The sequence below is a fragment of the Acanthopagrus latus genome, chromosome 16, assembly GCF_904848185.1.
Source record: "Acanthopagrus latus isolate v.2019 chromosome 16, fAcaLat1.1, whole genome shotgun sequence".
In the NCBI taxonomy this organism is placed as follows: domain Eukaryota; kingdom Metazoa; phylum Chordata; class Actinopteri; order Spariformes; family Sparidae; genus Acanthopagrus; species Acanthopagrus latus.
This window is the reverse complement of record NC_051054.1, coordinates 23,849,046-23,993,224: the sequence shown is the minus strand read 5'-3', so window position 1 is coordinate 23,993,224 and position 144,179 is coordinate 23,849,046. Positions and strand designations below refer to the sequence as shown.

General features: G+C 40.9%; 2 protein-coding genes and 1 long non-coding RNA gene across 11 annotated transcripts in view; 2 read left to right on the top strand and 1 right to left on the bottom strand.

Moving 5' to 3' along the window:
* Positions 1 to 5,644, top strand: part of LOC119005052 — a 7,442-nt gene extending 1,798 nt beyond the window's left edge. The window contains exons 2-3 of the long non-coding RNA XR_005070365.1: positions 2,081 to 2,158; positions 4,515 to 5,644. This is a non-coding gene — a long non-coding RNA (uncharacterized LOC119005052). The remainder of the gene's footprint in view (positions 1 to 2,080; positions 2,159 to 4,514) is intronic.
* kif6 (kinesin family member 6) overlaps positions 1 to 9,503 on the bottom strand; it is an 89,542-nt gene extending 80,039 nt beyond the window's left edge. For 3 of the 4 annotated variants that reach the window (XM_037072469.1, XM_037072470.1, XM_037072468.1), the window contains exons 1-3: positions 9,303 to 9,362; positions 7,585 to 7,694; positions 6,352 to 6,426 (exon numbers count right to left, since the gene is read on the bottom strand). In XM_037072469.1, the coding sequence (XP_036928364.1) occupies positions 6,352 to 6,426; positions 7,585 to 7,694; positions 9,303 to 9,362 (245 nt within the window). Of the gene's footprint in view, positions 1 to 6,351; positions 6,427 to 7,584; positions 7,695 to 9,302 lie in introns of all 4 variants that reach the window. The other variant, XM_037072467.1, reaches the window with a different exon arrangement.
* Positions 9,504 to 27,323: 17,820 nt separating this feature from the next.
* Positions 27,324 to 142,915, top strand: daam2 (dishevelled associated activator of morphogenesis 2). Of its 6 annotated transcripts, none has more exons than XM_037071886.1 (26): positions 27,324 to 27,481; positions 68,909 to 69,194; positions 82,515 to 82,604; positions 96,046 to 96,120; positions 102,806 to 102,900; positions 112,399 to 112,732; positions 113,355 to 113,465; positions 113,765 to 113,868; positions 114,774 to 114,840; positions 114,965 to 115,082; positions 115,485 to 115,623; positions 117,934 to 117,992; positions 118,207 to 118,391; positions 118,869 to 119,174; positions 119,546 to 119,653; positions 121,206 to 121,235; positions 124,448 to 124,554; positions 126,714 to 126,798; positions 127,164 to 127,270; positions 128,235 to 128,323; positions 130,019 to 130,187; positions 131,096 to 131,203; positions 131,497 to 131,557; positions 131,947 to 132,078; positions 138,127 to 138,297; positions 138,422 to 138,634. In XM_037071886.1, exons 2-26 carry the CDS (start codon positions 69,027 to 69,029, stop codon positions 138,632 to 138,634), a joined length of 3,231 nt encoding a protein of 1,076 aa, XP_036927781.1. In that variant the 5' UTR covers positions 27,324 to 27,481; positions 68,909 to 69,026. The 6 variants fall into 6 exon arrangements, with proteins under 6 accessions (XP_036927781.1, XP_036927782.1, XP_036927783.1 ...); XM_037071887.1 differs by lacking the exon at positions 27,324 to 27,481 and adding an exon at positions 62,724 to 62,821; XM_037071888.1 differs by lacking the exon at positions 27,324 to 27,481 and adding an exon at positions 62,782 to 62,809.
* Positions 142,916 to 144,179: the final 1,264 nt, after the last annotated feature.

The window sequence follows — 144,179 nt, the reverse complement described above, 5'->3', positions numbered from 1 at the left end:
AAAGGGAGAACTGTTAAATGCTTCCCTTGAGAGGATAAACTAATACCCAAGTCAGTGAACCTGCGTGAGTTAGGTTAAACACATCCAAGCCAATCCAGACATCTCATAATGGTTTTGTGAGAGCAAAGTCCTCTAATAGCAAAGATAATGCAAAGCAGTTGTGGGGATCCACAAATAGCTCCTATTGTGACTAAGAAGGCTGTGTGGAATGTCTAGTTGATGGCGGGGCTAGATTGAGCCAAGAAGGCAGAATTTGTTAAGGATGAGAGGAAGAACTGTGTTTACATAAAAACAACACAACCAACAGTTGATCACAGGAAATTCCAAATAAAGTCTCTCTCCTCTTGGCTAGTTTCTCTTCAGCCCTTATTTAGACTAAGTCTGGGCAAGGAGTGAACCTCTCTAAATTAGAATTATTTATTCATAAACATCTGGTAGGGATGCATGACAAACATTTCTGCTTATATCCAATTGTAAAGCCTACACTTTTCTACTTCCCACCCCAACAAAAACATCAACGCAACAAGAGACAAGTCATCCACTTCATGGTTGTGGCATATTAAGATTGTACAGCATGATAAATGCACAGGTGTGCCTTGTGCTGGTCACAATAAAAGGCCACTCCAAAATGGGCAATATTATCACACAACACAATGCCACAGATGTTAGGACATTTGAGGAGCATGCAATTGGCATGTTGATTACAGGAATGTCCACCAGGTGGACATTTCATTAGTCTGGGATGCTCTGGATCAGTGTGTATGTATAGGCCCCCACACACCACCCAGACATCCAACTGCCTTAACCGACCACTCTCCGACCACTCTGCTGCCTTCTTGTCTGACCCATTCAGCAGAAAAGTTGCTTTGAAAACACTGCTTCAACATTCTGCCAGCTCCACAGCAGCGTGAACATTCTGCGCTTGCACAAGTGGGTGGCTCTAATGTTAAAGACGCTGGACTAGAGGTTTATGCACGCAACCCTCTTTACTTTCGATCAAAACTAAATTTAACTATTTCAGACAAAAACAGCTGCATACTAACCCAGAGGAAAATTTTACTGCTCAAAGCTTGCTCCTTTATGGCTATGGAGACGTAAAGGAGCTCAATGAGAGTTCTCATTTCAGTCTCTTTGTAGTCTTTTTTGGTCTCAAACATTTCTCATTTGTTTCTCCTAAAATTCCTTAGCAGCAATAGGTGAGACTTGAGACTTTACTGCTTAAACCTCGCTCCTTTCCAGCACTGGGGAGACATTCTGAAACTTCACTGAGAGCTTGATGAGATCTCCTTTGAAACTCACAGGGAGCCCAAGTTGAGATTTTCTGCGCCTGTTTCTCAGGAGAAACAATTGAGAAACAGGAGAAATCAGCCACAGCCTCACTTTGGTCTCACATAGATCTCATAGTTGTCTAGGAGAAATGAATGAGACCCTACTGAGAGCTCTTTTCCAATTTTCATTTCCTTTGGGTAAACATGCAGCGAGGCATTACCAAATGAACAAAGATTAATTGATCTTCCTGGATGTGCCATACAATGTGAAAGTAAACAAAATAAATAGCATAGGCCTAGCCTAAGCCTTTTGTATGAATATTATAACTCTTCAACATTCTGCAGTAACATGCTCTAACAAATATAAAAGTGACAGTACCAGCCAGGACACTTCCTGAATGTGCCATACATGTGTGCCATACATCACAAACATGAATAACTTCTCAGCATTTGGGAATATGTAAGTTTTTTCTGTAAGAACACCAGCTGATCCACATGCTCTGGTTTGAGAGTGCTTCTTTTTACAGTGACCGCATCTCCTGCAGTGGAGAAAACCCGCCCTGCAGATACACTTGTGCCTGGGATGCATAAGTATCGCTTTGCCAGCTGAGAGAGGAGGGGAAATGTGACCTCGTAGACACGCCACTAGTTCAAAGGGTCCTCAGTGAGAGGCAGAGATTGGGCTTTACAGAATCTCTCCATTTCCTCTTCAGTCCTGGCATAGGGGGTCTTGGGTTCTGCTGTACCTTCAGTGTCAGTACAAGACTGTCTTTGCAAATTCACAAGCAGTGATTTCTTTCTTTTGGGAGCAGAGGGGCTGTTCTCCGTGGATGTTTCATCTTCCAGAGTTACTGCTACCCCAGGCTCTTCATCCACTTCTGTCCTCCTAGGTGTGTCAGTCAATGCAACAGCTCACATCTATCAGGATAACTATGTTTACTACAACTGTTTTTTCAGACAAAACTTTTAACTTATTGTAGCTACTTTTAATATTGTTATAAGCAATGTTTTTAATGTATAAAAATGATTTAATATCAAGTTATCAAAGAACCTCTCGACCATGTCGTATGCGCTGTTCCACCTTGTTGCAGCATCAGTTATCAGCTTATGATTCTTCAGGTCAAGACATTTCTGTTTCACGTTCGTTGATATTCTTCAGACTTTGCCCAGTAGCATGGAGACAGTGGGCACTTTAAGAGCCCACTGGGATGCAAGATTCAGCATATGGGCGAAGCATTTCACATGGGGGAATTTTCCGACTTGAGCTGCGACTGTCATGTTTGATGCGTTGTCCGTCACAAGCACCACATCTTTATCTGATAGCTGCCATTCTTCCACAACACGCGACAGTAGTTCTGCCAGATGAGCACCAGTGTGAGACTCATAAACGGCTCTTGTTTGCAGCACATGTGACAAAATCTGCCAGTCCTTGCTAATGTAATGTACCGTTACTGTTAAACAAGATTCTGTCGTGACTGAAGTCCAAGAATCACGTTATTGCTAGGCAACTAGTTTGGCTCATTGATGACATGACCTGAGCTTTGGTTTCATGATAAAGTGCTGGTATAACAGTTTCCGTGAAGGGGCTGCGTGACAGGAGCTTGATACTCCTGGATACAGGACAGGATACTGCAGCTCCAGTGTCTTCAGTAGGTGATGAAACCCGGTGTTCTCAACAACAGAATAAGGCCATAAATCCTTAGCTATAAAAGCTGCCACGGATTGGGTTATTCTTTTCTATTTCTCCAAGTTCGGTGGCAGAGTTGGCAGCGTGGCATCAGTTCTTGGCTGGGCTGAGCCTGCTGCTAACGTTGACGTTAGCTTCTTCAGATGAAAATGGCTAACGTGATTTCTCAAGTTCATAGTATTCCCCAGATATTTGATTTTTGTTCGACACACTTTACACACCGCGTGTGTCTTGTCCAGTTCCAGTTTGACGGTGTCATCATAAAATCCAAAATTAGTCCAGCTAGCCGCTTTTAAAATGCTAGGTGCATTTTTAATCACTTTTTCCTCAGCCATGTCGCACAACGAATGAGGTGACGTCAGTCAGATGAGACGCATTTATCTTAGTTACTTTGAACCACGGGAAAAAGTAGACAATAGAGAACAGAGCAGGCTGAAACAGAGCAGGAGCTGAACTGGCGCGGCCCGAAAATCAACAAGTTATGTTAGTAGGCTATAATCGATTATGGTGTGTCACTGCATCGATGCATAATCGTCCATGTCTGCATTGCGATGCATCGTGCAAACGATTAATTTCAACACCCCTAATAACATGGCTAAAATGGACGTGACAAAGTTGTCCATTGGCTTGCTGTCAGCTGTGTTCAGCTGTCATGTCCAGCTGCTCAGCCTAATGCAACAACGGTGGCGCCTGGATGAGCAACAAAGGAGACTGCTCCTCTTGCTAGCGAACAAACAATACACCCTTGTGAGTCGCCATTGTTGTTTATGTACTGGTATTTGCCACGCTTCCCCTTTCCGGCTTTAAGCTATTTTGACCGGTTAAAACAGCCTTCCCATTTTACTTTACATCCCCACCTATTGCTGTGGCATATGTATTACAAGTATATTGCATCACTTGGTGGCAGATTTTTCGGTTGCGTGTGTACGGAGTTATTCTCGCTTATTTTTAGTACACCACTCGTGTGGACGCGGAATTTTATTTAACAAAACCTCGGTTGCAACATAACCTGGTCTGGTATGGACAGGGCCTAAGACTACAGAAATTCTCTTTTTACCTGCCTCAACAAGTCATCTCTAGGTTGTCTTCAATTAGTCCACTGCTGCAAGGCTGTTGACCAGGTCCAGCAGGATGACACACATCATGCCAGTTGAAAACTCTTTATATTGGCTTCATGTTAATTTTAGGATTCATTTCAATATTCTTGTTTTCACATACCATATAGCGTCATATATATCATAGAGCCATATACCGTCAGGCACCTGCCTATATTTCTGATCTGCTCCATCCCTATCACCCAAACAGATCACTTAAGTCCTCCAACCAGGGCTTACTGGTTGTGCCCCACTCTTGTCTAAAAGCTAAAGGTGACCGTGCCTTTGAAGAAGTGGCACCAACACTGTGGAATGCTCTTCCTATAGACATTTGCAGTCTTTGTTGAGGCTTTCAAAAGGCAACTGAAGACTTATTTATTACACTTATTTACTGGTGTTGTGATCTGTATGTTTTTACTTATTTTCATTTTTTGTTTTTTCCTCCCTTCTACTTATTTATTCCAGTGTTTTCCGGTGTCCTCCAGTGTCCCTTTGTGGTATGGGGAGACACAGAGGGCCTGTGCCTTCACTCCTCCTCCCTCCTGCTGCGTACCCTAACCTCAAGGTTATGCCCAAGAATTCTTCATTCATAGTATTTTCTGTAATAAGCAACCAACCATTATACTATCCGCATCCTAATACAACAGCATGTAGATGCCCAGTGTAAGTGAATGGGCATCCAATATTCTTTTTTATTAAAAAATAACATTTTCTGAAAAAGTGCTCAAATGCTTGGATAGATAGAGATTAAAAATAAATAAATAAATAATAATAAAAATAACCTAAAAATACCTATCTACCTGTGTATCTGTGAACTAGGCCTTAATCAATTCAAGAGACATAAGTTGTGTTGGATCACAGGAGTTTCTGTCTTCATTGTTAAACAACCACCACTGCTAATAAAAATCTATCCATGCAACTCGGGCAGAAATGTTCATGTTCAAGTCTCTACCTAAAGTTATAGCAGTAGGCATCTAAATGAAATGCACTGTTGGCTTTTGTTGAAACTACAGGATAATGTAAATGTCAAGGGGCAGAAGCGACTGCTTTCTGTATTTTAAACTGTTATGTGCTGTGTTTTTATATTGCATGAGTTCTTTTATTGCATGGATTTATTAATTGGTTTGTCTGTCAGTGCTTGATGTCTGCTCTCCCCCTTCACTTGATTCCTCGATAACCTACTCCTCGAGATCTGTGAGTATGTTACAGGCACTGGCAACTACCAATTGGGTTTAAGCAAACTCCTCAAAGGACCAATGGCGTGGGCCGATGCTTGAGCCCAAGCACCTGGCAGAAGAGTTTAAGACGAGGAGACTGGCACAGACAGACAAAGAAGAAATGGAGGAAAGCGGAAAGCCAGAGGAAAAAGAGGGGAAAAGAAGTAGAAGCGTGACGAGACCTGCAGACCTGCAGACCTGCAGACGGCTGTGTACCGAGTGGAAAGAGAAGAAAAAGACGATAACGCAGCCAGGATGGTGGTGTACCCAGTTGTTTTAACACCTTTTCTGCTACATGGGATGGCAGGTTTTTAGGGACTTTTTATAAATCTGGATTTTAATAATTCTTTGGGACTCTTTTAATCTGGATTTTTATATTTCTGGCACTATTTCCACTGTTTTCATTTAAACATATGAAAAACAAATGTTACGGTTTTTACCCTTAACTCTAGCTCTTTTGGTCACTGCAGTGTTGCTCTCCACCCGATTTAAAAAAACAAAAACAAAAAAACCCTATCCCTTTTACATTAAATAATTCCTTACATAAGTACACAAATCAACAAATGATACTGCATAACAAAAGTAGTTTAAAACACTTAAATTAAGAAATGTTCCATGTTAAATCTTTAACAAATCAAACTGATTTGATATTTCGAATGTGGTACTGTGGATGACAAATCAAACAACAGCTCAGAGATCACCTGCAGTACATGGTACAGCTCTGTGGTGACTTGAAAATGTTCTCACGCTCCCAATAGAACAGCATGCCATCTCGCCTGCCAACTCAGTACACTTAGTGGTTTAAGTATGTAAAGCATGCCAAAAATCACGGACACCCTTTGTTTTCATCTTAAAGAAAGCTAAGCTTTACTGACTTCCTGTCAACAAGGCTGACTAAAGCCTGTGTGGCCTGACCACAACATGGAGAGAGGAGTTTCCCTGGCACAGGTGATTAATGATTTATGTGTTAAAAGTTTGACGTGTTAAGGTTTTTAAAGTAATCGTAGAAACTCTCATAATTACCTGGTAATACAATAATCCAAATCTGTTCTACATGTTTTTGTACAGTGATAGTAAGATTTTACCTGTCTGCAACCGGTCTGGCAATGTTTTCAAATATCTCTTCTTGTTTGACTGCTTGATCAAAAACTTTCTGGAACCTGGACAAAGGTGACACAAAGTGAGAGGAGATGAGATGGATAAAGACACCACCACCATGACACATTTAACATTACAAAATAAATCAGAATGTACTACTATAATATACTTAAGAAATTAACATTGCTGTTTTATCTCAAACACAAAGGCTCAACACAGTTACCCACAGCAGTACTGAATAAGCACAATAGTTGATTTAATTGGCCAAGTGGCCAAGGAGGAGTTTAGTCATTCTGTTTTCTAAAACAGTCTCAACCCATCATGTTTTAACCCACAAAAGATGAGAGCGATGTGCAAGGAATCCGCCCAGGAAAATTGTTAAATGTGGAAATTTTTATTTCAATCAGGGCAAAAGGGAACCTCCACAGGCTATTTTAAGACTTTGTGGTTTTCAAAAGCTCCCAGTGTCCACTGCTGTCTGACTCTCTAACTGTGAATTTAGGGCTTGGAAGCGTGGCATGGGCCCTGCCCAGAAGGTATATAAGGCTGCAGCCCTCACCACCAGCGTTAAACAGATGTTCTGGCTCTGTACTAACAGAGCTGGTGGATGCAGTGTTCATGGGAAAAGTTCTCATGTGACATTTAGAGCAATGGTGGGCAACATACATTCCTCTATGTTGTGTTATCTTTATTCATTCTAAACTCTACAGTTACACCTTTCTTGCAGACTCAAGACTGCTTTTTCCAGTGTAGAATAACATCGGGTGGTTGTCATTGTTTTGACGTTCTACACAAGCCTACAAGTAGGACTGGATTTAATTATACTATTATTATAAAGATGCTTCATGTAGGCTATACAGTTATATTTATTATTAATCTTATTTCTATAAACAACCATTTTTTTACTTTTACAAATATAGAAGATAAAACAGATTGGATCTGTTGAAAGAGATGCTTCCTGAAGTATAGCAAATAAAAAAAAAGTCCAGTCACTACTCTGGACTATCTGAGTAGTGACTGAGTAGTGACTGGACTATCTGCTCTGCTACTGTATTAGCTACACAAAGTAGACATAGAGCCATACAGTAAGTAGATGTAAAAATGATTTAAATGATTATTTCTGAGACCATACCAGTTTAATAAAAAAGAAACAAATTATTTGGCTGGTTTAGGAAAGAAAGCCAATGGAAGGTTACAGATACAGCTACCTGACATTCTACCTGAACTTGTAGCACTCCCTCTTGTTGTTTACAAAACCATCAGCCAGGTCCCTGGGCACCACAAACTCCAGAAAAGCACCTGTCGTCTCCTCAGTGTCCACAGAGTACACCTGAGGGAGCCAGAGACAACAGTAGAGTCAGTCATACAGTTTATGATTGGTATGCTATTATGATACAGTATGTGTTGCCATACATGCAACCCAACTTAAACAAAAAGATAGTACATCATGTTGGTCTAAAATATAACTTTGACTACTTGTGGTTTGGGTATTACAGGCCCCAAAATGAACATGTGGAGTTTATGGTGCGTATATCCTGTGGAAAGCAATAGCTCTGATCAGTGTATACAGGCAAGCTCTAAAATTCACCTCTGTCCACCAAAGCCTCAGGGGAAACAAGATAAACTGTAGAACATTAAACCAATATAGAATAAGTTTCAAGTGGAGGACATTTACATTGAGATTGGCTGGGTCAATTGGACCAACCCCCACCCTGTTTCTGAGCTTCAGCATATGTTCTGGCATTTCCAGTGGACGCTGACGCAATAAGTCCCCATGGTTTCAGAAATAAGAGATAAGTTCTAAATGATTGGACTGTTTCACTGTCACCCTGCATGGGGTATCACCTCCTGACCACCATTGCTCTGCTGTCTTCACATGGACATGTGTGGAGATTCAAAGGGCCCCAAGGAGGTGGCTGTGCTTATTTCACTTAGTTGGATATGGTCAGCTCAAGTTAAAGTGCCAGGGAAACCCTTAATTTGATTATTTCATCCATTAGCTGCTGTGCTCAGACGATGAGGCATAAGAGAGAAGAAAGTGCTGCCAGTGGGGTTTCTCATGGAAATTCACTTTTGTTTTGTTTTTTGACATGTGTACAAAGACTGTCCTTACAGTAAGGATTGTAATAGACACTTAAGTATATGTTTGAGAAGCTGAAATCAGAACAGAATGAGATTTGGTGCTTTTCTTTTCCATTCCGAATTTGGCACATTCCAACTTGATGACTGCGTTGATGTGTACAGAATAGGCTTAATATTTATTGTATGGGTGACTTTCGATTGGTTGCCACTGAGACGCCCTTTATTTGAACTGATTGTAATACGGCAGCTTTAATATCCAAAGAGGGAGTTTGAGTTTTAAGCGTGAAAGAGACTAAATCATACTGAGCATCAGACCAAAACACAAGCTGTTTGAATCTTTAACTCAAAGCTTTCAGAACTGATATCAGCCGAACACATTATCCAAGAAACACAGTATAGTTATTTTACTGTGTTCTTAAGTGTTCACGTTGCTTGCGGTAAAGAGCAAGTGACAACACAGACTATAAAGTAGATATTTTCACATGTCCTTGCAAGGAAAGCAGGGGCGTAATTGAAAAAACTAATAACTAATGATTGTATTCCATTCAGATGTGCCAGTTCCAGGCCCTGGAATTCTTGATGAGAATGAGGGAGACATTTAATGGAAGGAAGCCATTATTACTAATGTCATGTGTTAGGCTATACCAAAATGTCTGTGGTGTAAAAGATTTTGGTAATCGTTTAAGTTGTTTTAAATAACGTAATTGCAGTATAAACAATCATGCATTTTATTATAGAAAAACCTGTAACGCTTACATTATGCAAGCTTATATAACCACCCATCCATCCATTTCTTTCAATGTCCACGGCGTAACTTCGTGTTTTGTTAAATACTGAGTTTTAAGTCTAAACTTACCGACACAGGTTTCTTAGTAGGTTTAATGCGACCAAATATTTGTATCGTCTGTTTCACCATTTTCTATAAAACTAAGCTGTTCGGTCCTGTTATTTCCCTTTAGCATAACGTATACTAAGACTCGCTGGTTAGCTTGTTAGCGGTACTGTGTCCTCTGAAGTTTGTTGTGGCTGGTTGCGAGGTGACGGCGGTCGCCTCAACCGACAAAGATCGTCTATACTTGTTAAGCTGAGTCATTGTGTAAAAAGCAACCTGTCCCTCTCTCTCTCTCTCTCTCTCTCTCTCTCTCTCTCTCTCTCTCTCTCTCTCTCGCTCTCTCTCTCTTTCTCTCTCTCTCTCTCTCTCTCTCTCTCTCTCTCTCTCTCTCATTTTAAACACGTTGTCAGAAGTAAAGATAAAACCTGGATGGTATTTTCCTCTGATGTTTTATTCTTCTCTACTTAACAGGTGTTTTGTATATTCAAGACAAAAGGACACTGCAGGTTCAATGACTCATGCACTGGGCATATTGACAGAAGTGTATTCAGCACCAAAGGCACTCCCCACACACTAGGCCAATGGCACATTGGTGCATTCCTGCAACAAAAACTGCTTTATTTGACAGCTGGCATGTGTGCTAATCCAAAAGCTGCTTCCTGTAAGAAGGCTACTATAAATGTTGTAGATGAAAAACCTTTAACAAGAATTAGATTAAAAGTAGAAGCATTATAGCATTTAACCAACTTTGTTGTATTCCACCACAAGCCAACATACTGCATTTTGGGACTGAAAGAATAGAGAGGCCAGAAGTTTAGTCTGTCATTAAAGGAAGTGTGTTAAATGTGAAATGGGATTTTTTTTTTTTTTTGCGTGTGTGTGTGTCTGTGGATGTTGAGGGACTAAGAGGGAGGCAAATATGTACTGAGTGGAATGCAGCAGTCATTTAGGGTACTAGCCAGATTGCATTCAGGCACAAGTGTTTTCTCGCTCTCTCTCTCTCACACACACACACACACACACACAAATTATATGGAGGGATGGGTGGCTTCGACCCCGTCTCTAATTTCAGTGTATGTGCGTCATGCTGTTTTAGGTATTTCACCTGATACCTGTATGTTCTCCCATATACAGCCCACCAGGAGAGTGCTTTCAACTGTTTGGTTCAAGCAGCTTTCAAGGCAGGTACTCCTCATCCTACCTAGTGTTAAAACAACCCCTAAGCAGTAAGTGCATTTTAAAGAAGCAGCTTCTTTTACAGGGCCTTGGATGTGTAACACACACCGTAGCAGCCATGTTGGAGGTCCACAGCTCAGGAGCAGCACAGTATTAAGAGTCCACTTTCTAAGCAAGACATTTTTGAGTCTCTTTCCCAGCTACTGAAATACTGACACTTATGGCCAAATGAAATACACTTTTTACCTCCAACATGTAGAGCTATGTATTCATCTAAATTGTTATGGTGTGAGTAGATGAGTTTTGGAGTTATCAGAACTAGATGGCATGCGGCTAGCGGTGCTAAAATTATAAGAAAACATATCTGAAAAACTCAAAACCATTCTTTGTAACAGTGGCATCGCCAGACAGATTTCACTGGGGCACATGTCCCAGTATTGGTCTGTAGTGCCACAGTATAAATTTCACCAGTAAAAAAAAAAAATCACTTTAGAGTTTTAAGTCTACATGGCATAATCTACAGAATGCGCACATATGTACACTACCATTCAAAAGTTTGGGGTCACATTGAAATGTCCTTATTTTTGAAGGAAAAGCACTGTACTTTTCAATGAAGATAACTTTAAACTAGTCTTAACTTTAAAGAAATACACTCTATACATTGCTAATGTGGTAAATGACTATTCTAGCTGCAAATGTCTGGTTTTTGGTGCAGTATCTACAGAGGCCTAGTTCCAGCCACTATCACTCCAGTGTTCTAATGGTGAAATGTGTTTGCTCATTGGCTCAGAAGGCTAATTGATGATTAGAAAACCCTTGTGCAATCATGTTCACACATCTGAAAACAGTTTAGCTCGTTACAGAAGCTACAAAACTGATCTTCCTTTGAGCAGATTGAGTTTCTGGAGCATTACATTTGTGGGGTCAATTAAACGCTCAAAATGGTCAGAAAAAGAGAACTTTCATCTGAAACTCGACAGTCTATTCTTGTTCTTCGAAAAGAAGGCTATTCCATGCGAGAAATTGCTAAGAAATTGAAGATTTCCTACAACGGTGTGTACTACTCCCTTCAGAGGACAGCACAAACAGGCTCTAACCAGAGTAGAAAAAGAAGTGGGAGGCCGCGTTGCACAACTGTGCAAGAAGATAAGTTCATAAGAGTCTCTAGTTTGAGAAACAGACGCCTCACAGGTCCCTAACTGGCATCTTCATTAAATAGTACCCGCAAAACACCAGTGTCAACATCTACAGTGAAGAGGCGGCTGCGGGATTCTGGGCTTCAGGGCAGAGTGGCAAAGAAAAAGCCATATCTGAGACTGGCCAATAAAAGAAAAAGATTAAGATGGGCAAAAGAACACAGACATTGGACAGAGGAAGACTGGAAAAAAGTGTTGTGGACGGACGAATCTAAGTTTGAGGTGTTTGGATCACAAAGAAGAATGTTTGTGAGACGCAGAACAAATGAAAAGATGCTGGAAGAATGCCTGACGCCATCTGTTAAGCATGGTGGAGGTAATGTGATGGTCTGGGGTTGCTTTGGTGCTGGTAAGGTGGGAGATTTGTACAGGGTAAAAGGGATTCTGAATAAGGAAGGCTATCACTCCATTTTGCAACGCCATGCCATACCCAGTGGACAGCACTTGATTGGAGCCAATTTCATCCTACAACAGGACAATGACCCTAAACACACCTCCAAATTGTGCAAGAACTATTTAGAGCAGAAGCAGGAAGCTCGTATTCTATCGGTGATGGAGTGGCCAGCGCAGTCACCAGATCTGAACCCCATTGAGCTGTTGTGGGAGCAGCTTGACCGTATGGTACGCAAGAAGTGCCCATCCAACCAATCCAACTTGTGGGAGCTGCTTCTGGAAGCGTGGGGTGCAATTTCTCCAGATTACCTCAACAAATTAACAGCTAGAATGCCAAAGGCCTGCAATGCTGTAATTGCTGCAAATGGAGGATTCTTTGACGAAAGCAAAGTTTGATGTAAAATCTTATTTCAAATTCCTAATATGGCAACTTATTGCTACTTTATTCACTCCATACACAATGCACACATGGCTACTTAATATGGTAGTTTACTCACTGGACTTTGGCTGTGATTGGGGTCCCGCGGTCACTTCAGAAACAACTTCGGGACATAACGTCTAACAACGGTGTCTGAGCGCGTCCGACCCCAAGGCTCTGGTTTCCAGGTTTCTGTTGAACTCTCCAGACGTCGGGTTTCAGCTATCGACTGTCAGCTGAGCGGCCAAACACGGTGAGCTTGCGCTGTTAATCCACAGATTTGGTCTCCAAGTTGAATAAAAACACAGTATGTCCAGAAGCCACAATAAATTTCATATTCAAAATTGTAATTGCTCACTTTGTTTAATACTTGTACTTTTACTTCTAATACTAAAGTACATTTTATATCAGAAAATTACTTTTGATACTTAAGTACAGTAAATGTCAGATACTTTAAGACTTTTACTCAAGTGATATTCTAAAAGGCGACTTTAACTTCTACCAACCTCATTTTCTGGTAAGATATTTGTACTTTTGCTGAAGTATCGCTTTCAAGTACTTTATACAAGACTGATATTTAAGGTTAACACACAGGCTTCGTATAAACAGATAATCGGGCTCACTGAGTATTCTGGTTACGAGACACGATAACAAATTAGAGTATAAAAGTTTTGATGATAGTTTAGAGAAACGGCATACACCAGTGAATACACAGTTTTAATGAAAAAATGTGTTAATAGTAAAGATACACTGATTAAAACATATACGATTCAGTTTAATGATTGCAGTTAGTGATACCTTGATGAGATGGTTTATTTGAATTTAGCCTATAATGAATACTGCAATGAAAATGAAATGCGATTTGAATGTGAGTCAGTTGCCTGTGGTCCAGCTTTCCACACTGAGTGCCTTGATAGAAACTGTGTTGATATGGTAATGTTTGGTCTGTTTTCGTCAGTGTATGTTTGTATGGTATGGATAATTTAGTGTTGTGGTCTGCCAGGCAGCTAAACATGCAGTTTATTTTTAGAGTAATGGAAGAGCTATTTGATGTTGTACAGTTCTTCTGTGGTCTTTTGGAGGCATTTTATTATTTGTTACCTCGGTCCCTGTGACTGGGACCTGTAACATAATGTATTATTTTGATTTCGAACCCAGAGCTGTAGGAGTGCTTTATTTTTTGTTTTAAATTTTCAATTTGAATGTGGTTGCTGACATAAATATTTGCGCTTCCTTTTTTTCAAGTAGGCCAAATGCATCAGTTCATTTCAGATGGTTATTCAAAGATCCAGACAACAGCATAATCTGATATGATTGTATAGTTTGAAGCACTATTTATGTTTTTTTTATGATAAATAAGAGCTAAAAAGAAAATTAATAAATTAATTATCTGTGCCCCAGCTGTGCCCCAGTACAGTAATTGGTCTAGTGACGCCCCTGCTTTGTAACTATTATTTCTGAACAGTTGGTTCTCCAGTAGACCTCCAAAATGTACATGCTTTACAGTACAAACTATAGAAAGTCCTTCAGAAGGTAGTGAAGTCACTACTGGATGTGTGTGAGAAGATCCAGTCATACAGATGAAAGTCAGTCATCCAGGTCATGGTAATACTAATTGCTATATCATAGGCAAGTGGACTGGACATTTTCTTGAAAATTTTTCACCTTTGCTTTATCAGATATTTTTCATGGAGTGTGACACATGAAAAACAGTAATTGTTTGCAGAAATTCTGATTGCTTAAACACTATCTCCCCCTTTTCTTACCAATGGACACAAAGAGGAAACTATTTCCCCATTAAGGCCATGGCAACAAATATATACATTATACCACATGATATCAAGATAGAGCCTTTTCATACATAATGCAGCCTTTTTGATAAGTGCCATGAGCTCTCAGAAGGAAGCAGCCACGTCTACTTTCTACAAAACAAGTATACAGTGCAGTTAAATCTGTTTCCTTGACAGAAAAGTGCATGCAGTAAACACTAACCGAGGGCTGGACTGGGCTTGTTAGGGAGCTGTGAACTCTCTTTTTGTAATATCCTGTTTTGGTCCGTGAGTTGTCTTTAGCTTTAGCTGACATAGCTGTGGTTTCACCCCAGAAGAGGCGACCAACTGTACTGCATGAGTCGGACACACGGAAACAGACTTCAGATCTTCTTGCAACACATTCTTTCACACAAAAAAAAGTCACAAAAACACTCTGTATTTAATCTTCAAAAGCTTTGCCTGCATGAATGCAAACCAATGGAATTCTCTCCTTAGGCAAAGTGAGGTAATTTACTATTAATTCCAAGGTTTTTATCTGTGATTTCCCATAATAATTTCCACTGTTTCATTTTTCCTCCTGTGTTGGTTTCACAGGAAGATCTGGTGACACTTGTGTGTATGTGTCACAATGGCATTGTCACCATGGATGATAATCAGACATACTGACAAGTGCAGTCATGCATGTACACAGTCACAGTCACACAAGGACATGCTTCATCAACTCTGAAATGACTGCGATACAGTAAAGTCTGTTTTGATATATTGAAAGGTTGAAACTACTTGCTTCAAGTTCATTTCAAAACTTGTATAACCTTAGAGGCAAAAACAACTTGTGCTACAGCAGCAAAGACAAAACCTGTTTTTTCAGTAATCTATGCCAGCATTCACCACCTTTGTCTCCAAGCACTGTCCTGGCATTTAATCAAAAAGGTGTGCTCAGTTGCTTGCTGGGAGTGTGTGTAACACTGTCTTGACAGACTGTTTGGTTTGGTTTGTGATTGCAATTCTGTTTGGATGTTTGAAAGATGACTTTGTACCAAGTTCAATGCATTTACCATTACATCAGGATCACCCATGTGTCAAGCAGCGTGAAGAAAATCTAACCATGACCTAACAGAGAGGCAGACCGTCTTTGCTGTAAATATACACATGATCTTGAACTTTGTCATGTTGCCATCACATCGCCCTTGAATAACATCATACTTCTCATATGAACAGCCTTGAATGACATGAAAACAGAGTATAAGAAAATTTGCTCTTCTTCAGGGGAAGAGTTATCTCAACAGTCCTTGTTAGAAAACCCAGCTCCATTAGATAAATGCTCACAAGAAGATCACACATTAAAATACTTGCCCCTGCTTGATTTCAGTGCAAGAGTAGTCTGATGACAGACACAAGCAGCACACAAACAATCTGTGGAGGACTTTGTAAGCCACTTAGTTTCACTACACATATGATAAATGTGAACACACGTATACATATGCAGTGGTGTATGGAAAGTCATGTTTTGAACACTGGGTTCGTGGCGACCATGTTTACTGCCAAAACACAATCAAATACAGACAAACCATCAAAAAGATTTAGCATAACCACACCTTCAGTCACACTGAGTATTCTAGCTACATGTGAGATGCTTAAGTTACATATGCATCCACCACATATACTCAGCTATATTGTGTCGCGTTGACGTGTCATCCTAAACAGAAGGTGGTAGTACCCGCGGAGGCTGAGAATAGCCCCTCTCACACAGAGACGCTGCGTTAATGCTGCAGTGGCGGTTCGTCAATTCTCCGCTGTTGGTCATTCACACAGAATGAAGCATCGCTAGAGTAAAGACAAACAGCTGTATAATTCACTCAGAAAGCTGAAAAGAGACCTGATGGTACACGTCATGATGATGACGTCGGTGTGTTTCCCAGGTGTCCCCCCTGTCAATCTAAACCCGTGGACCGTTTTTAATGTGTAGTGATTGAAAACCTGGCCCCCTAACCATCCTGGAAAGTGAAAGAGTTACGTTTTTAGCGCTAAATTACATTATTACATAATCGCTATCAGTAAACAGGTCTCTGCATGACTCTGTCACTTGCGGGGATGGAGGCTGTTTTCTGGGGGAAAGTTCACTGAAGTCTCGGTCAGGAGGGCTGACCATCGTGATGATTTCTATCAACACAACGACTTGAGTGAGTTAAAGGTTTTTGCCGGTGACAGACGCTGTTTTTGGGGCAGAAATGTGACGAAGAGTCGATAGGAATGGCAGGAAGACAGACGCTGCTCCGCCTGAAACTGCCTTATTTTTTTCCTCTTATAAGTTACCAATGACAGTTACAGTTACTACATTGCTTTTGTTTGGTCATGTAACGCTAAATTAATGATTAGATTAGTCAACTAATCGAAAAAATAATCGCTAAATTAATCGTTTGAAAATTAATCGTTTGGGACAGCTCTAATAATGAGTCAGCCTGGGAAAAGGTTAGTGCATTTGTAAAGTGGTTGGGTGCTCGAGCCAGAGAAGGAATGGTGCTCAGAGAGTTAAATTCAGAGTGAATAACTGTTCTGGTAGCTATGGTGACGAGAGGTCAGCCCATGCACTGACCTTTTACATGTACGTTCTTGTGTAGGGTGTATATATCCTTTTTTTACCATGTCACCACTGCTCTTAAAATGTTTGACACAGAGGAAGCAATAACTTCTTCAGTTCCAGTGCCCACACTTACCAATGATGTGTCTGTAAGGACTGTAAGTGTGCGGAGCATGTGTGGAGCATTTTCAGAACTCACCAATAACAGTCTTTCATTTTTTACATGAAGAGCAAATTACTGGTGAATTTTGTGTATAATTTAATTCCCTTTTCAGTTTTATAATGGTATTTAATTCTTCTTTAAGTCTTTATTCTGCTGATTGGGTCGGTTATGTTTTTCCTTAATAAAGAGGTTTAGTGAGCTAGAAGCACAGATTTTTAAATGCTTACAACTTCGGATCAGTGACTAGAACTCTTTAAAAGCTGCAATGATGCATTTTGTGGGGGTAGTTCAACAGTTAATTTCAAGAAAATATCTATCTACAATATGACATGTACGAAGCAACATTAGATTTCATTTATTCACTCTTCTTTGAGCTGTTTTGGTCACCACCCTTTGTGGGACGTATGTGTCTTTTTAACAGCTAGCAGCTCCAATACCTTCACCAACTAGTGTTTGTGCCTGCTCTTTGGTGTATCTGAACTTTTCACTGCCTGATGAGGGCTGTACACTTTTGCCAGAAGACATTAAATTAAACTGTACAGCTGAGGGGAACTCCACAGAGTTGATGAAAATTCCTTGTTGGTCTATTGCTACTAAGGGATTCTGTTGATAAGTGCCACTTTAATGAGATACTAAATTGCAAGGGTAGCTACTTTTGACTTACTACTAGACTTCCTCCTACCTGACAGTGTGGCAGGAAAATGTGATCCCTAAATGCATTAGATACTTTAAGACTTTTACTCAAATGCTATCTGTATGAGTGCTTTTCACTTTTACAAGTGTCAGAGTGTTGTTGAAAAGAAAACAAAACTTACCATGCAATCATGTCCATTTCAATTTGAGACACATATCTAAGTAGCCTATATATTTTAATGTAATTTCAATTATGGCCAGGAGCAGCCCTAACCAAATTGCTGAGTGTCTCAGGCAGTCACAAGCACTCCAGTCCATGCTTTTTTTCATGTGGGGTTGCAGTAGCTCTCCTGCCTTCCCCTCCAGTGCGCAGTTTTCTGGTCAGTAGCTGGGTCCAAGGGAATTCTTTAGGGCTTTGGCTATGTGTTGTTCTCTGAGGCTTCTGCCCTCTGTTATGCTTGCTAGGCCAAGGCATATCAGACTTCAGTCTGCATTCTTGAAATACCGTATATGGATCTCCAAGACTAGCAATATTGTCAGATGGATTTAGGGATGACCAAAAAGTCATATATGGAGTGACATCAAGCATATTTCAATCTGTGGGAAGAAAAGTCAAGGACTTGGGAAAAGTATATGCATTTTGATTAATCTAGCAATTATTTTTTCGATTAGTTGACTAATCTAACAATTAATTTAGCATTACATGACCAAACAAAAGCGATGCAGTAACTGTAACTGTCGTTGGTAACTTATAAGAGGAAAAAAATAAGGCAGTTTCAGGCGGAGCAGCGTCTGTCTTCCTGCCTTTCCTACCGACGCTTCGTCACATTTCTGCCCGAAAAACAGCGTCTGTCACCGGCAAAAACCTTTAACTCACTCAAGTGGTTGTGTTGATAGAAATCACCGCTATGGTCAGCCCTCCTGACCGAGACTTCAGTGAACTTTCCCCCAGAAAACAGCCTCCGTCCCCACAAGTGACAGAGTCACGCAGAGACCTGTTTACTGATGGCGATTATGTAATAATGTAATTTAGCGCGAAAAACGTAACTCTTTCACTTTCCAGGATGGTTAGGGGGCCAAGTTTTCAATCACTACACATTGTAAACGGTCCACGGGTTTAGATTGACAGGGGGGACACCTGGGAAACACACCGACGTCATCATCATGACGTGTACCATCAGGTCTCTTTAGGAGCTGCAGCACAGCTTTCTGAGTGAATTATACGGCGGTTCGTCTTTACTCCAGTGGTGCTTCTCTCTGTGTGAATGACCAACGGCGGAGAATTGACAAACCACCGCTGCGGTGTTAATGCAGTGTCTCTGTGTGAGAGGGGCTATTCTCAGCCTCCGTGGGTACTACCACCTTCTGTTTAGGATGACACGTCGACACGACACAATATAGCTGAGTATATGTGGTGCATGCATATGTAACTTAAGCATCTCACATGTAGCTAGAACACGTCCACGCAAATTATTCATGTCGACGAATTTATGTTGTCGATTATGTCAACTACGACGTTGCGTCGTCCCAGCCCTAAATATGATGCAATCTCTGCATAATGCAGTCTGAATGTACAATACGATCCAGTGTAGGTTTATTTATTGTTTGACATTCCTTAACATGAAAGAAACAGAGGGCAGAAAATGCTTCACTGTTCAACCAAAAATGAAATCCGGTCATTATCTCCTTTTTGTTTTCGTTCGCCACATGCCATTTCTGGAGCTTCACAGCAAAACATTCATGTAAAAATCTGAAGTAGCTGAGGCCTTGCTTGTAAACATACAAAAACAACAACTCGGAAATATAAAAATGAATACAAAGGCTTTTTACAGCTCATCCGGTGTGATCCAAGTGTCTAGGAAGCCCCAAGATTTCAAACTGATTTTTGAGACACTACATGTACCCTGGACACACGGTCATGTTCGTGCACCCATTACATTCAGGCTGAATATGGATTTGTTTTCAAATGTAAAAAAAATATGTATAGCTATAAAATGGCTCGATTCACATCACCCCAGGTAATCAAAGTTTCTGGAAGCAATGGACTCCTAAACTGAGTTGGAAAGACATTATTGCCCATTTCAGACAGGGTACTTACTTGCGTACTTTTACGTACTTGCTAACTTGCTTTTAGCTTATCAGCTACAGTGAATATTAGTAAACAGTGTAAATAACATCTTTTCCAATCAATTTGGGATCTTTGGGCTTCCAGACACTTGGATTATGGTGGACGACCAAGTTCCCATCTGCTTCAGTTGTTAAGTAGAGTGCTGCTGCAATGCTGGTAACTGGTCCAGAAATGTTTGTTTACTGGGAAACTTCACCTGAGTTTCTATCGTCATGGGGCCGATGAAAAATAACAAAACTTTCATTTTTTGGGGTCAAGCGTTCTTTTTAACTTATCCCTATTTAAATGTCACAGTATTACCAAAATTCATTAAAAAAAGAACATTTCCACACAGCATTTCATTCAGTACTTTTGCTTTGCACTATGCAGTGACCAATGCAGCATCCTTGTTCTTGAGGATAATCATGAGTTTAATTTTCCTGCTGTCGGCAAATATTATTTTTCTCCTAACTCTCTTTGTATACCTCCTCATAACAACTTGATAATACTTATCAAAATACTCACGGAATTACTGCCAGCATATGTAACTGATCTATTTGCCTGGAAAATATGATGCATGTCCTCTCCTTTTATAGCAACTCTCATGCTTGGAATTTTTAGCGAAGGGGAAATTTAAGGCCATTGTTGCATAATGGACCAATGTCCAACATTTTGCAGATTGCAGTCCAGTAAATCTCTCTTGTGTCTTACGTTAGCTTGTTGGAATTCCTCTTGAGCCATCTGTGTAAATGACCACCAAACATTTGTAAAACCATTATTTTCTTCATTCTCAACTCCTCTGACTTTTGTGTACATTTATCTAAAAATAACTTGTGGAGAAGATTTTTCTGAAGTTATGTCCACGTAAAGGCTGTAATTCACTTACAAGTATGGATAAAACACATAGCTTTTCATACACCTTATGTATATGCTTGTCATGGGACTCTCACTCCCCCCCGTCCATTCCTTCCTGCCTCACCATCTCTTCACCCCAGCTGCATGTGGTCAGGAGTTTGGGCAGTGGGCAGCGTCATAGCTGGGCAGTCCTGCTGGCCTGGCGGTGCTAAGCAGTGGGGAGAGTGGGTGGATTAGGCCCCTCCCTCCACAGGTCTGAAAGGCCTCAGCTCAGAATGCAGAGCTAACCACTCTTACTGCACAGTATAAATAGAAGAAACTTGGGTTTGAGCAAGCCCACGTCTTTGCCTCTTAACTGTCAAAGTAGACAGGAGAGGCAAGAGCACAAAGGACAGATAACAACAGACAAAAATGTGTGTGACTAAAACATATAATGTTAATGAGAGGTGGAATGTTCTTGTGAACTTTTGAAGTAAGCAGGAAAAGAAGGATAGGGAGGGCAGGCATAGAGGGAAAATGAATGCATATGAAATCAGAAACAGGGCTGAAAGAGCACTGGAGGATTATTTGCAGCTGGAATGACAAATTCAGTTGCTAAAAGATCTGTAATATATTAGAGATACTGGCAAAAACTCCACAATAAATCCACTTTTTTCCATCTTCTCCAAGTGATGACCAAGCAGAGCCAGCAACCCTCTGTCCAAATCCACTTCCTAACACAAGCCAAGTCCAGGTGATTGTTCAGCACACACGGCGTTATGTAAGAATAGCGGGAATGCTTTCTGGCTAACGAGCTGAAGGGGAATTTGACATGAGAGCCCCTACAGGTCTGCAGAATTCCTGCTGCCATGGAGGATTCTAGAATCCAAATTCCTCTCCTCCACAATGTGGTAGATTTACAATGAAATGCCTCGTGGTGCTGAACTCTTCTGCCTTTGAAATCCTATTCAGGACTGTGTGCGTTGGGCTACTGTTGTTGCATGCCATTCCTCATACAATAAACTGTGTTATGTCACTGTTACCGCTGGCAAAACCCTGTGATGTGTCACATCAGAGGTGGCTGATCCATGCTAAAAAAAAAAAGGTTTCTGCTTTTGAAAACAGTGCAGAAAAAAACATGAAGTGGTCTGAATTGCTTTACAATGCATATGACCCTCATGAAAAAGAGTTACGGTTAAGTCAAGTAAACTTAAATACAGTTCAAGTATTTGTCCCAAGACTACTTGATGTAGTAAGTACACTAATAAAAATGTACATGTAGTGTACTTGTGTACTACTACTTTAAGTCTAAGGACATAACTAGTTTACATCAAAGTTTTATTTAGTAATGCACCTATAGTGTGATCTACACTGTCAGTGAACTTAAAATTTTAGGTTATGTTAGTTACAGTAGTTCCAAAAAAAACCAACAGACACACAGTATGAATACAGACATAGGGTTAGAAACTATGTGTCAATAGCAAGAATAGAAGTATATCTAAAGCATTCTTACTCATTTTTAGTTTAAGAGGTATAGTTAAAGCCCACTTAAATGAAAATATTTTTTTAAGGGAATGTGTTCTGTTTGAAAATTGTGCCATAAGCATTGCGCATTATAATATGCATCAACTATGCATTATTTACCACTTCATAGCATAATGCTATAAATACAAACACTGTGACTACATCAGACTTGAATGCATTTGTCTAGAAGCTGGCAAAAACAGGAATAGGAATAGTTTATTGAAGATATTTCGACAGCAGCAATGGGTTTGTGTATTGATTAGTAGCCTTGTGTCACTTTCAATTAGGCCACACAGAAGAGATGAGAGTGTGTGTGTGTGTCTGTGTGTGTGTGTGAGGGCAATGCTTTATTTTGTTTTGCTTTTTATACTAGCCAGAAACCAATGCAAATGTCATTGCTCCTCTAGTTGTGTTTGAAAAATTGATATTTCTGCCAACATCGGTGTCCATATTGGCTATGAAATGCTTTCAAACTCACACATACAAGCACGTACGCATGAGACACAGAGAGAAAGAGAAATGTAGGGAGGCTTTGTTGAAATGAAAGGGAATGTATCACACAAGGCAGAGACAGGACAGAGAGGCATATTATTGATTCTCGGATTTTATATTATAATCATCAAATTGCATGAAGGAAAGGGAGGAAAACGGAGAATGATGGAGGAAGCAGGGGAAACACGTACAAATGTAGAAGTTATGTTGCAGGTATAATTGAACTTCACTCTCTCTTTCTGTCTTTCACATGGAGTGGATTAGAAAATTGATAATATATGCGTGTGCGTGTGTGTGTGTGTGTGTGTCAAAGGAGAGTCGACAAAAAGCAGCAGAGCATGCAGTTTGATGGACAATAGAGAGCCTCTGTGTTGTGGCAGCCAAACAGGTCAGCTGTTCAGAGCATGTCAGTGGAGGTGAAACAGGAAGCTTGCACACTCCTTTGAGATAGTGGTCTTCAGGTATTCATTTTTTTTTCAAATTGTAGCCCTGTGTCCCCTGTAGGATCACAAAAACACTACCTTCCAAATGAAAGACAGATATGGTGTTGTTTTGAATCAGAGTATTACAAGACCATTGTGTTTGTGTGCATGTTTAAAATTTTTACTCTCCACTGTTTTGCTCAGCCCAGTTGCCAGAACAAATGTTTGCATTTTAAGTTTCTGCAAACTTCAGATATGTTGGATTGGTACATTTAATGTGTATCATATCGATATTTGTACATTACACGTCATATTGCGCTTTATAATGCATGTACAATACTGACAATCACATTAAGATTAGGAGTAACTGGTGTCTTGACAGCTAGGTGAGCTGGCTGCCAAGCTAGAGACCACTGTTCAAGAAGGTGTTTCAATATTTGAAAGAGCTAAACAACTGCCTAGTTTTAATGAAATGTGGGGACATTTTTCAGCTGTCAAATGAACATTTTCAACAGATCCATGGTTTGCAGAAATGTACATTTATTGTGACATTTATTCTGGTGATTGGCTTTGTTTTACCAGGCTGATGGTTAATATGTTGTTTTGTCATAGCTTACACTGAAATTATGGCAGATGCAAAACAGTGTGTTTTTAAAGGTTTTGTACCTGTCATATGCCTCTCGGTGGTTTGGTCCACTATACCAAACCCACACCCACACACACAAGTGCAAGTGTCTGTGGAGCAGTCTCTGAGAGTGTGTTGGTGGTTGACTTCCAGTAAGTAGCAACTTTCAAGATGTTAACTCAAAATGAAAGATGTGTCTGATATATACCTCTACCACTCAACAGAACAAAAGACATTTACATTTAGAACAGGACTGCCTTTTGTTTGGTCCTATACCTCATGGCTGAACCTTGTGTGTCAAAATGGCCACAATATTGGTTCTAATCAAGTCTTTTACCAAGCTGGCTTTCACCTTTCAATTTCAAGTATGGTGTAATTGTGGTCATCAGCATTTCCTTTACATACATGACTCTAACACCAGAATACTAGAGGTTTCCCAAACGATTATTTTTTAAACGATTAATCTAGCGATTATTTTTTTCGATTAGTCAACTAATCTAACGATTAATTTAGCGTTACATGACCAAACAAAAGTAACATAGTAACTGTAACTGTCGTTGGTAACTTATATGAGGAAAAAAAAAAAAACGCAGTTGTAGGCGGAGCAGCGTCTGTCTTCCCACCTTTCCTACCGACGCTTAATCACATTTCTGCCAGAAAAACAGCGTCTGTCACCGGCAAAAACCTTAAACTCACTCACTGGTGGTGTTGCTAGTAGAGTTCTCAATGGGTCGGGCCAGCCCGACAAACCTGACCGGACCCGCAGGTTCGGGCCTCAGGCTTGCTTTTTTATAAAACACATTTCATAAAACACATTTCTTGCAGGTTGTAAATTAAATTATATATTGTTTGTTGTGAAATCATCGCTGTTCACGTGTGGTGAAGAGTAAGTCTGGCTGCCTGCTTCATGGGGAGGGGCAGACACAGACCTGACGCCGCTGCGTGACGTACTCACACCTACAGCCTGACTGGGGAAGATGGAATTGGGTAAAAGTAAACTTGCAACAGGCAAATTCACCCTTGAGGAAAACAATGCAGGTGCGCAGGGGGTCGATTCGGGCAGACTATTCATGCTGGTGTGTCGGGTTCGGGCTTAAAAGCCTGCAGGCCGGGTCGGGTCAGGTTGTAATTTTCAGGCCCGTTGAGAACTCTGGTTGATAAAAATCACCGCCATGGTCAGCCCTCCTGACCGAGACTTAAGTGAACTTTCCCCCAGAAAACAGCCTTCTTCCCTGCAAGTGACAGAGTCACACAGCGACCTGTTTACTGATGGTGATTACGTAATGATGTAATTTAGCGCAAAAAACTTAACTCTTTCTCTTTCCAGGATGTTTATGGGGCCAGGTTCTCAATCACTACAGATTATAAACAGTCTGCAGGTTTAGATTGACAGGGGGGACACCTGGGAAACACACCGACGCCATCATCACGTCACTTTAGGAGCCGCAGCACAGCTTTCTGAGTTATACAGCAGTTTGTCTTTACTCCAGTGGTGCTTTGTTCTGTGTGAATGACCAACGATGGAGAATTGACGAACCACCGCTGTAGCATTAATGCAGCGTCTCTATGAGAGAGAGTTGCCTGTACCAGAGATAATGTGAGGAAAAGCGAAGATTCCAGGTCGACCTACCTTTGGGCTAAATGACTATGAAATAATCCTCATCTGTTCTACTGATGGCTCAGTGCTGCTCCAGATTTTACAGTCTGGTCTGCACCTGGACTGGCCTCTTGTTCCAAAGGACATAGCCTCATCTGTTTTCCAAACTTATGGGGGTTGTTGGCCAGATCTTGGCCAGAAGATTTTGGCTACCTGGGAAGCTATCTTTTACAGTTTTTCAGGATTTTTTATTTGAATGGAAGCACAATGACCACAAATTACCAACATTGACTGCTACACTATTCTGTATGTGGTAAGAGCTTTCAAAGCTGTTTCGTGCTAATAACATGAAGGAATTTAAGGAATCCCAAACAATACAGGGAGCAGCTGTGTTTCTGCTTTAATTTTTACCCCATATAAAATTGCTTGCTAGAAACCCTTTACTTCTTTCAACTGCTCTTTAAATGACATGAAAAGCAAATCATGAAAAACATAAGTCCTCTCTAACCTTGAAGATGGTTTTAACTGTCTGACCATTCTGCTGTTTGTTATGTGTGGCAGTGATGAACCTGCAGAGATTAAGGTTTGCTGAGTTTTCCTTAATATTGGTCAAGCTCTAAAAATACTCTATCCTACATTTCCCATAGGGCATCTGAATGCAACATTACCAGGGTTACAGCAGTTTGTCTAAACTTTAGTGAGCTTCTTCTGCAGCCACTGATGACATTATACAACTGTTTTCCCAGGTTAAAGTAACAGTCCTTAAGACAAGTGAATATACTCCTTATGTGCTGACAGAAAACATGGCTGCAGTTGTGTCTTGGTGACCTGCCAGGTTCTAAACATATTCTCACTTTTATCAGTCAGAATTCCGTGGCACTGAGTTGCTGAGTCCCCATTACATTCATCACTTCTGTGACATCCTGACAGTTTTGTTTAAGGACCTTCAGTACCAATTTCTTTCAGAGGAATGATCGCACATACTCTACCCAACGACATCACAACAGGACTCATTTCATTCTCAATCACATGAAATTAGTATTGATGTCCATGTTCGAGCCCAGGTCAAAGTGGATGCCCAGAATTTGCAATTAATGGAGGATTATAGGCTGTGAGGAGATCAAAACACAGCCAGTCATACTCTCTCTTCATGTTTCAGAGGATTAAATGCTTGGCAGCTACAGCAGCAAGACCTTTATTTTTGGGAGACATTATTGTACCTTACTTAAAACATGAAATCTGCACCTGTTCAAAATAACTTCAGTTTGTTTGGATCAGTTATATTCACTACAGATTCTTCTGCCAGTCATTTTCAAGTTCACACAAAATGAGAATTAAGTAGTTAATTCCTCCTTCCTAAAGTTTCTGGCTGCCCTGAGAACCCAAACTGAATTGGAAAAAATGTATTTACACACTCAACAACTGGCCGAGTGTCCACTTCAGACAGGGTACTTGCTTTTACCTTTGGCATCTACACTGAAGATTTCACCTTTAATAAGGGTGTATATAACATTTTTGTTTATTAGTGTTTTAAACAGGTTGCCATCTACTCCCATTGTTAAGGGGAATACTGCAACACCGTTTTGCTGTGAAGCTCCAGAAATGTTTTGTTGATTGCGAATCTTTCCGGGAATGGAGTGAGTGGATCATGAATCAATTTAAATTTTTGGGTGAACTTTTCCCTTAATTGATAAATTGCTTGTCTACACATAAGCTGCCAAAAGCCTTTGAAAAATGCTTGTCACAATTCACCAGAGTGCAAAGTGACATCATCATCATTTACTATCCTAAATCACAAAGGAAAGCAGCAAATCCTCACATGTAAGAAGCTGGAACCAGAAAACATTTGCAGTGCAGTAACATGTTATTGGATGCTTGGTTATTGACTGGTATCAATGACAACATGACCGAGATAATTCACTATTAATGAAATGAAATGGGAAAACTGGGATTCCGCCCCCCCCAAAACACACACACACACATACACACACACGCACACACACACACACACAGGAGAGACAGACAGGCAGACAGACAGAGTGCGGTAGCTTTAAGAGGGGAGGCGTGGTGCTGCTGTTTTGACCGATTTGTCAATCCCTTCACTCGCCACTATCATTCAGCTGAATGAGCAGCCCCGTACAGCCAGCGCAGGGTATCGGCTCTTTGTATATTCAGCCCGCAGAAGGACTCGATTTGGTCATATTTGCTTGGTGACAGCGACAAGGGATTATTATTACCGGGCAGTGACTGTTTCTCCGCAAGGAAGCTGGGAGGTAAGTTGACGAATTTACTGTAAATCGAGCTGAAGTGACGGCGCCGTGTGATGGTGCTCACCCCCCAGTTCCCTCTTCAGCAGCCGTGGAGGCGAGGCGAGCCATCGGCTGCGAATTCACACACTGCCCGTGTGGAAACGACACGGTGGAGGTTCTGATCGAGTGCTAGCAGCTCATTTTGCAACTGAAATGAAGACAGAAGGTGTGAGATGGAAGCCTGTTTTGCTGGCTGCTGTTTTCTTTTTTTTTCTTTTTTTTTCTTTTTTCCCCCCGTTTATCATGCCAATTAAGATCCAGCACTTGATTTGAAGCCTTCCAGTTCGCTGGTTACATTAATATTAAAGGGAAACGTGATGCACGACTTAATAGCACCCGTTTCCAGTTCCAGTGGAGCACTTTACTGACCGCGTATAGATGCATATTGGATCATTTATATGCATTTCTGCATACAGCCTGCTCCCATCGGTTCTTCTTCAGTGGATTTGCCGTATGGTGACAATATGAACATTTTCGGTTCTTGATAGAGTTCTGTGATGATGTGACTACATGCAGCCTTGGCATGATGCGCAGTGCATTTGACCCCGATATTAGGCGGCTGCATGTTCATCAGGCTGAACGGACAGACATGTAGGTTCTGTGAGCATCCAGAGAGGGCGCTGCTCCGTCACTGCACTGCACACCCCAGTCACACTGTAAGAAGTGTCTGTTGACAAGAAGACATCATCTGAGGTGATGAGTTTTATGATTAGATTTCGCTCAAATGTGCTTAAAGATTTAGTCATTTCTCCCTACTTTTCCATTTTTCCATTTGCCTTTTTCTCCTACGAAATTTGAATGTCAATATCTTGATAAAAGACAGTAAAATTCTTACAAACTAAAATTCTTACAAACTTGTCGCCTCTTTGAATGATATGCTCTAGTTAGACTCTAGTTAGCTCTTTCAGACTGAATGTCAGCACACATTCCTTGTCGTGATCGACTCTTCTTGCAGTGTGCAGCTGTTCCTATTCTCTTGAGCTAAATTTGGCTGCACTAACATTTCAGGTTGTGTTTTCCATCCAGACATCAGCATGTCAAAACATTTGCTCCTGTAACATGAAACAGGTGTGTCTAAATATTAGAAATGAATCGAGACAGTGCTGATCATCTCTCACGTCACTTTCAGCTTCTGAACAGTTTGCTTTGTACCAAATGTACGGCAAAGCAAAGGCAAATACTTTGCACACTTTGGAGCATCCATGCGAAAGCTCCCACTGCTAGTCGGTTTATGGGATTGATAGGCATCAGGAGCTGTTTTAATCTCGCTGAACATCTGGCAGAGATGCAGCGCTGGATCCTCTCGGTCAGTTGTTGAGGCTTTACAAGCACAACGGCATGCTAAGCACAAAATTATCCCCTCCTCCTCAGCCACACAACTTTTCCTAAGGAGTGCTTAGTATCTGCTACGTTCCTCTTAGTGGATTAAAATTGCACTTCTTACGAGTATCAAACAAGCCACAGTTATCCTTTATTGTTTTTAGCCAGTTCAGAGAAATAGAAAAAAAAGCGGGAACAAAGTAAAAACGATGATTATGGGTGAAAAGATTGAAATGGATTAAGACATAGAAATGACATTTCAATCTAGTTTACCCATTGGGAGTTAGTGGATTTGTCAGTGTAAGGCAGCTGAAGGAATTCTCAACAATGTGTAATGTCCATACTTTACAGGCATCAGTAGGCTACCCACTGAAGCCCCAGACTTGGTTAATTGATGTCAGTACTGGATGAATTTATTGAGAAGCCCTGCACTATAGCAGAGCTGCAATCCATTGAGCTTTTAATACACTTTAAGCTTTTTCACAGGTTCAGCACCAAATTGCTCACACACAAAAAAACAGGAATATTTGGCTGTTTACTCTGTAGTCAGACTGGAGCAGCTGTTCCAGCAATTTGGCTGGAGTATTTTTAGGTCCGCTGTTTGGATTATTGTGAACATCCTTGTCCTACTACCTGTGTGTTTTTAGAAGGGAGGGAGGGAAGAAAAATAGGTCCGTCATCCAAGACTAACATGGCCACTGGGCTGAGGTGATCTACTCCTGGCTGTGCCCATGCTGACAGAGCTTTTGGTTGTGTTTCTGTGGCGGAAGGGTGACTGAAAGCCTTGGTCAGCTCAGGGTGGCTGCGTGTGTGATACCAGGTATTGGCCACACGGGGCTGTGGTGTGAGAATGTGCCCAGTCTAAACTACTCTGCCATGGAAAAAAAAAGGTGGCTATGCAGCAGGGGAAATACAGGGCCATTGTTCACAACCAGCCACTGAGGCTGAGGCGTACTCACTTCCACCAGGGCCAGATGTTTTGGTTGGCAGTTGACTGTGCCAACTGGGGCTGTAAGGTGAGAGTCTGGCGTGGTGGGCAGGACATGGCAGGAGCTGAGCCAAGGCAGACTTTTTCTTCTGTATCCCTAACCAGGGGGTCAAGAATCCCCAATTGATTTGACTCTTGACTTTAAGATCATGATTCAATTAGATTTTTGACTGAACTGTTTTGTTTCAGCATTGACAGCTATGAATTTCTCATTTACATTTTCAGATTCTTCTTTCAGAAGATAAGTGTATGTTGTATCAACAGCTTGGCTTTACTCAATCTTCTACGCTTAAGTCACATTTACAGTGTAAGGTATTGTGCCAGTTTCTACTCCTACCCACGTTTCTGTTTGTGTGGTGGTCAGGGAGCTTACTGTATCTGAGAAGAGCTTCTGGCACAGAGCGAAAGAGTCTGGGAGTAATTAGCTGTGAGGGTATAATCCTATACCAGACACAGCATCTGGTAAAAGTGTGCCCCCCCTCCTCCTCCCAAACAAGTGGTTACGACCCCAACAAAGTCCCACCTCTCCTATGTTACTACTACCTTCATTTATGAGTACATGTAAAAATAGTGAAGCTGGTCTGCTTCGCAGATTTGTTTTTGCAGCAGGGGGTAACCATACTCTCACACCACGAATCATACTCACATAGGCCAGCACAAGGAGTGCCAAACCTCTGAAGAGACACTAAATTGATTGCTTTTTAATTTTTTTTGCAAGCTGTCAGTGACAAATTGTGTACATGCACAGAAGCAGCCTAAAAACTGCACATGAAAGGTTTAAGACACATCTCACAAAGAAGCTGCTCTGGTGTCTGGTGGTACGGAGGGGGATGCTTCTGTATCACTTGCGGGACAGCAGCAGGTTGAACACACAGAATGTGGGTGGGGTGGGTGTTGTCTATTGGTATACTTTGAGCTCTGTGCAAACATCTCCACTGATATTACTGATACTCAGTAGATCAGTACCAATGATGTTCTGGGATATTTTAATCACCTGCTACAGCTCCTTGTGCACAAGTCATTCCAGTTTGTGATGTTTCTCGGCAAAATGCGTTATTATGCTCCTCTCTTTTATTGGTGATGCTAGATTATTTACAGATTTTGACACATTTATTTGAAATGAAAAAATGCATATATTTAAAAGAGAAATAGTAGCTGATTCGTGAGTTTTAACCTCAATGAACAGCCTGGTCCCAACTTATGTAGAGTGGGTCCCAGCCACAGGAACTGTGTGTGCAGGGTTTGCTGATATGTGGTTGCAACAGGGTGTGGTCCGTGTCTCCCATACAGTAGTGAGGCTGTCTTTTGTTGTGAAGAGTCTGATTCAGAGAAGATTTGTAGCGTGGCAAGACAGCCCCGGAATGTAAGACAGCCCTGGTATCAGATTGGGGTTACCCACCAGTGAAGCAGTGCTATGATATGACCTTAATGTAAATTAACTGGCATCTCAGCTCAACAATCTGTATATTTCCAAATTCTATTTTCCTTTTCTGTTCTTTGCATCCCTCTTGCATCTCAGTCTGGTTATCATGGTGTTTATGTGAAGTTATAGACTCTAAATGACACTAATTTCTTGGAAAAACCAACATCCATGGGTCATGTGTCATACCTCTTGGTTGAAGGAGGAAACATCTTGTTCAGTTTGAACTATTAAACAAAACACTGCAGGACATGTTGTGTTCTTCCTCCACTGCAGTGTGCCGTGTACTGTGAAAGTTTGCCCTCAGCGGGTGTCATGTCGAGTCCTGTTGGGACCGATGTGGGCGTTACACGCGGGCCAGAGCATGCACTGGGTCTCGGTGCGGCTACAATTGAGCTCACGGTCCATTTATGTGAACGCGGCTGATCCTCGAGCTGCTCCAGCTGCTCGGTGTGCGCCACAGCGGTGGTGCGCTTTTAGACCATAATACATCCATGGTTTGGAGCAGAGAAAAAACAAATGTGTGGAAACACAAAATAGAGCTGAAAAATGAAACAATGATTAGTTTTGCATCAGTCTGTGGAAGCAGCCTAGAAGTGAACCAATGAGAACAACAGCTCTGTCATTTAACTACTGGAAGATAAGAGTAATGACTACATGTCTTTCTGTTTGTGTTGAGAGGCATATTTACCATGTTAACTCTGTTTTTACTTCATTGTTAAAGCACAGTGGAGCTTAAATACAAGTTTGATGTGAAAAATTTATTTATTTATCAAATAAAGTGGCCTCATGAATTTTTAATTTTTTTCTTAAATCGCGGTATCGAAGTTCCGGCCTTGATGGCTAGACCGCAGGAATTGGCTGGGATATGTTCTTTTACATTTTTATGGGGAACGATATCTGACATTGTGTGATCAGTGATCTTCAAAAGATTAAAAACATTCCCTAATTGTCTACCGCTGCATATTCAATCACAAATAAAGCCCTGGTCGCTTTTTGGCGAGAGTTTAACTTTAATTAAAATATCAGGAGCCCAGACATTTTATTATAGGAAAGACACAAGTTTGGTTTTCGCAGTTCTGTACAATTGGTATCATTGATAGCCAGATTTTATGCACTCTCCCCACTGTAGTGATTTTGGAAACAGTAGCTTGCTGCCTTGACTACCTGATTAGACTTTACTGTTTCCACCACTGGTATAAATTACAGGCAATTTAATTCTTGGTTTCACCATGCATTGTTCTGATTGTGTGGAGGGGAGCTTGAGGCCACAGTAAAGATGGTATTTTGCATGAAGTGTGCATGATGGCAGGGTGATGGGTCCTTCAATCATATCAAGACTAAACAGACAGGGAGCAGGTGCTCATGTAAGGTTGTCTCTCTATGTCTTGAAGAATCACTTCACATCACTAGGAATGATTTAGCACTGGGGTTAATGGAGGATGAGAATATCCTAATATGTCCATACTTCCTGACAGCTCCCTGCCCCCTACCTCTCCATCCTTTGTCCTTTCACCCTGTAGTCAACTAACTCAATGCAATGGTTGTTTCGGTCCCCTGTCTTAATTCAGTCACAGGCAATTAGCTCCTATCAAAATACGCTGCTGGATACAGGGTTGAAACTCAGGCATCTGAGCTCTTTTACCCTGAGCTAATGAGTGAGGGTCAGATAGGTTTTGTCAGTAGATGAAGGGATAAAAAGCAGGAGGGGTTCACTTGGGACCTATGCACGTGCTACCTCGCTGAGCACAAAGCAGCTCTTTCACTTGGGATCTTGAGCACATATGGAAACGTTTACTAAACCTCCTGCGCGTCAGTCCCCCGTATTCTTTCGGCTGCAGGTTTCTTCTCACCTCCACAGCCCAGATTTCCTTTGCTTCTGAAATTTGCTTGAAACTGGAGATTATCCTGCATTAGCCCATTCTCCTTGGTACCCTTCAAAACCTGAATCCAACAGTACAACACTACTTTGAGGTATACTCATTTAAAGTTCTCTTAAGCAAAATTTTCTTTCAGATTCTGAGATGTTCTGTTTTGACCTATTGGTCTGTATCCAGTAGACATAACTGACCACTGTGATTTTGTTTTTTGAGCCACTAAAGTCCACTTACATTCATCCACTTAACAACATGTCTGTATTCACAAGTGCCTAGTTAATATTACTCTCAATTCATTGGTACTTTCACCATGGGACATGGCATTCATTTCTGGCTTTGTTAAAATTTTTCACTTAAGGTTGACCCATGTGAATTCAAGCTCCTCATTTAGTAGTGTTGCTTGCCTTTTCTTGAATGAATTAGTACCCACACAAAATGATAGAAACACTATTTTAACAGTAACACAATGCCAGCGTGACATCATCTCCAAGGATCGGCCTCTAAACTACACAGCTGGGTGTAGATAACGGAGCCGCTTGGATGTTTATTTTTTCCCTTCTGCATTCCAGCTTCTTATTTATAATGGCTACGATATCCTGCTCATGGGGTTACTTCTATAAAAGGAAATTGGAAGACTTTTGCCGACCCACTCAAATAGGAGGCTTGCATGCCACATTTTCTCAGGATGTAACTGTTAGATTTTCAGGAGAAAGACATCAATCACATGGCAAAAAATGGTGAGTTTGGCTTGGGTCAAAGACAGTGGGATACCTGACTGAAGTCTTGATTGAGCGCACCGAAAGAGTCAAAACACAAAGCTATCAACTCCCTCTGGCTTCTGCTTTCTTATTATCCAGGTGTATCCTCAAAGCAGTTTTTCTCCTCATGATTTCTCCTATCATGATTTAAAACTGCAGTAAGGAATTGTGAAAAGAGGCTGTGTAAAGTGATCAGAATAGATGCAGCCCTTTGTATCAGAGATCAAACCTATGTTTTTGTTGAGAATATACTCCACATATGGTTAACTGTGGCTTTGACACACGACTTGGTCCAGCTGCCAAGCTGGCCCTCGAGGAAATGGATTGTGTTTACAAAGAGCTTGTCATTATGTGCTTTAAATGAAATTATCTTGACATGTTGGGCAGGGTAACTAATGGCATTCAGTATCTATTTGGGATCATGTGGCTTTGTTTTCCCTTAAAGCAAGAGCAGCCAGCTCCTCTTTGACCTGAGAATTTCCTCTACTTGCAAATTGAGTAGATTGAGTCTCCATTATCAAACTGACAACAAATCATTTGGCCCAGATTCTTTTTAACATGTATTGTTGTTTTCCCAGGATCAATTTGGCCCTAAATTAGCCTAAACTCCTCAACGTTAACAATCCAGATGTCCTCAGTGGCCTGACACCTGTCATTTAGATGGTATGGCAGATGGTATTTGTAGCAATGGATTTTGCTGAAAACAGATTACCTTAATGAGGTAATTTTCCGGTGAACGGTGTGGGTTTGGCCAAATCATCTGTTAGAGGCCCAAACCAGGCCTCTAAGGTTCAATGATTTGCTTAAGCTTACTTAAAGGGTTAACAGGCCTGGAATAAAGTCGAGTCCTTGCTTGCACCACTGAATAACATTCACAGTACAGTGTTTGTCAATCGAGTGTATTCACTGTGAGGGGCCTCTGTACAAGAAATATGACATAGGATGTTCGTCTTTGGGCTGTGTTATTGTAACTATCAGATCTTCCTCCTCTTTCCCTCCCTCCCTCCATCTCCTTGCTTGACAAGGGTCCTTTTCACTGGCCCTTGCAGTTCTGTTTGTGTATTTGATTGTGGGAAAATTTCTTGACTGTCCGTGAGAGTCCCCCGCTCTCTGGAATGACTTTTCCCTTGGGGTCCTTCAGGCTCGGAGAGGCTGAGCCCCACCATTGCTCTGAGACCCCTCTCCTCCCAGCAACCTCTTGTGGTAGCAGTGATAGTGACATTCCCTTGCCTGGTCTTCTGAGTCCCAAACTGCTTGTCTGAGCTGTCTGTGTGTCGCTTATAGCCAGGCTCAACTACGCAGTTTATCTTCTCAGAATGGGGAGAGCTTTCGTGCATTTCAGCACAGCGATAAAAAAGCCTGGCAAAAAGCACTCTCTACCAATAACTCATTTCAGACGGGGGCTGAGATCAAGACATTGATATGTGACACAGAGTTATGAGACCGGGCCAGGCTGTGGTGGGTTTACTTTGGCTGCCCTTGAGGAATACGTCTCCAGAGCTGGATATTCTAAAATTCTATTAATTAGACTTGCTCTAGTTCAGTATGTGTAATTTGACAGAGGGGATTACCTTGTGTGACACTGCATATATAGATTGTGAGTTCCAGTTTTCTTTATCATTGTCATGTTGTACAGTAAGGTACCCCTTATTTTTGAATGCCATCCTTGCCCCTCAGAGCAGGGTTGTTGTTAAAAAGATAAAGGGTAGTGGTTGAAATTAGACAACCCCTCAAGACACTCAACATTTTCAGTTGTCATCAGTTTCATTTATGTAAACAGATGCGACTGGGCATATCTAATATGCTGTCTTCAGCTTTGGTGATGTCTCTTGCTTTACCATGGCAATTGTGGTACTCACAATGCCATTTGTCATTTATCTGATGGAGATAAAAAAAAAAGAATGGACGCTAGCAATTTGTTCACAACTTAACATCATCAATCAAGTCACTGAATATAAAAGAACATTGCCAGGCCACTAACGGTGCTTTATAGACTAAAACATTAGCAACCTTGGGTCCTACTCTACAAGTGTGCATTGATATTGGAGAGCGGTACCAAGTGCCTCAACATCACTGTTGGACTTAAGTTAACTTTCAGGAGTCATATGCCTTTACGATGTCTTCTTATAACTTTAAAAACTAAAGCTGTATTTTTCCTTGCTACTGACACTTCAAATCCAGACCAATTTACACACAGGAGAAAAGCATTAAGTATGAAGCAAGCAAAGCTGAACACGAATTCATGATTATCATTCTCGCAGAAGGGGAAAAAAACTGTCCTGCAACGTCATGAGTGTTGAACATTAACGTAACAGCAATGCAGCCATTTGGAACCAGATCTGTGAAATAAACAACATTTGGAAGATCCATGTTGATCTAGAGATAGTAAATGTTCCACATGCACCCACTGTTTTCCTCATTCTGGAGGCCTTACTGTGTGCAAAAGGCACAGTGACGTGACAGCTGTCTATCAAAAACAATCGACAGAGGGCCTCAGAGATATTAATTATTCATAGTAAATATTCATAAAAGATCATCATAAACGTTAAGTCATCATTGAAAGTGTTGTTAAATTCAAGTAAATTAACACTGATCATTCAACACTGGCGTATTGATTGATCTTGTAGATTCTAGATAAAACGAGTTTACAGATAATAATTTAAGAATAATTGACAGCTAGCTAGTGAATGTTAACAGTCACACATAAAATAATAGCTTGTTTGTCAAATCCCAGGGGCTAGGTGGGTCATGACCCCCCCCCCCCATCTCTAGAAACATTTCATTTGTCTCCCCAGTATGTAACTGTAAACCCAACTAGCAGTGTTCATAGGAGCAATTTAATGTTTCATAGTGGACACAGTGGCAAATGTTTGTTTGCAGAGTTACAGCAATAATTTTAAAGTCCAACTCAGGAATTTATGTAGTTTTGCCCTCCATGGTCGATATTAGATTTTCAACCCTGCGGACACCTCCACTGTTGCATCCTAGTGAAAACACTGTCATGCACAAATCAACAGTAACAGTGTAATGTTTGCTAGCTAGATGGTAAGGTACTGAGATATCAGCAAACTAGTAGTGATACACTTGTGCTAATAATACATACATAATACATTGAAACAACAGAGAGTTCTCAGATCCCCCAGTTTGTGTGCCCTTTAACAAACCTCCACTGAGATAGCCACATAGCCCTTACTAATTCCCTCTACCCCTCTATTTCAACAAGAATCAGGACACCCTACTCCTGAGATGTAAAGGCAAAACAGCAAGGGCAGGGCTAAGTGTTTTGAGCAAGGGGTTTCATCAAATATATTGTACTATTCTTATCCTGTCATCACCTGCCGGTATAGGAAGCAATTAAACTATAAATTGTTTGATCTGAAGAATAAAAAATGGTCTGAACAGTACATTATCAGAAAGATCCTGCCAGGTGATCTCACTTTATTTAAAACCAAAGCCCATTACTAGACAATAAAATATTTTATAAGCTCAACACCCTCATAATTCTTGCTAAGAAAAGTGGATAGCTAAATTTGGCTTCTATATCTTCCCATGCATTTTTCTCCAATCACGTAATGACTTCATGGAACACTTCAAACTAGCTCCTAAGTAGAATAGAAAGCTGTGACAGGCACTTTTAATGTGTTCTTCAGACTCTCTCTCAGCTTGTAATGCGTCATATGAGCTAACCTCCATCTTATTGTGTTTGAGTTTTGAGATGGATGGGCGAATGCAGCTGAGGATCCAGGAATGATAACATATGGTTCTGTCTTTTTGCTATCGTGTAACTCAAATAGACAAACACCAGTGAACAGTGAACCTGAGCCATAGATCCTTCATCCCTGGCAAGTTCTTTTCAAAAACTCTTTTTTGCCAAGTGACAAACCGCGTGGTTGGCAACAACCAAAGCATTCAGAGACCGTATGAATAGGGGTCTGTCTCAGGAGAGGCTTGTTGAAATGGGGCCTTTGGCTTTTATCCCTCTGGAGAGGCAGACTGATCTCGCAAAGGTTTTGTGCTGGCAGTGCACTTCAAATGGACTGTTGAAAGGCAAGGCGTTTATTTGTGCTGCGTTATAAACTGTGTCCTTTTCCCAGATTTAGCATCTTTGGGTGTTCCCCCCCAAGCACAACCAGACTATTCTTTCTACTCTTTACTGCTGCTGTTCTTACTTTCACCTGCAATAATACCCCTGCTTCTCCCACTTGTCTGTTTTACCACTTGTTGATGCTTTCCCTGTGTACCTGAATTGTCAAGAAGTTCTTCTCAGTAGAGCATGATTTCCCCTGACCCAAACCCAGGACCCACTGGGACCTGTGAGGACCCTAGAGAGAGGGGATAATATGCAGCAAAGGGTCTCGAACCCTGGGTCGCTGCAGCAAGGACTCAGCCTCTACACATAGGGCACGCACAGGTATGCTGCAACTGTGGTAATAACTGCATGACAGGGTAACACAAAAAGCCTCAGAGGAGTGGAGGCTGTTGTCTTCCTCCTCTGATATACACATATAATCATCACCATCCTCTGGTGGTGAATATCCCATGTGGACTTCCTGTGACCCCCTCAGTGCTGTTCCTGTTAGTACTGGGATACTGGGCCCTCTCTTATCCTACTCTTAATCCTCCTGCATCGTGCAGCAGCCCCTCAGAGCAGTGTGCTGTTTTTTACCCCCCTTCATTTGTACAAACTAGGAAACTATCTACCATCAGCATTCAGGAAGTGTGGGGGTAAACAAACGACAGGAGCCAGCGGGGGAAACTCAAATGACCCAGCCATGTCCTAGCAACCATAGAGAGCAGGTTATTTTTGGTGGTTTCTCTATCCATGTGCATTGTGATAGAAAGAAGGGCTTGCTTATATTTGTTTGTGTCGTTTGTGCACTTGCAATTACAAGGGGTGATAAAGCGAAGAGCTTCCTTTCATTTTACACATCATCTCTGGCTGTGCCATGAATCAAGGTGTTTCCAGTCCTGCCAATGACGTGCAATTTCGAGTGTATTCGCTCCTGTACATGCAGTTCTTTGCGACTGTGGTTGTGTAGCTCTCTTCTCACTCCCTTCAAATGATATGCTGTTGGTAGTGGCTGAAGCTACCAGTTTTCCAGTCACTTAATGTGTGTAGTTTTTCTTTGTCAAACAGAAGTGCCAAGAGAGCGACAAAGGCAATGCTGCATATGTGTATTTGCTTATATGTGCATTGAAAGGTCCATCCTGTCAGCAATGGAGTGATGGAGAGATAACCCATAAGCTATTACTGTGTATTCCAAAACTTGTGTCCGTTTGTACCACACAGAAATGAGTCTACACTAAGGCTACTGGAGACGGATACAGTACAATTATCTCTGTCTCTCTCTTTGGATTTCTACCTCTCTCAGTTCAATTCAGTAACATTTCAATGAGCTATGTTGGCATTAAAAGACCAAGACCATCTAAAGCAATTATCAATAGTAATATTGATAACCAAGTCAGTCATATATAATCTAATGATGACAGTTACAACAACAGTAAGATGTATAAAATGTATAAATGTATAAAATGTATAAATGTATAGCTACTGTATATGTTCAACCCTAATAAAAAGGCCATTGTTATTCGAATATGACAGTCATTACCAAGCAAACAAGCAATTTGACTACGAAAAAGGACAGTCGGTATGACATCTGATTGCGTTTCACTGGGTCTATATTTAGCTGCTCAGATGTAGTTTTGTGATGTGTTGTTTTGTGCTTCGCCTGATAAGCATTTTTTGAGTCAAGAGTTTTTCCCTTTCTGAGTATGAGTAATATTTGTGGAGAATTTTGGGAAAGAATAATGCTCTTACTTCTGTAGATTTTTGGCAGTGTTGTTTAAAAGTTTTCTGTGCGCCGTTCACGTTCTAGTTGAGCCATGTAGAAAATGGCTTTTGTTTTTAAAGTCCAGTCTCCCTCAGTCACACAATTCAGCCCCACCTCCACCTCTCTATCTGAACCTTCACATTGTGCAGCAGCTGCAGGGATTAGCTGTGCCATGTAGTGTGAGGACCCTGAAAGATATTGTTATGATCAAAGAGCGAGAGAAAGAGGTGAATTGTGTGTCAGCAAGGTGGTAGGGATGCTACTGGACTGTAACCAAGTCCTTGACCACATCTACTGGGAGTGATGCTATCAGTGAGGTTTGGATTAGAGGTATTAGGCAGACAGACTAGACTCTTGGTGCAGACCTCAATGCCGCTATATCAACCCATACGCATGTCCCTGTCGACCCCTCCCCCACCCCCATCATGCTGCACTGAAATAAACGAAATCCCTCAAATGCACGATTAACTCGGGCTATTTCAACAGTACAGAGATCAGCTTTGATATTGCAAGAATATGCAGGATTTATTTATTTACTTATCATATGACTAAAATACTTCTTGAATAATGACTGACAACTATTAGTCTATGAGAATGAAATGACATTTTCTGTAACTTTACCATAAGTTGACATTAATCAACATTGTTAATACAGTAATAATTAATGAACAGTTAACTAATTTGTCTAGTAATTATTTACTTATGGTGGTGATGTTAACTAACCTATACGTGTGTATATATGTGTGTGTGTGTGTGTGTGTGTATATATATATATATATATATATATATATATATCAACTTCCTATTTTCATTAGTTAGTACAGTGATAAGCATTGAGTAAGTGTTAAAGAACTTGGTAACATTGGTAACATTTACCAAGAGTTTGCATGTTAATTAAATTTTAACTAGAATGTGGTTGATACAAATTTAAATGTCGGCAAGTTCCCAGCTAAGTAATTTTATTCAGAGAAAAATGTTTTTGAAATATTTATTTAAGGGTATATTTAACATATTTAACCATACTAACCAACCATCAGAAGCATATTGAATAACCATTATTTAAACATACCATACAATGTTTTTGAACCTTTAATTTAACCCTTAATAAATATTGTAAAAGGTCTGTTATACAGTGACAACATGATAGTCTGATTGTTGTTGAATAGAGTTCAAAGATTAAAGCAGGATGACATTTCGATATCTTCTTTCTTATCTGGATCAGTTTTCTTTCAAAAATAACACATTTTCAAGAACTCTTCATAATCTGTTTCTAAAATCACCTGGCCTCCTTCACTCTCTCACTCATTCCCTTGGATCTAAATGACTTGTGCTGGGCCCTCATTCGCTGCCAGGTTGCCTTGCTGATGGGTTGCAGTATATAAACGAGGTGATGTTTGTGAATTCTTATGTCTTGGCCCGTGCAGGGTGCTCCCATGGTCCTTGGTAGGGAGCAGGGCGCATTATCAGTATTTTTACATCTGGCCCATTTTTCACCTATTAGGTGGGATAAACAAAATCTTTGTGGTCCTGACCATACCACTTGCTTTAGGAAGTATTGGGAAGGAAATGAAAATGAAGCAAAAATGGAGAAAACACAAAAGAGGAACAGTGATGATATGGATAAACTGAAATGGGATTCAAGAATTTTCCTTTCATCATCTACAAAAATCAAAGGTCTGGTAATGTTGTCCCGCGCTCTCAGTATATATAAATGCATACTGTACATTGCTGTAGAGCACATATGAATGTACTCTCACACACTCTTCCCTTGCCCTTCCTGACATTCTATCCAAGAGCTTGCGGAAGAGGAATCGGATCTGCTGATCAGAGGCCTGCAGTTTTGGCTGGTGAAACAGAATAAAGGGAAGAAGCCATGCTGTGATTCATTCATGCGTTGCGTACATTTGAACTCACACACGTAGACACTAGCTTGCTTAGAGCACAGCTGACACAGTATTAAAACAGACGCTGATCACAAATTTGTCTCAGGCTTTTGGCTACTGGTCAGTGCTATGCGGTTCATTTCCAAGATCTCTTCCTTTTTTCATTAAAATCCACTTCTTAAAAACTTTAAATGCAATAGAATGTCATTTGTCATTACTTTTACTGTAGTGTATTTATAGCAGCGTTATTCAGGTTTGGATGGAAAGATGCAGACTGCTCTCCGGCTTGGCTTGGCTTCCTTTTTTCACTGTTGCTCTAGTAAAACACTAAAACACTAGACCAAAGCTGAGGAAGCCATTTTGACTCCCCTAAGGAACAGTGCCCCTCAACTAGGAGGCTGTTGACAGTGGGAGAGCACGATGGTGCTAAAGGAACCCTTCTCCTCGTTTATTGATCGGTTTCCTTCTTCCAGTCATCTCAGTCTCAAAGATCAATGCCCATGATTATTGAAATGACCGCTGTGCGAAGTTGTGAAGCTATGTCACTGAGTTCTATTGGATATCACGCCCTCCATCCAAGAGGGCAGCCACGTTAACTGTGAAAACCACATCACAGACTGTGATGGTGATAATAATGACAACAATAATGCCAGTTCTCACTGCAGTCCTAGGTGAAAGAAATGGAAGATTCTTTGTTCTCCAAAGGAAACTAAGATGCAGGGAGAGGAAAAGCTGTGGGGGAAAAAAATGCTGACACACATTTTTTTTCACCCAGCATGCAATGGGACAACAGTTCGAGGCCCAGCCAGACAATTTAACTTAGATAGCATCTAATGGGAACAATATGGGTTGATCATACACAGTGGAGCAGATGTTTAATAACTCAGAATTGTACTACAGGGGTCAAGGCTTTTGTTCGGAGCAGGTTTTCATGCTGTAGGGGCCAGTGAATGGGACAAATACTCATTGTGGGACAACTTTTCTACACTTAACAACCCACAGATGTATTTCTGCAATTATTGTGCATTTTTGAAGCATGGATAAGGAAACATCTGCGCTAAATTTAAATTAAGACACTATAAATGTAAATGAAACCTATAGACTGCTGCAATCTTGTTCACTGGATGCTGTACATGCCCCCTGTACTTGTTATGATGCCCCTGAAGATACAATGAAAGGTAACATTATTGAGTACTGACTGGTGGCTCAAGTCATTTGGTTTCAAGTCAGCAAATTAAGTCAAGTCCCTAATTAAGGCAAGTGCAGTCCCCCTTTGCAGTGACCCCTTTCAGTCTTTTATAATGCTGACATAGGTCAGTTTATCCTAATTGTTCAAAAAAGTCTGGTAAGAAATTGAATTTGTATTCTGATTATTGATAATCAGCTTATAATATATTTAATCAAACAAAAAACAAACAGCTTTATAAAATAGTTTTACCCCCCAAAACTAAAACTCCAAAAGGAAAGCATACAACGAACACAATCAACTCATTACAATCAGTGTGTCTCAAGTCTGGTCAAGTCACAAGTGTTTAAGTTCCACGTCTCAAGTTACTAAGTTGCGATTATGGTAGTCAACACCTTACACTTAGCCGACTTTGTTACAATTACAAACATTCTGTTGTTGATTATAGTTGTGAGAGACCAAACGAGAATCAAACAAGAATGACAATTGATTCTAGGACCTTGGAGAGCTTAAGCTGAGTATTTTTTTTTTTTTTTGTACCCCTAAAAATCAGTAGTAACAGATTTTTTGGGTGGAGTGGAAATATGCTAGCATCATAGCTAGGGCATGCTTGAAATTAAGTAGTGTGTACAACCTGCTGTTGGACTAGCTCTGAAGGTTTGTAGCTTCTCTGAATGGTCACACTCAAAAGTAAGGCGAAAAAGTTGCTGTCACAGGGAGGGGTGAGATGCAGTGAGGGGATGTGCACATTTTTGAATTGTCCTGCCTCAGAGGCCCTCATGGTATTGCTCTCAGTTGTTTCTATGTACAAAGTGAAGGAGTTGCCTAAAAACTTATATTTAAAAAAATAGTGCTTGGAAGAGAAATTCAAATCTGCCTTCTTTACTCCACTCCAAGATGACCCTAACCCTTCCTTTTTCATAGAATCCATTTCATCTTAAAGTCAGTGTTTTCAAGGTTTTTCTCCTTACTTTTGAGTGAGACCATTCAGAAAAGCTTTAAAATCTTCAGTTTGTAGTCAAACAGCAGGTTCTACATGCTGACCATTGAGTGTGTGAAGTGGGCACTCCGAAAAGAACAGGGGTAAGGGGGTTTCTAGAGACCGCGTGACAATCCAACAAGCACTAGGCATCATGAACCCATTCGTTTTTCAGAGGGCAACAAGGATCAGCTTTAGACAAGAATGTAATCAACTGAGTGTCCTCATCAGTGAAGGAATACAAACTGGTGTATGTGTTTTGTTACAGCAAAGTGGTCAGATTCCAGCTGCATTGCAGTAATGTGTATTGTGGCAGTGTGTTTGTGTACACTTTAAGTAGCAGAGAAAGAACAAGCCATGTAGGGTTTACCTGTCAATGTGTGCAATTGAGAGGCCAGATGGATTTCGGTGGCACGTGGTGCTGGGCGTGTGTCTAGCGCTCCGGGAGGCTGCCCTGGGCTCAGCTGGCTTTAATCAACAGCATCATTTACTCTTCTTACGGGTAATCGGTGCACAATGGGCCCCCTCAGCAAGGCTCCCCTCCACCTCTGCTACTCCTACACCCCTCCTCACAGCATGGTGCCCTATGTATTTACATTGTCTCTCTTGCACACACAACTGATACAGTATGTGTTGTCCCCAACTCTGTTTATTCAAACTAGAGAAACATCTTGTTCTGACACATATTGGCACAATGGATGTGGAATCCTGACTCTTGCTTAATCTACTAATGCAGATACTCTATCTAGAACCTAAATGAGTAAATAGTATAAATAAGTATAATATTGATATACACTATCAATCCCCTGATGGATGGACAGATTTGGTAATTCCTGGTGGGCTGCCTGTAGTACACAGATGGAAATGCCAGGCAATATTAGGGCAAATAATATTAGCTGACAAATGATTAGTCAAAAAGCCAAAATTACCCAAAAGATCTTTATTTGGGTTGAGTGCATGTAATTACATCAGTTACAATCCCATTTTGAACAAGCAAACTATGTGCACACAACTTAACTTTTTTAGTTTTAATCAACAATTTGAGTGATAATTATAAAATAAAATAAACAATCTATTTTTTTAACCAAATAGAATGGCTAAAATGGCTACCCTGGGTGTGTGTTAAAAGCCTGTCTGACTATCTGACTATTTGTATTCATTTGGGAAAGATGACTACAAAAAATATGATCCAAGTTGTAGCAAACCAGAAATTCCCCCAAGTAGCTGCTGAATGTTCTCTCTGCAAGCGGTTATGCAGTGTAGCACAGCGGCAGACATGGAGGGTGGGTAGACTTCTGTAGCTGTGATATCTCTTTGTGCTCTGTGACATCTGCCATGTGATGTACCAAATAAAGTCTCTGAAGAAACTGCCTAGCAACTTTTAGGGAGCCCCTTCTCAGCTGGGGGACAGGATGTGGCAAAGGGCCCCATAACTAATGGGGATAGTAAATCAGTGTAATAACATGTCTGACCCTTCCCAGAATATAAAAGGCAGCTGGACAGACAAACTTTCTGTGTGGTTGGATGGAACATGAGGCACATGTGCTCGATGTCAAGGTGGTTGAAGGTCAGCTGTTCTTTGGCCTGGCTAGATTGCTACAGAGATGCAGTATATTGAATGGTTGTAGATTATTCATTATGTGCATTTTTGGGTGGACACTGTCTAAACCTCATGAATATATTATTCTTAAAGTTCCTGTTTTCCCCTTCTTAGTTAAAAATGGTACATGTTTTCTTCAACAGTAAGTTGAGTTGATAACCATTTGATTTGTGTTGGAATGCATAGCGACACAGAAGAGACAGCCATGACCTGCTATATATAGATCAACACGAAATGTTTGTTATTATTCTGTAACCTCTGTAGAGCTCAGCCCCTAAAATGCATTTAGAGCAATACAGTGGAACGCAACACCCAGGTCATCATCGGTAGTGATTCATCTATTAACAGAAAGAAAAAGAGGGGGATTGAAAAAAATGAGCAAAAAATGGCACCCTGTCTATTTTCTTTTGCTAAGAGTAAACTGTGGGTCCAGCTTGGTTGTTTGGACCCATTATGTTCAAGCCAGACCTTAGAGTTTGTGAATACAATTGGTGGGCTATTTTTATGAAATCCACTTCCTCTGGTTTGTGATAAAATCTTCTAAGAGAGGCTTTTTTGTCACAGTAGCCTCAAAGGTTTGGTCAGTTCTTGCTCTTACTGTCTCAGTATGCTAATTCATAATTTGGGAGCTGTGTCTGGGCTGCTGCTGCTGGGGGTGCTGTCCTTGGGTCCCTTGGGCCCGGCCAGCTGTTGTCTGTCAGGGTCGGGGGGCCTGGGCACTGGTGCCCCCTGTGGCACGGCCTGTGACTCCTCCCAGTGTGGACGGCCCCAAAGGTGGCGCTTCCTCAATCCTCAGTGCCTTGTCATGTCTCCGTATTGCCAGTAATAAGAGTGTGCAGGTGTGTGTGTGTGTGTGTGTGTGTGTATGTATGTGCAGGTATGTAGTATGGAGGGTGGGAGGGAGGGGCTGTCTTTATTCTTTATTATGTTTTTGTTTTTCTTGTGCACTTTGTGCTGCACGTGCGTGCATGAAAAATGCTCTATAAATAGTTGATTTGATTTGAAAAATGCGTTTTGCCCAATTCTGTGCGTTATGACATGAGCTAATTATCATCAATTGCGCAGCCTGTCATTAGCTAAATTAAATTTGCTTTGCATGTTTTTTGTTTGTTTGATGCCGTAATCTGCAGTTTCAGCCGAGGTGAGCAACGAAAATACGCCCCAATCACTGGTGCCCCCACCCTAAGGAAACATGACCTTGGATGTCCAGACAACACTGTGTGCGTCCAGTGGTGCCACAGTGTTTAAAGTGTTTTCCACCCATGACAAGAGGTCAAAGGTCAAGACAAAGGGCATTAGTTCATGGACGCACCTGTTCACAGGGGGCATTTTTTAGCAGAACAGATGACTCCCAGGTGTTTTTATGAAGCTATAATGACAGCCATGTTTGACATTAGGGCAGCGTGGGGGCCACTTGGTGCAAATGCACTTTTTAGAATTGGACTAAACTTTCTATCACACTTGCCAGACATGCCCCACCATACATGGACGTAGGAAATGGTTATGGGGGATGTAAAAACCTTGATTTACATCAGTTTGAATGGATTATAAGAAGGGACATTTTTACACTTGGAAAAGCTCAGATGGAGGACTTAGTCTTGGGTTCAGTCCTTGGTCAGCAAAGAAGGAGGTCATTCTGAAATGTCTCTCATGAAATGATCGGTACTTTTGAACTTTTTCTTTTGACTGGCGGGATAAGAAGCAGCAGTAAATTGTAGTGTCAGCCATACAGCTGAAGTTGTACTCTGTAGAGGGAAGCCCCATGTTGCCAATATAATAGCGACTGGAATATATAAACCTCGCTTTTGAATGGAAGCATCTGGAAAAAGAGCAATGCCCTTTCCTTTCGGTTTTACCATCAGTCTTTTTTCCCATCAGTATTCTCTGTCTCCAGTCTCCCTTTTACAGTACACACACCTGGATTCATTGTGGTAAAAAAAAGAGAACTTTGAGAAGTGATGTTTTAAAGTATGGTTTTCATGCGGGCTCTTTGTACTTTGCATCATATATTTCTAAAACCTGAAGGTTATCATGGAAAAATTGTACATCGGTGCGTTTTAGAATGGCTGCACTCTGAGATTAAATTATTCTGACATTAGTCAAAGTCTAATAATGATGGCCTTCATGCCCAAAGATCAAGGCATTACATCATTGGTTAACATGATGAAGCTGTCATGAGTCAGTCAGCGGAAAGCAGGACCATTGTCCAAACATGACAGCATGTAGCTGGCACATATCCAGGCAGACAGCAGAGATACTGTGGGAGCAGGCAGTTGGGTGACCTCTGACCCTGCCCAGCCTGCCTCCAGGACAAAGAGCCATTCAGATGCCCAGTACTTCTGCAAAACACCCAAAAAGCAGTCAGCTTACAGTTCAAATGACTGGTAATCCTGTTGAAATACCTGTTTTCTCTGTTGTAATTGGTAAAAGCAGATGGAGGTAGATGGATAACACATTTGTGTTGGAAGGGAAGGACATGTGAAAGGCACACTTCACCCCAAAATCCCTAATATTTTCTCAGTGTTATTTATCCATCTAGATATTGTCAATAGAGATGTCTACTAATGGAGCTAGAGCCACCCACCCCCCCCCCCCCCCCCCAAAAAAAAAAAATAAATTGAAAAACAATTTTTTAGAGGAATATTTTGCTGAAAGTTCATCATTAGCATATATACAGGAGGTAAATAATACAAACAGGAAAGAATGTAACCATAAGAATGTGTAACTACAATTAGATTTATGGTTTATGGCTTTACTGTCATTAGGCTACTTTTCTGTGGAGGCTCATGAAAGATGGATGGTATAGTGTTCCCCCACTATTATGATTTATAGCTAACATACAGTTACACCCTGTATAAAAATGTGCCCTCATGTTTACGCTGTCAAGAGTTCAGCCTTTGCGCAGTGATGGTATTTTTCTCACTGGCAGTTTATCTCTGTGCGGTCATAAAAAAAATGGGTGTGTGCAAAGTGCTGTCACAAGGAATTCCTCACCAAAACAAAACAAACTTAAATGAGAGCTGCCTGGCCAAAAGAAACCCTAAATAATACACTAACGAACAACATGTCGTAAAACATGACTGTTTGCCATGTTTGCTCTGGCAGCTGCCTGTTCGGAGGACTCTTGCTACTTCTCTTCAGTGACAAACCCTAGGAAACACTGCTTCAGATGCCAGTATCTGCAGGTTTAAATGTTTCTTAACAGCCTCTCCTCCATCTGTTTCTTCGCCCGTTATCAAGTTTGACTGCTCCTGGATATGAGAGTTCTGAAGGAGAAAGACTGGTTTATGAGCCTGGGGAGACCACCTTGGGTGACCCACTTTTCCAATATTCCATTCACCTTTTGTACAATTCTCCACCAAGTGCCAAGTTCCTTTTTACCTCCCCCCTCACAACATTTAGCTCTTGTTTTAGCCAGCCAGAGATTCTAACTATTCCTGCACAGTTCTCATTTTTGTTTGTGAAAGATCACTACCTGGAATGCTCAGTCAAGTATTTCATCGTCTTCCTCAGTGAGGTCAGAAGGGTTTACGCTGCAAATCAGGAAGCTTCACTCAGCAGACTGACAGGTGACTGGCAGGTTGTCTGGAGCTACTAGTCATTTCACTACACACAGATCTGCAAAGAGGAAAGCACCCTACCTGATGTGTCAGTCTCGCTAGACATACCCCTTAGCTAGTTTATCAGTTTTGACATTTGCCGTCCAGTGTGATTTACTGTCGGTAAACACGAACTTCACAGGTGTTTAAAGGTATAAACCCACAGGGGCAGTGCAAGAACGTTGAAGAAAATTCTGAACACAACCTCCTTTTGGTTGGATTTTGTCTGAGGGTCCTCCATCTGATAAGAATTTTTGCTGACAAGGTTATATTTTCTCCTGTGTTAGTTTGTTGGCTGGTTGGTTTGTCAGCAGAATTATGTGAATTGGACTTGATCTGGTTAGCTTGAATTATGGTTTATGGGTGATTTCAAATTTAGAGTGATAAAGGCCTACAAGTTTGATATTGGATTTGGACTTGAATTAAAGAGGACTGTTGGGCCTTGGCTTCCGTATGTGTACTACTGAGTACCATTCTGGTTACAGAAAGTGTTTGAAACCCAGGACCAAGATACATCACGTCATACATTCTGTCATTAGGAAATTTACAAATGGTATGAAAGACTTTCATTAAAGTTAAATAATTCCCCCTTTTGATGGGGACCCACTGTACATAAACCCCACTGTGTGAACCACTTGGCTAGGCAACAAACATTTTTATTTTTCATTGAGGCAGAGAGTTAATATACAGTGCTGTTGTGTAAAATTCTGTGGTACTTTATTTGAATCTAGTAAATGTCCAAAACATATTCACAGTGTTCCGTCAAATAGGCTAATGCATCTTGCACAATCAAAAAAATGTGGAGAAAAGTCCTAAAATAACTGTCTTCTGATACCCAAGGAGTTGATTTACTACTGACCACAATCTGGTCAGCAACCCTTTAGCTATATACACGTGGTGTAAGCAAGTCTTGATTCAGTAGTCAAGCATTGATCCAAAATCACCACCAGACGAGCCGTCAGCGTGCTCCACCTGTGTAGCAGACAAATGGTCTCGTTGAAGATAAGATCTCTCAGTATGTAATCAATTCCCCTTTGACCTTTATCTGCAAACAGTGTGCAATGAGGCTACAAATGTGTGACACGTTGAAATGTTTGAGGATTTGTATTGATCAGTCAGTCTTGGGTCAATGATATCTTGCTGATTGATTTGTAGACATTTTTCAGATAAATTTAAGACATTGTGTTTGGAATTCAAAACTAGTTAATTGGCTCAAATACTTTGTTGTTAATATGGTTACTTGAAATTATTATTGTTTATTTATTTATTTTTTTACTTTGCTGATTATCTCATCTGATAATGGCTGTGTGGAGTCAGGGGTGTTGTCCATGACCTGTGACGTCACACAAATGTTTGTACTTGCTGACCCCTCATATTATCAAGTTACATGCTCGAACTTTCATGTCACAGAACTGTCTGTGGTGTGAGCTTCCACCTGATCCCATACATTGCTTTTGGCTGAGCTAATGCCACGAACTTGACCAGCTCAACAAGAATCAAGCATGTCGTCAGACCTTCTTGTGCCTGTGTGAAGTGTCTGTTATGTGGGTCTTTGTGCTTTTATGCCTGTGTTGGCAATGAGAGGACGCTGCAGGAAAAAGGAGTTTCCTTTGGGTGTTATATCCCCCCATCCACAGCCTTGTTGTTTGTCTGCTCAGTTAGTGAATGCATTGGGTGGAGTTGGGATTGTGGGCAGAGGTGGGAAGCGCCATCAGTCATTTCCTTTATTCTTGCCATCTCTCTTGCATAAAAAATTCATTCATATTAAAAGACAATCCATCCCCTTCTTGCTGACATCCGTATAGATGCTGTCATAAATTGGAGCTGAAATCTAGAGGGGGAGAGGAAAGGAGTGCGTGTGATCTTAAGACAGAGTGAGAGAGGGAGAGAGAGCAAGAGAGGGAGGGGGAGAGAGAGCTGGGACAATGTCAACAGCTAAGCTCCAAGCACAGTCAGCTGAAATTCAGAAGATAGAAGAAGGCAGACATAACGCAACAGCTTCGACTGGGAAACATTGTTACCCTCAGCAAAGACGGGGAATTTGTCCACAAAATGCAAAAACCAAATGGCAAAAAGAAGGATCTAAGGCCATAGGCTCCAGGAATGCTTAAAAATGTTCTTGTGCACATTGCTTTGTTGGAGGGCACTCCAACAGACTAATTTCCATTCCAAGTGACGCAACACAGGGACAATCCATCTGTCAGGGCACCCTTTCTGAAGTGGGTAAGGAGCAGATACTTGATCTTGACACTGATACACTTAACCCTCCCCAGTTATTGTGAGTAGTAGCTGCACCATAGTGCTGGTCACCCAGTTGGAGATTGCATATAAGACGGGCTACAAATGTTAAAGTGTAAACGTAGTTTGTCAGTGCAATGTGTCCTGCTGCTCAGTCCAGCCAGAAAAAAGACTACTGCAGCCAATAAAATAAACATGTCAGTAGGCTCTGCAGAAAGCTGTACAAGAAGAAAGCATGTGGGAAACATGGGCTACTAATCCCACTAAGATGATAATGTTTACAGTACTTTTTTCTTTTACTGATGTGGCTTTATAGGCCTTAAACTGCAGCAAAAGCTGGGTTGTGAAATGTGCATCATGTTGATATTTGGGCTCTTTCTACAGTCGTGTTGACAGCACACCTTGATTTACCCCTGTGCATGCTGGTGCATTATAAGAGCAAGGTTTTGGCTTATTTTGGTAGCTTTCAATTCAAGTTTTAGCTGAAATTTCGTAGAGTTTTACTGTCTTTGGAAAATGTTGCATGATTTCAAAGGCAGCTGGGGGTTCAGCTCAATTGAGTGCTGGATGAGTAAGTCAGAAGAGATCTCATGTCTAGAACAAATATAATTTGTTCCAAGGAAATGTCTGGCATGTAAGCAATTGAGGGAGGATGGGACAGTATCATATATAATGGATACAAGATTATTTTGGGATCCTAGACGTGGGCTAACCATCAACACAGTCATAAACAACACAGTCAATACTTTGGTGTAAGCAGTGGCCTGGCATCTCAAAATTCCATATATGTTGCACATCTCCTCCCACCAACAACTCAAAACAATTTGAAACCAACCCTATTTTGCTTGGGATGTTGCTTTTTTTATAGACAGTCCCTGTACTGTTCCTTCAAGGGAAGCCAATACTCCATAGCAGCTCATAACAACATAAACGCACTGTCCAAATCTTCAAAGTTTCTTCCTGTAATAATATGCTAAAGCCTGCTTACTCTTTGAAGCACTGCTTATCTCATTTTTATCCTAGGCCCCTGACACACTGATGTCAGGACCAATGGTGAACATCTGTGGCCCAAGTTGTTGTGGTGTGCATTTTGGATGATTGAGCATGTAGAATCAGCAGTGCAGCCAGTAGGTGAGATAAATCACACTGATTGGCTCTGCACAAGAAAACAAACAAAAAAGAAAGGGAAAGCTCCCAGAGCCTGTTGCAGCAGTATCTGTGATTTCACTCATTTACTGCAGTTATACAGTCAGTGTGAGGTGACACAATAGTCAGCTTTTGGTGTGTCTGGGCCTTTAGCTGTTTTAGAAGAGCAGTGATGAAGGTTCATGCACCAGCGTTCCAAATTTCCATCTATGAAATTAGTTCAGGATGCCTATGTTGGGTTTGTCCAAGGTCCAATTGCTTGTGGATGGACAACATTCCATACAGATACCTCAGGGTTTGTGAACATTTAACTAGAGGCTAGGCTTTCAAATAGCTGACACAAGAGAAAAAAGCAATATGAATTATGCAATATTATTTTTGCAGCATTCAAAGTCATTTGTTAATTCACATGGCTTGGGTTTGAAGGTTGATGAACCAGAGGTCACAGGGTCATGTGTGTTTACTTTGATGTCTTTTTGCATTGTGAACAAGATAGTATCAATTTCCCCCACATTAGAGGTTAACACTCCAGTCTGCTGGAAATCTTCCCAGACTCACGTGTATGGGGGCAAGCAAAGTGACATCACTAAAAGATTCAGTGTGTTGGGAGGGCTTTACAAAAGGTGAGGACTCACATGAAGCATACACACACCCTCTGCTGCCATCAGCACTCCCGGGCTTTTCATATTTTATTGACCATTACGGACGCATAAAGTGCTCTCTCAGGATTAGCGCGAGTACGAGGTAGAGTTAGTGAGTTACGGTTGGCCTTTTATTGGTTCAGCCCTGCTGCTGACTGGCAGCTCAACAGGACTTACAATAAGGACAGAGAAAAAGGTGAAACTTTAAAGCTGCTTAAATTCAACTGTCTGATTTTCTGAGAGGATATTATCATGTTTTATTTACAGTAGCACAGTTACGGAGAAGACTGCTGTTCATCTCCTTTGCTGGGAGTCCCCACACTGACTATGCGTCAGATGGCACTATTGTATGTGTGCCAGTGACATACTTTCAGGGGCTTGTGATGTGTAAGCATATCTCGCCTTTACAGTCCCTTAATTGAGTGGAGTGTTACTGCAGACTATTTAAAAGAAAATGCTGGTCACTTCAGAGGGCTGTTTGTATCTGCATTGCTATAACTGTCCCAGAGGAGCATTCCAGACATTACCCAGAAGTCCTCTGTCCTTCATACTGCAGCTGTTGACCTCTCACCCAGGCAAGATTAATATCTTAACAGTGAACTATATGGAGCGCCTAAGTCCACCCAGTGACATTGATTGACATATTCAAACTTTGCCACAAATGATGAGCTGTCTGTTAGAACTGCTTAGCTAACCAGTGGGTTGTTAGCATGTATGGAATCAAATTGGTGGATAGGAGTGATTTTGTTGTTTTTTTGTGACCCTTTCACTGTCCAGAAGAGCAGGAATTTCTCAAGATTCTGTGTAATTTCAGAAGAGCACTGTACTGATGGCCAAGGCTCATTCCCTCAAAGAGACAAGATTCTAGGGTGTTTGAAGAACATAGGGTCTCTGGAAAGTCCAGCTTCTTTTCCCTCTTGATAGTCTCGGTAACCAACTCTGAGGTTGTACTTGTGCCAGTTTTTTCTAAAAATGTAAATATACAATAACACATCTTTAGTTAGACAGAGAGCTTGTGACTCTGGCGTTCCTCCCACATGAAATAAGAAAATGATTTGACCCGGCAGGGTAGCGCTTTGGGGTTTGAGGGAAAGGGATGCCGAGTATTGGATTTCATTCCAAGCCCTGTTAATATGTGGGAATGTTGGGCCTGTGGAATGTGCCATGGCCGACTTTCTTCTCATTCCCAGTATTAATAGCGTTGTTATCCCAGTGATCCAGTCTATTTGGTGAGCGGATATGTGACTCGCAGGGATGTGCCCATCGGCCAGGAGAGAAGTGGGTCAACAATGGGTCTGTGCTCTGGGTCTGTTACTCTCTCTCCTTTGATACAACCTTCTTCCTGTGCCAACATTAACATCTGTACTGTCACAGTCAACTGGTGGACTTATTATTGCAACATGTGGATGACTTTCTGAGATCGGACAAAATTGCAGTTTTAAAAAACTACATTTTAAAAGGTATCTCACGAAAAGGTTTCCTGTCTGGTCTCCAAAATTTGTGACTGATTTGCAATAACTTAATCCAAATAGTTTGCTTCTGTTTGGGTTCTTACTTAAACTTTAGTTCATGCAACTTGTGTCTGTGGTTTGTGGGCACTATGAAGGGGTTTAACATGTTTATAATAATTTGCTTCAAACTGCAACTGTGTATGGTTGGGTTCCCCCTTAGCTGCTGTATGGAGCTGCTACATTTTCTCTGGTCAAAGCGAAAAAATCAATTAAAAAGTTGTAAAAACCCTTGGTACGTCATGTGGTCTGCACCATTATGAATGTTCCCCACATTAGGAATTTTTATTTTTTTTATTTTTTTAATGAATCAAGCTAAATGGAATTGGTATTAATGACATCCCTCAAGGTTTGGAAATATCTTCTCTCCCCTCCTATTTTTCCAGTGGTTTAGTTGAGGCATTTCCTCTTTATGGGAGAGGTGGGTTACTGTGCCTCATGGCCCCATTAAAACCAACATTGCTTATACGTTTGTTCTGAATAAAGCCAAAAGCCAAGAAGACCTCAGAGAATTCTCAAACATTTGCTGCGAAAGAATTTGTGATGTGATATTGAAAGACTGCCACATATAGGTGGTGTAAATCTGGTGGATTGATTGATAAGAATGATACCATATGGCCAGTTTGAACAGCTTGTCCAGAATTGCACATCTGTAGCAGCTGATTCCTCAGTGATTAAAGAACATTCAACAACCATTGCCATTACTCTAATTTGGAGGATCTAGCCCTCATATACAGATCAGTAACAAGTGTGTAAACCTGGGGCAACTACATGTAATTACTTGTCCTTCAATTGGCTGTCTGAAAAAAGCTGTTTCTAAATGTGATTTCATTTGACTTGGAGACAGTCTGGAAATATTTGAGCAACAGTATTAACTACACTCTATTAAAGTAATTAATAATAATTGTGGTCAATTAAAATGTAGGGACTTTTCCCCCTCATGTTATGTACAATACTATCACTATATTGTATGACAGCCCCACTGAACTGAACATTGTTCTGCTGCTATTGTTAAAGATGTTACAATATATATGGAGACTAGAAATTTGAGGTGCTTTTCATGTGCTTGAGGTCCATTGTCAGTGTGCTTTAGAAGTATCACTATGAGGTTTTCCAGTGCGTGTTTTGCCACTGCGTCAGACAGTCTTGCCCCAGACTTTGTCCTGGAGACAAAGTCTGAAGGCATGGCTCCAGGTCCAACAGCTGAGTAGATTTTCAGCTGTCTCATCCTTGCAGTCTCCCCTATCTGATTGCAGGGCAGAAAGGAAGTGATTGAGAGAGAACGTAAGCAAAGAAATGAGGGAGGTTAGCAGGACTGGTAGAGGGTAAAGAAAAGGGTGGGTTTCTGATCTTCTGATTCTGGGTTCTTTTCCTGGCAGATGCACGTAGGCATAAGAGCACAGGCAGCCCTTATCAGTAGCTGCCTTAAATCATTGGAGTGTCTGTGAATTGAGCCAGAGCATGGTGCCCATCAATATGGTTTCCATAACTGCTTATTGCTCACACAAAACGTACAAGCAAATTAGGGTTGCAATGGTTTAAGATTTTCCATGATGTATATCTCAGAAAATATTGTGGTTTCACAATATCTCAAGGTTAAACAATCATTATTATATTGCTTTTTCAAGTTTTTCAGTTAAACAAGGGCTTTATTATAACTTTCGAAAATCCTTTGTTCTGACAAACATGAAATCTGATACCAACTTGAAATATATGGTAAGTTGGCAATATTGAGGCTGGCAGTGTGATTGGAGTGTTGAAAAGGAAGCTAGTTTTGTCATCAGGGTCATCAGGTGGGACCACTTTTCATTGACATTTCATTGATTGGCCCACAATTTCTCCAGAGAGCTCAACAGTGATACTTGGCATCCCTGGAGCAACCCCCTTAGGTCCATAACCTCCTGTCTTCATCTTGCAGACCAGTTGTTGTCTTACCTTTTGACCCAAAGCCAATTGCTGCTTTTTTTGCTGCATGTCATAATGATTGTATTGCCCCATTCTTGGCTTAGTCGCCAGTTCAGCATACTTGGTCTTTTTTTTTTTTTCCGCTCATAGGCTTGTTCTAAGGCGCTTTCTCTGAGGACGATGAACAGCCTTTCTTTGGTGCATTTGAATTCTTCGTTGTTTATAAGAATCCTTTATTTTTTTTAGCAATCAACAAGCCTCAGAATGCTTTGGAGACAAATCATGCTGCCATAGCTAAAAATAACTGTCCTCCTGAGGATCAGATGTGCATGGGTTCCAAAGCAAGGGGGACATTGCACATGCCAGAAGATCTATTACTGCCTGCAATCACCTACCCTTCCAGGCCCCAACTGTATTGTCAAAACCAAATCCCCTGGCCCATTGTCCAGGTCCACATAAGAGAGCCACTTGGTGTACAGGCACTCATGAATTGCTGGCCTTGTGTATGCTTTCAGAATGAGAGCAGGAATGCATATCATGCAAATGTGCCATGATGTAATGGCAGTTCCTCTGCTGTCAGCTCTGGTCATTTGTCAGTTGAAACATTCTACTACCCACAGAGACTCACACGGAAATAGATTACCGATGTCACACATCAGGAATGCAGATCAAATAACCCTAACCCTAATGCACAGTTTATTTGTTAATGTTTACATCACTTTGATTGTGGATGGATTTAGGCCAGCTGTTTACACTATTCACAGTTCACCATTTCTTTGCATAAATCTTATGAACTGACCACCCATGGTGCTAAACCCATGTAATTAAGGTAGTGATGCATGAATTAAATCTTTTAATTAGCATGAGACAGAACAAACTAAAATGGTCACTAATGTTACTGATTGAATGCACAACATTGTGGCCTCTGACCCTTAAAGGGTATGATGTATGATGTGTACGTGGCTTCACCAAGGCATGCAGCAATGACTGTGGGTGGGCCTCAGGTCCAATAGGGTCCATGAGAGGGTGAGTTTTTAGTGTCCCAGGTGATTTGGCTTGGAGCCAGTGAGTTTGGAAGGAGAGAAATGAATTGAAGGCTAGTTCTATTAGTCAAGGGACAGACAGGCAGACAGAAGAGAGGGAGGGTAGGGCTGTCGTAGAGGGCATGTCTGGGGCAAAAGTGTCCAAAGCGTGGCATGGCTCCAATGTTTCCAACTGCTAGGTTGAATAGCTGCATCATGTCAAATTAACGAGTGCGAGTGATTCAGTTCCTTGTCAAGGGACACATGCAATGTTTACATATCAGTACACAACCAGTACTACCTACAAACATAGGGTCATGCAGACATGTGCCAAGACAACACCATTAAGACCTTTCGGTGTGTTGGTGTGTGTTCACATGTCCCTTCATGTTTGTGTACTGCTTTGAACATTTATGGCTCCAAAGACAGTTAGTCTGATGGTTAGACAGATAGTTCCTGCCTCAATTGGAAGAAAGGTATGAATTTACAAAATCTAAATCAGAGATTGTGTGATGGTCAAAGGTTGGATTATTCCATAAACAACAATAACCCGGGAGGAAAAGAATACTTGAATGATATACTTAAGGTAGCACTGTCACTTTAAGAAAGCAAAGCTAAGTGTGTTTGTGTAAAAAATTAATTTAGACAAAAATAAAATGTCAGAATATACTCTGAATAAACCTTACTGCATTACATTTTCAATTGACCACAAACATGTTAAACCACACAGACCTACACATTTTATTACACATCGCTAAATGCACATATACAATGCTGTGTTGTAGTTCCTGTAGTTGTTTTACTCACCTGACTCTTTGTTCATGTTGGAGTTGGAGCCATAATGTTGCTGTAATGTGAATTATGTAATCAGGTGTCACTATTGTAATTAGAATCAATTGTTTTAAGTGAGAACCCATCCTTCTGTGGGCAGGTGTTTCCTCCCAAAAGGTAAATAGTTTTTGACCGTGCCTTAAATTAAGTCGTCTGAGCAAATGCAACTCAGTAGCTTGGCTTAGTTCCTACAAAAGGGTTACTAAGCATACAGGAAATTTCATCGCCGGGGGATCCATCACGAGCATTGTAGATTTTTGCCAAATCCAGCATGCACCTTTTATTTGTCTGGGTTGTGTTTGATGTGGATCTCCTTGCTCATCAGGTGGTGTATTAGATCAGTGTTGATTAAAGTAGATGCAACCATTTTCTTAAATCTGTGCCAAGGTATGAAAATGCTTTAATGCTTTCATTTTTTGTTTTAGTGCATTATTGTGCATTGTTGTACTGGACTGGAATAATTGTTCAAGAAAGTTTCCACAATGTTACAGCAATAGATTGACATCATCAGACATTTAGATTGGTTCCCTATAAACCATGCTTTTCTCTCTGCAGTTTTGTTTTCCACCAGACATGAACTCTCCCTGGGGAATTACTGGTGATCCAATCAGACTGGCATTCTGGCACCATTTATATCTGTTTTCATGTGTCCATTTTAGACTAGATGAATGAAGAAACGTATGTTTAGTTGCGTGTTGTTGGCAGATGTGACGAAAATGAAATCAAGTCTTTGACAGGGTGATGCCAAGAGTAATATGACTTGCAAACAGAAGGGGCAGCTGAAGTAAGATTATGTATTTAAAACAATAATAAACAGTGCAACTACACACAAATAACAGCTTTTGTAAAGTAAAGAGAGCAGATGCAATTGTAACTTCTATCCCTGGTTATCAGGTAATCCTCAGATCAGTTTCTAGCGTTGATTCTACTGTTTGGCTGAAATTTCTTCAGGAATAGCCAGTCATTGGATGAACATTTTGAAATTCCATCCATCCATCCATTTTCAACCGCTTATCCGACCGGGTTGCGGGGGCAGCTGCCTGAGCAGGGACACCCATACTTCCCTCTCCCCGGACACTTCCTCCAGCACTTCCGGGAGGATCTCAAGGTGTTCCCAGGCCAGCTGGGTGACATAGTCACTCCAGCGTGTCCTGAGTCTTCCTCGGGGTCTCCTCCCGGCAGGACATGCCAGGAACACCTCCCGAGCGAGGCGTCCCGGGGGCATCCGAAACAGATGCCCGAGCCACCTCAGCTGGCTCCTCTCGATGTGGAGGAGCAGCGACTCTACTCCAAGCTCCTCCTGGGTGACAGAGCTCCTCACCCTATCTCTAAGGGAGCGCCTCGCTACCCTGCGGAGGAAACTCATTTCAGCCGCTTGTATCCGGGATCTTATTCTTTCGGTCATGACCCAAAGTTCATGACAATAGGTGAGGGTAGGAACGTAGATTGACCGGTAAATTGAGAGCTTCGCCTTTCGACTCAGCTCTCTCTTCACCACGACAGACCAATACAACGACCTCATTACTGCGGCCGCCGCACCGATCCGCCTGTCAATCTCACGCTCCATCCTTCCCTCACTTGTGAACAAGACCCCAAGATACTTAAACTCCTCCACCTGAGGCAGTAGTTCTCCCCCAACCCAGAGGGGACAAGCCACCTTTTTCCGGTCGAGAACCATGGCCTCGGACTTGGAGGTGCTGATTCTCATCCCAGCCGCTTCACACTCGGCTGCAAACCGTCCCAGGTCATGCTGAAGGTCCTGGCTCGAAGGAGCCAACAAGACCACATCATCACGAAAAGCAGAGATGAAATCCTGTGGCTCCCAAACCAGACCCCTTCCGGCCCATGGCTGCGCCTAGAAATTCTGTCCATAAAAATAATGAACAGATCTGGTGACAAAGGGCAGCCCTGCTGGAGTCCAACATGCACCGGGAACAGGTCTGACTTACTGCCGGCAATGCGAACCAAGCTCCTGCTCCGGTCGTACAGGGACTGTACAGCCCTTAATAGAGGGCCTCCGACCCCATACTCCCGGAGCACCTCACACAGAATGCCACAAGGGACACGGTCGAATGCTTTCACCAAGTCCACAAAACACATGTGGACTGGTTGGGCAAACTCCCATGAACCCTCGAGCACCCTGCGGAGGGTATGGAGCTGGTCCAGTGTTCTGCGGCCAGGACGAAAACTGCATTGTTCCTCCTGAATCCGAGGTTCGACTATCGGCCGAATTCTCCTCTCCAGTACCCTGCAATAGACTTTCCCATCACACCCTCCGGTCCCCCTTTTTGAATAGGGGGACCACCACCCCGGTCTACCAGTCCAGAGGCACTGTCCCCCAGAGACGTGTCAACCAAGACAGCCCCACAACATCCAGAGACTTGAGGTACTCAGGGCAGATCTCATCCACCCCCGGTGGTTTGCCACTGAGGAGTTTCCCGACTACCTCAGTGACTTCGGTTTGGGTAATGAATGAGTCAACCTCTGAGTCCTCAGCCTCTGCTTCCTCTATGGAAGACATGTCAGTGGGATTGAGGAGATCCTCGAAGAATTCCTTCCACCGCCCGACAATGTCCCCAGTCGAGGTCAAGAGCTCCCCACTTCCACTGTAAACAGTGTTGGTGGAGTACTGCTTCCCCCTATTGAGGTGCCGGATGGTTTGCCAGAATTTCCTCGAGGCCGACCGATAGTCCTCCTCCATGGCCTCCCCGAACTTTTCCCAGACCCAAGTTGTGCTTCCGCGACTGCCCGTGCTGCCGCTCGCTTGGCCTGCCAGTACTCGTCGGCTGCCTCAGGAGTCCCCCGGGCCAACCAGGCTCGATAGGACTCCTTCTTCAGCTTGACAGCATCCCTTACTTCCGGAGACGACCACCGGGTTTGGGGATTGCCGCCACAACAGGCACCGGAGACCTTACGGCCACAGCTCCGGACAGCCGCGTCAACAATAGAAGTGGAGAACGTGGTCCATTCGGACTCAATGTCCCCAGCCTCCCTCGGGATCAGGTCCAAGCTCTCCCGGAGGTGGGAGTTAAAGACCTCCCTGACAGAGGGTTCTGCCAGATGTTCCCAACAGACCCTCACAATACGTTTGGGTGTGCCAGGTCTGTCCAGCTTCCTCCCCTGCCAGCGGATCCGACTCACCACCAGGCGGTGATCAGTTGACAGCTCAGCCCCTCTCTTCACCTGAGTGTCCAAGACATATGGCCGGAGGTCAGATGACACGACCACAAAGTCGATCATTGACCTCCGACCTAGGGTGTCCTGGTGCCACATGCACATATGGACACCCTTAACATGGTGTTCGTTGTGGACAAACTGTGACTAGCACAGAAGTCCAGTAACAAAACACCACTCTGGTTCAGATCGGGGAGGCCGTTCCTCCCAGTCACACCGATCCAGGTAACACTGTCGCTGCCCACATGAGCGTTGAAGTCCCCCAGTAGAACGATGGAGTCCCCAGTTGGAGCACTCTCCAGTACCCCTCCCAGGGACTCCAAAAAGGCCGGGTACTCTGCACTGCTGTTCGGCCCATAAGCCGAGACAACAGTGAGAGACCTATCCCGGACCCGAAGGCGCAGGGAAACAACCCTCTCATTCACTGGGGTAAACTCCAACACATGGCGGCTGAGCTGAGGAGCTATAAGCAAGCCCACACCAGCTCGCCGCCTCTCACCACGGGCAACTCCAGAATAGAAGAGAGTCCAGCCTCTCTCAAGGAATTTGGTTCCAGGGCCCAGACTGCCAAGAGCAATATGACCCCACCCCAGTGGGGTGACATTCCATGTCCCCATGGCTAGAGTCACCATCCGGGGATTGGGTCGCCAGGTTCCCCGCCCACGACCGCCACCCAAATCACACCGCACCTGCCCCTTCTGGACCCTCCTGCAAGTGGTGAGCTCACTGGAGGGCAGGCCCACGTCGCTCCTTCGGGCTGCGCCGATCCAGGCGACGTACGCGTCCTTGATATTTTCTCCATCATTAGGGGTTTTTGAAATTGCATTAATGAATAAGCTTTTATTGCTACAGCTGGAATCTGCCTTTCCTGTGCTGGATTCAAATTGTGTACTGAGGCACAAAGAAACATACATTTGGCATGAGCTCCATAATGCCATGTTGGGAGACTGTTTTCCTTATTATAATTATGAATTAATAAATCCTCTAAGCATCAGTTTGAGGTTGAACACTGTGAACAGATCAAAAAGTCACTATTTCTAATAGAAGCCGTTTGCTCCTCCACATTAGTTAAAGCTGCAGTCTGGAGTTTTTGACAAAAAAGTTGACTTAGCCCTCCTTCTTCCTCTTTGCTGTGTTGCAGCCCTGCCTTCAAAGCCCCTCCCCATGGAGGAGCCTGCTGTGCACCAGCAGGCTTGTAACCATGGTAACAGAGGATGCCAGATAACCAAGACAGCGCATTCAAAATAACAACAACAACATAAGCCCTGATTGTTCTATTTCTGACCAATACAACTAAATTACAGTGACAAGTGCCTCATACAGATCACTGTAGATATCCTGAGAAATAAACACTACTCCTCACATCGTTGTAGACAGAGTTACCAGGTAATCATTCAGGTAATCATCATCACCATGCTGCCTTTCTAATTATGAGTAACATTATTTCTTTAAACCAATTTAACCACTTACAACCACGTACTGAACAGAAACTAATGCTATCACTTGAAAGATACTTTTGCTAACCAGTAGCCATGAGCACACAGCTAAACACTGGAGTTAGCATGCAAGCTAACAAGCTAGTTTTAGCAGCAAGCTACTTAGCTCAATTGCGACATTGTATGGCTATATGCGCTATTACGAGTATTAATGTAACCACCGCCACCATAGCCTTGTGGTTACAACAGAGAATAAACAAGTAGGGGTTCTAACTTGTCCAGTAGAATAGTCCTTACAGATCCCCCAGCTGCATGCCAACAGTTTGGCAAATGATGCCAATCCTTTAATCTTCATGGCATTTGGCATCTTGTTCCAGCCTGTGCCAGCATGGCACTGCTCCCCGATCTCTGGTTCTTATGTGACTCTGACTGTTCCCTCCTCTGCAGCCCAGCACCCTGGAGGAATGGTCCTCATTTGTGGAGCCCAGAAACAATGTGTGTGCAAAATGCTGTCTGCTACAGGCTTGCATCTAATCTTTTATTCAGTGCCTCTTTAAAACAATCTTACTCTTTCTTCTGTGCCTCTGCCTTTTCAAGTTGTAATTTATTTCAACCAGTTTTTTTGCTGCTGCTGATGTTTCTTGTTTTTCAATCTATATTGCCCTTTCCTGACTTTCTCTGCCTCTCTGTCTCTGGTTGGCATTATTTGGATGAAAAAGCTATGTTAGTAGCCATTAATCCATGCATGTATTTCAAAGAACAAGACAAGGGCATCTTTTTAGAGTGAAAGTTAGAGCCAGGTACAGATACAGGTGTGTGGAGGAGGGTGGAAAAGGGATGAGAGTAAGGGAGGATGGAGGTGACAGTGAGAGGCATTTTAATGTGTGAGCACACTGCAGTAGCTGTAGTTTGAGGAGAAAAGAGGAGGAGAATGCGCAGAGTAAAATTTGGAGACAATGGGTGAATGATGCATCTTTTTTAGAATTGTTACAAGCGTGTCTATCCACTAGGGACTGCAAAAAAAACAAAGAAAAACAAAAAACACAAGCAATCCGCTTTTGTATTTGCTACCAAAAGCATTGAGTTGTGTAACAGATGTTGCGGAGAGAAATGAAATTATGCAGGCCCAGATGTTTGAGAGACTGATCTCTACATAGATATATACCTCATCATTTGACTGTCATCAGCACACACATACACACACAATCCTCACTGCTGCCCCCTCCTCTTCCTCCTCCTCCTCCTCCTCCTCCTCCTCCTCCACTGACCTACTTCCTGACGCTTGGGATGAGGCAATGAGATAGTGGGCTGAATGAGAAGTGGCAGCAGCATCTCCCTTTATCCCTGCCTCCCTCTCTCAATCCCTCCCTCCTTCATTTCTCAGTCTCTTCCTTTCTGCTTGGCTGCTCTCCAAACACAGAGCAGCCAGCAGGCTCCTCTCTCTGCTCCGGGGCTCAGGGTGTGTGAGTATGCAAATGCTGCATGTGTGTATGTCGTTACATCTGAATCTTGAGTGGGTGTGTCTTAATTTTGAACATGTGACTGTACGACTGTGCAAACACGATGCAGGGTGTTTGCTGCAGTAACATGGAAGCAGGGAATTTGTCGTATTGTGTGTTTACATGGTTCCTACTGGTGTATGTGTGTGCAAAATGTTTTGTGTGAGATGACAAGTAGTTAATAGTGAAAAATCTCTATACACCTCTTCCTCTGTCTCCCATTTTGACAGACAGATGATTTTGATTAGCACTAGCCTATAGAGATCCACATTCCTTCACTCTTTCAGTGATAGCTTCCTTTTCCTGTGACTTATAACCCAACCATACTTTTTCCCAGTCATGAGCTGGTTAGAGCGTGGAAGTGCAGCCTGGCTGTATGTCTGGGTGTGCGTGTGTGTGCAGTCTTTCATGTCATGAGCATCGGATGTGTGACAACTGACTAACAAGAAAAAGACCACAGAGAGAATGAAGCAAGTTTAAAAATAGAAAACTCAGCACAATTAGCTCTCAAAGAAAGATGAGAATGATTATGAGTTCAATAAAAAGTTTATCATTTTAGAAAGATTTCCGATTAGTTTTATTCTGTGAGTGACCTACAGTAAGAAGATTGATAGTATATAGTCTGGGTTAATTACAGAAGTAGAGTTGGACTGAATATAACCTGGTTGCTGACAGCTACAAGTGGATCCAGCTGCAGCTGCTGCATGAATGTGCAGAAAACACGTGATGATTTGTCCACAGAAGAGACCAAAGACTACATCAGTTGTAAATATTGCAGCTTAGGGCTAAAAGATAGTAATAAAAATGATATACTCCAGGCAAATTTTATTTTGCTTTATTCACGTCATCCATAGTACATACAGACAGACTTCCATTTTTGATACCCCTTCACAAAAAACCCCTTGACAAACCAGTCTATGCTTTATAGCTGCTTATTAGGGTAACTGAAACTCACTCAGACCATTTTAATAACTCAGTATACAATTACATTTATATTTAAATATACTTTTAGCAGTTAGGCTCACACAATTCATAGTTTGTCCTTATTGTTTCTGCTCAATTGTAATACATATTTTTGGGGGGGAGGGGAAACATGCATATGTCTGTTGTAAAGTTGGGCATTTGGATACAGTCAACTAAGGAACTTCCACATCGGCTTTATTTTTCAGCCATGGAGGTTGCCACTTGGTGTAGCTGCATTTTGAAGAAGTGCAGTTCATCTAGGTGCTCAGTGCACTTGTATACCACTTCCAGTTAGTGTTCTTTGCCATATGTGTTTTCATTTGAATGGATTTTGATGTGGTTTTCCGTAGGTGCATGATTGCACTAAACTAGGCACCAGGTGACAACAAGACTTCAGGAAGTTGCACAGTCACTGTACATATCAGTTTTTAGCCAAGAAATTATTGCATGTAATCCCCCTAGTTACCAAGTTATCATTTTTACACTTCTACAATCTACACTGTACTCCGAGTTTAGAAAGAATGGGAACAGTAGAAAGGCAATGATGCTGCAAAGAGTAGATGCGATAAGTGGCAAGAAAAATGACAGATGTTACTGTCAGAGGGGGGGTTGGTGGAGGGAAATGTCAATCTAACCACCCTGAAAGAGAGGAATAATGGGAGATGACAGCAAGTCAGAGAGGGGGGAAAAGAGGGAGGGAGAGAGATCAAATTAAAAGGTGAGAGATATGAGGTATGAGATATATATATATATATATATATATATATATATATATATATATATATATATATATATATATATATATATATATATATATATATATATATATATATATATATATATATATATATATATATATATTAGAGAGATGGAGAGCCTACTTTCATGGGGTGACCAGTAGAACTGGTGTTGAGTGAGGGCTGGCCACACGTGGGGCTCTGTGGGAGAGTGAAGATAGAGACAGTCACTCACACAAGCACACAGACACTGGACAGAAGGTTGTGTTTCATGCTGAATGGCTTTAAAACCCTGTCGAGTGGCCTCTTTTCCATTAGGCTCCGCCAGCTGTCCACAGCAACAATAACTAACTCACCACCATCCATTAAGATTTGGCTTTGGCCCATACTTTATCTTATGGTAATAAAAACAATGAAAAGCGATCACTGTTAATAGTTTGAGGCAAAGCCTTTTTCAAGTGTTAATGTATGGAAAAATCCATGATTTACCTTCCTGAAGTGGCCGTTGGTACAGTCATCTCACTGCTTAAAAGTGCTGTACTGTTTCTTTTCATCTGTGCCTATACAGTACTTCCATCCAAAAATTACACTTGGTTTAGTACTAGTTCATATTTAAAAATAATGTAAAATTAACTTCTCTGCAAATTGTTGCACACTGCAAGAGTGGTTTATGTTTATATAGACATGATGAAGTACCCTAGAGTATGATTATGTGTCATATGGGCTTTTACTACAGAGTTGTGTGTCTTAGTTACTGTATTTGTCCCTCATGTCCATACTGGCCCACCTACAGTGCAACATGTCTTCCTGAGTAAAAACATACACTGCTATAATCAGCCAAACCTGATTTGAGGCTTCTCCATCTGAGCAGGCCCAGTCAAATGTGAAAGTGCAAATTTCTATTATTTGGGTGCAAAATTCACTGTCAAGGAAAATCGAACAGGGAATGATGGATGGCATTGTTTTGATTTGTGTTAGTCAGACTCCTCAAGTTAATTCCTGCAACAATTTCTGCAACACAAACTGTATTATTGTTTTTAAACTGTATTATTTTACATTTAGGCAAAAGGGTTTAATTGAAAAGACTTGCCTAGCCAGAGTCAGAGTGCATTGTCAGTGCTTTTATCATATCAGTTGATACTGTGCCTGTTTGTTTTTCATTAGATGTACACAGTAACTGACACAGCATTTCTGGGGCTCTGCATTGAATTGTGTATTCTGCTATGTTCATTTTACCCAAAGGGTCCCTTTAGTATAGGCAACAGGATACATACTCTTCACTATAACCAGGGAACAGACGACCAGAAGAAGCCCACAGGTCATTTCTGCCCTGGAGCTCAGTAGCAGGTTAATCCCCCCTCACTGCGCGTTTAGGGTTGTCACCTCGGCTGTCCTAACACACTCACTGGTGCAGTATCCAATGCAAGATGCCGCACATGCTATAATTTACATTGAGCACACTGATGCAATGTCTACAAAACAGTCTGCATATTTGACAGTTATTATACCGTACAGAATAGAGCACAGCTCTGCTTCTTCTGCCCTGAGAGAGATAGCAGATTCAAGGAGGTGAAAAAAAGTAAATGAGCAAAATGCGAAAAGGCAAAATGGAATTGTGGTGTTTTTCTCTTTTCATTTTCTTTCCCTTTAAGATCCTGTCCAGGGCCTAGCACATTCATAAAGAATGTACCAGCCAGCTATTTTTAGGCTGCGCAGTGATAAATCCAAGGCTGAACAAATGTGTGAGAGAGTGATGCCGGAGAGTCATGCTCAGTCAAGATGTAGCAGACTGTAGCTTTTCTTTGTGGAAACTGACGTCATAAAGTTTTACTACCATATTAAACGCTATATAGCCAATTCTTAATGCTTGTTTAGTTATGTACACAATATGAAATCTGAAATTGAAAGTGTATGCTGTTTAAGATCTGCTTCTGTTAGTGCTGGTCATGTTTTCTTGTTTGCAGCTTCATGGATTTTTCCTACAAATGGCATCAAAATTGATTTCTTGGTCAAATACTTCTGTGGGATTTGCATAACAGGCTTGACCTCCATTCATTCACAAATATTGTTAATTGTTGCATAAAGTACAGCTTTGGCAACTGTGTGAGCCGCTGTGGGTGTAAGCTCACATTGTGTAAGTTAAGTATGTGGTTGATGGGACATAATATGGTGTAAAGAATGTATTATTCATACTGTCAAGACCACCCATATCCTTTTTGGTTGCATTGAGGAAATCCTCCAGGGTGTCTTGGCCTATTCAGTCCTCTGCTCCTGTTGTAGTTATTGTCATTCACTACTGTATAAACACACACACATATACACAGTGTCCACTCCATTGAAGAAGTAAGGGCACTGCTGGGGTAGCTCTTGGTGCAAATCTACACAAACAACACAGACAGATGCAGACACTTCACAGCCACCATTGTACCTTAGGGACAAGAGGTTTCTTTGTTGAGGGACAAGAGCAGCCAATGTCAAGACGAGGATATGATGGTGGCCCCTGCTGTGAAGGGAATAAAGATGATGTGGAAAGACATCCTAGAGCATGTCTACAGTGTACTTTCCAGGGATAGCCTATGATGGAGTTAAAAAAGTTTCTTTGGTAACATTCTTCCATTGTGTAGCTGTAGTGCTGCTGCTGCTTGTTTATCTCCCTGTATTTACTTTCCACTAAATGGAGCAGTTGGAGACATAAATCCCTTCATGTCATGTGCACTAGAAATTATTCCTTTTCTAGCAAATTGACCAGATTATCATCATATTATAACATAAACACACTTGTCTAACTGTATTGCATGTCATAGAAAGTCATTCTAAAGTCCATGTCGACCCTTTTTTTCTCTCTTCCAGATCATGCCCCCTAGATAACAGCCTCATCCTCCTCTCCACTCCCCCTCCCTGCCCCTGGCCCCTCCCTCTACCCTCCTGGTCCAGCACCATCACTGCCACGTGTGTCACCACAGCCAACATGCCCCCCAGGAAGAGGACGCGGCCGGGCCTGGGCTTCCTGTGCTGCTTCGGCAGTAGCGAACCCCCAGAAATCAACCTCAAGGACAGTGTGCCCCTCCAGCTGCTGGAGTTCAGTGCCCCCATGCCCCCCGCTGAGGAGCTGCATGCACGTTTCTCCGAACTGGTGGTGAGTAAGAAAGAGAAATCTTAAAGGTCTCATGTTATTTTTTTTGGTTTAGGCTGTCAGTGTTTGTATAGCACCTAGACCTGCTTAACATGGAAAAAGAAAGGAAATCCCACTTCCTAAATAATGGGCCCTTAAGGAGTCGAGCAAGCTAGTCTGGTGATTTCTTAGGATGTCATCCAAATCAAATGTATCTCTCCAGTGAATTTAACCAGTTAGGCCTAGATCTGGGCCTCAGTTTTAACACAGACCACTTTGCATTTGTGGTGTCATAAATTTGAAGTTTAGATTCATCACATTCAGTAGTTTAACTACTGACCACTAATGACCCTTTTACTCTGGACAAAAAACCTGCAAACACCACCTCATATCTGGCTTTTGTCTTGTCTGATGTGAACGGGTACAATATACTCCATTGTAGTCACGGACATTTAACAGCCCCAGATCTGATGTGCTGTGATGGACACACAACAAGCAGCTGAAAATGCTAATTTCCACGATGGTATTATGTACGTCTAAGCTCGGGATGCTGGTTTGTTGATACTTGCCATCCAAACTTTGCTGAAGCAGCACTTAGACTTCATTAGGTGGCACTGAGTTTGAAAGAGAGACTGAAATAAAAGATATGTAAAAATAACTACCGCTGACTTGTTGGCTTGGCTTTAGCGTCACTACACAATCCTTGCCAGCTGCCTGATGGATAAATACCCACGTGCAAATCTCAACAGTGATGAGAAAGAGAGAATTTCTCACTCCTTAGCTACTTCCTCCATCAGCTATGGAATAAACAGGGTGTCTAATTTGGAATATTATTGATAAGAATTTAAAAAACAAATAAAAAATCTTTTCGATGTGGTATCCTGAGATATATATGACCTGCTGCTTTACACTGGTCCCGGTGTTTTTGTGATGACAAGCATTCTACACACAGGAAACACAACAGAAAGCTTGCTCTTGACAATGGGATATGTGTTAATGGCTTATTTTAGCCAATTACACATGTTTAATAAACCTGTATATACAAGCTAATTTAAGTGTAAAAGTGGGAGAAGTGAATAACTAGGCATTGTGTTCACTGAATGCTTCTGAATTCAGGCCTAGGTTGTTGCATGGGCTACATAACACAGGATAACAGTATGTTTAATGTATGAACCAACTACCTGCTTGGAGTCACTGTGGATTTATTTTTACATTTTTACAAATGAAATAGACTGATTTGATTGCATCAGAGCTTGTTACAAAAAGGTAGCAGGATAATTATCATATCTATATGTTGCCTTCCACTGATTTTGTTTAATGAATCTGGTACACTTTAGTGTAATGCAATTCTGTGCTGTTATAGATTCTGCTGGGCTGAATTCCACATTAGTCATCATACAGAAATGCCATAATGTCCTGTCTTACTGTACTGGAATTTCCTTTTTTCAAATTCTGAGTAGTCCAACTATTTTACTTTTCCTTTCTTTGCATCTAGTTTATTGTCCTGACCAAACAGGATTAGGGACAGAAATTGGAAGGACTGAGATCCGGGGGGGGGGGGGGGTCTTGATGGTTGTAGACCGCACCCCAACCCAAACACCAACCCCCCCACCAGACAAATTAAGAGGCTCATCCTTTCCACTACAAGCAGGCCACCCTTTCGTAACAGTTGTGTCACGTGCAAAGGTTCCACTTGTTGGCAGAGGTTGTTAGACTGTATGTGTGCCAGACTGTCATGGCTGAGTTGGCACATTCCCATAGTGTGGAGAAGATAGCCATCAGAATTGAAAAAGTCTGCTTTTGGGCTGCCATGCGAGTCTGGTCTGGCTTTGCCGGAAGAATGAGGATTTGCTGTTTCTGTCTACTTGTTTGCTCAGTTCCTGTCTCTTGGTGTGTTTAGGTCCCGTCTGTCTCCATCTCAGCACTTTTGTTATTCTCCTTCGACCTCAGATTTCCTTCTTTCTCTGTCTCGGTCTCCCTGCCTCTACAATATGCTAAGTTGTGTGGCTTCAGGGCTCTCTCTGGCACTGTCAAGTTTTAGTCATGGGGAATGCTAAACTCCACTGCCTGCAGGATATATCACTCCTCCAACTGTCAAAATCAATTCAGGAAATTAAGTGAAATTCCATTTGTGATAGGAAATTATTCACGGTCATCAAGGCATCTGTTTTCCCAATGGTAATCCTTACCCTTCCTCTCAAACTAATTGACCAGACGTGACTCTACGCTCTTAATCACAGGTAACGTACAAGCCATTAAACCAACATAACCACAGTTTTTTTTTTTTTTTTAAGAGCTTGATTAGCGAAAATTAAAACTTAGAATTGTAGCAGTCAAGACACATCTTGCCTCAAACAGTATCCTTAGACTTTAATGGTCTAATGTCCTCAGATAAGTTTTGTTCCAAAGGACCTAAAGTTTGTTTTGTCAGGTTTTTACATGGAGAAAAGTTTTGTAAAAGAGAACAGAGACATGCAATGCTGGGCTAGAATGAAACATGTCTGTCATATGGGAGCACTTAGCCAAATTACAGCAGTCCCTGGGATTGAGAGGACCAAAAGACCCACAATTTACTGTGGGGTAAACATCCGAGCATGCAATGAAGCTGACACAGATGTATCAGCTGAAGAAGAAGCAGAGCAGACAGATCCCCAATTTTCAAACCCTCGTGACTTGGAGCTTTTTGACCCAGGAGAGGAATAGGATTGGGCGTTTCTCATTTAATCTGGGCCCCTCCACATGTTGTAAATAGATCATTGTCATGCCAGTTGTTGGATGGCTTCGTCTGATGGTGTCCTTCACAAGCTAAGATGTTTGGTCTTTGGGGAAATGTCTGGATCATCACGTCTATAGTGCAGTCAGTCAGCGTTTTGCCTGTTAAATCAATCCTGTCGATCACTTGTAGTCTATTTATTCTGTCTTTTTTTCAGCCTTTTTGATAATAAACACCATAAAAAAACTCATTTAAAAAACATGTTGACATTATTGTTTTATACAAAAAGCGAAAATTGGACAATTGTGACTTCACTTTAAATGAAAATTTAAAAAAATAATGTTTGAAAAGGGAAAATTATGATCCAGTTAGATAATAACTCAACCTGTGAGGGTTTGATTCATGCCTGTTTTGATAGGATGACCAGTGCACAAACAGCTTCTGGTCATCTGGCAAGGACACTGGCCCCTCACATCTGTTGTAGTGATGCTGTAGCCGACAGACCCACAAATTTGAGTGGCCATCCAAAAATCTGTACAACTAGACCCCAAGCAGTCACTCCACGTGGACAAAATGCTTGTAATGCTCACATAGAGCACCGATGTCAGGAGGGGAGAAGCTGTGCTCCAGAGGAGGATAAAGAAAAATAGAGAATAACACAACCTAGTGTGTTTCCATGACAACAGGAGATGGGGATTATTGTTATGAAAGCCTTCCCTGAGGAGGAGAATGAGACTCAGTGGAGCCTCTGGAGTGGGAACGACATATCTGGGCCAAACGGAAGAGTAAACCACCTCCACGTGTCCTCACATCCATAATGGGGTCTTCCACTGTGTCTAGAGACTGCACAGTGCACACTCATCTTACACTGTCAGTGGAAAAAGAGACTTGTCTCAAAAATATTATATGAAAAATTGTTTGCCTCAAATTCTGTAGGTTTAACTTGTCTATGGTGCCGTGGTGGTTACTCTGAACATTACATGGAATCGTATTATCATGTGTCTGTTCCTTGTACCGGTTTGTCATATAACCTGGCTCAGGTAGTAGAGGTAGAATAGAAGAAACAACTACGTACCTCTCATCACATTTATTTCAGCCATTGTCACCACCCAAAATAGCACAGGCATGCTCTGTTATTCAGACCACACTTTCCACTGCTGCTTTGCTATTGATCCTAAATATTGGAAATGTATAACCTGTAATCAACCTCTAACTTATTTGCTATTATGAACACTGCAAAAGAGATAATATAGTGACTTTGCAGTGAAGCTTACAAAACTAATACTGCAGAATGAAGCATGTGTGGGAGCCATGCTTGGTTCCGTTGTGCAAACTCTTTTCTGCCAAATGTGCAACAACTTATTGCAGAGTAAGTTTAAAGGATAGACCTGCTTCTAAGTCTACCACAAACCCATATGAAAACCTTGTGTGCCAATAAGGACCTGACAAATTCATGCAAATGAACCTGGAAGCCTGTTACTAATTTGAAAACAATGAACAAAGACCACATCAGAGAGGGTATTGGATAGCGTCAATTAAACTACATATTTGCAGCTGGCTGCATAATTTCCTGATAGCGAATATGCCACTGTGGGTTCTGTATATTTTGGATCTGTGTGCATTTTAAACAGTTGCTTGGAAATACTGATGGAAAATGTAAGCACATAGTTGATATATGCCATGTGTGGAGTTTGGTAGACCTTTCAAGAACAATGACAGCTTTATTTCTGTTTATTAAGGCATTTCTCTGATAATAACGTTGTATTATCAAATGAAAAATTGCTGCTGCTCAGTAATGCAAAAAAAATTAAAATAAAACTACTACACAAATATGGGGCTTTTCCATACACATGTAATGGCTCAGTTTGACTCAACACCTCAGCCTAACATGGCACTACCTACTTGTCTTTAACTGATGATGCGCTTGTCTTGTGGAGTGGTCAAGCGAGTGTACCGTAAAATACCAAATAATAGCCGGGCGTTTATTTGTTTCAATCATTTAACAAACCAGGCGTTTATTTGGGACCAGGCAGCAATTTGGGACAGGCGTTTAATTCCTTCCTCTAAAAAATGCAAGATGAAAATGTCACAAACTTCGCTAGCTTCTCGGTTAATTCTCTGGCATCTTCTGCAAGTGAAGTTGTTGCGGCAGAGGAAACGATTCAGCCGACCAGCACTCACGGCAAACTCCTCATCTCTGCTGTCACTCATGGTGGCGGACATTTGTTTCGCCATCGCCCTGATCATTTTACGGGACACTCTCTCGTGATGTGCCCGTTTGCTGATAACCCAACCTTGCATGTTTATCTCAGACTCCTCGCTAGCCTTCTTCCTCCCTCCACCAGGCAGCCTGGCCCTGTTGCTGTCCTCCTCGGACAGACGCTGAAATTTGATTTTTTTCGCCAATCTCTCACTCTCTTGGGGTCGACAGAGAAACGTCTAGCAGCTGCTTCTCCCGAAATTTCCTCTGCATATAATTTCATGTCAGTGTTCTCCCAAGACAATGGAACGGTGACGCAGCGCCACTATACTAATTTTCAATATTAGCTAATATTTTCAGTTTTTTCAGTATTATCGAACCCCCCCCCCCCCACCTGATGGCGGTGCGACGCTACACTAAAAGTTTCTGGGGAGAACCCCGCATGTCATACCTTTTATTATTTTTTTTGCTACACTGGAGCCATGGTTATCATCAATGTGATATTGACTGACAGAAAGCAAGCACAATAAGTGAAAAAGGTAGAGAAGAAAAACGTCACATCACGTCCTCTTCCTTGATTTTTAGAAAAAATAGATAAATTAGACCCGACATTTATTTGGAACCAGCGTTTTTTTTTTTTTTACCAAAATATACACCTGCACCTGGCGTTTAAAGTGGACCCGACGGTTAATTGGAACCCGGCTATCTCAGACCAGGCTATCTCATGACACTTTCCAGTTGGAGCAGGTCATACTCTTTATTTCATTTAAACTGGTCTTGAAGTAAAATCTAGAGTTTTCCTTATCTTGTCAACTTCTAGACCAGACCAAGACCTTCAAAAAGTTGTCTTGAAGCTGATATGAGTTTTACAACTTTTTTGACGAGAAGAAGGAGGTCATCATTAGGTCATTGCAACTCACGCTGAGCTTGTTTTTACCCACTCCAGAGCTCCATCTCACGGCTCGGCTTGGCGTAACTTAATACGGTAAAACTGGTAATGGAAATGCAAATCGTGGTTTGTCTCAGCACGGCCAAAAGTGCGAGTGGAAATACCCCACTAGACAGCCATTAACAAGTTATAGCTGATCACATTGTATTTACTGTGGAAAGGTCAGCATATTGTCACAATGAGATGACACATTTGCAAGGGCCTGAACCCAACTACATAATGCCACTAACCATTATGAACAAATGTTTCAGAAAGAGAAAAATAAACAAAGAAAATGCAACCAGTTTAGAGGCACTCGAGTCAGAGAATCCTCTGTGGAATAAAACTGATTACACAGGCCCGCTTTAGATTGTACTTGTGAAGCAAAGACAGGTGCCAAGTACAACTCAGCAAATGTCATTATTTCTTTTGCATTCAGGTTAAAAATGAATGTACTCCCCTTCGTAAAACTGACTCTGGTTGTCTGATTATTAAAAAGGGAGACCCTGTCTCTCACCCATCTGCAATGAACTGTATGTTGAGATGAGAGAGGATATAATGTACAGTAGTGCTAGCCAAACTGGTGCAACTGAATCAGGTCTACTAGGCCAACATCTGGCAAGTACAGTACTGGCAGACATCAGATTAGTGTGTGTTCTTTCTGCCTTTCTCTCTGCCCTCTTTTTCTACCTGCTTTGTCTGTCTCTTTCCAAATGTGGGAACCGTCTTTCTTTCTCTGTCTCCTAATTTTTAATCAGTTTTAATCCAACCACTCTGGGCACTCGTTCAGCTGTCCAGTGTCAGACGCACAGCATCTGAGTGCTGCAACCTTTAATGGCATCCAGTCACTGTTTTTAGAACCACATAAATTTTGTTCAAAGCAGCAATGGTAAAATTGGCCTTTCCCGTTTGAAACCTCCACTAGCTTTTTCCAGGAGAACTGGCGAAACTCTTTAAAACATAAATCCACTACTAATGCTCCCCCCAGTGTGACTTTCGAGCCGGACATGAATCAAAAATGCGTTGCATAACAAGAGGGAATGGAAATATTCTCCACCCTCTGCGCCATTGGGAGTGAGTTTCCTCCACAGTGTACGCACTGAAATGCACCATCTTTCCTGTCTGTTCCCCTCTCTACTTTCCCTGCATTTGTCTGAAGAGCTTCCCATTTCGAAAGCTCCCTACCTACCTCTGTTGTAAAGCCAGCTCTTCTGTCCTGAGCCAACCTTATCATGGAAGTGGTCAAGCCTTGTTTGGCCAAGGGGAGAGGCAGTAGGCCAGTACTGGCGACTGAGTGACTCATCAAAGAGAGGATACTATCACACCTCTGAATGTTGCAAAGTGGTGTGAACGCTGTGTGTGTGTGTGTGTGTGTGTGTCTGTGTGTCTGTGTGTTTGGTGTGATGATTTGTAACATGAAGTAAAGCGGTCAATTCCATTCTTACCGCAGCTTAAGAATAAGAGGTTGGTCCTTGGATTTTCTTGGTTGTGATAAATGTTTCAGATCCCTCCCTTGCACACACACACACACACACACACACACACACACACACACACACACACACACACACACACACACACACACACACACACACTGCATGTCTTTTGGGTCAATAATGGCCGCTACAGTTTCCTGTGAGTCCTCTGGAGACTTCATATGACTTCCTGCCATCTTGCCTGTCCTTCCTCTTCCTTCCTGTCTCGCCCAGAGAATGTTGCAGGACATGTATACACTGTGTGTGTGTGTGTGTGTGTGTGTGTGTGTGTGTGTGTGTGTGTGTGTGTGTTCATATTCACTCTAGAAATGCCACTTCATGGACATATATATGAGAGGATGTAATTCTTGGGCCACACACATTTCCCAATTAGGTGGAGCCTCACACATTCTCAGCCAGTTGACTGAGACGCACCCACTTCCACTCTTTTTCCAGTCACTCACACTTACTCACTCACTGACACCCAGTAAGCACTTTCCTCAGACTTTTTCACCACTCCACTCTACTATGCCATTCTACCTCAGCTCCAGTGGTTCATCTCTCGTATTCACTCTCCTAACCTGGAGTGGACATATAGTCGTAACAGTAGGGAGTATATACATTTTCCCACTGTGCTCTGACTTCACCCATATTTAATTTCAACGTATCCTTCACCCTTTATGCTCTTTCCATATGGCATAGATAAATATTTCAAATATCCCACAGACACTTTGGATCATCTGATGGCTGTTATGTCATGCAAATTAATTTATATAGGGCATGGCTGGTGGCGATATGCCAAGATATCTTTATCATCATAAACCCTGGGGGTTGTTAGAGTACAGAACATCATGTTGATAACTGTGTTCAGGTGAAGGATCACTTTACTAACAGAGAAATGGAGCAGGGACCCCCTACTACATCTATATTGTGTAAAATCTCTTGCATGTTAGACTGGGCCTTCAATAAAGCTTTATAGGCCACCATATACACTGGTATGAAAAAGTTTAGGCACCCCTCTGAGGCTGCATAATTTACTCTCATTCATCTTCTAATAAAAGCTCAATACTGGGGTATTTTCCAGACAGTTTTTAGTGTAGCAATGTTAAGTTGTATTAAATAAAATCAGACGTGAAAAATAGGCTGTGCAAAAATGTGGGCCCCCTTGTCATTTCGTTGATTTGAATACCTGTAACTACTAAGCACTGATTAATTGGAACACCAAATTGGTTTGGTGAGCTCATTAAGCCTTGAACTTCATAGACAGGTGCATCCAATCATGAGAAAAGGTATTTAAGGTGGCCAATTGCAAGTTGTTCTTCTCTTTGACTCACCTCTGAAGAATGGCAACATGCGGGCCTCAGAACAACTCTCAAATGACCTGAAAACAAAGATTGTTCAAAATTATGGTTTAGGGAAAGGCTACAAAAATCTCAGAGATTTCAGGTGTCAGTTTCCACTGTGTGAAACATAGTGAGGAAATGGATGACCACAGGCTCAGTTCTTGTAAAAGCCAGAAGTGACAGGCCAAGAAAAAAATCGGAAAGGCAAAGGATTGTGAGAACGGTCAAAGACAACACACAAACCACCTTCAAAGACCTACAATGTCATCTTGCTGCAGATGGTGTCACTGTGCATCGTTCAACAATTCAGCGCACTTTGCACAGGGAGAAGCTGTACGGGAGAGTGATGTGGAAAAAGCTTCTTCTGCACTGTGGACTGATGAAACAAAGATTGAGTTATTTGGTCATAACAAGGGGCGTTATGCATGGTGGCAAAAGAACACAACATTCCAAGAAAAGTTACATCAGTGCTGGATATTTCAACAAGACCCAACACTGCTCAAAATCTCCACCAGGCATTCATGCAGAGGAACAAGTTCAATGTTCTGGAATGGCCATTCCAGTCCCCAGACCTGATTATCATTGAAAATCTGTGGATTGATTTGAAGCAGCCTGTCCATGCTCAGCAACCATCAAACCTAACTGAACTTGAGATGCCTTGTAAGGAGGAATATACCTTCCTCCGGAATCCAGGCTCTCATTAGAGGCTATAGGAAGAGTCTAGAGGCTGTCAATCTTTGTAAAAGAAGGCACTATTAAATATTTATGTTATTTTTCTGTTGAGGTGTCCAAATTTATGCACCTGTCTAATTCTGTTTTGATGCATTTTACACATTTTCTGTTAATCCAATAAACCTCATTTCCCTACTGAAATATTACTGTGTCTATCAGTTATTTGATTGATCAAAATCAATCTGAAGTCAACATGACAGCAATTTTGGATGCCATTTTTTGATTTGTAACATTATTCAGTTCTGGAAGTTATCTGCTCTTCTGAATGGTTGAACCTGTGTGTCTCTGACACCTAAATTCTCACTTTGATTGCTGATGTATATCCAACTCTAATGCACTGCCTGGCCAAAACAAGGTGACCATCTGAATTTAAATGAACAGATGGGTAAGAGTCTTCCAATGGATAATTACTGCAGTTATTAATATGTTGCACCTGGCAACAAGTTATTTAACCCTAAATGATGCTGTAAGCAATTTCTAATTTCTTAAACAACCTTGTCTTAAAACATATCCTGTGGTCGTGGAAAGGTATAACTCTTTTGTCTCAGAAGGGTCAAATTACTTGCCTGCATCATGCAAAGAAAACACCTAAGAAGAATGCTAAAACTACTTAAATTGGGTTAAGAGCTGTCCAACTCTTTATTTTTTAAAAAAGCGGGAAGGATAGTGGTGAATTGAACCATTATCTTCAAGGACGGAATGTGGTGTGAAAAAAATCTTGAATGATCGTGATCAGAGATCACTTAAACGTTTGGTGAAATCAAATCGTAAAAAAAAACAAAAAACAACAACATTAGATCTCATAGCTGTGTTTAACAGTGAGCAAAACTAGAGCATTTCCACATGCACAACATAAAGAGAACTCAAGGGATTGGGACTAAACAGCTGTGTAGCCTTAAAAAAATGCTTATCAGTGAGGCTAATCAGGAAAAGGGCTTCATTTTCCTGGTACCTACTGTACAAGCCTGTGGGGGCATGATCAGGGGTTGCTTCAGTTGGTCAGGTCTATGTTCAGCAACTAAAAGTTTAGGTCAGCTGACTACCTGATTATACTGAATGACCAGGTGTTTCCATCAATGGATTTGTTCCTCCCTGATGGCACAGGCATGTACCAAGATGACCATGCCGAGGGCCCTATAAAATCAGTTTTATTTTTTCCCAAATTCCATTTTTTCCATTTTAATTTTTGGGAATTCCGCTTTTTTCCATTTTAATTTTTGGGAATCCCAATTTTTTAACTTTTTACTCTTGTTTTACTACCAAAAACACTGTGTTTGTAATGTAAATGACTAAAATGTACACAAATTAAATAGAAATGACCTTAAATTAATTGAGGTGACAAACATCTTTCCTCAATACTGTACCATACAGTACAGTAACGTGCATCAAAAACATTTTGACGTCATAATGTCTTCATAGAGTAGTATACTACTACAGTAGTATATTTTGTGTTTTTATGGGTTTCATTGAATAAAAACATGGTCCGATCTCAGGCAGATCCAGAAAATGTTTGCAAACCAACATTGTTCTGAAAATTTAAGTTGTAAATATTAAAAAAATAGCAAAGATGACAAACAAAATGAGAAATTATACTCGTGACCTTATGTCAATAACATACTAACCAGCTAGCAGTGAAAACACCAGCCCTCCCCCTGTCCTCTGAGCTCCCAGCACAGGCAGAGGCAGCTAAGAGGGCTGTGGCTAACGGGGCTAACTAGCTAACAGCAGCTACTGTTAGCAGCAGTTAACAGCCACTCTGGTATCATATGCCGATAATATGAATCGGACAGGTGGCTAACTCTGATGCATTACACCTTTAATTATGATTTCTCAGATCTGCTTCTTTGCAAAACAACAGTTCACCTGACACATGCAAGTCGTTGGGGAACTGCTCGGCTCTGTACTGAGGGGTAAATGTCAAGTTTCTCAGTTTTTTCGCCGACGAAGACGGAGCTGTGGGCAGCCGCTTTGCCATGCTTACACTGTTTTGACGGCGGAGAGGCTCAGTCTGTGGGGAGGGGGGCGGCGACTTGTTGTGCCACCCAGATTTGCTTCCCTCCGTGCAGTTTTCCCTAGACGTATGTTCCACTTCCACACAAAAACAGCATGTCAGTGAAATTATGTCAAATTCTGCGATATTCTCCGTTAAAAAGTACATTCTGTTTTAATCGGCTAATTCTGCGATTCTGTCCGCGATTCTGTGATTGCAGAAATCATAGGGGCCCTATATGCCACGAATCATCAGGTCTCCAATTATGAAAAAGTGGTTTAGGAAGCATGAGATAGCATTTTCACACATGGATTGGCCATAATACAGTCCAGACCTTAACCCCATTGAGAATCTTAGGGATGTGCTGGATCTCGACTTTTTCTTTGGCTGTGCAGTAAAAGTTTAAGTGTAGAGATCATCTGCCATACTCAGTTTCCATCTTTATAGCCAGGGATCTCATTCTCACTGATTTCCCCATCATCTCCTCCAAACAGCAGCAGCTTGGACAGCAGGGTTTTGACCCGGCGACCAGGCATCAGGCCAGAGACAAGCTGGCTTCTCTGCCACGAAGCCTGAGCATGTTGAGAGAGGATCGTGGTCCAACCCAAAGCTGAAATCTGTAAAGATAGAAGGATAGAGAGTCAGAGGCTGGATGATAAGCCACCTCAAGATGGCTAGTTTTCTGATTGAGGCTCAAGTACACGAATAACAGCAGCATGCATTTATAGTAGCTGGTAATGTAGACCCTGGGTGATTAGCTCTGTGTGTGTCACAATTAATCACTGAATTCATGCTGCTGGGATGAAAACTTGGACCAAAGATTCTAAAGCTTCTTTGTAGTTTGTATTAGACCCCCTTGAAGTTCACACCCTTCAGAATCCCCCTTTTTTTTTTTTACCAAAGCCACAATGATGCTGCTGCTGCTGCTGCTTATCCCATGAAAAGACTGGATGAGAGATGATGTCATTCTTCATCGTGTCAAATAGTTGTAATGTGGGCCACCTCGTCCAGCTGAATGGATGAAAACAAACCCTGTGAATCTACTGGCCCGGCTTTTAGGGGCCCCACCTTTGGCAGCGGTAGCCATCTTCACTCTGGGGGGCCTAGGAGGCCCGGCACTTCTGGCTGACATCATGGTAGCACTTTTTTAATATATATATATATATATATATATATATATATATATATATATATATATATATATATATATATATATATATATATATATATATATATATATATATATATATATATATATATATAATGAAATTAGTTTGAGCTTGGGCACAAAGCCCTAGCACTATAACATAACTTATCTTTTACCTCTAGTTTTGTCTGTAGTAATATCCCAAACCTCATAGCCCTTCGCTATTTCTTTCTTCTCCTCATTCTATCAGTATATCTCTCTCTGTCATCTTCCTCCACCTCTCTTCATCTCCCCTCATCCCTGATTTATCCGCCTCTCTTTTGCCAAGACTTTACTTTTCCTCCCTGGTACACAGAGACTCATTTCCTGGTCTCATATGCATTTCAAAAGGTGCAGGAGGCTCCTTGCACCAAGAGGAAGAATTGAGCAGAACAGCAGGGTGAATAATAAAACACTCCTCTGTAGTTGGTGGAGACCAGCTCTCAGTCAGGCAGTAAGAGGGCTGGCCAATCAGATGTCACTGTGTGAACTCCTCACCCAGTGATCTGCATGTTTTGCTCTATCCCGCTATTAATGTAGGGATAACAAAACAAGGGATTTTCAGATTGTGTCCTAAGGGATGGGGTGATTATGATCATTTTCCTCCCAGTTTCTACTAAATGGTGCTTGATTGTTATGTTTGTTTTTCAGGTTTTGTCATTATGAATATTTTTTGTGATTCTTGGTGTGCTAATTTATTATCTTATATAAATTCAACTGAGTGGTTTGTGCAGAGGTTTGGAAATAAAAAAAAAAATGCGTCTCTTCTTGTTACAGGATGAACTGGACTTGACAGATAAAAACAGGGAGGCCATGTTCGCTCTGCCCGATGAGAAGAAATGGCAAATCTACTGCAGCAAGAAGAAGGTGAGTTGGTCCTGCCAAGAAGGCAATTTGGTCATTTTTTAACAGTTGGAGAATGATATTGATCCAAAACTAAACTGACAGAATGGCGCTAACCCTTACTCTAACTCTAATCCCTAAGGTTAGGGTTGGTATAATATTTTATAATATTTGACTTACTGTGCCTTCAGTTTAGTTTTAAGTGGGTAAACTGCTCTGTGCCATTTAATAGTGGTGCATCAAATTGCGTCAGCTTGAAGCCACAGTGTCAGATATGAGATACACTTAGAAAAGCCCATGGGATGAATGAACATGTTAGTCCATTCTTGACTAAAAGCTCTGTTTTCGCAGTTTAATCTTCTTGGACTGTTCGCTCTCATCTTGTCTGTGTGTATATGACTCAAATCAGCCAGGTTAATGCTTCACACAGATTGGAGTTTCCTGAGCCACTAGTGCTGTAAAGGCTAGAAAAGCTGAACCACGTTGTGCAAAAATGTTAATAATTCATATTTATTCACTACTTATAGATCTGGGTCTGGATAGGACGGCTTGTGTGTCAATACCTGAACCAGGGGCATTGAACTGGGGGGAAAAGTGGGACTGGCCCCAATGAGGGAGGGGGCCATCGAAAGGCCTGTAATAAAAATGTTGTTTTTATTTAATTTTTTTATTTCTAAGGAATTAGTGTCATAACTAACTTAAAATTGGCAGAATAAATTGGATGAGAGTATTTACTCTGTTTAAAATGAATAGTGGAGGCTGTCTGAGGCCCCTCTCAACCCTCACAATACATAATGGTTCAGTCCACCCCTGCAGCTGCAGGAGCGGGAAGATGCGTCTCCAAACAGCTTAACGAGCGGAGTGGCTGCTGCTCATCAACATGTCTTTACCCAAGAAAGCAAATTCAGGGAGTCTTAAACAAAGGAAAAGGCAGAAAGGAAAAGAAAGCAGGGAGAGGGAAGACAACTCCTCACACATTTCTTTCAAAAGAAAGGTGAGCACAGTTCACAGTTAGCACAGTTTAAGAACAGTTAAAGCTAATGTCAGCAGTTTTGATGGAAGGCAGTCAGACAGCCATGAGGTTCTCAGTTTGAGCAGCAGCAGGTTCCTCATCCTCATCTCATCCCTCGTTAAGTGCTGACTGAAAGTTATTATTACAAGTCATCATTTCACATTGAGGTCGCTGACCTCGTGGTAAAAACTGTTCAAATTTGGAGCGATATTTAGCTCCTTTTCCAGTAAGCTAGCATGACATATTTGGTTTCAATGGATTCATTCCAATTTCAATATTTCTATGATGCTTATGGCTGAAAATCATCTTGAAAACTGAGCCTGTGAATGCCTTCAGAAGACAGTTATGTTAATGCCAGATGATACACAATCATTTTCAGAGGATTAAAAGAAAGCCAAGAACTGAGGTAGAGAATATTTACATTTTCATCATGGTGATGATCACGGTGATCAATGAGGCAAAGTTTAATTAAAATAGACATGTCGGTCGAACAGATTCGTCAGATGCATCAGCAGCAGCAGCAGCAGCAGCAGCAGCAGCAGCAGCAGCAGCAGCAGTAGCTGTCTGTCAGCCCTCTATACAATAAAAATAGCCCATTATTCATAATTATTTCAGAATGATTTTCATGTTTAAAAAACAATTCTGAAATAAAAACTGTATAATATGTGTATATATAATATACCGTTAGTTCAAATTCAGCTATCACTACAGTAGAATGTTTGGTCAGTAGTTTGGGACTCTCACCTTCCTGCTTTGCAGGAGGAACAGAGAACATTCCTGCTGCATGCAGCCACGTCATCCACTGGTCCCTGCCTTCCTTTACTGTACATATGCTTCAGTCTCTGGCTGGCCCTCAGTTGACTGGCTGCCTGAACCCGCAGCTTAAAGCTGAACTGTCGCCAATGAATGTTATTGAAGGGCAGTGTCTTAACAGAACCAATTCTGAATTAGACGTTATTGGAAACAGCTACATAGTACACAATATGTTTTTCAGGCAGAAGTACATGCAATAGTATATGTACACATACAGCACACTCAGAGTACACAAATACACCCCAGACCCCTGTTCCAAGGCCCTTAGTCTCCGAATATCCTTCCCCACCTTGGAACAAGCAATTTCCTTTCGCTGCTTAAGAATTGTCAACATACTGTGGAATCACTAGAATATTCTGGTTAGACCTCTCTTTCACCCCTTTCCCCTCGCCAAAACATCTCTCGCTCTCTTCATACTCTTCGGCTTGTCTCAAATATCCGCCAGGAAATGACATTGTGCTTGGAGAAAAAGGGGGAATTCAGCCCCCCTCTCTCACTCAATAGCAAATTGAATAAATGGTCATAAACCCTCCCCTGTGTCTCTTTGCTTATTTGTTTTTTGGCGAGGGATTGTGTGCTGGAAGCACAATGAGGATCGGACCCCTCCTTTCTCTTCCCAAAACATGCAGGCTCAGCTTTGCTGATGTGATGGGCTCTGACAGCCTTTTCAAAAAGGAGTAAACACGCTTGACTGTATATGTGTGCGGATGTGTGCATGTGCACCTGCATGTGTAAAAGTGTGTACTTGTATTAAGGCCAGTATTAAGTTACTAGGAAAAAGAGCAGCGGTGGAATTGTGGTGTATTTAGAGGGATGTCAAGGCGAGGATGGAAGCTTGAGCACCACACTACCTTACAATGAAATGCAATACTGGTAAAAACTATATAAGAGGAGGCTATAAACTTTTTTCTGTTACATTATGATAACTATAACTATAGAACTTATAGCCTGTTGCACCTTTTGCATACATTGCATTGTATTTAAAGGTCCCATATCATAAAAAACACGTTTTCTCTGGTCTCTACATATATAAGCTGGTCCTCCCTGAGCCTGCCAACTCCCAGAATGAGGAAAACAAGCGATTCCTGCATGGACTCTGCAGCCCACCCACTGGTAACATGGCGCTCCTGCAGGCTGTTCAGAATCTGTTCCTTTCGTTAGGTAACGAAAGGAGTCATTATCATAGGCCGGCCTCCTCTGAGCGGTGATAGGAGATATCTGAGAGGGGGGTGTTCATCTCTGAGGTGAAGTTCAGTGTGTCCAGCAGTGAGACAGCAGTGTTTCACAATGTTGTCGCTCAAAGCTAGACACGCAAATAGCTCTAACATAAATGCCTATATTCTGTCCCAGCTACAGAACAACAGAAGAGACAGTGGTTGCGTTTAATATTTTAAGACAACGTGCTGGCTACGGTTTGTCTTAGCTTGTAGCTAATCGCTTCACATCGGCCTGCTTCAGTAACGAGGGTCAGTACAAAGCTAGCTTTGCCTCGAAACTGACCCTCGTAAAAGGATCAGTCCCAACCATACTGGACCCAGCAACTACACCCGAGCCACTGAAAAGTGTCGCCGTGGTTTAATAGTATTTACAGTTGCCTAAGAGTCTGGTGAAGTCAGCTGGAAATCGGCTAACTAGTTAGCTCCACTTCAGTCTGCTATGCAATGGAGTTTGAAGCGAGTGTAATGTTAATGATATTACGATGGAGCTTGGTTGTCACAGTAAAAAGTCTGGAAACGTTCAGACTGGAGAAAGAGATGATGCGAACAGTGTCCAAGAGTTTGGAGACTGAGTTGGAGACAAACACAGCTTTCGCTAGCTGTTAGCCATTAGCTACATGGCAGTAACTGTAACAACATATAGGAACCAACTAGCATTATACAGACACACTTACCATTCTGAAAGGTCCTGCTGCAGCCACAGAGTCTGTACTTCTTCAGGAGCCTCTCCTTCTGGGTCCCATTCTGGGTCAAACTGGTTTGGTTGAATGAAAAAATCTCTGCGAGACATAGCGACACATATGTATACATCCACTGTAAACATTAGCGCATGCTACTTCTATTGCAAGGGGAATCCTCTCCCTGAGAGTGATGTAGCAGGCAGGGCTCTCCAAGTAGGCGTTGACAGACGGAGCTCATTAGCATTTAAAGGTGCAGGCACAGAAACAGACTACTCTGAATAGAGCTCTGTAGAGCGACTTTTAGACAGCTGAAATTTAGGACCAGGGATGGGTTTGGGGCAATGCATATCGAATACAGAGCTGTTGGACCTCTGACAGCTGTGTGAAATTGATGAAAAACAGTATAAAATGGGAACTTTAAGGGGATTGAATTATTGTCAGAATGTTCATTTGCACATGTGAACCCATGTAAAAGGTGCAAATTTAGTAATCCTCCAATATCAGTTATTGAATATCTTATTAAAACAACCACAGACGTTTGTCAGAACCCTTTGTACTGTAGTAGAAGCCAGTGGAAGCAAAACCTTGGCACCGGCCTGGGCATACTGAAATCAAAAGGGTTTGCAGTACTCGTCCAAGATGGGTTCAGAGGTAAGATATATTAGTTTGTCATTCCTCCCCCATTGCTCCCAGTCAGAAATTATTTCCTCTGTGAGGCTACAGTGAAAAAAGCAGCCATGTGTCCTGGCCAGGAAACATAGAGCAAAGCCGGGGTAACAGTGCAAAGTGGAAAGCTCGAGAAAAAGACAGACAAACCCCTTATTCATGGATAGAGGTGGCGTAATGGAGACCAAGGGGAAAAAAGTAACAGCCCTGCAATATCGGATAATAACCTGCATGTCTATGTGTGAAGGCATGAATACTGTCCCCACGACATAGACACGAACAACCATATGCGCAGGCAAAGGAGAACTTGCAGGTTATTCTGACATAACCCATGCACACCACACAGTAGTGCCCTGTGTTTCCGAGAATTACAGCATGACAGAGATGTGAATGGAGAGCACAAGACAGCAGAATTTCCTTCACCCGTTCCTGTCAGTGACAAACACTGGTTCTATTGTTTGCTCCAGCCAAGTGACGGCTCCAGTTGTTGTGATTGGATAACACTTGGAGGGAGCCACTGAGGGCATGACAAAGGGACAAACTAACTTTGTTCACCTGAAAAACAAACTGGCCAACAAATTACCCCAAACCACCCCTGTGTAGCAAGTTCCAATTATTTGCTGTCCAGTAGAAACTACATAAAAAAATGTCAACTCAATGTTTCTTTTTGGCCATTTCATATGCTATGCTGCACCATTTAAGTTGCTGTTCCTGAGCTATGGCGTTTTGACATCACAGTGAAGTTGACCTTTGACATTTTGGATATAAAATGTCTTAACTTAATAATTTGAGCCTATTCCTACATATCCTGTGTGTGTTACAGTTTGTCAAAATCATCATTTAAGTTATGAAGTAATGGCCAAAAATGTTATTTATGAGGTAACAGTGACCTTTGACTACCAAACTGTAATCAGTTCATCCTTGGATGTTCGTGTCAATTTTGAGGATATTCCCTCCAGGCATTCTTGAAATATTGGAGTGTCCAAGTGGACATGTGTGCAAAGTTTGATGAAATCCCTCAAGGCTTTCTTGAGATATTGCATTCTATTCTACTATTGCTGGCATGAAGACATCATTAATGATTAATGCAACTTCATAAAGAACATACAAGGTAATGGCCTGAATGTATTAAATGAACAGAAATCATGATGTGCTTTTCTTTAAGTGCATTATTCACACACCAGCATCAAAATTCATTTCTGTAATTTTGTTTGAAATAAAAGTTTTGGTTTGTTTATCTGACACTGATCCTCTTACACTGTCCAGCTAACACCAGTCAGCAGTGATGTAAGGAAATTTGCATGAGTATGATCTCTGTGTATCATGACTAACTCAAATATTATGTTGAGGCCTGACGCTTCATATAAGTTAACTGTATCTGCACCTCTGATCTCAGCCATGCAGTCAGCCCCAGCTAGAGGTGTTTGGTGTCTGTTTGTGAGTGAGAGTGAGTGGCGGGGGGGGGGAGAGACAGGGCGGCTTATATTCATATTTATTGAAAGAGATGGCATGAGTAAATCTCTGTCTGTGCCTGTGAGTAAGGGTGGCTGCGTGTGTGTCCACTTGTTTTTGCAAGCATGACTGCATCCAGCAGCCTCCAGGTAGAGAACACAATGTAATATCTAATAGCTCCTGATAATTGTTAACTCATTGACTGCCAGCCATTTTCAGCGCAGAGAGCCCCGTACTGCCAAGCGTTTTACAACATTTTGACTGATTTTCCAAGACCCACAGGACAGTGAGTTCTATGTAAACATCGAAAATACCAAAAGAAAGAGTAGACTCTCTTCTTTCATCAGAGAAAAAAACAACCATCAATCGGCAGTAGAACATATGTTGGTTTCACCAAAAACACCAGTTTTTGACCAAAAAAGGGAGAAAACAAGCTTTTTGTGTAAAGAAACTTTTTTTTCTTTAGTGTCACCTCCAACATCTGAAAAGTGGTTTCCTTCTATAAAACAGCATAAACAACATTGAGTCTTTTGATGGCACACACACACACACACACACACACACACACACGGGGTTCAGGGGTTGCAGTGAAAGGGAAATTGTTTGGTTGCCAGCCGGCTTGATGCCAGTCATCCTCGCAACCTCTGGTTGATGCAAGACCTGTAAATTATAGAAATATATACAATTACCACAATATATATTTATGGTGTGATGTGGAGAATACTTTATTTCTACCTTTCTTCCTTGCTCTGCCAACAGGAGTGGGAGCTCTGCTTGATGCACAACCTGTAAATTATAGAAATATATACAATTGCCACATTTTTTTTATTTTTTATTGCTGACTGTGGAGAAAACTTTATTTATTTATTTATTTATTTATTTATTTATTTATTTATTTATTTACCTTCGCTACCTTCTTTGCGCTGCCAACAGGAGTGGGAGCTCTGCTGGATGCATCATCTGTAAATTGAAAACTGCTTCACATCAGTTGGCAACTGGCAACAGATGTTACAATATGAACTAGTGGGACTACATGGTTTTCATATGACATAGGCTGAAGCTACTAATGGTAGTGGGAGTGCTAGCTTTGCTTGCTGCACAAACTGTAACTTCCCTCACATCAGTAGGCAACATATACGTTTATGAACTAGTGGGACTAAATGGCGTTCATGTGACATGGATTTAAGGTAACAGTGGGCTAACATAGCTCTCCTGGATGCACAATCTGTAGCTAGCTGCTAAATTGTAAATTCCATCACATCAGTCGGGGAAGGGGGAAAAGTTCGCTCTTACCTCCTTCATGTCTTCTTGGAGCCTCGTCTGGGGATGAGGATCTGCTGTTCCCGGTTGATTCAGATGGCAACCACTCATCTGACGAATCCGGGTCAGGTTTGCTGAAATCATCATCTGACTCGGACCTGTCTGAGCCGAGCTGTGGTGAAGGACGCCGTGTGCTGCTTCCTCCGCTTGGCCCGGGATTTTGTTCAGTGGCTTTATCAACTCAACTGCCACTATGTCACATACTCTGCTCGAGTGTTAGCTGCCTAAACTTTCTCTTATGTCTCGATGGCGCCATGCTCTCTTTCTTCACTCGTTACTCTTTACTCATCTCCCATCCGATCTGAAGTGGCACTGCTGCCACCTAGCGGGCCAGTTCGCTAAATTCTCTGTTAACATGCCTGATTTTTAGTGACAAGCTCACCCAGACTGATCCCTCGCCCGCCCAGTTGAAAAACAAATTAACGTCTATGGACGTTTTTGGCAGTCAAGGGTTGTATTTAAATTAACGTTCATAGTTGTCCATGGCAGTCAGTGCTGTAGTGACGTATGCACACACACACACATATAGGCACTGTGCTTTCATCCCTTACCACTCAATATGACCATTTATCATTGTCAAAACACTAATTACAAAACTTGCATTGATCATTAATGTGCTGTCCGAAAAAGAGGATTTTCTGTGATATTAGTTTTGCTGTACAAATCCATCCAAATATGTGTCCTAATCTCAGATGCTGTAAGTGGAATGCCATTTACGTTTGTAAAGTGCGCTGGCTGATGGTACCATATGGACCCACACACTAGCCTTGCCTAACATCAGAGTAGCTTAAGAATGAATTATTCGCAAAATGTGCTTTATCCACCATCATTTACACAAATGTGACCCCTGTCAAAAACTTCTGCTGGAGCATGTGCTCAAATATGTGTAATGTTGGCTACCTCAAACAGGCAGCAAGCGTTCAATATCCTGTCCATTTCCTGCTGTTTTAGGTGAGACTTCATATACTGCTTCCATAGATAAATATTTTCCATGGAGAGATCAGCTCTTTGGAATTTCTGACAGTCCCGTTGTTGCGCAGATAGGAACATATTGCGTTGCCAGCTGCAGCAGAGAGTGCTGTACAGAAGAACTAGTGCATAACAATGTCTTGCTGTAACAAAGTGCTAATTGTAATCACTGAATGAGTATGTAGCTGTATTTTGGTGCAGTTGTCTTTTGTTTCTGGCAAAATTACACATCAACTCAATTATTTTTGCTAACACTTTATAAGGATCATCATCTAAATGATCATCAGCTAAATGGTAAATTTATGTTAATTAAACTTTAGTTAATAGTTATTTTACTGCGAATAAACAATTTATTAAGCAATCTATAGGTTTATGAACATCAGTTGCAAGCTTACAGTAGATAATTGCTGAACTTGTAGAGCACATACCTCCGTCAAGGCAAAACAGTCCCCATACAATTGAGCCAAATCCAATATCAATATCATACCCACTATATCTGGATTTAGTTTTTTATTTGCACTTCCTCTCCTTTGTGTATGAGGTTGCCTTATACAGTGTTTCATTCAGTACTGTGCTGCTTGCTAGTGCTTTCATGGTTTTGGACTGCTCAAGAGAGCCCCCATATTACAGACAGGGGACCCCTTGGGCTTCTCTGAACACATGGGAACTGAGTGTGAGCCACATGACAAGCGCTCACAATTGCCAGAGAAACTTCAGGGAAACATGTTAGCATGTCTCTGAGAGCCAATGTATAGGCTACACTTGAAGGAGCGACTGGGCCAAGTTGGCTGCCAAAGCTCGGACAACATGGAAGTGAAAACATGGCCTCAGACTAACGTTTTACACCATACCTTTTCATTTAGGTGCACCAGCACATAATTTATGTACCCCCATTAACACATTTAATTAAGTTAAAAATTTTTGAAATTATGTAAATGATCATAAGGAGGAATAAAGGTGCAGATGAATGTTTTTTTTTTATATTTGAAACAGAGCACACAGGACAGAAATTTGGGACCTCAGTTGTCAAAGGTTCTTGTGTATAGAGTACTTCACGTAGTGAAACAGGCCTAAATAAATCGACCTACATTATTGTTGGGGTATAAAAAAATGGTTATTGTTAAAGATCCATACTATGGAGCTGGCTGAGTATTACCTTAGTGGCCTAATGATTAGTTAGTGTATGGCTAGTCCCACACAGACATGCACATGTACAAGACATACACAGATCCTACTACACACTGACAAATCTATAGAAAATATGTTGACAGGCTAATATTAGTCCAAATGCAACTGTTTCATTACCCAGTTAGTATAAGTAAAAAATATTTTCATGGATACATGTTCCTAATCTGACCTGCTATATAAAACTCGCACAGGTACAACCAATGAAAAATCATGTGTCTCACTGATTTTGGGTGCATGTGCACCCAAAATAGTTATACCCTGGTGCCCTGGAAAAATATGCTTTTTTTTTTTTTTTTTTGAGAGCTGTCTAATATGAGTGTTCAACAGGGTATTGAAGAAATTATTCAAGTCCTGTAGAGCAGTTTGCTGTGGTGATGTGTTTATTCAAAGAATACTGGTAAACTGGTGAACCGACAGGCACAGAGTGGGTCTGAGCCAGTGAGTGGACCCAGAGCAAATGAAACAACAGCTTTTTGTACAGTAAGAACAAAGGAGACAAAATGGCAGGTTCAGTCAATGGGAATACAAAAGAAAGGGGCGGGTGGCGCTGTGGAGAGTGTGATTAACTCATCACAGCTGATGACATTAGTTTGATCGCATTTAACATAGTGATCATGTCAGCCCTAGATGTCTTTTGATTAAGGGATAGGAGAAAGGCAGGAATCACCATTTAAGGTCTGGAGGTCAAAGGGCTCCATCACTCCAAATGTGTATTTTCTTCCTCAAGGGTCAAGAACCAAGCTCATGTTGAATCACCTGGTATTGTTTATCTCCCATCATCTCATGCTCTTACTCATTATATAAAATGTAATTTAAAATTGACTTTAAAGTGCTCTCTGCGCTTAAATATTGCCAATTTGAACTTTCTACCCCAGTTGTTCCTGAAACTTGGACTTAAAATGAATATGTGTATAAGTTTCTAACAATCTGTGGGCTAAATTACTATTGTCAGTGAAACCTTTTGGCAGTTTAGAAATCTTTAAGAGGGCTTGTAGCATAACAGCAGAGGACCTGAAATATGTCATTTCATCTACTCTTTCAACAGGTGCCTCCGCAAATGCAATAGTCTGCCAAAAAGTCAGGTTTTCTTCAGGTGTTTGGGTCTTGAGAGAAACAATATATCCCTCAACAGATGGCTGCAACAAGAGCAACACCTGACAGAAATATACCTGATACACTGCCTGGGTTTTCTGTTGTCCTTTGCTGCAGTCGGACCGTAAATCACATGTAATGTTACCAGACATGAGGAATGTACAAGTTGGTGTAAGTGTGTAATTGCTGTTATAGCATGAAGTGGTTGACCTTAAACTGTAGCAGCAGAGCATGTGAGTGGGATGTTTTCAACCAGAAGAGGAACATAAGCGGAACAACATTCAGAATATACATATAAAGAATATACATATCAAATGTGTATGCACAGACTAACACAACTCTCTTTCTACTCTCTCAAAAGTATTTTGTTTGCTCTATTCATTTATCACTAACTCCATTCATTAGAGTCTGTTTTCTTATCATGATAATTTAATACAGTAATCATCAACTGTGATTTCCTCCCATAATGGTTTGATCAAGAAGTCAGCACACACAGACTTACTATCACTTTATCCTTTCAGAAATGTAATTAAATGGGCACATTTTTAGGAATTGTATGCACTGATATGACTAGGACCCTCAAAACAAACCTCATGTTGTGATCATTTCATGTGTACCAAAACAAAAATTACAGTACTGTACTCTAGCCTGTGAAACTGCTGAGTAAATGTTGTATTGGACTCACCATGTCCCTGAGAGTGTGGCAGTAGTTCATGGCTGAATGGCCGTAGAGATGCAGTTAAGTTGTTTTAATCTCAGTGTCAGAATCTGTCTGGCATTGCATCCCAAGCTTTTCAGCAGTATAGTGGGTCAGGCAGCCAGCTTGAAAACACAGACTGGGTAGTACAGTGAGTTCTATTGTTTTTGTCTTAGTTTAGCTCTTTAGTTTGAGTTCAATAGCTGGCACACAGTCCTGTAGAGCGGCCATCACAGGGACTGAAATCCAAACTGGCCAATTGCTGTTTCTGCAGCTCAGTCGTTTTTTATGTCTAGGCGTGAAATTTATAAGATAATAGAAAATAAGATGATTTTATGTTGGGAACAGTCTGGTTCCAGATGGGAGTCTGTCTGGCTTAATCAACAGAAAAGTTATCATTTGCAGATACTGAAGCTGTATTTTAGCTGTATTTTCTTAATAACTTTTATAATATACTTAAAATTCTTTGTAGATCTACTGCCATGGAATGTTTGTTTTATTTTATTACTGTCAAACATAGATTCATTTCAGTTGAAGGCCTTGCCTTTGCACAAAATGTATAGAATATAAAGAGGCAATTTTTTGAATGTTGTCTTAATTTTTGATTCAGAGGTTAATTTGCTAACATGTGTTTAGACTGAAAGAATTTCTTTAACGGTATCCTTCGAAAATGATCCAATTTTGCCTTAATGTGGCATACTGTAAGTTTCCAACTCTCACTGACGTGCAAACAGTAAGAACAACAACAATGCTCCAGCAGCACTCTAAGCTCAGGCTAAACAAGACCAGATGTGAACGGGGAACATGGTCTCTGTTTTCTCATGTGCCTTAGTTGCTCATGGCATCACGCTTCCTCTGATTGGCCCGGACAAATTGATCTCAGACAGAGCTATTTGAAAACCATTGTGGAGTGCATTACGTTCCTCAAGGCAGTTCTTTCTCTCTGTTTTTACTCCTTCTGCTTGTGATAAAAGCTGGACCAAGTGAATAGTCTGAGATGTTGTGACCCAGTTACTGTGGATAGAACTGCCTGATCCATTAGTGGAAAGTGGAAAGTGGAGGGGTGAAATTAGTTGAGTGAAATAGTATTAGAATATTGTATAGATTACAGAGTGAGTATAGTTGCAGTTTCAGTAACAGTCAAAGCCTCGATTGCAGCCCTGCTTAGTTTATCACACCACCTTTTAGAGAAAATGAGGCACTGATGTTTTCACTTTTCGCGCTTAGTACTTTACAAGTAGTGGGATGAAGATGTTGGCATGTCTTAAAAAAAAAAAAAAAAAGGGTTAGTCATCTGTGGAGCATGGATGATTTCTGTGAATTTCACAGCTGTCCACAAAAATTGATTTTGGTATTTCTTGAACACAAGTTAACATTTTTAACTGATGGATTATCTAGTGGAAAGGTCAAGGAGACAGAATAAACTTTAGGATTCATAAGTAGCCCTGGTAGCTTTCATGAAACACACCCATTTATTTTGATATCTTCTCATGATGTCACTAATGATAATAGACATGTAAGGTATGTATGTACTCTTCATGTCACTAACACATTGAGGAGAATAAAAGTTCTGAGTCCAGTTTGCACGTATGTCCAGCCTACCTTTGCTCCACAAAACAAACTGTGGGGTTTTGGTGTGCACTATTTACTTACCCTTTAAGCAACAAATATATAACTTTTTTACTATGAAATAACAGCTTCAAAATGATTGTGATGGTACAGTGTCTTGTAATGGGTGAATGACGTCTCTGTCACACCCACTCTGCCCAGCCATATAACTTGTTCAATCAGAATCAGAATCAGAATACTTTATAAATCCCTGGATGGAAATTGTTTTTGTTCCAGATGCTCAGTGCAATGTAGAAATAGAAATATAGCATGAATGGAAACAAGAGATAAAGATATATAAAACAGTAAAGTAGACAATAGAATAAAATAATAAAGAAGACAATCTCAAGTGTTCAAAATATTCACAAATACACATAGATATACATATATAAATATATACAGCCATTTGAGTCGGATCATCAGAGGGAGGAGTTTAAAGTTTAATGGCCAAAGGTAGGAATGACTTCCTGTGGCACCCAATGATACATTTTGTTTCTACACTAAGTAACTTCACTGACAGGGTAGCATCACGGTGTTGTTATGGCATAGTGAGTTTTGTCTGTAGTTAGCACCTTCATTACATCTGACACATTTTACAAACATAGAGCTTGTATTTACAACAGGCTCAAAATTGTGAGGGGGCATTGCAAAATTGCACAAAATACCAATTTCTACATGATGTTGCTTCAAACCAGCTGTAGATTGCAGTTGATTTTCAAGTGGCTCAATCTGTCTTTGTGTTCATGCACAGGAGCAAGAGGACCCCAACAAGCTGGCCACCAGCTGGCCCGACTACTACATTGACCGCATCAACTCCATGGCTGCTGTAAGTCACATTTCACACAAACACAAAGTCCATTTCCCCTCTGCTGAAATCCCAAAGTGAATTAAACTTCCTTGACAATTTTATTTTTACTATAACAATGTTATTCACTTACCTGAGGTCACTGTTTTCTTAGTCATACTTTCTCAGACTCGCTTGGCTCGCTTTTATCGCCTCCTTGCTGACTGCTTGTTATATTTGCATGAACACATTCTTTTGCCGTGACCCCAGCATTCACACATGCTGTGATGACAAACAGACCATTTAGACACTCAGCAGTTCAGTCAGTGGGAATGACTGTCAAAGACACAGAGCAAAGCCAGGATGACAGTATTCACTATTTCTAGCCAATGTAAATGCCAATAAAAACAGCATGATACCATCACAAAAACTGTCTTCTACCATGATCTCAGTATCACTTTAAACATTACTGCCATTTTGTGAGTTGTAATATATTTAATTGTACATTTGAAGTTGACCAGTTTATGCTGATGACATCTGAACCTGATTCCTTTACGTGGATGACAAGTGGATTACGTGGATTACGTGGATGACAAGATGGCTCCAAAATGTTTTGAGATGATAAAACATGACATTTAAGGCTGTTTAAGGATGACATACTAGCTGGAAATTTAGAGAATAGCCATTGGTGGAGACAGTCTTCCATCAAGAGCCTCTCCTATCAGTAATGGACTTTTCAGCATTCCACTAAAACCTTTTCTTTTTTTTTCCTTTTCTTTTTTTTTGTTCTAATTTTTTTTTTCTCCAACATTTAGAACATTTTCTTTCTATCAAATCTTTCCAGGCCATGGATCAGATAAACTGTTCAGCAATAACTTACATAGACCACTGTAAACATGCAGCCAAAACATAATGGCATTTAATGTGTTTATTTCCGTTTCGTTTGTTTTCTGGCATACAGGCCTGTAGCAACAACCCATGTTGAAGGTTGCTGTTTTTACAGCTGTGATTGTTTATCGGCTCCACTCAGGAGACAAGAATGAGAATGAGCCACTTCTGAATGGTGCACAAGTACCTGAGCTTGGGGGTGAAGTCTGGAGAAATAATTGTACTGACTCCATAGATGCATGGGATGGCTTCCACTGTGTACAGTCTGTAATATAGTGGTCTGTTCAGAAAATTCTATAACCTTCTTTGTGTAGCTTTTGGTAGCATCTTGCCTCAGAGTCTAATAGGTGTTTGTATCACTAAGCAGATCAGTGACAGGACAGTGATCGTAAACACACATCGGAAGTTGTAAAGGAATGACTAAAGCAGGCTAAGATTTAGGATTTCAAATGGCCTGGTTAAAGTCCTGACAAAGTCATGACCCCATTATGTGGACTGTGCTGAAGAAACAAGTCTGTGCCAGGAAGCCAACACATTTAATTTAATTTCACTGATTCTGTGTGGAGAAGAAGAATTCAGCCAGATGACTACCAGAACCCAATTGAGGTGGAGATGGCCAAGGCGAATTAAACCAAATATTGTAATTACTTTATGTATACTTTTGACCCAGCAGAATTGTTTTGAACCAAACTTCATCAGTGTTTTTGTGACAAAGTTGAATTTCAGTGATTTCTAGTGTATGTAAACCTATTAAAATATTTTGAGATAATTTGACTGATGCGTTTTAAAATCAGTTTTATAATTGAGGCATTTATTTACTGTACACTGGCTATTGACTGGTAGAAGATCTGCAGGTCTCCTCAGGGAGATGGGTCTTTTCTGTCCCTCCTTGAAGAGGGAGCAAGTGTTGTATGTTCAGTGTAGTTTTTTATAGATCCAAACCTCATGGTACTTATTGAGTCATCTCCATTGCCTCTCCCTAAATAACCAGATAACTGGGGCAGGGGGGCTCATGATGCTCTTGTAGTCTACCACAGCTCTTTGGTCTTGTTGCCTCATGTCATTACATTTGCATCAGTCTTCTATGCTACTCCTTATTGTGTTTGCTGATGCATCCTACAGTGGAGCATAACAACTGGAGTCTGTAACTCATTTCAACATAGTCTACATGTAATTAGATATTTTCACTGTCTTATTTATTCTCGATAGTGTCATCAATTGGAAACATATGCATTGCAAATTAATTCAATTAATTAGAACAGTGGCAGAATTAGCTTGGCATAAGGAAGATTACAAATGTATGACTATAAAAGATGAAATAAATGAATGCGAAAAATATTTTTGCTGTCTGCATTTTTGCACAAGCAGCCTCTTGTTCAAGCTCCAATAAGGCAGAGTTTCTCTGAATCAACCTCTTGACAAGAGCATATTTTAAAACTTGTACATGACTTTGTGTCTTGGCTCCCAAGCAGGCACACCAGGGGCAGCCCTTCCACAGTAGCTGAGTTATTGGATGAGCTCATTTTTACGTTGCTGCCCAGATAGATCATTATACAACCAGCATCTTAATGTTCATTCATAAAACCTTGTCAGAGCTCTGAGGTTGTTCTTTGGCTTCACAGTGATAATTGAGACATCCCTCTGACTCTGACAAGAGTTTCTGCAGCCTTCATGTGTCCAAGCTAGTGTGTTTAGCTTCATAGCTTCATCATGGATACGGTCTTCTATAGATGGAGAGAGATGGCAATCAAAGACCAAGGCGAGCAAAAGGTTTTCTTAAATCTCAGGGATGTAAAGAGACATGCAATACTACGCGATTACATTTTTTTTTCAAATTCTCAACCACAAGTTTTAAACACAAAATTTTCCAATGCTGATTTGAATCCCTATTAAATGTTGTATTGTTGCTGTAAAGACACTAATTTAATGAAGCCAGTATAAAGTTTTTTTGTGAAAAAAATGTTTGAAAATGTGATGGAATATGCAGGATATTTATGCAATTTTATGCAATGAAATTGCAGGAACTTGCAAAAATTGTGGGAACTTGCAAAAACCGCGGTTTGATGGAAAAGAGAAAAAAAAAGTGATCACCCCAGCACCCTGTTATCACTAGGCTACTCCATTAATGTAAAGAGTCATTTCTCATTACTTCCTATGATAAGCAAGCATACTACATAACATAAAGTGCCGGGAATATTTCAGTTCTCATCTTGTTTGATTTCAGACCTTAATAAACACATGGCTCAAACTTGGAAAACATTGATGAGTCAAACAAGTTCTGTAGCTGTACAAAAGGAATATGCTACAACTTCTGTAAAAATGAATAAATAAAATATAAAAAATAGAATATGTGCTTCCTGTTTTACAGAGATAGCTATACAAAACAGACATCTTCTGTTAAAATAAATGCTTCCAATGCACAATGTGCAATACTAATGTACTTACAACTGTAAGGTTTTTGTAACTAGTATGACTTTTTTGTTGGCAAATGAGACTGATTTGTGGTAGGGATGTATAACAAGGACTGGTACTTTTTGGTACCACCTCCTAATTGGGTCGGTACCAGGGTACTGTTGAGATTCTGGACAAACGATACTGTTATCGGTACTAACGTCTACCTAATAGTAATGACTACAAACTTAACAACAAACTCCGTGTCTTGACATCGCAGAAACTAAACCAGGTGCCGCTGCCACGGCGCTGCAGTCTTTAACGTTAGCGGGGCTGCTAACTTTACTTTGTTATAGCAATCAAACACACTGCACTCCTTTAGCTCCATACTATGCGCACACTCCAAGCGTTTGGTGATGTTGCTTACCCTGAATTTCCACTGGATACTGTCCGCTGCGTTATGGCTCCCCACCGGTTGCATTAGTCCTCCATGGTGCAGGATAGCTGGCGTCGCGAGGCCAAGGAGTTTCCACAATAATCACATAATCACTGTCAACCGCAGTTATAGGTCTATGTTATAAAAACAACAACAGGAAGTGTTCCCGACCAAAGGACATTAAAAGAACTTGTGTTTGTCTCTTTTTTGAGATTTGTGTGCTGGTGTCAACATAGAGTATATAATATGAATAATAATGATAATATAACCAGATTTTATATTGTTATTTCTGTGCTTGACTTCCTGTCTGCTCGGTGCTAAATTCAGCTGACTTGCTGCATCATGCTCCAGCATCCACCAGATTTTTATATCTGGTCCTGGTCCTGGTTATGTGTTCAGGAGTATTTGTAATTGCATAGCCTCTGTTCTGTTGAAGCTTTATTATTACCTTGTGGTAATAAAAAGAAGGTTGAATCTTTTAACATCTTGTAAAGTCTTTATTTTTTTATACAAAATTACATGTTGTAGTATCGATAAGAGTATCGACAAGTATCGGCACCAATAAGGTGTATCGGTATTGGTATCAGTATCGATATCGATAAAATCCTAATGATATCCATCCCTAATTTGCAGGCTTCAGCATGGCTTCATCGCGGGGTTTGCAGCTTTTCAATGATGTTCACGTCACGTAATTACGTCACTTCATAACGTCACTTCATAACGTCACTTCATAACGTTCCCATGGTAACAAGGGAAAATGGCTGCTCTTATGTGAAGTAAACGCAACATTTTTCAACTTTTTTTGCAACAAAAATGCAGGGATTATGAAATCATGCAAGCCCCGCATATTTTGCTCAGAAATCAGCAATTTATGCGGCAAAATTGCGGTGTATTGAAAAAAAAATTGGCTCCCACATAAATATGCGGACTTTGGCTGATTATGCATTGAATTATGCCATCACATAATCACGTTTTTCTGGAGGGACTGATTATGCTTTCCAGTTATTAAATCAGCAGCAAATCTTTCCAGCTGTTCATTAGCTCGGCATAGCTCTATGAAATAGAGAATAATCACTTGAATCTGCAGCTCCTCTTAGCCTGGCTAACTTTATAGAACCAATCACAATCTGTGTTACCAACCTCTGGGTAGAAAAAACCCTGTGTCATGTAGCTTACATAATTTTCTTTCTTTGTAATGTTATTTTAAGTAATTGTTAAGGCAAGGATGTAAGACTGAAACTGATCACAGAAATAAAGTAGTTTGCACATTTCACATATCACCACAATGCTAATCAACTACCAGTAGCCTACCTGGAAATGATGATATGGTCTATAGTAAGTTTCTTGTTCTTGTTCACTCTCACCAAACTCCTAGCTTAACTTTAGGCTGTAGTAGCTTACTGTGTTCAGCATAAATGCTGTAAAAACTCATTGTGCATTACCTGTCCACCAAACAATAGGTAGACACAGTAAAAGATGAACATAGTAGAGCATGTAGCAGCTAAACAGTCAGACGTTTTCCTCCAAAATCGATAGGAAGCAAAAAAAATGACCTAAAATGAGAGTAAGTAAATGTAAGTAAACAGAAGTAAGTTTCTGTACTCCATGTTATTTCCAGTTCAAAAACGGCTTTGAATTGGAAAACTCGTTGGAAAACACACTCTAAACACGTTGTTCCTGTAAAACTTGACAAAAGGCTATTGTTTTTTGAGGTATTCAAATTGTAATGTGTTTCATTAGTGGAAGGTAGCATTTTAGTGGGTTTTATGAAGTCATATCAATTCAAGTGATTTGCACACATAATAAAATACACTGGATGCAAAAAGGTTGTTGTAATAAAACATAATTGTAAGACAATTTCAAAATGAAATGTCAATAAATTGGTTTGAAAGTTGTTTTTTCCAGTTACCACTTTCCACTATAGTCAGTTTTAGTTTTTAGTCACATAGGAACAATTAGATAATAGTTAGGTTTCAGCTAACATTTTGTCTGTTAAATTAGGTTGTCTTCATTTATGTTGACCAAATACTTTTTCACTTGGTGCGTCAGTGACCCATGTGGTCCAAATTAAGGTTTTGATGAGCTGCATTCATCCCTCACTCAGTTAACAATGCACTGACGACTAGCTTGGAGGCATAGTACTGGCTATGGGGGGCACTTCCCATAATTAGGATTTAGGGAAGGACCTTCTGCTGGTTTACCAACTGGCTATAATAGTATCCTTATGTGAATGTTGGCCACAGGTTCGGAGGAGCTTACAAACAGCAGATGTAGGAAGGAGTCTTTTGGCTAGACTCATTGACACGGTGAACTGGCTCGCAGCACGTCCAAATCATTCACTCTCCCCAACACTTGTTGTGTCCAACTTCCCATTGACTATGAACATATTCGTTTTGGGGAAACGGGAGCCAGAGCCTTTTCTTCCTGGCACACAGTCCATGAACCATCTGGACTTGAGGCCAAGTCTTCATGATGGATGTTTTGACTGCACTGTTTCTAGATTAAACACACTCACACACTGTACAGAACAGAGCTGTTGTAAAGTAGTCAAACATGGGGTCTGACTTCAGCTAGCTGTGTAGGTGCTGTTGGTCCAAAAAATGTTCTTGTCAGGAATATTTGCATCTAACCTTGACCTCTATGTCTTTCCTAAAGGTTTACAGATTAGAAAAGAGGATCACATTTAATCTGCTTATACAGTGGTGTCTGAAACATTAGCCTGTTAATGAGGCCTTTATTATCTGTGATGCTAACTGAAACGAACACATTGACGTGTGAAGGGGAGGAAATACGTACTGTTGCCGTTTAATTGCTGCCAAATTAAGATGAACATTTCATGTTAAATCAGCAGAAACGTATGAAATATCTTATATAATGGTAGCATGTTGCATAAAATTGCAGCATTGTTTGCCACTAGGTAGCTTTCCAAATGGCATGGTATGAAGCCAGATTCAGTCATTTTAATCAGTTATCTCTACACCATTTTCATTTGATTTCTCACCATTCCTACAGATGCAAACCCTATTTGCCTTTGATGAGGAGGAAATGGAAATGAGGAACAAGGTGGTGGAAGATCTGAAGACAGCACTTCGGACTCAGCCAATGAGGTAAGCAAAGCTCTCCGTCTAACTAAACTGTGAGCTTTTCCTCTGCTGCAGACAGTACGCAGCTCTGCATCGCTCGATTCTTCTTTGAATTGTGCCCTCCTGTTATTTTTTCATTAATTGACATTTAGTACAGTTCATGTAACATGAAACACAAAAGATTTACTTTCCATTTCTGCCTGTTATCACGTCAGGACTGCAGTATAAAAAAGAAGCCTGTTTAATTACTTTGATTTGAAATAGGCCAAAGTTTTGCTATTTAAAGATCTACACTCCTATTTCTCCCCCCAACATGGTCATCAGCAGCTGTCAGGCCTCACTCATCACCACAAAATAACATTCAAAGGCACTAGTCAGCGGACTGTCACAGATTGCCTCCCTCACCCCATCGGCAGCTCCTTTTGAATATGTCATTCAGCCTATGCCAGTTGTGTGACACTGCTCTGGATCAGAAAGTATGTGTTGAGTTTTCTCAAGGGGAGCTATGAAGTGACAGACATAATGTGAAGAGTTACAAAAACCCAGAGCAACGTCACTGTCTGGGTCACGTCTGGTTGTGAGTGTGGGTTAAAAAAGAAAAAAAAAAGAAAATAGCACTGATGGCTACACTATTTTCAGACTTGTGTCTTCAGTTTGTTACAAGGTTTGTTTGTTTTTTAAATATGTCCCCAGCTGGCTTTGTTGTCTTTAAAATCCTTTTTCCTTCGGTGGTTTTGATTATCAAAATTGATTGATTTTTGATTTGAAAATCAAATAGTGACCACCCTAATACTCATCCATTCCAGATTGGACCTGCAAATGTAGCTGGTGAGCCCAGTGTAAGCACACTATGAAAAAAATGATTATTTCAGCTTCTACAGTGTCTCAGACATGGTTGGGAGAGAAAATTCCAATTAGTGGGATAAGGTCCTGCAACTACATTTCATGACACATTGCCACAATATTCCTTCGTTAACCCTGTTGACTGCTGAAACATCAGTAAGAAACTACACTGAAACATAATACAGTGCAGTTTGAGATTTATCCTTACATAATAGCAATGTAGCAATGTCTTGTACAATGAAGTTTGGACAGTTCAAACTGTAAATATAGTTCACGATTAAAGATGATTTTGATACAATGTGGAAAGGGAGAATAACCCGAGCACAGTGTCATATACTTCAGGTCACTGCTGATATGGCTTTTTCTGTTTTTTGCCACTCTGTTTCTCTCACACTCACTAACTCCATGTATTATATTCAAGTTTTGCCTCATCAAAAGTGGCTGTGTTACACCTGCAGCCATGCTGTACTCAGAGTGAGTTATTGCTCATTAGCACACAGACATGTTTAAGCGTTGGTGTAGTGATGTGGGTAGCAGGTGTGTTCCACAGAAAGCCTGAGCAGTATGTTAGTGTCTCACCAGGTCTCACCTTTGTGATAAATGGGCGATTAAAACAAAGACGACGATTTTGTGCTTGACAGTTCAGATGTCTGTGGGAACTGTGTGGTTTAATGTGGAAAGTTTCACCTTAAGATCCCCTTTATTTGTCACCTCTGTGTCTTCGACTGCAGGGGTATGCAGTATCCCTTAATGGCAGCATTTTATAAGACAATAACTGTGATGTCTATCTGTATTCTTCTTTGATTCATGCCTAAATTTGTGTGGCAGCCTGAAACAGCCCCCCCTCTTCCTTTCTATTGGTGTTTCATAGAGGCAGCTGGGCCTGGTTGTGAAGTGGTGCCCTTGTGCTCTCAGCTGCCTGCTCTGCCGGGCCACAGGACCCAAACACATGGTGGGCATGCAGGGTGCCAAGCAGAGTGCACAAAAGCAGTACTTTGTCAGCAAGCCACCCACTGTTGCCAATGAAGTGGCAAGATGACATCTTCAGGTCACACACAGTATTCTGTTGCTTGTAACCGTATATGGGATGTGAAAAATGAATTTAAATGTGTTTTTTCCTTGCTTCTGCTACCAGTTACATTTATTAAGTTGCAATGGTCATCAGACTCAATTCTTAGTGCAACTACTGTGACTGGCCTCATGTTACCCTTCATAGAATTACCCTAATCTGTTCTACAAAATCAGAATCTGCAACAGGATCAGTGTTTCTCAAGAACAATACTAAGTAAAAGCTGCTTTGTGTTCAGCTTTTGTGTCACAACTCTCCCATTTTGGTTCATCCTCGCTTCTCTCAAAGCATCGTTTTTTGCTGCAGCAGGCATCTGTTTTAGCGGAAAAGCACTCTAAGCCCCTCACCTGATTAGAAGAGAAATTCATGTGAAGACATTGGGTCCGAATACGTTTTTGGCATGTGCATGTGTGTACTCCTAGCTGTTATGAAGTGTAGGAGACAACTTTGTCCTTTCCACTAGTACAACTTTAATGGTAAACATCAGATTTTAGTGTCTGGAAATGTTATTTCACATCACAAACATTACCTCCAACGGTGAGAGGAGACAGCAGGCAGGTACATTTCCTGCTGTGAGGGATGCACTTCATTAGCTGTTTACCAGAAATTGTTTTAATAGTTATAATCATTAAGGAAGTTTAACGGCCCAGATGTCGTATTACGAATATAAATTTGACCAATTATAAACAGCCGTAAAAGTGAGACATTTAGAAAATTGGCTGAATTTCCCTTCTTATGTACAGTTCAGCTCATTTTTTGTGCAGTAAACATGTTACCAGGTTTACCAGTAGGTCAGATGGAGTTTGACCATCACATTCTGGTTGAGTGTTTACTCGCATAAAGCTGAATCTCAACTCAAGAGGGCATGTGAGGGCCAATATGCAAACATGAACTGCTACAGCCAGCCTTGTAGTCACATTCAATCGGCTCAGTCTGGATCGCATTTTAATTTAGCTTCCAAGTATCAAAATATTCATATTCTCCTGTGGTACTTTAACTACATTTTAAGTGTATTTATTTAAGCACCACTGACCTATTGACTCCTCTTCACATCTGAACTGATGTTCATGTCTGTCCTGATGAGCATACTGTGTGTGCATTCTTTTATCACGGATATGACGGCCCTCGATCACTGTCATATCTGTGATCAGCATAACTGCAGGAGGACAGGATATGAAGCTTTCCTGGAAGTTGTGGAGGCCATCCTGGCCCAGAATGCACTGAAGTTCCGGGCTCATGTCAGTAGAGCATTGCAATGCTTCCCAAGACAGCTCTCTGGACTTTGTATCTGCAAATCTCTTCCAGCAAGAATATTGACTTGAGTCAGCTGCTCCTGTGTCAATAGGCCTTTGGACGATTTGCTACCACCACATGCAAATATTATTCTTCAAAACATTTTGCTGCCAGATCTCTCAAAGGTTCCGCTTAGCAGAGAGTGAACTTTATATCTGTTTTCATATATTACCAGATACATTTGTGGGAGAGTTGAGTATCACACCTTAATAGAGTCTTGGATGGAGTAATGTTTTTGCTTTTCTCAGTGTAGATTTCTCACCGCTTTGCATTTGAGGGTCATAAATCAGGGACAGATAGGTACACTAGATACAAGCCAGTTTAGAAGTAAAGAGACTGAGCCTACTTGTGAGGGAGGTTTGTGTTGGAATAGCAAGAAACATATGTAGTAGAGAACAGAGGTGGCAAAAGTGGGGATATATTCAGCCCTTACTCTGATCACAGATACATTTGGCCTAGGTAATTATATATATCCTGCTTAAATCCACATTCTTACATACTTAAGTTAAACAGGTGCAGGAAGGTGAAACCTTTGAATACAGCCCTGTTCCAAAAAATTAGAATATCATGGAAAAGTTTATTTATTTCCATGATACATTGCAAAAACTGAGAAGTAAATGGTGATTTCTTCACAGTATTCTAATTTTTGAAATTCCTGTTTTTGTGGGTTTTATGAGCTGGAAGCCCAAATTATGTACAAATAAACAGATAAATACTTGAAATTGTTTAAATTGTGGGCCCTGAATCTATAATCTATGAAAGTTTAACTTTTTGAATGGAATTAAATAAACTTTTCCATGATATTCTAATTTTTTGGAAAGGGTCTGTATGTCATGTCATGTCATTGTCCATGACCGCTTATCCCTTTCCATGGGGTTGTGGGGTGTTGCTGCTGGAGCCAATCCCAGCCTTGCCTCAGGGCGAGGGCAGGGTACTCCCTGGACAAGTCACCAGGTCATGGCAGGGCCCTCACTGATGAGCAAGGTGGGGTTAGAATAGCATCTCGCTCAAGGACACTTCGACATGCAGCTCAGCCCTGCCCGGAGCCGGGATTTGAACCATCGACCCTCCGATCACTAGTCGACCTGCTCTACCCGTTGAGCTACAGCCGCCCCTCCTTTGAATATATGAATGTAAAATCTTATACATAAATGTCTAGATATGAATTGTACTTATATAAAGATAAGAAAGTCTACTGTGGCCTAGGAACAATAATGGCCACCTTCATCATTACCCATCATGATGCCATCCTCAATTTTATGAAGTTGTGACAGCACCCCTCACACAACCCATGGCACTGGGCCAGTAAAGTTAGACATTTAGAACATGTATCATCAGCTGAGTGACTCCTCTTTGGACATAGAGGAATCTGAAGCTCTTCTCTGTTGATTTGGGTCCTTTCTTATGATTCTCACACAGTTTATGAAGGCTTTCCTGTGACTTTTGTTCCAACTCTGAAAATGATGCAACTTCAAATGTAGCAAAGTAAAATACTTACATGTTTTTTGTTTTTTTTTAAATTATTATTCTCTGTGCCAACTATAACCATGGACTGAGGGAATATGTTTTCTATTGAATTCGATATCTCAGGAATGCCTTAAGGGAATTTCTTTAAAATTAATGAAAATTCCCGCTTGAACATGTCAATGAACTGATTACATACTGGTGATTAAAGTAGACCTTTGATTACAGGGCACTGTGACCTCACAAAATACTTTTCTGGCCATAACTCAAGAATTCATATGCTATTCTAACACCGTTTCACACAGTCTAATATGAAGCAGAATTAGTTTTATAGACCAAGTATATGAGCGCATACAAGGAATTTGTATTTTACACACTTACAGACATAAGGCTGGTATTCAGCTTCAGGTAATTACTCTTGCACCATGTGACTAGGCTGAAAGTGAAAACATACATGTCAGTAAATTTCAACGTCACTCTTGTGTTGGGCATAAAACAGTGAGGCGGTAGTTCTAGTTTAAAACACAAAAGAAATGTATAGGTATACAAATACACATAGTGAAACAAGTAAATGTAATTCTGATGTGGCTTGGTAAACAAGTTAAGGGGCCATTGTGGAAGCATTGCCCATTTTAGTCCAAGTCACACAAACAGACATAGACCTGTCCCTGTATAGTGAGTGGATGTTTAGAAGAGAACTTAAGTGTGTGGAAAATGTGTTGGTTTAAAAAAAAAAGGGTGAAGATAGGCAGAGAGCACATGGTTTGTGTGTGTGTGTGTGTGTGCATGCAAATGTTGCACATTGATGAGTTTGTATGGTTAGGCTTTGAGGCAAGAATGAACTCTCGACCGACTGCCTGCCACACATGGGTCATCCACAGTTCAAAAACGCAGAATGTTTTGTCTTTGCAACTAAAACCTCAAAAAGTCCAGTTGCTTTGAATGAATTTCTGAATATTAGCATCTGGATCTGGATTACTGTCTGCCTCTGGCTGAGGGGTTGAATGCTTTTTTGATCAATGGAAATTACATGACCCGAAAATGGTTTTGTTTGAATTTTGATCAGCAGCAAACCAAATGTTGCATTTGACCATTCTTGTCACACACACACTGCATTCATTTTTTTGTTCCACTGTCACTTTTGTTTAGACCTGTCCAATTCTAAGTTATGTTCCTCATTTCTTTCTTTTGTCTGTCTGAAGAACTTAATGTTTGTGTGTGCACAGTGGTATTGTTCAGCTCTGCCTGAACTTATATAGTATGCAGTGGTTGTCTCTGTCTTGAATGCAACCCTAGCGGCTTTTCAAGTATGCAGTGGTTGTTCCAAAATAAGGGGAAAAAAAGAAGAAAGCCTGCACGCCACTCTGCTGAGCATGAATGTCAGCAGACAGGAGAAGAGGGGACTCCAAAGTCAGAGGAGATGGGCATCAATTGATTCAAGTGCTCACTGGAGAGAAAATGAGAGATGGGGGAGGAGAGAGCGGATAGATGTCAGCTCTCCATAAAGTTTAAACAGTAAAACATAAAACAGTACAGTAGATTAGTCACTGTCAAAGTCATACATGTACGTTTGTGTATGCATGCATCTTTCCTCCTGGGGTATAGCATGTGTGCTTGTGTCTCTGGTGAGCTGTCAGCAAACCAGCGGAGTGAAGTAAAGCAGGCAGCGAGCAAAGCCTTGAGTCCCATCCAGCTTTTTGAACCCACACTCCAGAAACAACATGTCTCACCCTCTGTTTTCCATACATTCATCACACGGATGTTCGGCTTAATTTCTCCTGCAGCATAAAACCTCTGAGGTGGCCTCGTAGTTCACAGACGTAAGGCTGTTGGTGTCTACTGTGCTGGCCAAAGACTTGTCACTGATGTAAGATGTGTAACTTTAACAGTTGAATCAGCTCTGCCTTGCTCCATATTCAGCGTCTGTGTTGCATCTGAATCAAGTCATATCTAATATAATGGATTCATTTTTTGCCACCTCAGTGTTGAATAGAGGCCGAGAATGTGGCGTCTGTCCTGAAACTAGAAGCACGTGTCTGCTGAAGGGATGTGTGTGTTCTCTATGATTTCATTGCATTTCTAAAGAGGTCTGACTGTATGCATGCATGCATGTAGCATGGCCCTCTTGATCTCATCTGGCACTGCTGAAGATTAGAGGATTACATGTCTTTGAGAGATGTACTGGTCATGCCAGGTTAAGTGTGTCTACGTCTATATGTGTGTGGTAATAATTGGTATATATTGAGGGCAGAAAGTTTTAACCAACAGTTAAGACATTTTAGGAATATTAGGACATTTTACCAGGTCCTCATAGCTACAGAGTGCTGTTCAAATGGTAAGCCTTGGCTTTAAGGGTTAGGGTAGTGTCAGGTTCAAGTGAGGCTTATGGTAATGGTTAGGGTCAAAAGAACAGTTTCCCCCCCAAAATTTAAATTCAGTAATCTACTCATCCCCATCCTGATGGACAATTGGGTGAAGTTTTCGTAGTTCACTTAAAATGTCAGGAGCTCCATAGCAAAAAAATACCCTCATGCTCAGGCCTGTGCACCCACTTGACAGGCTGCATGCTAATGTTTTTATCTAAGCAACCACAGTGAGGATTTCAACCTAAAAAAGGGCCCAACTAATTCTCTTTTTCAGTTTGGATTGTCGGGGCATCCAGAGACTTGGATTATGTCGGATGAGCTCTATGGAGCCATTTTATGTCATCTCTTTGGTTGTTTTTTTTTACATGTTAAAACAAGTCCTCCTCTAGGCCTACATAGGTTCCTCAGGTAAATGCTGCAAGGCTGTTTCTGTGTTTTACCAAGTATGATTTCACTTCACTGAATTTTCATTTTTGGGTGACCTATTCCTTTAAGCGCTTATTTGTGATGGCCATGGTTAGGGTAACGGTCTAGGGAATACATTATGACAACGAGAGTCTTCATCATATGAAAGTCTAAGCATGTATGCGTGGTGTGTGCTTATGTCTGAATCTTATGGAAATCTGGGACTGATTGTGTGTGAGTGGGGGAAGAGCTGTGGCCTCAGTGTATGGGATAATAACTGGATGATTTACATTTTTTTGTGCAGTGTTTTTTCCATGCCTGCCCGAGCCAAGACAGCAGTGGGAGGGGATGGAACTTCTGACATCAAAACAATGTATCTGTTACAATAAGTAGCTGTAAATCACCAACTCGCAGACTTTCTCCCTCTTTCCTCACTGTCCCCTCCACTTTCTGACTCCATCCTTATTTTCCTTTTCCTTTGTTCTCACTCGTCTCCTTGCTTCTCTCACTCTGCCTCTTTCATTCCTTATAAAAGGCCTCATTTGTTTCAGATAATTTATGAGGCCCATCAGGAATCTTAGTGAGTGGGAAGGTTATTTACAATACAGCCCTCAGTTTGTTCGAGAGATGTGACATCTCTCAATGTTTGTGTGTCTTGCCTGTCATTTGGTTCATTGGGAGTACCTGTTCAGGATGGGAAAACAGTTGCTCTGGAGGAGTTTTGAATTGTGTGCCTCATAATGTCGTCAGGGTAATCTTTGCTCATGCAAGTATATTAGTTTTTAACAGTGGGCGTGCTCTAAGATGTGGGAGGCAGAAAGAGGAGTCTAATTAAAAGAATCTATTGGGCTGGATGAAATGAATATTTTCAGTGGCAATTAATCTTTTGATTATCTTTGTGATTGATAAAGTAAATGGTGATATTTATTTACAGTCATAAAGGAGTAAATAAACCAGAATATGTTCACATACTGGAATCAAGCTAGAATCAGAGAATATAGTATTTGTTTTTCTTAAATATTACTGGCTACTATATTAGCCAATAAATTGATCATCAAAATCGTTCCCAATTCGTTTAATGGTTAACGATCAACCAATTACTGGATTCATCTTTGCAGCTCTATTGATTTAATTGTGGGAAAGGTGGAGACTAAAAGTCAGGATATCAACTTAATTCATTATTTTACCCATATACTCATACTTTATGGAAGTGCAACACTAAATGACTGGAGAACCTCTCTGAACAATTTGCTAATTGACAAAAAAGCATTTTTTCAAGCCAGACCTTTTTCTTACCCATCAAATGTGAGCATAACAAGTGAATTGTGGGATTTTGTGATTTTGTAGACAAAATGATACATCTAAATGATAGATTGAACAAAATATCTAATTATCTGATTTGTTGCAACCTTGAAATAGATTTTGATTTGAATTGATTGCTGAAATTAATCATTCTCATGCTTCAGCATATCTAAGCGAATCTGTTCCATGATTCAAATTAAAATGGATTAACAGAAATGCTTTTTCATTTTCAGAATATAGCTGCATTTTTTGACTCATAAATAAAATGAGTAATAAATCATCCAAATTGCATTTTCATTTTCTTCTTCAAGACTTCTCATTTTGTAACTTCATTAAAATGATAAAGAAAATTCCATTTGAGATTTAATTTTCAAAAGATGCCCCAGCAAATAGGTACCAAAATTCATTTTGAAATGTCAAATTTGAAAATTAAAATGCATTAGCAGGAATGCTTTTTCATTTAAAGGTCATCGCTGCATTATGTGACTCACAAATGAAATGAGTAATAAATCATCCAAATTGCATTTTCATTTTCTTATGAAATGTCTATTAATATTTGAGAGCATTTTGTGCCTTTACTCTGAGAGATATGGTGAGTGGTCTTCAGTTGGACTTGAACTGGGAGCAAAGTCATATCTTTTGTTTTTTAATGGTTTTTTGTTGAGAGATCTCAAAAGGCCAAAGTTACATTTGGGTGCATTGTGTACATTATGCCATTCACCCTGCTCATGTTTTACTTAACTCAGAATCTTCACTAATTTTCCTTCCCAACTCCTCCAGGTTCGTCACACGCTTCATCGAGCTAGACGGCCTCACCTGCCTCCTCAACTTCCTGCGCAGCATGGACTACGAGACGTCAGAGAGCCGCATCCACACCTCTGTCATCGGCTGCATCAAGGCCCTGATGAACAATTCCCAGGGACGTTCGCACGTCCTTGCCCACCCACAGAGCATCAACACCATCTCACAGAGCCTGCGGACGGAGAACATCAAGACTAAAGTGGCGGTGCTGGAAATTCTGGGGGCGGTGTGCCTGGTGCCTGATGGACACAAGAAGGTGCTGCAGGCCATGGCACACTACCAGAAATACGCTGCTGAGCGGACTCGCTTTCAGGTCAGGCAAAATGTTAAATGTGCAGACAGCTGTCATTCAGCCTCAATTGTTGTCACGGCTCATGAGACAGACATCTTTATGGAGCCTTTACTGGTGCAGACAGAAATGATGGGAAACTAATGCTCATATAAATCAAGTTGCAGTCATTATGCTGCAGCACCTCAGACTGCTGGCCTCAGGTTAAGTCAGCACTCTGGTCATATTAAAGGCAGGTGAGCACATCCAGAGTTTTAGAGCTCAGGGTATGTGTAGTGCTTTAGTAACCAGCAGGACTGAGTCAACAAGCCACATTTCACCTGTCCCCCTGGAGTGAGTGCTAAATCATGCCACCTTGGGCTAAGCTAACACCACAGGAGCTGAGTGATTCCAAACATATGAGGCCTTTCTACTGTTTGTTTGAGTAATGAATAAGCTGCTAAAGTATGTTGGTGTCTGTAAAAGAGGGAACAAAGGGTGTGAGAAATGAAAACAGCGACCCTGTGCTGCCATTTTCTCTTCAATGTTGTGTTAACAACTCAGTTTTGATTTGATTTTAGTTGTTGTCTGATGATTTCAGTGGTGAATTATACTTTGGATCAAACACACTTGCTGACTAACCTTCCCATATGTCTCGACCATGTAGACGCTGCTTAATGAGCTGGACAAGAGTACAGGCCGCTACAGAGACGAGGTCAATTTAAAGACTGCCATCATGTCCTTCATCAATGCTGTGCTCAACGCTGGAGCTGGGGAGGTCAGCATGCACACCCATTTTTTTTTTTTCTTTTTTTTTAAAGGTTCAACATACCTACCTTAAGTTTGTTCATCCAGACAGACACCTAGTTAACTATATGCTCTTAGATGAGAAAGCCCATTAGAGATGAGAGTCACATGATTTGTCTGTGGAACATCTTTGTTGATGACAAAATTCCTTCTTGCACAAGTGCTAAAATGGGAATGGGAATTATGAGTACAGATGACCAGGTAAAAGCTACATATTGAATAGATATTTCATCATCATCTGTTAATGTTCTTCTTTTAATCTTCTTCAAGGACAACCTTGAGTTCCGTCTCCATCTAAGGTACGAATTCCTGATGTTAGGCATCCAGCCGGTCATCGACAAGCTCAGAGAGCACGAGAATGCCACTTTGGACAGGTGAGAATAAGATAAGGAGCAATCAACCAATAAATGATCATCCTCTTCGGTTTTCATTGTGCACAGCAGACCTGCTTCACTTTTTTGTCATGCTGAGATTTACTTTACTTCCGTATTGTTTATATTTTATATGATGTGCCAAAAATCAGTCAAAGATGAACAAATGCAAATCAGAAATCAGAAATCCTTTAATGTCCCGCAGACAGGGAAATTTGTTTGTCACAGCAGCGACATAATATTACAAAAACAGAAACATATTACAATAACAGGAACAATAGCAAAAATAAGCAATAAAATTAAAAAGGCAAGAAATAGACATATATACATATTTACATGATGTAGTGCAAAATTAACAGCAGTTTTTGTTTTGTTTTTTGTTTTTTTTGTTTTTAAATGTAGATTTTAAATACAGATAATAAATATGGAATAAATATGGGTGTTAAGGAAATTGACCAGACCGCACAGTGCAGAGTACAGGATGAGGTCTACAGGCTATTGGGAGCAGTGCTGGTTGTAAAATCTGACAGCAGCAGGAAGGAAGGACCTGCGATACCTCTCCTTCACACACTTAGGGTGTATCAGTCTGTTGCTGATGGAGCTGCCCAGTGCTGAGATAGTGTCCTGCAGGGGGCGGGACTCCTGCATCAGTAGCGATGACAGCTTGTCCATCATCCTGCTCTCTCCCACCACCTGCACTGAGTCAAGGGGGCATCCCAGGGTGGAGTTTATCAAGTCTCCTCCTGTCTGCACTATAATAAAATGCATTATATTCTCTAGTGGGCTTTATACGCTGGCAGGGCTCTTGATTTGTCAAAGAGGACCTGTGGTCTCCAGGACCCCTAACACAGCATCAATTGAGGTACAGTTAACTTGTTAATCTCACACTGTTATTTCTTTCTGTCCAGGCATTTGGATTTCTTTGAAATGGTGCGGAATGAGGACGACTCTGAGTTGGCCAAAAGATTTGATATGGTGAGTAACCTCTTATTTTATCGGTTCCTGTGCTTTCTTGGATGTATTGCTTAAAATATCCAAATTCAAGCAGAGCAATGGTTGGACGTAAAAGTAACTGAAGAGTGATTCTTTTTGTTAACAGACCCATGTAGATACTAAGAGTGCTGGTGCCATGTTTGAGATGATCAAGAAGAAGCTGAGCCACACTGATGCCTACCCCAACCTCATCTCCATCCTCCAACACTGCCTGCAGATGCCTTGTGAGTAGATTAATAACTAGAAGTTTATCTTTGGCAGTTGATAATAATGGCAATATATTAACATTTACTAGAGTAGTGAATCTTGTGAAGAGACTTATGGGATCTTATTGATTGTTGTTGGGATTAGTCAAACCGAGCTAGTGTTTGTGAAAAACCTTAGATTTTGATCACAAAACACATTTAAATATAAATTATGGTCTTTTATTTTTGGGCCGGTGACCATGGAATAAGTTGGATAATGCTCTTTGAAGTGATCATAACCAGGAATTAATGACCTCTGCATCATCCATTCATTACTGAAAACGGATGTCTCTGTGGGCATTATCCCTAAAAATAAATCATATATGAAGTGCACCTTTCTTCATAGACCAAGTTTTGATTTTGAATTGACTCCACACACAGATAAACGTGGCGGTGGCAGCCTGCAGCACTGGCAGCTCTTAGACAGGATCATTCAGCAGATAGTCCTGCAAGACGACAAGGGAGAGGACCCTGATGTCGCGCCTCTGGACAACTTCAGTGTTAAGAACATCATTCGCATGTAAGTGGAATCTTGCTATTCTTAGTCAAAGCAGTCTTCTGTCAGTCCTTTGGCAGCCTATACCGACTGATAGCTGCCATCCAGTATATTTCCTGTTCACATTATCATGCGAATACAAAAAGACTTCAGATGTCATACTCTCATTTCTGAACATGTCTTGTGGGTAGTGCATCCAGTCAGCATCACTTCTAGGATTAAAGACAGCCCTGATATCAGCACGTTGTATGAAAATATATAAGGGTGTTTGGGGCATGGCTACAAGGCAGAGCATTGGTGGAACTTATAACTGGAATTATGCATCAGGACTTTAGTGTGAGGCAACATTTACAGCAACCAAGTATTCACATGTGTAAAAAGACCTTGTTTTCAACACTCTTGGCCTGGCTTTCATGTTTTTTTTTTTGTTTTTTTTTAATGGGAGTGGAGAATGTGAGGTGAAGTGAAGGTGGCAGCAGGGGGCTGTGGGTAGAATCAGAGGAAGAGGGTGAATTGGCATGAAAGCAGAAGACAGAGATCAAAAGGAAACTGCTCTAATCACATTAAGCAGGTAGGCTGGCCAGGTCAGCCATGTTTAGGTGTGTCGAAGCAGTCACTATGCTATATGTAGAAGACAACACAGAGAAATAATCATTTTCTAAACGAAAACGGAGCCATTATGACTTGGAATTAGATGTTTTCTGTATGTAATCAAAGGCACAGTCTGCACTGTGTTTCCCTGAGTTTTAAACTGACCTGCACTTGTGTTCAGGAGGGAATGACCCTAGTGTGTGCTGAGTGTAGGTAATGTTTAAAGATGGTATTCTGGGATTTGTCCATAAAATACATTTGGTGTGTGGTTCTCCCACCAGTTAACTTTATTTTTACTTTCTGATGTGCTGTCATTCTTTTCTGTCATCATCTTTTTTGTATTCCACTTTCTTGTGATTTTTAAGTCAAGCTTCAGGTCAGTGATGAATGTGTTGAGGCTCAGCGATGAAAGCAGCGTAAAAACACAAAAAATTCAGCCACTGTTCGTGCAATCAACTCACTTCAATATAATAGCATACAGAAAGTGAACTTGGATCATGCTTCTAAGCCCGGATGTCTATTACTGTCCAGTGCATCACATCACAGCAGTCAAAACCTATCCCTAACTTTACATTATTGCCAAGGTCTTGTTGTGTTTCCATTAACTCTCCTAGAGTAAATTATGCCTGGAAAGAGGGTGCATACCCTGACCTTCCCTCCTGCTTTGGCCGCATGCCGGAGTCCCTGACTGTGAGCGGGTGAAAATGTTTGTCTGGTGTAGCAGCGGCTCAGAGGGGGACGTTAAAACAACTGCTAAAACAACTGGGAGACAAAGTCATTCATCATCTGCGGTCCCTATGACGACGGCTCTGATTGCTCACTCTTGAGACAAAATTAACACTCTTGTACACCATTTCCTTTTTCCACAGCTTTGTAAAGGTATTTATTTGACTGGTCAACAATAAAATAATTGGGTCTTTTCCTTTAAGTTGGATCCATGGAGTGTTGCCCAAGCTGTAATTAAGTTCAGGACTGTCCTGTTCACTAACATCAGCATTAAGAAGACCTACATGTGATTAATGTATTGAATTGCCATGTGGATTTCCTAGTATGAATTGATTACAAGTGCTTAAGTGTGAATCATTACCAGAGTCACGTTACTTTATCCTTATTGGCAGACATTCCTCAGCTTCCCTTTTTAGTGTTTCCTTTGTCATGCTCTGTCTATTTCATTGTGTCTTTTATACTCTTAGTGACACTGAAACATGTCTGTTCTCTCAAATCTAGTCATGGCTTCCACCAGTGCCCAAGGTTTCACTCTTTAGTATTTCTCCATCTGAATTAATTTCTCAAAACACTCAAACACATAATTTTTTAACTTCTCTTTCATTCAGTTTTTTACATCTTACATTCTATGTAATATCACACCAATGTGCAGCTTCCTTGATTGCTTCATTACCAGGAGCACTCATTTTTCACATTAATATCAGAGCACTGTAACCTCCTTGATCTCAAGCCGAACATAACTGTACTGAACTGAGTACTAATGTATCACACAGCAATCTGCGTCAATCCAGTCAATGTTGGTAATGAATCTGAATTCCCCTCACTACAACTAAGTGAAGAACTGACGTCAGTGATCAGCAGATTTCCGATCAAATTATAAAACTTTCTTCCAAATGTTCTGACTTGACTTGGTTGGACTGCAGTTGACCCCTATGTGCAAGCATTTTGTGCAAGGCAGTGCTCAGTTTGTCCATCCATTTTTGTGTCTGTGCTCATTTTTGTCTGCCTGCTTCACAGGTTGGTCAATGAGAATGAGGTGAAACAATGGCGAGACCAGGCAGAGAAGTTCAGGAAAGGTAAAACTTGTTTTGCACACTGCACTCTGCAGGTTGAAAGAGAAAATGCATCGTCAAATGTATCATGCATTCTTATCTCCATCCATCTATTTTTATAGACTTAATGTATGTATTTGCCAACAAATCACTCTCTGCTTCTCTGTGTGTATCTCTTCTTGTTTGCATTTTTTACATCGCATTAACAAATTTCTGCCCCGTTGTTTTTTTTTTTGAGATCATGGAGAGCTGCTAGCTAAACTAGAGAGGAAGGAGCGTGAGTGTGAAACCAAGACCCAGGAGAAGGATGATATGATGAAAACTTTGAACAAGATGAAGGACAAACTCCAGCGCGAGGGAGTGGAGTTGCGCTCCGCCAGGGAGCAAGTCCTGGACCTGTCCTCACGCATCAATGACATAGCTGTGAGCAGCCCTGCTTTTAATATTACATTACAATATGAAACATAGAGCATGCTCCATGAGTCTGTGATGTGTTTTTAATTAATGGCATAGCCTATTGCTAAGTGATTTGTTCATCTTAGAAACTGACTTTTCTAAAAATGTTTTCCCACTTTTTTACAGTTTCTTAAAACAATTGTTTAACTAAGTTTTTTAAAAAAAATGCTTCAAAAAGTTTTGATATTAGTTTGCTTTCTCACTCATAAGACAGGATGGGTATCAATGTTATCTTACTGCATTCACTACAGAGATCGGTTCAAGGAATGTTTAACCTAGCATAGCTCAAACACTTGTTGTTTATTTGGAAGGGTGACACTTATTTTTGATGACATTTAGCTATTCAATTAAAATACACCTTTCAAGTAAGATAAAAGTCTACTGAATTAATGTAATAAGATATTCAGCACAACTTTATATGTCATTTTCATTCTCCCCCTCCAGCAGGGCAGCAGTGTCCCTTTCCCGCCTCCTCCTCCCCCTCCTGGTGGCCCCATGGCTCCACCTCCACCACCTATGATGGGTGGCTTTCCTCCACCTCCTCCTCCACTACCATTCAGCTGCCCGCCTCCACCACCACCTCCACCTCCACCAGGAGCACCACCTCCTCCGCCAGGAGCCCCTCCCATTTTTGGAGCACCACCTCCCCCTATTCCCTCCTCATTCAACTCAGCGAGCACGATGCGCTCCAAGTCCATCCCTCAGCCTTCTCATCCCCTGAAGTCCTTCAACTGGGCCAAACTAGGAGAGGTGAGAATTTAGTGAGAACATTTATTATGCCAAACTGTTCTCCTATTGTGTGAAAACATTTCAACTTAAATTCATTTGAAAGAGAGATGCTTATTTTGCACTAATGACTAATGACAACCACAGTTGTGCAAAATGTGATATCATTAAACTAAAATCAAGATCTCTGATTCTTACCTCAAAGCAATATAGCCTTGCAGATCTTATGATGATAAAATGAGCATGATTAGCTGATATCAACCCAAATTCAAATTCAAAGTATCTGTCTTTGCTTCTTGATTGAAAATTAGTTAGTATTAAGTAAGTAACGTAGAACAACATGTGTTTACCAGTATTTAATTGTTAATCCCTTGTGTCCCTTTCGCCATTTTCAGAATATGATCAATGGCACCATCTGGAACGACATTGATGACCTGAGAGCTTTCAAGATTCTCGACCTCAAAGACATAGAGAAGATGTTTTCAGCTTATCAGAGACAACAGGTTTGCACAGTGGAATACAGTATTCTGGAATGCAGTTTTTTGAATTGCGGTGCAGTGGGTGTGTTTTCAGCGAGCGTCAACATAACAACAACATAAAATGTAGACACAGAAATCTGTTATACTTGTTTTAATCACTGTTCGCATATTGCATTTGAAGTCTGAAGTTTGTCCTTGATTCTCTAGATTGTGTGTGTGTGTGAGAGGGGGAGAGAGAGAGAGAGAGATAGAGAGATGGGATGAGGAGTGGGATGTTGTAGGACTCTTGAGCGTGCCAGGGCTCCAGGCTAACATGAGCAGCTGTTCACTTCTGAATGCCTTATTGTTGCGATGCCACAGAACTCAGGCTTTGCCCTGGTATCTGCAATGCATTTGTGTGAGAATTAGGACACTGACTGAGTCTTCAGGGGCTCATGGATAAAGGCATCACAAAGGAAACAGTCATCACCAATACTGCTACAGATACCACTGGAGTCATAAGTACTCACGATAAAGGAAACTTTTTACTAAAGCAAACACTCTAAAATAAAGAAGCAATTGACTAAACCATGTTGAACCGGGGACTGACTAATAGGATGATTGCACTATGCACGCTTTTGGGCCTATACCATATAGTACATAGCAATTACTCCCCACTGTGCTACAAACTAATTACACACCACTTGTCATGTGATAATATTGGTGCAATTGCATAAAATGATTTACTGCCTCAAATGGTTTTAAGTGAAACATTAATATCCTCTAACAAGTTTCAAGCAATCTCAGTTTAAAGTGAGGTCTCTAAGGCTCAGTGAGGAGCATTCCTTAAGGTTATTATAACTGTTTGATTCCTTAAAAATACATTTTACTACCATGTTTTAAAACCTTCTGACAGAAAAGAGCAGAGCTTCTCTGTTCAGTCTTTTATAATCGAGTAATGGGTCATGTCAAGTTGTTGCTGACACTGGTTTACTTTGGATATTTCTGTTTTCAGAGCAGGTTTTATTGCCACATGCTAACAGTAAAATGCAGGTCTTTATGAATATAGCTATATCAAAACCCAATACTCCCTGGCTTTGACAGCTCAGTCCCATTTAGCAAGTGCAAGACTGAATTTAATTGGACAATAATGAAATGTTTAGACATCGGATAATTGCTTTTTTCTTTCTTCCTCTCAATATGGACTTTTGTTTACATTCACTATCTGCAGGATTGATTAACTCCATGCATTTTTCATATTCTTGTTTTTCATGACAAGTAGATGCAATCATAAGAATACATTATAACAATCTTGACCTCTTTAAGAATCCAGGGACAGAATATAGTTCACAAGCTTTTTGGTTCAACTATGCAGCTCAGAGATATTTCAGACATTCACTAAAGATTTCATGAGCCCCTGATGACTGAGGAAGTAGATTCATATTGTTTTTACAGACAGAGGGCTTTCCAGCTTCAGCTTGCAGTGTGCGTAGTAATAGTTCTTTGCTCTAGCCACCACTTTTTTCTGCTTGAGGTGCTAATCTTTGCATGTGTTTTCAATTTGTTTTGTGTCTCTCTGCACTCTCCGACTGCCTAGGACCTGCTCACTAATCAATCCTTCAAACAGGTGAGTTAAAGATCTTCCAGCATCTTCAATTCATTGTTACCTACCTCTACTGCTCTGTCACCTTCTCTTTTGCAAGGCTGCAGCCACCCAGAGAAGCCAAGTGTAATTAATGTGTTATTATGTGACTGGTTGTAGGATGTGGACACAGAGTTTGCTGTCGTTCTTTTTGAAAATGTCTTAGGATCTGTGAACCTTTACCTTAATGTTGCAGACCTTAATGTTAAAGCAGCTAGTCCTTTTTATATAATATATGTATTGTTTTTTTCCATTTGAACACAGAACAGAACAGCTCAGACATGACATTGCAAGATTTAAAGATGAAAGTAAAAAAACTTGGTTACATAAAAATAACTGTTCCTTCCCCAACCTTCCTGGCCTCCCAGCATGTAACAAATGACAAAGTTACAGGAGGGATGTTTTTGAAACAGCAGAGGTGCAGAGACAGGCTATCCAGGTTTAGGTAACCCTGTAATATGGAAGATAACAGTGTAGGTCCAATATGTACCAAGTGAGGGTCCCAGACTTTACAGAAAGCATTCACTGAGGAGTGACGCATACGTGTCATATATTCATTAGGAATTCTCTCCATTATAAGATTGTGCCACAACTTCATTGTGGGAGAAACATTCTTGATCCAAAAAGCTAAATATTCTTCCTCGTGGCCAAAGTCAAGAGCTGGAACAGTCTCATGTGTATCTAACACATATATTTCTATGTCCATCTGGAAGACCAAGAAGGAGGCGCATAGGGTCTAACTGTATTGGACAACAAAACAAACCTAACCCTAACAAAAATAATGGTTACTTCATTCACAATACCAGACCAGTTGTAGCGTGACACATGACCAGAAACAGTGAATATGATCTGCCAATCTCAGATTTACATTTACAACAGTACAACACATTAGCACCCATTTTGTGTTATATGTGTGTGATCTACAATTCTATAATGAATAGATTTTGTTCAATTAGATGTCTCCATAGTCTGTATCCACACCTCCTGCCAATCTAACTCATCAACTGAAATGGCAAAGCCTCTTTCCCAGGCCTGCTTAGTGTCCTGGGAAGTTAGGGATGAGTTGGCCTCACCTCATACGCCAATGCATTTCTTGGATAGTTGCAAAGATGGGGCCCTTTTTATGGGTGAGATTTCACTATTGGTTGCTAATGTGGTATTCTTGGTGAGAAAGTGAAAGAGCCCAGCTGCATAGCCTCAGACTTTGCAAAATTTATTTTAGACGTTGAAAAAGTGCCAAAAGACGAAATAGCTTTGGACATTTCTGATCAAGACAAAAATGTCCAAACATCATCCGTGTAAAGAATAATATTGTGCTTTCAATTTTCCAGTGAGGATACCAGATATTAAAGCATTCTACCTTATTTCTTGAGCTAGTGCTTTGATAGCAATATTGAAGAGCAGCAGCCTAAGATGGTCACCTTATCTATTTCCTCAGCAAAGAGAGAAATTACTATGAGCCAGAGCTATTTGTCAGAACTGCTGCTGTTGAAGTATTATAAAGAACACTTTTGATAAAGTTATTGGCCAGGCCAAATTTATCCAGCGTTTTATACAAATGCCTTCTTGGCATCAAGAAAAAGCACAAGAGCAGGTCCCTTAAAAGGCTTGAGATATCCTAATTATATTAAGGATCCTCAAAAGAATGGTTTAACCTAGTCAACAAGGGGTCTAAGAGAATATTTCTGAACTCCTTTTAAAACTCACATCCAAAACCATCTGGCCCTGATAGCTTGCATACAGAGTAAGCAATGCTTTCTCTCTCGAGCATCTGTCACCTGCAGGAGTCACAGGTCTGAGAAAAATTAACACATAAAGTCTAGGTCGTTAGCTATTCAGATGTGTATACATTTGAGTAAGGAAGTGCAAATTCTTTATTTATAGTTTTTTAGTCAAATGGTCTGACACCGTTGAAGTCCCTAATTGAAACAGAAATTTGGGAATTGGCCCTCATTCTAACGAGGTTAACAAGATATCTACCGGTTTTCCAGCCAACAAAGTTGGTAACTAGCTGTTGAACATGGCAAAGCGGCTGCTGAAAACAGCTAAGGACTCATATTACAGTATATTTTCTCAGGAGATGTAGGAGACCAACAACTCATCACAGTCAAATATTGGATTTTTGTGTCACCAAAAACACAACTCCAAATTAATACTCATATTGCTCTGTGTCTGCTGGATGCTTAAACACAGTCACTCTATCATATTTATAAAATCAAATACTATAGGTTTAAAGACATGATTTTCACCACTTTAGGAAATAACAGTTTAGAGTATACAGCAAATGAAAGAAGGTGCGTAGCTGGTTGGATGTTGGCTTGGACAGTTTCCCAGAGAGGAGGTTCAGAAAACCCATGTAAATGCAGCATACATTTATTGTGTTGATTACCATCATTACCATTATCATCTTTCTTTGCTGTTGTTTTAATAATTCATCATCATGAACTGAGCAGAGACAAACCTATATTTCAAAGCAGCCACTTGTTAAAAAAGCCATTACAACCAGATTGCCTTTTACAGGAGAAAAAAACAGTCCAAAAAAACATGACCGCATTTCAGTCATGCCACTTTATTAAAGATGAAGGCACTAGTCTCCAATTACATTGGGTTGAATGCAGATGCTATATACAAGTAAGCAAAATAACAAGCTTTTTTATAAGACATGTCTGTTTTACATACATCATAGTCAGCATCCTCAAAAAGGAAATTATCGGGCAAGCAGGAAACCAGTTAGGGCCCTAAATAGCATGTGATTAGCGTATAGCCACATGTATTCTTTCTTGTGCAGATTTTTAATACTACATTTGTGAGACGCTAACAAAAATATCTGACAGGCCTGAACCAAGTTTTGAGCAGTTTCCTGTTTCTCTTGTGTTTGTAGTGGTGACTCACCAAATAAAATTCTAGCCTCATAAGGTCCTGCTTTAGATTTTTTGTTGGCATTAGCATGAATTTTTTTTAACTTTGTGAAGCCCAGAGTTGAAACATTTTAAAACAGTCATGCATCATGGCCTCAGTGACAAATGCAGGCAAGGGAACCTGACCTGAGGCCAGTTAAAGTATTTGGTGGGAGTACTACCTTTTAGTCTGTGCTTCATAGTGGCTGTGATCAAACAACAGTTGGCCTTTTATTTCTTTTATTAGTTTTGAAGTTTGTTCCTTAATTAATCTCATTCTTTGCTTTTATCTATCTGCAGAAAGAGACGGGCTCTATGGATGACATATACGTCAGCACGCGGAAGGTCAAGGAGCTGTCAGTCATCGACGGGAGACGTGCACAGAATTGTATCATCCTGCTTTCAAAGTACGATCCCAGCCTAAATGATTATTATACACACAGCTCAAAAAAAACTAGGGAACCCTTAAATCCCACATCATCGTGGATGAGTAAATTATTCAAGTTGAAAATGGGATGTGTTTCCCCAGGCCATCACTGACCATCACCAAACTGGTCATGCTGGATGATGTTACAGGCAGCGTAACGGTCACCAAGGCATCTCCAGAGTATTTCACTCCTGTCCCTTGTGCTCAGTTTGAACCTGCTCTCAGCTGTGAATAGTCTGGGTGCCAGTGGCGGACCTGCCAATTCATAGGTTTCACATGGTGTCAGGCTCCTAGGGAGTGCCACCTAGTAGGATCAAAAGATCATTTAAAAAAAATTCCAGATAGTCATTGTGCTATTGGATGCACTGATAGGCGAGGAGACAAGCCTGGGCCATGCCTCTACTGAATTTCATCCGAAAAAGAAAACCCAGAGAGGAGATTGTGGATTTGTGCCATAAGATGTACCTAAACAATGACAGCCATCCAAATACTTACATATTTCCAGCGAACACTTCATCAAAGTGAAGCTCAAGTAAACACAAGTATACAAGTATACTCGTATTTTTAGCCATAAGTCACATCTGTAAACGTTTTGACATGGTATGTTGTTGTGTATCAAGGTGACCAACTGCAGTGGTCTTAATAAATTAAAGTTAGCTACTTAGCTGAGGAGCTGGGATGCTGCTTTAGCCACAAATAAACTCAAAATGCAATGATTTGGAAATCCCCTTATACCTTGAAGCTTGCGTTTGGACTGATTTGTTTTGGTGATGTCCAGGGTACATAAGCAATAACATTATTAATACAATAATGTTGAATATCGAGTGTTGCAGTACTCGCCAACTAATCGTCTTGCTTCTGCCATTCTATTGCACCTGTTGTCACTTGCATCATCATTACATGTCGCTAACATTTGCGCCAAAGCAGGTGAAATTGATTCACGAGTGCTTCCTACATGGACAGATTTATATCCCTGAAGTTCAACTGACTTGACAGTAATATTATGCTGATTGAGTGTTCCCTTATGTTTTTGTGCAGTGTATATTCTACCATCAATAAATAAGTAATTATTATCTGTTAATAAGACAAATACATGACCCTAAAGCTTTTGCGTCAGGATATAGAGCTATACCTCTGAGTGAAGTCGCTTGAGGCAGGTACAGGAGTGTCAGTCTAATTGAATTACCATCCAAACACTTTTCTGAAATTAGGAGCTAACAAGGTCATATGACGGATGTAAAAAATTGTCCAGGTGAGGATGCAGCTCTGGAGAAGTGTTCTATTTTTAAAAGACATCACCATGAAACTTCCACAGTTGGTTACTTGCATTAAGGCAAATATGTTTTAATTGCAAGTTTTCTAAAATGTTGTGTGTAAATATGCAGGGAGGCATTGTCTTATCAAATGAATTACTTGCTTTAATTTGCATACGTTTCCAGCACAGAAATCTGAACATTGGATCATGTTGGGTTTAAATTTTTTGTTTCATTATGTTGACTTAGTGGGGCTTTTTGATTAAAGGTGCACTCACTTGTTTAAATGTCCACTAAAGAAATTAGAACTAAGATAATGACCTAAATGTGTATTTTTGCACATTAAATGGGCCAAAATGTCAAAATTAACCACTGTATGAAAAAACTGTCCACTTCAGTCATATAGAATGAATAAAGACACAGAAAATTGACCCCTCTATCCCAAGGGGTTTTTAGTCCCACTCTATCTGAACCAGAATTGTCATGTCATCATTTAAGATCCACCAACAATATGGTTACCATTTGCAGTCTCCTAACAACAATGATCCAAAGCCCTTTGGAGAATTTGAATCCTAACCCTTCTTCAAAGATCAATAAACAGACTTCTCTTTTAGACAAAACTGCAACATGGTCCCTGAGCTCTCTCACGTGTCAATAGCAAATGGCCTGAGGGCACACACTAGACCCAAATGGGGTCAGCAGTTGGTCAATACAATGCTGTTATTGATCCCAACCCAGCACACTTATTACTGATGAGATACACTGAGAACAGCTGGCTGTGCTCCCAGGGTTGGTGCTGGTCCAGACCAGTATTCAGAGTGTCACAGTTCTCTGTATTGTGTTCTTACATGGCAATGTAATGATAAATGTAATCCTTTCTGTGCAGGTTAAAAATGAGCAACGAAGAGATCAAGCGGGCAATCCTAGAGATGGATGAGAGAGAAGAGCTAGCCAAAGATATGCTGGAGCAGGTAAGGCTCAGTACTTGATGAATGATGGTGTGTACAGTGTGTAGCATGGTAGTAGCATTGTGCTGTTATGGTTGGTAAAAATGGATTTGATTGATTGGGAGAAAAAAAAACTGCTGTTCTATTATTAGAATAAGACTTTAAAGAGGTTTGATGTACCTTGCCAAGCCAGCATTTTCCTCAGACAGTAATCTATATTTTATTTTGCCAAGGTTTTGTTCAAAATATTATAGCAAAAATAAAAATGATAATCAACACTGAATTAAAGTATTGCTGAATTTCCTGAAAAGGTTCAGTACCATGCACTTCAGTTTGTTCTGCAGAACTGCATTACCATTTGTCTTAATGCCCTTCTTGTACCATTGCAGCTGCTGAAGTTTGTCCCTGAGAAAAGCGATATAGATCTCTTGGAGGAGCACAAACATGAGCTGGAGCGGATGGCCAGGGCTGATCGCTTCCTCTTTGAAATGAGCAGGTACACAGGGCTACACTATTATATAACACTCTGCTTCAGGTGACAGCTTCTATGTGATAGTTATCTGGTTTCTGTATATACTATACTTTTAATGCAGCCAAACCAACTGCAAAGCATGGAACCACACAGATCTGCTAACTGCAGGGCTGGTTGATTTACTTACTTTTTTATCTGTTTTTTTTTAATCTAGGGCAGTTATGGCAGAAAGTGAGGTGTGGTGAGCAATATATAGTATATCAGTATTTTGTGTGTAGGGTTAGGGTTATTATTAAATGTAGTGTAGCCTATGGCATGCATTTAAAATGGAAGATATAAGAAGTGAAGAACCTTCTAGATGTTTTGCAGAATCTAGACATCAGCAACAAATATATCCTAAAATATTGAAAAGCACAATGTCTGTTCATGAAGAATGAGCTACAAAGCAGCATTGGAAGGTTGGGATCAAGATCAAGCCTGAAACTTCACTATGATTCATCATTTAGCTGAGAAAATAAGTCCCGGCTTCGTTTTAGGATTTGCATCAAATCAGAGAGAATCAGACTTGTTTGGAGTCATTTCCTTTTTTTTCTGCAATCCATCCTTTCTCAAAATCGGCTCTGTTTGTACAAGATAATTAAACCTTTTCATTTCCTTCAGGGAAAAAAATTATCCTGTCTGCTTTCTTTCTTTTGACTGCACTTTGGTCTGAGGAATACATCTGGGATTTATTTATTTTGTGTGCCTTTTTATATTCCCACTCCCTTCCTCAGTGAGCATCTTGGCATGTTCACTATACCCATTTGTCAACTCTCTAACTTGATGAATCTATTACAGTAGATGATAAAAAAGGCCTGGGAAAACTGACAAAGAGAGTTTTTTTTTTTTTGATTGGGTGAAACTTTGAACTTACACTCTCCTGGAGACAAATCTAACTCGCTCCTTTTTCTCCATTCTCCTCCCTTTACCTCTGTCATTCCATCATCAGAATTGACCACTACCAACAGAGACTGCAAGCTCTATTCTTTAAGAAGAAGTTTGCAGAGCGTTTAGGTGAAGCCAAGCCAAAGGTTGAAGGTAAGGATGATGACTTTGGAGGATACAAACTTAACTCTCAGTGACTGCTCTTTTAAGGATTTGGCAGGTAATACCTATATTTTTCTTGGTATCTTAGTATATGATAGTGTCAACATGTCCCGTCTAAAATACTTAAAACAGTGTTTTATACATCTTGTGACTGACACGTATTTGACAATTTTATTTTTGAACAGGGAAGTGCATATTGATGAACATCGAAAATATCTCTCTAAATATGCCGGATTATAGCGGAGCTGCTCATTTGCATCCGTAGTCCCTAAAAATTTTTTTTTTTTTAAATTTAAAAATTAAAAAATACAAATAAAGGAGACAGCAAATAAATAAATAACAACATATGGTCAAAAAATCATCAAAATATTTTTTTTTCCAGCTTTTCTTTAATTGGCTAATGTATTCTTCTATTTCTGCCAAACTTGGCTTGAAGAAATGCAAACATAGTCTCTTAAAGTCTGCACACTGTAGCGTTACACTAGATATACTGCACAAATATACTGTCAGCGTTGGCTGACAGTATATTTGCCCGCTGTAGTTTTCCCTTCGAGCCAAGCTTCCAAGTTACCAAGGAGGCTGTTTTGGAAAGCTGGCCCATGTTGAGAGGGGAGAGCCTTTCTCGTAAACACTGCAGCTCACTTCAAAGACTCAGGGAAACGGTTTCCAATGAGGTCCATAGATGTGTGCGTGCACGTGTGCACACATTGGTGTATCATGACTGAGTGACTTGAAAACAACTTTTCTTCTGGCTGAAATTATTTCTGCTAACTGTGTTTTATATGCAGCAATTGCCGACTAGCAGTTCAGGCCTGTGTTTTCTGTAGCCTCTTTGACCCATTTTCTGTTCTAATCTGAGATGGAATAAAATATATCATCTGACATACATTCCTGGCTGCAAGGAATGGAAAGAAAGAATGAACAAATGAATACTGTTTCAAGCCTCCAGAATCTTTGTTGTTGGATCCAGAGCTTCCCAGACCACACTGTTCATCCATGCCCATAATGAAGTTCTCATCCCCTTTTATTATTCATGTTACTTTGTCATATTCTTTAGATGAGACTATATTATCCTGGACCACCCAGCATGTTCAATAGAAACATTTTAAAAGACAGTGGTGTGGGCTGCCAGGACTATCTGCATTCAGCAGAACCCTGTCAGCAGAGCCAGAAGCATGGTTCCCATGCTGTATCAAAGCAGTCAGAACTCTAAATATAACAATATGGATTTTGTTAATGATTTTCACATTCATGCTGAGGTTTCCTCTGTGGAGAGGGGGAACCACCTGCACTTTGCCAGATAAGTCTGTTCTCTCGTGGGGAAAGAAACGGACAGCGTGGGGTTGTGTTTGGAATATTCCCTTCCCCCTGCTGTTTTATGGATGGTTGGAAGGACTGGATGGGTTTCCCCATTGAGCTGCCCAGTTGTTTTGGGGAATACTGATCAATCATAGTGAAGGATGTTAAAAACAGAGGAAAGAATGAGAACCTTTGGGCCACGTACAGATTAGACTTAGTTTTCATGTGAATCTGTGGGGGCTGAGTAGAGAAACAGAATGCAGAAGAGTGGAAAAAAGGTCAGTTCATTATGCAATATAAAAAATGGTGCACTCAGCAAAGTGCACATGTATCAGTCACCAACTATATGATCTCTCCAGCAGCTTCTCTTTCTCCATGTTCCTTTAGCTATCCTGAACGCATCCAAGGAGGTGGTCCGGAGCAAGAGGATGACTCAGATCCTGGAGGTGGTGCTGGCCTTTGGCAACTTCATGAACAAGGGCCAGAGAGGCAATGCCTACGGCTTCAAGGTCTCCAGTCTCAACAAGATCGCTGACACCAAGTCCAGCATAGACAGGTGGGCCAGGAGAGACTATGGACATGACATAAACCTAATGCACCTTAAAAGTTAAAAAAAAAAAAAATCAGTCTTACCCACTCACCCTCAACTGATGGATGTTTGGGATAAATTTTGTGGTCCACAAAGCATTTCTGCAGCTCCACTGCAAAACTGTTGCAGCATTCTCTTAACCCTTTAAGCCCCAACCCAATTTTTCTAGGCCTCTGCTCGAAAATTGCATATCCATAATAAAATGAGTATATCTCTGCAACCACAAGGTTTATTTGAATACTTTTGGTGTCATGGGAAAGGGAACACTTTGAGGATATGTTGAGATGTGTAATTATCAGTATATGTGTTCCTGGTGAATAGTAAATGAAGATGGCACACAGCGAAAATTCAATAATTTTTGCTTAAAAAAAGCACTTTCAGTGTGTGTATCCCTTGAAAGTATTGCTGCCAAAGCTCTAAACCTCTTTCAAATCATAGTACAATATGTGAACATTGTCTCTGCAAAGGTTGATTTTGATCAAGGGCAGCAGAACAAAATTAGAACAAGTTTTTTATACGCTGTAGCCCAGCTTCTGCTGTTTAATTTGATATAAAATATGACTATATTCTTTCATACTAAGTGCAGTAGTGGCTCTGTGGTTGTTCTGCATGTCTTAAAGTCCCTCAATTGGAGGTCCTTGGGGTTTTAAGAGTTAAACAACTTAGATGGGGGCTCGCTTTTTGAGTGAACTTATAAAAACTTTTTTAGAAAAAAATAATTGATCATGCATTAATGCTTAAAGTGTCACTGGGACTCCTAGCAGCTAATGCAGCATGATTTTCCGTGGCTTAACATAGTCAAAATGCAAACTAGGTAAAAGTCTAGTATTCACAGTAGTACATTTTTTTGTGTGTCCTCACTTGTGATTTAACAGGAACATCACTATGTTGCACTACCTGATCATGATCTTTGAGAAGAACTACCCTGACACACTGAACATCCAGCAGGACATCAGCAGTGTACCAGAGGCTGCCAAAGTCAAGTGAGTGCACAACATCTATCAACACCCACAGTATGTATTTTTATTGAAGCAATGTGATGGTGTACACTTGTCGTCCTAACTGCATGTGGTTTAATGTATTGAAGTGAAACAGATGGCATATGGTAAAAAAAATACTCTGTAAGATGTATGAGTAGTAGGTGTAAAAAGTAATTGAAATAGAAATCAGGACACAACATTTACTCCCACAGTTGTAGAGAATTGCAGCACAAGAAAACAGACAGAGATGGCTTCCATAACAGTTTTTTTTTTTTTTTTTTTTTTTTTGTCACTAGCTTGGCAGAGCTGGAAAAAGAGGTGCACAGTATCAAAAGTGGACTAAAGGCTCTTGAGGCGGTGAGTTTTTTTTGCGTTTGTTTCACGTTCCTTCCCATTGGTTCTTCTCCTGTCTGTAATTACGTTTTCCGAGCGTGGAAGAGATGTACAGCAAGGTGAGGTGTTTAAATGCTGGCAGTGTTGGCATGGAAACAAGGGCTTATGTGCATGCACACATGAAGGCAGACCACAGAGATCCACATTTTTTGTAGTTTTTAGAAAAATAGATTTTCCATAACTGAGGAAATTTAAAACATCCCCATCCATCAGATGCTCTTCCCTTGGCTTTAGGGAAAGGTCACTGTCACTCTCTGTCTTCCTCCTCTCTAAATGTTCAAAAAGCACACAATAATCTCATAACTTGAACTTCTATTTCTAAATTCACGCATCTGTGTCTTGTCCCCCTTAAGGAGCTGCACTACCAACAGAGCAGGACGAGGGAACGTGGGGATAAGTTTGTGGCTGTGATCGGGGACTTCATCACCGTGGCTGGCTTCAGCTTCTCTGAACTGGAGGACCAACTGAGCGAAGCCAAGGACAAGGTAACACACTGCTGAACCCCTCAGCTCTACAGTGAACACTGAATGTGAATGTGAAAGGAGATCAAATGCCGTGATCAGATCTGGTATTGACATTCACCCTGAGTGATCCTACCACAGGCAGTCTGAGTGAATCTCACTTTCCTACAAAGTTTCTCCTACAAAATTGTATCGTAAATTTGTAAAAATGTGACATGTTTTCTCTCAATAACATGTTGTCTATTTTCATACATTTTGTGTAAGAGGTGAAAACAGTTAAAACAGTGTGTTCAAACAGCTGTGATGGAGGCACGGAAGCAGTCTGGTCCAGCAATGCAGTGACAAACTGACACCGTTTACAAGGAAATAAACAACTTATTGTATTGCCTTTAATGCCTAATACACAAAAACGCACAAAAGATTTACATCAGCTGTTTTGCAGAGTTTATGAAGTTTTTCCTCACTCACCAAATCTTGAAGTCACAGAATTTTTCAAGTTTTTTCAGAATTTGTTCGAGTATATTAAAGGATATTGCAATTTCCATTTCAGGTTTGATCAGTTCAAACAGACAGTGTATTTTTAAAAAAAAAACAAAACAAGACATCTGCTGGTAACACTGGCATTAAGAGCCCAAACACGTAATTTATGGTCCCCCAATTGTTTGTGCTTGAAAAATGTGGTGACATGTGGCACAGACCACCTCCCAATGTGGTCACGGTGATCAGATCCTAAATGCGTGATCGGATCACTCAGGACAGGTGTTAATATCAGGTCTGGACGGGACCATACTGTAAGTTCATATGTCCATGCTAGCTGTCTTCACTGTCAAAACCTCAACACAGACAGAAGCGGAGGGAGGAAGAGCGAGAATACTGAAGGGGGAAACCATGAAACCCCTCTGCAGTCCTATTAGTGCAGCGTGATGATTTCTTGAAATATTATCATGGATTCCCCCCCATCCTCCCTTTGTGTTTGTCTCTATGAGTTAGTGTTTGAAACTACACCCTCCATGTTTGTACAACTGGGACAAATGGCCCTTTGAACCCTGCTGACTAATGTGTCGATGTATGGCAGGAAGTATGTAAGCTGAAGACATCAGTGGGACTATGAGAATCCTAAAGTAAGGTAGTGTTGAAAAGATTCATGTGAACATTTGATTTTATTTGCAGGTCTTAGTACTCCGTTGCACATTTAGCAGCCTGGTGCTGACACATTGGACACTTTAAACGTTACAGACTTAATTCAGTAGTGACATTTGTACAAGTATTACATCCTAATTTATCAAGAGGCTCATTATTTTCCAAAATAATTGACACAGTGATGCTATACACCCACCCAAATTAAATCTTAAATTTTCTAAAGAATCATCTGATTGTGGAAAAGAGATGGAGAGAAAGAAGAAGGAAAAGCCCTCTGGTTTCATTTAGAGTCTCCGCTCTAATTAATTATTTGTTCAAGGAGGAGGTCGGTAAGAATTCGGAGGGAAAACTGGCCAGTTGGTACGTCATGGGAAAAGAACGAGAGGATCAAGGCGCTGGTTACTGCTGTAAAACAAAAGAACCTGTGTTCACCGGCCCAGACTCTAAACACACATTTTTCCTAACATGACTGTGTGTCTGTGTGTATATGCTGTATGTGCGCGTGTGTGTGGTTAGTAAATGGGGAGTCTGACTCTCACTTTAACTCAGTGCTTGTCAAGGCTCTCTGACGCTCCATTAGGATTCCAGTGGAATACAAATATGGATGTTGGTGTGCGCGCTGTGTCTCAACAAAGGTAGAGTGGGATGACTCAACAGTGCAGGCAGTTCAGTGAGGCTCATAAAGCTCCATGGCATCAAAATGTGTGTGTGTGTATGTCTACAAGAGAGTGGGAACAACACACACAGGCTCAGCAGACGCCACTACATACATTACAAAGGATTACAGTTGTCCAAGGTCATGTGGGTTATTGGGACAGAGGAGAAGGGATTCCGGTTATCCAGAGAAATTGACTGGGTTTATCCTTAGAAACAAATCCACAAACCCACTCAGTGACATGTTCATAGACAATATAAGACTCAGCTCAGTTTCATACAAAGAAAAGCAGAGCAAGGCATGCTTTACGATATTTAGTCGCCTAATGTGCCGTTGGAAAGATAAATATGAAAATTAAAAAAAAATCCTGGTAATGTAAACTTGGCAGGGTCAGAACCATTGCTGGCCGACATTGTCTAAAGCTGACTGTTGTGTTGATTGTCTTGAGTGATCTTATAAATGTGTTTTTTCAGCTTACAGGCAGTCATTATAGTTTTCGTACAGTATAAGAATTAACCTGTAGACTTGAAACTGACCTGGTGTAGCTCATTTATCACAGCATGTGTAATGTCTTATATTATTATCCAATTTCTGTTATCATTGCAGAATCACACAAGTGTACTTGCAAACTGATTTATAACCTGTGGACTTATTTGCCATACAGCAGTGATGTATATTTGACCAAAAAAATAATACGCACACAATGATGGGTCACCTCGCACAAGCAAGTTTATTTTTCAGTTGGATGATAATGTGGTCACAACAGCAATGCTAACATGTCGATATTTCGCAGGTATAATGTTTACAGTGTTCACCATTTGCTCATATGTACTAAACACAGTGCGGTTCAGAATGATGGGAATGTCATCAGTTTTGCTGGTATTTTTTTTTTTATAAAACAAAGTATTGGACAAATCTTAAATTCAGCCTGATGCGATATAAAAATTAGGGCATTGACTAGTTTTTTTAATATTTATCCAGAAGAGGGACATGACAGTGGTCTAAAATTACATTGCAGTCTATCCAAAAGTCGTTGAAATAATTGACCTGAAATTTGAAAATTAAACCTGCTGTGACACTGAAGTCATTAGGGTGTATATGCTGGGAACTATGACGGTCTGTACAAAATTACTATGTCTGTGGCAATGTATCTAATGGTTGTTGATGACATTTAAATTTGGACCAAAGTGGTCAGTTATTGTCTTGTCAGGAGTCTCGCCCCTTTGGGGGACCCTGTGTAGCTAAAATAAAAAATTGCCTCAGAAAAATGTTTGTGAAGAGTATTGGCTGTAAAAGGGCAAACACATGCAACAATGCAAAGTCTAAAGTATGACTTGAATCTAATAGACCAGAATTTGTTTTTTAACCACAAATGGAATCTTTGTCTTCATGCTTTGTGCATTTGAAATTGCTGCCCCCTTTTATACAGGTGAATCTAACCAAAGCTGTGCAGAAACTGAAATATTGCATTTTTCTATGCAATTTTTTTTTTCCAGTGTTCATTTCTACCTATTTTACACTTTCCCACCTTGGATGGAATGTGCCACCTCACAGCTGCTAATTCATAATGCTTCAACTACTAGACCATCTCTCAAATTCTTTCTTGCAGTGTAGCTGTCAAACTGATATAAACTGTGTCCACAGAGGCTTAGGGATCAATGGGACCATATTGATTGTTTGCGGACGTCCCTCTATTCTTCTTTGTGCTGAATAAAAACAGCTTCTGCTTCATGTTGTTTGTACATGCAGAGCAGTCACAACACCTCAGAATAATCGTCAGTATTTAAGCAGTGGTTGTAGAGAAAGACCAAATCTGCGATGTGTTAACCAGAGCTCATTTGAAAGAGCCACAAGGCTTGACAATGTCTCCAATCAACATCTAAGATGAACAAATACAAATCTGAACACAAAGGGCATGGACATAAAAAACTCTTGTCAAGACAAAAATACATTAAGCCTTTCACAGAGTGCAGCACTGTGTGTGTGTGTGTCTGTGTGAGGTGAGCTAAATCCGTGTGGCTTCACATTCTCCATTTCTGTTCATATGTACGCATGTGTATGTGTTTACTCATTTAACCAAGACCCGAGGGGACGAGAGGAAACAGATTTGACCAGACACATAATTACAGGAGGGAGAGGGATGATGGTGGGGGTTGCCATGGTGACCAGCCCATAATGATAGGAGGATTTTGTATCCGCAGAAAAGATCGAGCCCCAACTCCTTCATATCACAACACTATAACCACATGCTGGACATTTATCTTCTATATACTAAGATAATATATTTTATGTACATTTACTCCAGCATATGACAACAATACAACAGAGTGTAGCGCAGTAGAGATCGGTGCTTGAAGATTATGTTGGGCTGCAGGGGTTACCACAGTAATGAGTCCAAGTCTGCGGTTCCACTCAGTTTTATTGACTTTGAAGTAAAAACCTATAGTTGATCTATACACTGTAACATTTATAAGTTAAGAAGTCAATCCTGTTTTTCTTAGAGATGATAGAAACTAAAACAGTAATGAAAGGACAATCAGATCAGAACCTAAATGAACACTAATGTTGCTGCTTGTGTGCTGGATGTATAAATAGGCAACATGGCCACAAGTTGTTTGTGAACATGTCTGCCAGAACAACTTTATACAGGGACCATTAGTCCACACTGGGTTTTCAGCCTGTTCCGCTGCCCCCTAGTGGCCAAAATATATAATAATTAATGCAGCTTTAAATACATTAAACTGATAACTTTTGTTCTTCCTTTTAAAATCGTACCATGCAGCATTTGTTGCTTTTGTGAACTCATCATTCAAAGGTGTAGTTAGCGATTACCAGAAGGAAAGGTAATTTTCAAGTATTATTACCAGGTCTCCAAATGCTGGTGCTTTGGGTTGGTGACTCTCCAACACAAAGCCTCAATATTTTACGATCTGGAAGTGAGACTGATGATGCCCTGAAATGTTCCAAAATTACAGAATTACAAAGATACAGAAACCACCATGCAGTTTGAATGGGTCATAAGTAATTATTAAGAGTCCATCCATTGTGTTTTGTTGTTGTTGTTGTTGTTGGTGTTGGTGGTGGTGGTGTTTTTTACTTTTTAGGGAAATATTGCATAGTTTACCTTTTTTCAAAGTCAGTTTTTGAAAGCAGTGCCTTTTGCTTTTAATTTCAGTCCTTGAGGGTCTTTCACTAATGACAAGCTTATGTCGAGTGGTAGTAAAAGAAGCGCCTATAAAAACTCTTCTTAGCATGCAGTTTAGTCAAAAAATTGCTGTTGACAAAAGGTCTGCTAATTAGCTAATTTCCTAATAATCCTTCACAACAAAAGTCCCCCAGCATGTCGATCTTTAAAAGCTTTTCTCATGAGGCAGTAAAATCAGGGAAATGTTAATTTACACCAGCAATAAGTACGACTTCTCAAACAGCTGAGAGTGACTTATACCAGAGGCCAAGCAATTCAACAGGCAAATTGTTAATAAGCACTACACTAATGTACATTTTGAGAAGATAAGCAACATTTAGGGCAAAGGCCTCTTTTAGAAACACTACAAGTTGTGTTGTATCAACTTGAAAAGCTGCGTATGAAGTGGTGTATGATATAATCAGGATCAATAATCTTAAAAAAAAAAGGATGTGCAATCTAGTTTTGCCAGAACAGTGCAGCCACACGTGTAATGATAACACTGTCTAAACGTCCTGCCAAAGTCCTTTATAAAGTGTGAATATGGCAACAACTGACTCTGACCTCTGCGTATCAATTGACGTTTATAATTTTGGACCTTGATCTGTTTTTTACTGTAAATAGTAAGCTGTTTGGAGGAATGTAAAGTAGGTTTGGCTGCAGGCATTGTCCTGGCACAGACCACTGGACAGCTTGGTCTGACCAGGATGGACATATGGTGGTCAAATCATGTAGTCTTTCTCACACTTGTGTGGGGTTAGGGGTGTGTGTGTGTGTGTGTGTGTGTGTGTGTGTGTGTGTGTGTGTGTGTGTGTGTGTGTGTGTGTGTGTGTGTGTGTGTGTGTGTGTGTGTGTACATGCGTGCATGTGTCTGTGAATTCATGCAAATGCATGCCTATGCAGGCTCACATGTGCCTTTCACTAGAAGAAGAAATTATGATAGCTCTGGGTCATGGCAGATAATACACTACATTTGGTTTTGGTGTATGTTTCCGATATGTCTGTGTTTATCTCCAAAAAGCTGTTCACAGTCAAGATTTTTGGTCACTTCATATCAGCATATAAAAATGATATATGTGTTATCTGTGTGCAGTTTGCCAATTCTCTGAAGCACTTTGGGGAAGAAGAAGGGAGGATGCAGCCCGATGAGTTCTTCGGGATCTTCGACACCTTCTTGCAGTCGTTCAGCGAAGCGCGGCAAGACCTGGAGAACATGCAGCGACGTAAAGATGAGGAGGAGAGGAGGGCACGGATGGAGGCCATGGTGAGACAAACATTTAGAGTATAAACCTGAGACTTTTTTACGAGTGTTTTAAACACCTGCAGAGTTGTTTTACTCTCTGCTCCTGTTTGTTTCTTGACTTCAACTTACTGTCTCCATTTTCCAGCTCAAGGAGCAGAGGGAAAGAGAACGGCGGGCCAAGAAGAGCGGCGCCTCAGACGAGGTTGGTGGGGAGTTTGATGACCTGGTGTCAGCACTGCGTTCTGGTGAAGTCTTCGACAAGGACCTGAACAAATTTAAGCGGAACCGCAAACGCTCAGTCAATCAGCTGGTGGAGGGTGGCGGCCGCGAACGAGCTGTCACAAAGGTCAACTACTAGGCCAGGTAAAGGAATGAAAAAGAAAAGACTAGACGCCGAAATTCTGCCGTGGTGTAGTTCTCTGAACACCTTTAGTCCAGGTACTCAAACGGTGACCATTGACATTGGAGAGGATGTAAGTAACTGCTGAACTAGACATGCAGATACATGTATGGACGGCCGCACTGTTTTGAAGGATGCCACACTCTCTTCTCACTGGTCTTGTAAAGCTTTTTCCAACCTGTTTGTCCAGATCTGGAAGAAGAATAGTTGGGATAGATGGATGGATGGATGGACAGACCACTGTGATACATTATCCCATATCTTTTGACCATATCCTTTTAACACTGTGCTCAAGCTTCCAACTCTCTATCGTCCACTGTTTTTCACTGCTCGTTTTCCCTCACAAACCCTTTGCTGTTCTCCAGTAAGTTCCCTGGTGCTGGATCAGCCCTGTCTTTTTGCTAACTGGCTCTAAAACACACAGGACATTGGGATCAGCCAGTCACACTGTAAATAGACACAAGGTGGAGAGAAATTATAGAAAAAATGACGTCAGGCAGATTTTAAAAAAGAAAAAAAAAAAAAAAAAGAAGATGGGAAGGGGGAACTAAACCATAACCTTACAGTCATGGTTGCTCCAAGTGTACCCCAGAAAAAGAGACTTTGGAGCCACAGAAAGGGTAGATACGCTTTGAATATATGAACTTCCTTTCTTATTGCTTCAAAACAGAGGATTCATCCCAGTGTCCTCCAGCACACAGCATTCCCAGGGAGGACATCCCTCGCTTCTCAAGGAAGAACTCTTCTAAGCTTGATCCTCCTGACAAAACCATGACTGTGCCACGGGGGTCAAGCCTCACCTACACTACCCAATGGTTTAAGCATTGTCCTGGCATGAATCGGTGCCAAAGCAAAGAGAAAAAAAATGTAAATGTAATAATACAAAACATGCTGCAGTTAGGCATTGATATATATTTATATTTAGATGCAGACAAGCTAATTGCAAAGATGTAGAGGTTTTTTTTACGTTTTCATGGCATTTGGGGGGGTTTGTACACGCAATGCATTATTTGTTGGTGTTGCAAGTTCACATTGCTGTTGAAGTTAACTTCTTATACATTTTTGCGCTATGTAAAAAAAAAAAAAAAAAAAGATGATTACTTATCCTTCTCTCACACATCTTGTTTGCACTGCAGCTTTTCTGAAAAAATCCTAACACTCCTAGGGTTGCACAATGTCCTCTGGAAAAAAAAAGTCCTCTGTACTTAAATTTACTTTATCTATAACAAAGAAAATGAAGGAATGCCATAGGTGATTTTTAACTTCAGGGCAAAATCTGCAGTTTACAGTGCTCTCCCTGCTCAGCTGTCAGGGTGAATGGTTCCCATCTGAATCGGGGCAACTAAAATGCGGACCATGTTGGCAGTTCTCATTAGGCCTTTCATTTTTCATTGATGGTGTCTGTAGGATCTGTTCCACTGGTGCTAAAACATGTGGTCTCTGGGCAGAGCTGACAGTGTAGTTGAGGATTTCTCCAAATATACTAGGGTTTGTTCGCTCTGTTACAAATTTCAGGCTCATGCAGTGTTTCTGTGCATTTTTCATATTTTAGGTGACATTGTAATGAGGGACCACACCATGTGAGAAGTCTGTATTTGCAAAGTCAGGGTTCAACAAAGCACTTGAACTGAGAAGAAATTCTTGTTGTGGCTTGATCACTTTAAGGGCACTAACAAGAAGAGGGCAGCCTCAGTAAGCATTGTAGAAAACAATCATTACTTCCATCTTTCCTTCCAGTGTCTTTTACACATTTGTTTACCTATAGCTAGACACTGACTATTATTTGGCAACAGGTTGCCCATAGCAATACCACAGACTGACATAGTGTTGCCAACCCAGGTCACGATTTCGAAATCTTCACTGTAGTTTGCTTTATGTATATTTGTATTTGTAACACCTTAGCAGTAGCTATGACAAAGGCTGTGATGTAATGTGCAGGCTCCTCTCTTTACAACACACTGTACATCTTCTTGAAGATGGACACACAGTAGCTTGCTACAGGAAGTGTACCAACAGAGAAACCACATTTGAACATGGTAAAGGTAAAGGTAAAGGGCAACACGCGCATGAAGTTCAAGGACTCCAGTGGGAGTATTTTAGTGCTAATTGGCAAAATAAACTCACCCTGTGTTTAATCTCCCTGCCAACCCATTTATCCACATTTATATAATAATACAGAATTACAATAGGGACACCAGTTAAGGCTTCTTCTCTATGCTTCGTGTCTTTCAATATATCCTTTACTTACCGTACAAATTAGTTGTTTGAGTTTGATGGGGCAAAATATTTGCACAACAGCTCCTGGTTCAGTTTGTAGGTGGTTGTTTTTATAGTAACACTGTGGTCGACACCAAGAACTCATATTGCAGTTCCTTTCTCCATTCCTCATGTTAAATTGACTCAATAAGTAATTGTTGTGTGTCACAAAATGATGAATTGCTGAACATCAGTTTTATTTAATTTACAATGTTTCTGAACAAACTGAACTGAACATCCACCAAGCGTGTTGTGACGATGTCTGCAGTAGTAATGGCAATACGAGTTTGTCTCTGTTCCTTTACTGCCAGCCATTCTGTTCTGAAACATATTCAAGTGCCTCTGACCCTGTTATCACAAATGTACCATTGTTATCATCATGTTTTAGACCTTAGAGCTTTCTCATGTACAACAAATTGCAGCTGAGGGTTAGAATTGGATTCACTGGCACCATCTTGTGGCGTCAGATTGAGAACTTGGTTTCAAACCTGATGCCACAAGCAGTTAAAATCAGCTCTCCAAACTGTGATGAAGGACGTGACCTTAGCTCGAGGCACATAGGTCACCAAAGTCTCCTGAAGGTCCAAGAAGTATGATCTATTTCCTGTAGCTCGAAACCAGTATTTGTTCCTCGAATTGAAGCAGAGAGAAAAGATATGTGGCTAAAAAGACTATGCGAGTGCAGAAAGGGCCTCACAGGTCCCATGCCCAACACTTTAGAGATCAACTGATACACCAAATAGATTGAGAGAGGTTCCTTTATATAAGGGGGAAATGACATATGGTTGCCTATTCTTTAACCAGCATCTCATGTATATTTGAGCTATTCTGTTTTCTAACCTCTGCTCCTTTGTCTTTGCAGTTAATCAGAGTTAGTATATCACACTATGGCAGACCCTTTAAACTCTGAATCCAGAGCTTTAACCTGTATTGTAGTGCATACCATTTACTGAGGGGTATTGCAACATTGTCAGTATTATTACATGTTTATGTTGTTACATGTTCGGATGTTTATTTGGCCATTGACTGGCTGATTTTGGGGTGTACAGATGGAAATCAGAGGACTGAAATTAGTAGCTTATTCAATGCACTTTTATTATGGGACATTCCCATTTGCAGCACCATTGAGGGCTTAGATCCCTCGAGAAATGAGAAGGGTGCAACAAAAGAGTGGTGCAAAAAGAAAAAAAAACATGGTGTGAAGAAGAAAGAGAGAAAAAGGGCAAGTGAGATTCGGGACTCCGGCTGGGCCGCTGGAAACACATTTAGTCAGTCTAATGGATGACAACGATGTGTAGACACAAAGAGGTGACACTCCTATAAACATGAGTGTATTTTGTATAAATTATCACTTGCCTGTGTCACCTGTTCTGGTATGTAAAGGAAAAAAAAGCTGAATGTTTTCTAAATCACCACATTTGTGTCAAGTCATGCACTTGGCGTTGACCTGCATGCCTAAAGAAGGGTGCACAAAGTGTGACGTGTTGACTTTAACCTTTAATAGAAAATTGCTTGCAATATGGAACACACATGTTAGACGCCAATTTGTACTACCTGAGGAAAGTTGCACCTAGTTTTAGAGGTTGTATAATTGTGAGGAGTCAGTATTTTTATGGTTGGAAACAAAACGTATTCTCCACCGATGTATAGTTGGAAAAAAAAAGCATTTTGTACACCATTCTTGATGTTTGAGATAAGATTAAAAAAAGAGATCACAACATTGAGGAATGTTCCATTTACCTGTAAATTGTACCTCTATTTATTTGCCTTATTTAGTTTGCTATATTTTGTATGTACACACACACGCATTATTACAAAATGTTATATAAAAAATATGAATATAAATAATTAAACTGTGGTCCGAGTATGATGGATAGTTCTGAGACATGTATAAGAATAAGATTTTTTTTTTTTTTTTCATTTCTATAGTTTTATTTTTGTTCTGTCTTTTGTAGGGTTACAATAAAAGTTTGTCCCTTCCAACTGAGTGTTTATTCTTTCCCTCACAATCATTTTTTGAAATGAGTGTTTGGTGAGCTCCTGAAAAACAACCCCATACCATAATTCCTCCTCCACCAAATTTCACAGTTGGCACAATGCAATCTGAAATGTACCGTTCTCCTGGCAACCTCCAAACCCAGACTCGTCCATCAGATTGCCAGATGGAAAAGCGTGATTCATCACTCCAGAGAACGCGTCTCCACTGCTCTAGAGGCCAGTGACGGCGTGCTTTACACCATTGCATCCAACGCCTTGCATTGCACTTGGTGATGTGTGGCTTGGCTGCAGCTGCTCGGCCATGGAAACCCATTCCATGAAGCTCTCTGCGTACTGTACTTGGGCTAATCTGAAGGTCACATGAAGTTTGTAGCTCTCTAGCAATTGACTGTGCAGAAAGTCGGCGACCTCTTTGCACTATGCGCTTCAGCATCCGCTGACCCCTCTCCGTCACTTTACGTGGCCTACCACTTCGTGGCTGAGTTGCTGTTGTTCCCAAACGCTTCCATTTTGTTATAATAGAGCTGACAGTTGACTGTGGAATATTTAGGAGCGAGGAAATTTCACGACTGGATTTGTTGCACAAGTGGCATCCTATGACAGTTCCACGCTGGAATTCACTGAGCTCCTGAGAGCGGCCCATTCTTTCACAAATGTCTTGTTTCACAGTCTGCATGCCTGAGTGCTTGAATTTATACACCTGGGGCCAGGCCAAGTGATTAGAACACCTGATTCTGATCATTTGAATGGGTGAGCGAATACTTTTGGTAATATAGTGTATATTCAGATTCAGATTCAGAATACTTTATTAATCCCTGGAGGGGAAATTGTTTTTGTTCCAATGCTCCGTGCGAAGTAGAAATAGAAATATAGCATGAATGGAAACAAGCGCTAAAGATGAAGATGTAAATAAAATAAAATATTACAGTAGACATCAAAACAAAATAAAATATCAAAGTAGGCAATAAAATACAAATAAATAATAAAATAGAAAAGTATACAACAATGTTTACAATATACAATGAAATGGTTGTAGCGTTATAAATGAAATGAGAATGTATAGTTATATTGTTCGTTTTGTCTTTTAAATAGCCAAATGAGGCCGATCGTCAGAGGGAGGAGTTGCACAGGTTGATGGCCACAGGCAGGAATGACTTCCTGTGGCGCTCAGTGGTGCATTTAGGAGCAATCAGTCTCTGGCTGAAGTCTCTGTTCGACCTCTGACACTGCTGGCAGAGTGTCCAGCTCC

Coding starts and splice junctions, on each gene's coding strand:
- daam2 (XM_037071889.1), top strand. CDS start 69,027: ATGCCCCCCAGGAAGAGGACGCGGCCGGGCCTGGGCTTCCTGTGCTGC. Junction 113,869..114,773: donor GAGAATGCCACTTTGGACAG/GTGAGAATAAGA, acceptor CTTTCTGTCCAG/GCATTTGGATTTCTTTGAAA. Junction 127,271..128,234: donor TTCCTCTTTGAAATGAGCAG/GTACACAGGGCT, acceptor TTCCATCATCAG/AATTGACCACTACCAACAGA.